Source organism: Cupressus sempervirens, chromosome 3 (genome assembly GCF_028749045.1).
Source record: "Cupressus sempervirens isolate cs-2001-9-10 chromosome 3, ASM2874904v1, whole genome shotgun sequence".
Taxonomy (NCBI): Eukaryota; Viridiplantae; Streptophyta; class Pinopsida; order Cupressales; family Cupressaceae; genus Cupressus; species Cupressus sempervirens.
In genome coordinates, this window is record NC_143120.1 from 429,679,073 (window position 1) to 429,823,251 (window position 144,179).

A 144,179-nucleotide genomic window follows, 5' to 3' on the forward strand; every position below is an offset into this window, starting at 1 on the left:
ATCTCCAACTAACCTTAGTCAATAGGGCCTTATTCAGATGCCATATCTTTCTGATATTCTATCCCCCAAGGGCCTTGGGTCATCAGACTTTTCCCTAGCTCACCAAACTCATTCTGGTCTTCTCTTCTGATCCAAACCACAACATATTTCTTTGGATTTTTTCAAGAATATCCCTATATCTTCTTGGGAGTTTAAAAATAGAGAGGAAATACACCAGAATGCCCTACAAAGAGGTAAGAGAAGTTGGAGTTTCCATACACTACGCAAGATTTTTACTTTCTAGCCTATAAGGTTTCTTTGAAAGAGTTCAAGCAGACCATTCTAGTATCATATGGATACTTCCCTAATAGTGAGGAGGAGGCAAAGATAGGTATCCATAAGACTTGCCTCTTAGCATTCTAGGATTTTTGTCACTTTTTTTTTTCAGGCTACTATTCATGTTGAAAAAAATAGCTTATTTATTATGTTTGCATATACTATAATGTATATATCAATTACTTCTATTTGCACTTAGGAATCCAAATTCAAATGTCCAACAAAAGAGTATCTTCGACCAAAAATTTTCAATTAAATAAAACACTATAGCTGCATAATCTTGCCTCTTTTTTGTTTCCACCACTAAGGTCATCGTGTCATTATATTTCTAATAGAATATATGAGGTAGAAAGCTGTCACTTCCACCATGGAATTTATTCAATGGAAAATCAACTATTTGTATTTAAGCCAAAAGAATCTAGTAGAGAGTAAAAACTTCTAGCTCATCTTATATGTTAGATGAATCATAGAAGATCTATTGAACATGGGTCCAATGAATTTTAGCATGTTTCTCAAGTTGAGTAGTTCCAGAAGATAATATGGGAGGTGTGAGATTTGTTCCAATTGTCAATTTAGGGATTATGTATTGTTGACTATCCTTTAACTTTGGGGACTATGCATTTCACTTTAGGGACTATGCATCGTTGACTATTTTTTTTATAATTTGTAAATGTGAAAATAGTTATTTCTATTTGAATTAATTTCATTGTAATTTTTTAAAATAATTTTTTAGATTATTTTTTGTAGAATGGGACATGTTTGTTCATAAAAGAAGGTTGTAGAAGAAGTCACTTTAAAGTTTAGCAATGGATTGAATTTAAAATAAAAATAATAAGTGGTTATTATTTGGTAAGGGCTAATATGTAAGGAGGAAATGGTGGTGTTTTTCATTTATGAATGAGGTCTATAATATTTTTGAGAGGTTACCAACCATCATTGGCATCATTATCTTTTTTATTATCTTCATTATGGGGCTAAATATTCTGATCATGTATAATATATCAACCATAATGTGGGAAATTTTCTTAATCTTTGGAGAACTGCCAAAACCATGGTTAAGATCCTATAAAATAGAAGATAAGGGAAAAATAGGCAAGGATAATCCTCTCCAAGATTATTATTTGAATCTTTGCACAAAAGACTAAGAAGCATGAGTGAAGGCATCTTGTTCATGAGGTTAAGGATGGCCTCGAATAGAGGTAATCAATAGAGGAACTTTGGTAATAATTCATCGATAATTACACCAATGGTTCAGGAAGTACCTAAAATATATATTAGTACCTCAAGTGCAATCTTATTTATTTTCATGTAAATTTTCTTAAAAATATTAGAACAAATCATTGTCTTTGTATAAAGTGACAAATTATATCAACTAGATATCTATAAATTAAAATAGAAATCATATTTGTCCATATAGGAGCTAACATGAATTTGTACCTTATAAATATGATAAAGACCATGTAGAGGGAGTTCTAGGTTATTTTATAGTAAAAAAATCATAATGCATGAGAATGTATTATCTCTTAATAAAATCATAGAACTAATCCCATGTAGTCTAAGATCTAAAGAAAAAATAAAAGAAAATGCTCTTAAGAGTTTTCGAATGACCACAAAATAAGCATTAAGAACAATTGTTCTTAATAGAGTTTATCTAGGAACATTTAGAAGGCCATGGTACAAATTCATCAAGAAAGTAAAAATTTCCTTTAGAAAATTTCACCAAATAGTTTGAAATGAGTGCTACCAATTTTTTAACAAATATTGTGACAATCATATCAAGTTCAAAATAGCAACCATATAAAAATGTAAAGATATCTAATTATAACTCTTGGAAAGCTTATAATGAGGAGATGGTAAGTCAACACTATTTCCAAATTTTTGCAAATTTTATACTAAGCCATATAGTAAATAAAAAGATGAAAGTTAAGGTATTGAATATCGGACAACCAAATCTTTTATTCTTGGTGTCATGTTAACTAAGAAAAACCCTAAAATCCTTGTAGAAAATATATAATGTAGGTACACATTTAAGTACAAAATAAGCTAGTATTTTTCGGGTAATTTATCAATATGCATGTGAATATCTACTCACATGATGCCAATATGATGTCTTGTGTTGTGTGTATTACAAGCACACTATCCAAAAGGTCACGAACAGTGTCAAAAATCCCAATTTCCTCATTTATGATGAAGGTTATTCCATTTTGGCTACACATATATGGCATACAAAAAATATATATATTAAGGAAAGTTACTTTGAGTGTTTTTTATTGTATGTATTATCATGTGAGGGTATAGTGGTTAATTATATGTGACATGACCTATGCATAATATATTAATTCTAAAAGAATCTTTTTATTGCATGATTCCTCCTAATCAAAATTATTTATATTACTTAAAAAGTGTTTTTTTAATGGAAAGAGCTAATTAAGTCCTTCTCAATTTCTATTCATATAAAATCCACAAGCCTATGAAAATCTCATCCTTTGAATAATGATTGTGTCAAGGATTAATAATAACAATATGGGTGCAAATTCAAATTTTCTAATATACACACTTATCAAAATAATAAGATATACCATTAAATTAATTATGATACAATCTTATTTCACATATCCAACTTTCTTGTGGGATTTGTGACCTCTCTTTGAAGAGTACAAATTCTCTAATGCTACACCAAATTAGGCTATATAGATCAAATCATAGTATTAATGAGAATATATTTTGGTTCATGCCTTTTGGAAGTTCAAGTAAATTTTTTGAGGTATGATATCTCACTATAAATTTCTTATTACCCATAGTTCCACATGAGTGTAGGATTTTTTGATCTTTCAATGACAGATTTCATTGAATTTGTGAGATTAGTTTGTAAAATGTGTCATCATCTCTCTTCTTTCTCCATTTAAATTTGGAAGTTTTATGAACAAATTACTTTAATTTGGCTATTGTTAGATCTCCTCCTCACCTTGAGAGAGTTTATCCACCATTATTTCTAACTCCCACTTTCTTTGACCATATGTCATATTCTAATATTTAAGAATAGTTAATTTAGAATTCTAGTTTACATATATTTTTCATTCTTTTAAGAAGTAAATAGAGATAAGTCATGCAACATACAAAGGTAAGTCTAACCTAAATTCATTTTTTAATAAACATGTTGTATGTATCTTCAGTTATTTGTCATACTTATATTGTAGGAATATAACATAAAATATAGAGTTATTTGATAAGGGGATCTAGTCATGTTTAAAAGTTATAGAAGGTTTGAGAGGGTTAGTAATAGATAAATCATTAATTTTTTCAATGATTAATGTCATTTTATCGAAACTAATACATTTCTTAACCATTATATTGTCATGCTTAATATCACTTCTATTAAGGAAACAATTTCCTCTAGTTACCTCTAAAGGAAAATTTTGAATGAAAAATTATATTGGAAACAACCATTATTATAATTCTCAAGATTCTCTATTAAAAATTTGAGCTTCTTGTAAAAGGAATACATAGTTGTCTTGTGATAAGAACTCCCTTTAACTCATCAATCCTCTGTGAGGTTAATGAATCTAAATCTATACCACATAAAGTGGACCATGACAAACTATTTGTTTTAGAGTAATAAAATTAAATAGGATAGTTTTCCTGGTTAGTGGTTAGATATCTTTCGACCTACAATTCTAAAAATTAAGTCTATCTATTATTAATCATAGAATACAAATGTACTTAATATATTGTACAATGAGTAAGCTCTACATAATATACTGGTCTATTAAAGGTACCATATATTGAAGCCACATCCATTATATTAAGAAATAATCTATTCATTATGAATAAAATTAAAGGTTGTAGATAATTGATGCCTCCTTTTTTTCTCACATATACTAACTATTCCATTAAAATACCCTCCTAATATATATGTTAGAGAAGACATTAGAGATTGCATAAATCTAAGATGGGCCCAAAGTGAAACCTTACCTATTACATTTTAAGGTGTATACATAGTTTTGACTAGGAGGGTAAAAGCACAAACCCGTGCCACCCTTTTATAAAGGAAAAGGCTAACAAAAGTCTAGCTATTCATCTTTAATGACATAAAACTAGTAGTATTATTTAGAATTTGATTACGAAGTAAACTAATGAAAGGTGTAGAAATGGGTGAACTTTAGAATTATAATTTTTAATAATTATTTGGAATAATAATTGGTATATTTTCCTAATTTTTAAAGACAAATTTTTACTTGCTGAAAAATGTTTAAAATTAGGGGTCTATTTCCCACCACAAAACTATATGAAAATGAACTTATTTCCCTTTGATCTTAGATTATGTTATAGATAACATATATAGGTAGAACAATCAAAAGTAAAAATTGTCTTTAGACCTATGTTTTATCTTTTATAATGATTCAAATTTTGACTCACCCAAAATTGATAGTTTTCATCTCCCACCATAGATTTCAAAACAAATATATTCTAACCAAAAGAAAAATTATACATTCTTGAAGAGGACTCTCTCCTCTAGAACATTAATGTAATTTTAAAAAAAAATTCTATATGATTTACTATTTTTTCCTTTCTCAAATTTGACATCTTCTCAAGTGTTAAAATGCACACTTGAAATTTTTTAAAATTATTATATATTATATATTATTAAAACACTATAAACTCTATATGCAAATATTCTTGACATTAAGCTCTATAAAATGGTGTTTATATATCATTAGAAAAATATCATTAAAAATAGTAAGAATTATTCAAAAGTTAGTTTTGAGAAATAATTTTATTTGTTTAGTAAGTGGATACAAACTAGTATAAAACATGAATTTAATAGACATTTCCAATTTGAAAAGTGTGAAATCATATATAACTTAGCTAAATTGAATTTTCCTAAATCACATGTTTGAATAAAATTGATTTTTAGATAGAAATACTCAATTTCAGTCATTCTGACAAGTTAGCCTAAAAGGTGACACAACTTTGTACTTTTACCCAGGACAACTTCACTTGAATAAAAGTAGGATACTAGATCAATGAAATTGAGAATATGTTTAGCAATAAGAACTGGGACATGTAGAAATTTTTTCAAGATTCTAAAATAAAGTCACTCTAGCATCATCATCGAGAGTCCAAAACATATACAATGACCACATTTCCAAATTATAAAGGATATAATAATAATATCTTCAATAAGAAAACTTGTCTCTTGAGTGTAACCTACATCTAATCTACATTCTTATAGAGAATCCTGGGTAACCCTTTGTCAAAACAAGCTACTAAAACCCCTACATTTCAAGATAAAATTTGCAATTCATAGGATATTATACATTAGTGTTAGTCATTCAATGATACCTAATTCCTCCAATGAATTACTAATAAAGACTACTTTTTATTCATCATTTTTTTTTCAATTTCTGAACCATTGTCAAGAGTCCCCTTCTAACAAGAGAAAAATTTCCTTTTCATATAACCATTATTCCATATAACAAGTAGTGTCTCCAATATAAAATTGAATTAATTTACATCCTTTGCATCAAATACAAAGAAATATAGGTATTTTTGGCTACATGTTGTTAGTGTAGTTTTTTATTTTTCCTATTTTGCTAGGTTTTTCCTACATTTTTAATAATCTCGCTTAGGTTAATAAAGCATGTCTTATTAGGTGAATGGTTGTGAGGTGTCACCTTCCTACATGTGAGCATCCATTAGCTATCTTGGGAAGATACTTTGCTATCTTTAGTCCAATAGATGGTTGCTCCTCATTGGTTGGTGTTGCCACCTCCTCCCTCTTCCTAGCCTATATAAGCATGCTACCTGGCTTGTATTTGCATCTCTTGTTTTTGCATCCTCTTAATGCTATTTTTCTTCCAGCATTTGCATTACTCTCTTGGAGACTAACTCTATGATGCTATTTTGATTTTGTATCATTTGCATTCATAGTTTAGATATTTAGTCTTTGCACTAGTTTTCTGAGTTATTAATCTTTTCAGATTCTAACATGGTATCAGAGCTTTTCTATGTGCAAGAGTAGATTTTAGTTTTCTTATTTGAGAGATTCGGGGGGGGCAAATAAACTTTATTGTAGTTTTTTGAAAAATGAAGTATGCTCTTCTCTTGCATCTTTGGATGATCCTAAGAATCAAAAAAGTTTTGACAAAAAACACTTTCTGGGTTTTGTTCGCAGCCCCGAAAAACCATCAGGGTATCTTTTAGATTTTGCATGCAAGCTGTATATTTTTCAGAATTGAGCATGCAAAGCTATAGCCATATCCCTCTCCGTTGGCAGTCATAGATTTGAATGCAGTTTTCAAATGTCTCGTTCTTACTCATACAGACTCCAATTTTGATGATTCTTATTATGAACTTGGCTATTTTTTTGTGCTCTATCCACTAGTCGAGTTGTTTTTTGATTTTCATGCATGAATTCTTCAGAAATTGCAGATTCTCAGCCGTGACTGTGCACAGTTCTCATTTTGGAAACTTCGGAGGATCATAACTTTCTCATACGACCTCGTATCGAGGCGATTCTTTTTTTCAAAGTGCATGATTTTTCGAGTAGATCGCAGTGGTGCTATTTGTTTCCTTGATTATTGTGCCCAAGTTTCACTTTTAGAATATGCTCTTCATGAGGGTTTGTAATGCATTGAAATCAAGACCACTAAGTATCTCTTTCTAGTGGTAGTTGTAAATGCACTAAAATAAAGTGCCAAATCATATTTCTTTGGGGGGGTTCTTTGATTGAGTAAAAAGGGGGGGGGGGGGGCGCATTGTCGTGGCTGGGTTCTCTTCTTTTTAGAATTTCTTTGCATTTCTTCATCATGGATCAAACAAATATGCCCATCCTAACTCCATACAATTACTTTGAGTGGAAATCACACATGACAATTCACTTAAGGAAAGCTGGATTAAATAGGATAACTATGGGACTTGAAACTGAACCTGCTAAAGATGAAGATAAGCCTAAGTGGTTTAACAAATGTGATGAGGCATTTGGAACATTGTGTTTGTCTGTTTCTCCTAACTTGCTATTTCACATTGAGTCTTTGGATACACCAAATGAAGTATGGACAAAGCTAGAAACACTATTTGGCACACAAGATTCAATGAGGGGTCATATGTTGGAAAATGAATTAATAAGTTTGAGTCCAGGCAATTTCAACACAATCCAAGATTTCTTCATCAAATTGAAATCACTAAGGCTGCAGTTAAAACAATGTGGAATTGAAAAGAAATATGAACAACTGATTATTAGTATTCTCTCTAAGCTAAGTTCAGAATATTCTGTGTTTGTCTCTACCTTCTATGCTACTAAGGGTGCACTTGGTACTCAATTCACCATGCCATCTTTAGATGATTTTGCTATCAATCTCACTCGAGAACAGGACAAGCTAATCCAGATGGGCATTCTTAAGTCCTCTAAGTCACATGCCTTGGCTGCCAACCAAGGCACAAAAGAACAACAAGGACAAAGTAGTAACAACAATAGTAAAGACAAGAAACAAAAGAATAGCGAGGAGAAGAAGGATCAGATGCCAGTTTCTTCAAAAGCAACTATTGATACACCATCTTCCAAGGGTGATAAACCTAAGAAAGAAAAGGTCAAATGTGCTTATTGTAAAAGACCTGGTCATGATGAACATAAATGTTTGCAGAAACAACTTGATCACTTGAAATACATTCTTAAGAAGAATAATATAAGTGTTCTTGAGTCTATCAAACAAAGTTCTAATGAAGGGTCTAACAAAGAAAAAGAAAACAGCAAGGGGAAAGGAAAGGGCAAGGCCCTTTTTGCAGTTGCTTCCTCACCATCCACTTGGGTTCTTGATTCGGGTGCTTCACACCACATGGCTTCATCTAAGGAAGAAATTGCATCCTTGGAGCAATGTACTATGCCTTCTATTTTGATGGGTGATAACACTCCTATTGAGGTGTGTGGGAGAGGGTCAATTGATGTGGGGGTTGGCACATTCCATGATGTTCCTTGTGTACCCTCATTGTCAACTAATCTCCTATCGGTATACCAGATCACTCACACAGGTTCAAGCAAGCGGGTTGAGTTCACTCCTAATTCAGTGGAGATATGTGAGTTGCACAATGATTCTACAGTTGCAGTTGGGAGAGCAGATCATCAGTCACGACTCTATATGTTTTCTCACTTTGTTCCTGATCCTCCTTTGACTGTTTCACTCATTCACTCTAATGATGTGAGTAGATTATGGCATGAGCAGTTTGGCCATCTTAACTTCCACTACTTGCATCAGCTTAACCAGCAGAGCATGGTCACAGGGTTGCCTTCTACTTTGACATTGGAGTTACTTGGAATACATGATGGGTCAGATTCACTTGAGCAGTCTTCTACCTCCACTTTTGATGCAGAGAGTGATTCAGAGGACTCACCTCCTTCCTCTCCTAGTCATCATTCATAGGTTGATGATTCTCCTCTAGATTCTCCATCTTCTGGTCCACTTTGGGCTAGACAGACCTTGCAGTTTGCAGGTGATTAGGTTGGGGATCCATCAGACACCAAGCAGACTTGTTCACAATTCCAGGATGCTTTACATATCTTCATTGCTACTGCCTCAAATCGACAGTCCTTTCATGAGGCTTTTGGTATTTTTGAGTGGGATACAGCTATGCAGGAAGAGTATAGTTCCTTGATGAGGAACCACACTTGGGATCTTGTCCTTTTTCCTAAGGGAAGAAAACTTGTTCGATGCAAGTGGATCTACTGGACAAAATTTGCAAGCTTTGCTAGAGGTGCGGGATGCTACATCTTTTGGGGGGGCCTCTTCCTCTAACTTGGAGTCTTAATTTTCTTTGGGGAGTCTCTTTTCTCTCTCTTTTGGGGGAATTTTATGTACATGGGTACCTCATCAGGCTTGACTTGTCGGGACCCATTTCTACATCCACCTAAGCTTCACTTATGGGGGGGTGTTAGTGTAGTTTTTTATTTTTCCTATTTTGCTAGGTTTTTCCTACATTTTTAATAATCTCGCTTAGGTTAATAAAGCATGTCTTATTAGGTGAATGGTTGTGAGGTGTCACCTTCCTACATGTGAGCATCCATTAGCTATCTTGGGAAGATACTTTGCTATCTTTAGTCCAATAGATGGTTGCTCCTCATTGGTTGGTGTTGCCACCTCCTCCCTCTTCCTAGCCTATATAAGCATGCTACCTGGCTTGTATTTGCATCTCTTGTTTTTGCATCCTCTTAATGCTATTTTGCTTCCAGCATTTGCATTACTCTCTTGGAGACTAACTCTATGATGCTATTTTGATTTTGTATCATTTGCATTCATAGTTTAGATATTTACTCTTTGCACTAGTTTTCTGGGTTATTAATCTTTTCAAATTCTAACACATGTGTTTCTAAATCTTCTTAATGGTCAAAATCATTTTCAATGTCACCAAAATATTTTTTCCCTTTCAACAATGGGCTTCAATTTAAAGAGTCGGAATGCAATCATATTTATTTAAAGTTTGGTTGATCATGGTTCATGCATATTCTAGTTAGATTTATTGATCATAGTATTTATATCCTTAGATTTATTTTTTGGAATATCAAATTTGTGTCGAGCAATTCATTTTTATTAGTATTTCAAATTTTATTTTGATTGAAATTTCATTGGCATGAATTTCTATTTCCATCTAGCTCATCAACTTGGAAATGAGTCTTCCCTTTCACCTTCGATTTTCCAACTCTATCTTAGGACATGGCTGAGTAATTTTGGGTTCACAATTTGAACAATCTCCTCACAAGTGCCTATCAAGGTATTTTTTAGTGGCTTATCAGAAATTGGCTAATTTTAGAATTTTTTGGCTAGTAATTTGGCTAATAATTTAAGATTTGATACAACCTAAATCACCATAGTTTTATAAAATTTAGTTCTAGAATATTTAAAATTGCTCAATAATTTATTTTATTGAAAAACTTAAACTCAAATATTCACCACAATATTCATTACATGATTAGATTTGAATCACCTAAATATAATATATTATTAGAGAAAATATATTTAACTAACCAATAATTATCATAATTATTAGTTACTTTAGGGATATATCACCATACTTTATTTTCACTATTGATTTAAAGTATATGTCATGACCATCATAATATTCTAGGAGGTAAAAAAATGTCCAATTTTGATTTGTAATATTCCATGGTGATTAATGAACTCCCTATTATTATTGAGATTCGTCAATATTTTATACAAAAGAATTATGATTTGAAAACAATGGCCAATATTAATCATATTTAGAATAAAAAATAAAGAGATTCGCCAATAGAAATAATTTTATTTTTTCAAAATAATGGAAGATTCACCAATATTTTATATCTTTTTTTGGAGGCAACTTTGTTAAAGTTTACCCTAGTGCCTATACTCATAGTGCACCCCAAAAAATCGTAACTTCATTAGAAGTTTTTAAAATTTTGATTTATCCCACTCGCCTTAATTTTCAAAAAAAAAAAGAAGGGAATTGTTCAAGTTAATTTCCCTACATAAGTAGCAAAAGTTACTTTTTTTGGTAGTCAAAATATGACAAAAAGAATCAATATATAACCTACTATAGATAGATATAGAGAAATGGAGGGAGGTACCCATATGCATCAATAGACATATTTCTTAAAGTGTTGTTTTGTTTATTTAAAAGTTTATATATATATTCTTAAAATTATTTTCAAGTGAGAGATTTGGTTTATTTTGCTTAATTGAGAGTTGTTTTATTATATATTTAAATAGAATATGTTCTAGCATTATTTACATATTTTAATTTTTGTAATTTATAGATAGAATAGAAAGAAATAAGGATAAACTTTTTATTATTTTTAAGCAAAGATTTAATAATAGTTGGTTAAGATTTAATACATAAAAGATCATATATATAAGTTGTATCAATATTAATACTGAGTAGAATATATTTTCATTTACTATTCAGTTTATGTAATGAGAAAGTGATGGGAGAACATGTATCCCTCATATCTATTGGCTATACTTGCACTCTGCCTAGGTGCAAGCGCTACTATGTTTGTATAGAATATGTTTTAACATTATTTACATATTTTAATCATAGTAATGTATAGACATATGAAAAAATAAATAAGAATAAACTTTACTATTATTTTCAAATCATCAAATTTTTTAATTACTTAAGATTTAGTACATAAAAGATTATATGTATATGTATATATAGGTATATGTATATATATATATATATATATATATATATATATATATATATATATATATATGTATGTATGTATACATACATATACATATATGTATACATACATATACATATATGTATTAGTCTTTCATAGATATAGGACAAATATAAAAGAGTAACATACATATATTTATTGACTAATTAGAATTAATTTTCCCTCTTAACCAATGTTCAATATTAAATTCTTAAGTAGGTGTAACGTTTTTACCACCATAAGTTTGATTTTACCTGTTAACTAATGTTAAGCTTAACCTCTTAACCAGCAGGAACATGGTAGTAAGCTTAATTTCTCAACAGCTAGCAACATTGCTATCACTATAGTTGTTTGTATGGCTTTGGTTTGCTGACCTATCCATATGTGCTAAGCTTAGAATCTGCGGTGTTTGAGGCTCCATCTTCCCTTCCAGAATCTGCAACACTTGCCTCATACTTGGCCTCACTTCCTCGTCCTCCTGAATACATAACAATGCCACAATGCATGCTCTTCTTGCTACCTCCATGTTTACTTCCTCTAGTACAACACCCTCCTCCACGATATTCATCATATTCCCCTGCTGTACTTGAGTTGCAACCCATGTAGGAAAATAGAGCTTACTTGAACCTGGCACGGATAAGTCCAGATTTCTCCCACGAGAAATGATTTACAAAAGAGTTATACCAAAACTATAGACGTCTACCTTGGGAGTGATAGGAGTACCGGCTATCCACTCTGGGGCCAAGTATCCTCTCATTCCTTTTGTAGTCATCAGCACGCGGCTCAAATCTCTACCCATCAGCTTCGCTAACCCGAAATCGGCTAATTTGGGTGACATATTACCGTCCAGCAGGATGTTCTTGGGCTTCACATCACTGTGAATGATGTAGCCTCTGCATTCTTCGTGTAGGTAGAGTAACCCTCTTGCAGTGCCTAGCACGATCTCAAATCGGGTCATCCAGTCGAGCACCTTCCCCTCACTGATCTTGGAATTACTAGTGAACAACAGGGAATTCAGAGAGCCATTGGGCACGTAATCATCTACTTGATCAGTAACCGTTTCGATCCTTGTACACAATACTCTCTAAGCCTCATCCAATTGACATGCATGTTTCTGAGGGAACTGATTTCTGCTCGGAATCGCTTCTCATCTTGTCTTGAACACTCCATCTTTTTCAGGGTCACAAGCGTACCGTCTGGTAGAGATCCTTTGAACACAGATCCAGATCCTCCGCTCCCCAGCTCAGACCTGAAATTCCTTGTCGCAATTTTCAGCTCCTTGTAAGTAAATATTCTTAGAAAAGAGTCCGAGGAATCCGCACGCCTATCCATTGATTGTAGCTGGTGCCTCCGCCAAATGAAAATTGAAAAGATACCCAGGACAACGACGAGTGCACCGACGATCCAAAGCACTAGGCCCATAATACTTCTGCTTTTGCTTTTCCTGGAAAGTTGAGAGGGACCTACTCTAATGAAGACATTTGTATTCCTTCTCGATGACGTAGAGTTGTGCAGGTTGAGAAAATCTTCGAACTAGATTTGGCAGGGGCCTGAAGGCGGATCGAAAGAAAACGCGGTGCACGAGCAGTTACGGAGACATGCTTTCTGGCAATCTGTCTTTGTGTAGGCAGCATACAAAAGAGTGTAATCATCAGGAAATGTTATGCCAAGATAATTGAATCGGTCAGCGCTGCAGTTTAACCTGCTCTTCCGAACACATCCACTGGATGCACAATCTTGTGAAACCCAGGCATGGTTGTCTCTGGGTTTGAAGCCTTCCGCGCAGCTGCAGGACTAGAGATTTTTAGAGTCGCAGGTTGCGTAGGCACCGCAGGCACCATAAACGTCGCATCCATCTCTGGGGACAGACCAGAACATGCTCCAACCGTCCCTTACAAATGCTTACTGTCGCCCTTGTCTGAACTTTCTCACGACAAAACGTTCTCGGACTTTGAAACTAGGAACCAATATGTAAGTGAAATACAAACCAAAGACGTCGCTTTCAATGCTGATATTGAACATACGCTTGTCTGTAATTTCTGGCATTCCGCTGAAAATTGTGTCGTCCGAAAGCCCGGTCGTCCAATACTGTTCGGAATTGTTCCACTTGAGCACAAATTGTTTGGCCCCTGAAGGATCCCTCTGTAGGGAAAATAGTCCGGGAGCAGGATCCGTTGAGATCTTCCAGGAGATTAGCTTTTGATGTGATGCAGGAGCATCCAGAGGTATAAGGGCAAATCTATGTCACCAAAAAAAAAAGTATTTAGATTTAGTTTCTATTTCATGTGTTTTCATTTTTGGACACCCATTTGGGTCAAATAAAGGTTCCAACTCTCACAGTTCAACTATCAATGTGCTAGAAAATCTTGAAAAAATAGGAGCATGCAATTTGGCCATCATTTTGGTGACTTAGAAGGTGTGAATTGGCCAGATGAATGTAATTGTGATTTAGAGCATTCCAGAAAAAGAATTAGGTCAAAAGGCTCCACGGTTTGAAAGTTATTGCAGTTTTTCGAGTTTTGGAGACCTCCTAAGAATGCTTCAAAGTCAGGTTAGGGGCATTAAATGATCTCGAAAATGGCCAAAAATTGGGAGACGAACAAAGATGGTCCATAAGGCTATAGAGTGCTTCGAGAGCTTTTCGAAAATGTAAACGGTTCGTCAATCGGAGCTACGGTTCAAAACTTATGCCTCCCGAAAGTTCGGTTATCGTTTCTGGATTTTTCTAGATTTGCACCAACTTCTAACGCAGCTTCTGGAACCTTCTATTTTGTTGGTGGATGCCTACTAGCACTTTCTAGAATGTACTCCTAGTCCTTAACCCTCTGGGGTCTATTTAAGGAGATTTATGGCATTGTAAAAGACAGTTCGGAGTGGAGTTTGAGAGGAGGTACTGAAAGGAGAAATTATCTCCAGATTTATGCTATTGTAAGCCCTTAAGGCATGTTTTGAAGTTTATTTTCTCTGTACTGTTTGTACTAGCTTATTTTCTCAGTTAATATATTTTCCCCTTTCTGTTGTGTCCATTTTGTTCTTGGGGTTGTATTATTTTGTTCTTGAGTTGTGTCCCCATCAAGTGGTATCAGAGTCGATTTTCCTAAGTGTGTAGATAGAGCGTCGACTATGAGGCAGTTTGCACCAGGACTGTGTGGTTGTGGGTTCGAGTTAGAAGATGCCTCCACGAAGAGAGTGTGGTTGAAGGGCCAGAGCTATTAATCCTGAGGAGGTTAGAGTCCTCCAAAGGCAGGTACAAGCATTGCAAGAGGAGCTCCGTAGCGGAGCAAATGTTGCCGCTAGTGACGACAGTGAGGATAAAAATGAAGAAGAAGTTATGGGACTAGAGGGGCAATTTGACAGAGAAGTTCTGAATCATGTAGAGGAAAGGCTTTTTAGGGCCATTACTAAGTTTGGGAAAAGACCCACAATTGAAGTGGGTGTATTTTCAGGAAATCTGAAACCAGATGAGTTGATCGATTGGATCAATGAACTGGAAGAATACTTTGAGTATGAGGATATCAGGGACCCAGATAGGGTTAAGTTTGCAAAGGCCAAAATGAAAGGCCATGCCAAAATCTAGTGGCAAGAGGTTCAATTGGAAAGAAATAGAAGAGGAAAGGAGAAGATCACAAGATGGGATCGCATGGTGGACAAATTGAAGAAGCAATTCATTCCTGTGGACTACGAGCTTGATTTGTTTAAGAAGATGCATGGGTTAAAGCAAGCAAGAAGATCAATCCAAGAATATACAGAGGAGTTTTACTGACTCTTGATTAGAGCAGGGCATGCAGAAGCAAATAAGGAGAAGGTTGTTCGTTATATCAGTGGGTTGCGACCTAGCATCTAGGAGGAATTAAGTATGGTAAGAATGACCAGCGTTGAAGAGGCATACTAGTTTTCCCTATGAGTTGAAGAGAAGCTGAATAAAAGGTTTGAAGGAAGACAAAGAAGGCGTGGTCAAGGAGGAAGGGGAAGCGGTAGATCATCTGGAGGCCGCAATGAAAATCAAAAGAAAAATGAAGATGTGGGTACTAGTAGGAACCAGAGGAATGAGTGTTTCAACCGCTCCCATGATCAAGACTTTGGAAATTAGAGAGGAAGAGGTAGAGGACATGGACAAGGAAGAGGAGGCTTTCGTGGTACCTGTTTCCATTGCAATGAAGAAGGTCATCGTGCCTTTGAATGCCCTCAATGATAAGGAAGGACAAATAGGAGAGCTGAGGGCCAAGCTAGGGTTGCTCATGTGGATGAGGATGCACAATCATCACATTCAGAGGATGCAGAAAGAGGAGAGACCTTGGTAAATGAAAGAGTCCTACTAAGTGGTGAGATTGAACCAGGACAATAGAGGAGTTTGTTCCGTACCAGATGCAAGTGTGAGGATAAATTTTGTGACATGATCATTGATGGTGGTAGCACTGATAGCTTGGTATCAGAAGAGATGGTTTCTAAGCTAAAGCTCAAGATGTAGAAACATCCCCAGCCCTATCAGATTGCTTGGGTAAAAGATGATCATAAGGTCCTGGTAAGTGAACAATGTTTAGTAAAATTCAAAATTGGGAGTTACCATGATGAAGTTCTCTGTGATGTTATTTTGATGGACGTTTACCATCTATTGTTGGGTAGACCATGGCAGTTTGATAGACATGTAGTGCATGATGGACATGCAGTGCATGATGGACATGCAAACACACTCTCTGATAAAGGATGGAGTTCAGCAGAAATTGAAGCCCATGAAAAAGGAAGGAGAAAAGGTATGTAGCAGTGCTAGGATTTTTCTTGTTGATGGAAGGAAGTTTTTAGATGGCTTGAAACATCAGCATATGTGCTATGCTTTGATTCCTAAGAAAGATAAAGAAGGTAGTAGTGAAATAACACTTGAAGTTTCAGATTTACTAGGGGAGTTTGGAGATATTATCTCTGATAATGTTCCAGATGGATTGCCACCAATAAGGCAAATCAGTCATCAGATAGATCTGATTCCAAGAGCTAGTTTTCCTAACAAGGCTGCTCATAGGATGACTCCTACTGAAACAGAGGAGCTAAATAAACAGGTTCAGGAGCTATTGAGGAAGGGCCTGATTCGAGAGAGCCTGTGTCCATGTGCAGTACCTGTAGTACTCGCACCAAAGAAGGATGGAGAGTGGAGGACGTGTACAGATTCTTGAGCTATAAATAGGATCACCATCAAGTACCAGTTTCTTTTGCCAAGGATGGATGATCTTATGGACTGCTTGAGTGGAGCTCAGTACTTCACAAAGATAGATCTAAAGAGTGGTTATCACCAGATATGGACTCGAGAAGGAGATGACTGGAAAACAACCTTCAAGACCAAAGAGGGTCTTTATGATTGGTTAGTCATGCCCTTTGGATTGACGAACGCCCCAAGCACCTTCATGCGGCTCATGAATGAGGTACTTAAGAAGTTCTTGGGAAAATTTGTTATTGTTTATTTGGATGATATTTTAATTTTCAGCAAGACTTTGGAAGAACATTTATTGCATATTCGTAGTGTCCTTGAAAGGCTAAGGGAAGAGAAACTGTTAATTAATCTAAAGAAGTGTATCTTTGCAAAAAGGGAGTTAGTCTATTTGAGGTTTGTTATATCACATGAAGGTCTCAAAATGGATCTAGAGAAGGTAAAAGCCATCTTCGAATGGCCTACTCCAAGGTCTGCTACTGAGGTAAGATCATTTCATGGTCTGGTTAGTTTTTACAGGAAGTTTATGAAGAATTTCAGTGGCATATGTGCACCCCTAACTGATACAATAAGAGGGGATAGAAAAGAGTTCAAATGGACTGTAGCAGCTGTGAGAAGTTTTGAATTGCTGAAGAAGAAGGTGATAGAACAGCCTGTGTTGGCACTTCCAGATTTTAGAAAAGTGTTCCAGGTGGATTGTGATGCTAGTGGCAGCGCTATTGGGGTTGTATTAAGCCAAGAAGGTAAGCCTATTGCATATTTTAGTGAAAAATTAAATGATGCAAAGAAGAAGTATTCTGTTTATGATCAAGAGTTCTATGCAATAGTTCAGACCTTAAAGAAATGGAGGCATTATTTATTGCCAAAGGAATTTGTTTTGTATACTTATCATTAGGCATTACAGTACCTAAATAGCCAAGGTAAATTGAATCAGAGGCATATGAAGTGGGTAGAGATCTTGCAGAGTTATACATTTGTGTTGAAGCATAGAAGTGGAAAATCTAACAAGGTTGCAGATGCACTGAGTAGGAGACAGTTGTTCCTTACAGTAATGCAAGTTGAAGTAGTTGGGTTTGATGAACTCAAGAATTTGTACCCCGAGGATCCTGATTTTGTTGAAGCATGGAAAGCTTGTAAAGAACCTGTTGCTGTAGATAGAACCAAGTGGTTAGACTATTTGATTCAGGATGGCATGTTGTTCAAGGGTAGTCAATTGTGCATTCCAATGAGTTCCATGAGGGAAAATCTTATTAAGGAGAAACACAGTGGAGGGACGGCAGGACATTTTGGTTGAGATAAGACCAATTCCATTCTTAAAGAACATTATTTTTGGCCTCAAATTTCACAGGATGTGAAGAAGTTTGTACAAAGTTGCCAGGTTTGTCAAGTTGCTAAGGTGTTTAGTCACAATACTGGCCTATATCAGCCATTGCCTATTCCATCAAGGCCATGGGAGGACATAAGTATGGATTTTGTTCTTGGATTGCCAAAGACACAAAGGGGTAATGACTCAGTATTCGTGGTGGTTGATAGGTTCTCCAAAATGGCACATTTCATTCCATGCCACAAAACTCATGATGTTGTCCATATTGCAGACTTGTTTTTCAAAGAGGTGGTAAGACTACATGGTCTTCTAAGAAGCATAGTTTTTGACAGAGATACTAAATTTGTTGGGTATTTCTGGAGGACATTGTGGAAAAAGTTAAGAACCGACTTGAAATTTAGTTCCACGCATCACCCACAAATTGATGGCCAAATAGAAGTGGTAAACAAAAGTCTGGGCAATTTGCTGAGATGTTTAGTTGGAGATAAGCCCAAGGGATGGGATTTGATTCTACCACAGGAAGAGTTTGCTTATAATAACTCTATAAATAGGAGTACTGAAAAATCACCATTCCAAATTGTATATGGGAGTAGCCCAAGGACTGCACCAGAGCTGAGGAAGATAGAACAAGGGGAGAGGACAAGTGCTGAAGCTGAGAAATTTGCTGAACATATCAGGCGTTTACATGAGGAGGTTCAAGCACACATTACCAAGATGAATCAAGAGTATAAAGCTAGGGCTGATCAAAGGAGAAGACATAAGGAATTCCAAGTAGGATATTTAGTCATGGTGCACTTACGAAAAGAAAGATTTCCAGCTGGTACTTACAACAAGCTGAAAATGAAGAAATTTGGCCCCTGCAAAATTCTGAAGAAACGTGACTCAGGAAATGCATATGAGGTGGAGTTGCCAGATGGTATTCACATTTCTCCCATTTTCAACATTGCAGATTTAACAGAGTATCATGATGATGGTGCAGATGAGGAGCTCGTGTTAGAGCCATGTCCAATTTCCGCTTCTAAGGAGGAGGAGATAGAAGACATCCTAGATCATCGTGTGGGTAGGAGTACCAGAAACAGGCAGTATGAAGAGTATTTGGTCAAATGGAAAGGACGATCGATCGAGGACTCAACTTGGATTTTAGCAGCTGAGGTTTCCCATTTGAGATTTCCTCTACCATTCATAAAGTGACAAGGTCACTTTTCAATCTACCTTGGGTGTTTGATGCAGGAGCATCCAGAGGTATAAGGGCAATCCTGTGTCACCCAAAAAAAAAATGTACTTAGACTTAGTTTCTGTTTCATGTGTTTTCATTTTTGGACACCCATTTGGGTCAAATAAAGGTTCCAACTCTCACAGTTCAACTATCAGTGTGCTAGAAAATTCTGAAAAAATAGGAGCATGCAATTTGGCCATCATTTTGGTGACCTAGAAGGTGTGAATTGGCTAGATGAATGTAATTGTGATTTAGAGCATTCTAGAAAAAGAATTAGGTCAAAAGGCCCCACGGTTTGAAAGTTATTGTAGTTTTTTGAGTTTTGGAGACCTCCTAAGAATGCTTCAAAGTCAGGTTAGGGGCATTAAATGACCTCAAAAAAGGCTGAAAAATGGGGGACGAGAAAAGCTGGTCCATAGGGCTATAGAGCACTTTGAGAGCTTTTAAAAAATGTAAACGGTTCGTCAATCGGGGCTACGGTTCAAAAGTTATGCCGCCCGAAAGTTCGGTTACCATTTTTGGATTCTTCTAGATTTGCACCGACTTCTAACGCAGCTTCTGGAACCTTCTATTTGGTTGGTGGATACCTACTAGCACTTTCTAGAATGTACTCCTAGTCCTTAACCCTCTGGGGTCTATTTAAGGAGATTTCTGGCATTGTAAAAGGCAGTTCAGAGTGGAGTTTGAGTGGAGGTACTGAAAGGAGAAATTATCTTCAGATTTATGCTATTGTAAGCCCTTAGGGCATGTTTTGATGTTTATTTTCTCTGTACTGTTTATACTAGCTTATTTTCTCAGTTAATATATTTTTCCCTTTCTGTTGTGTCCATTCTGTTCTTGGGTTGTGTCCCCATCATGATGTCCACTGAACCTCATTCGTATCTGCAGGATTCTCGAAACTCTACCAAACATTACTAGATACATTTCCTACGCTGGTCAACATTAAGAAATTTCCATAATCTAACAGCATAGCCCAGGATGCCTTGTTTGTTGTGTGGACTAACAAAATAGATGCGCCACCTTGTGCATCGAACAGTACCAATCTGCCATCTTTTGACAACTTCAAAATGTCTGGCTATTTTCTGGTGGGAGTCTCCCTATTGGCCACCCAAACATATGCCCTCTCTGGAATTTGGTCATACCAGATGCTAATATTCTAGTTGGTTCCATTAGGACCAAAGAATGCCAACTCAAATGTACCATTCTTTGAAATTATTGTCTGGTTTCCAGTGAGAGAGGCACCCAAAAAAGTAGTATCTCCCACACCACTAGTACTCTTGAGCTGAATAAATAGGACAACTGCAAAACACCAAGCATAAGCATATATTTCCCATTGATGAAGCCCCTCCACCATTAGGATTTTTCAAGGAAATTTTCTATGATGGACATTCACTAGAAAGAGAAGAGGCCATTAAATCTAATGGCTCCCTAACAATATTTAAGCCCCAAAAATACTTGTGTGCCGAAGGGTTCATGGAGATGGTAAGGGCTTGTTTGTTTGTCAGCATAGGAATAGAAAATTAGAATGGAGAATTAGAGTAGGAATAGAAATGTTGAATGGAAATGGAAAAGAACAATCCCATTCTTGTTTGGTTAACTTAGTATTTTATTGGGAATATGTTACTCCTTTGTTTGGTTGTACAAAAATGGAATAGGAATAAGGTGAAGTTTTGTATTTAAAAAAAAATAGATATAATAAAAAAAATGTTTAAAAAATAATAATAATAAATCAATTTTTTTAAATAAAAAAATCAAACAAAAAATTAATCAAAAAATTAATATTTTTAATTTTTAAATTTAAAAAAATAAATTAACCAAATTTATTTTAAAAAAGAAAATCAGATTGGGAATATGAATGGCCCATTGCAATAAAAACTATTTTTTGGAATGGACATATGCTCATTTTAGGGGCAAAATTGGAATATGTTTACCTATTCCCTATTCTAATTTAGGGTACCAAATGGAGAAAACATTTCCAATTCCTATTTTCCTATTCCTATTCTAGTAAACAAACGAGCCCTAAATTATGTTGTCAGTGATATTTTCTTCTTGTGTTTCATGTCAAGGGGTTCACAGACTCGGTGTACAATGGACCCTTCTGGTTAAAGTACTTGCAATGTAGGAAAAAAGGTTAATATCGACTTCCTTGTATCGATATTTCTATTCTATTCTAACATTATTACAATAGTTAATATCGACTTGATATTTTTATCTTAGGCATTTGTACAATGTGTATCTTATTTGGTGAAATGATTAGAGAGAAGATACTATGAATTAGGCAATACTATGTATATTTTTGTTAGCATCTTAATGCCAGCTAATTTCTCTATAGGAGATGCACAATGGATAGTAGTTAAATCCTCAACTAAAACACTAAAACATAATATATAAGGGAAATTCAAAAAAAAAAAAAAGTTGTGTTCCTCTTGATAAGAAATATGTTTCTTATCATTTTAATTTGCTTCACTAAGCAATGTGAATTTTTTTGCATTTTTTTTTTTGCATTTTTTAAAGTCATTTTGTCTAAGTGACATATATTAGTGAAAGGTGCAAAATTTAGTAAGATTATCATAAGCATTCATTATTGTTCCTGATAGCCCCCAACCCTAATTCATTATTATTTTCTACTAAGAAAAACTATTGTTGCATTTGTAGATTTCTAAGGTTCGATTTTTAATATTATTTATTATATAATAAATTTAGTTTTTTGATTGGCTAGAGACAATTTTCTTGGGGATGTATCAAATTAAAATAGAAAAAAAATAGGCTTGTTAGAATGTATTTAATATTTTTGGAACTCTAGAGAGGCTTGTTAGAATATAATTAATCTTTTAAGAGATTGTGAGAATGTAGTAGTGATAATCAATTTTATGTGGGAAGCTTTATGTTGGAGGTAGAAGCAAATTTGACATTGCCTAGTGGAGATAGTGATGACAATAACTGTCACGTGGCATTGATTCACATATTTGCATTAAAAAGTTAAAATTATCTCTACTGTTATATTTTCTAAATTTGTATAAGTAATAGGTGCTAACTTTGGAATAGTATTTTTATTAATTTTGTTTTGTTGGTTTACATTTCAATATTTATTTTATAGAAGAAAATAATTTATAGATAAATATATTTTTATAATTATTATTTGAACCTTATAATGATCATTTTAGAATTTTAAAAGAAACTATTTTATTTCATTGTCATTAAATTAAAAATAAATTACTAAAACACAATATACCTTCAAATATTACAATAACCATTCTATAGCTCATAGGAAAAAAAATCATCATCATCCAAATTTAAAACTTTTATCTAAATTTTTCATATACTAATGTATTCAATATTTTATACAAATACTAGAAATTGTAAATTCTAAAGTAAAATTTTGCATCTTTAATATATTTATTATTTAAATAAAAGTATGAAGAGAAGTGTTTTGTTGGAGATCCAATTCAATTTGACAGTTATTTAAGTTTGAATGTATTTATTTACATAGAATTGAATTGACATTTTTTTAAATTGATGAGATTAATGATAGCTTACTTAACTATTATGTTTGATATTGATTTTCCTAAATTTTGAATAGATCAAAATATTCATATATTTGATGTGTTTTGATTTTAATACTAGTTGAGGGCTTTAATGTGTTCTACACACTTGAAGGATGGCCAAAATATTTTGCTTGAATATAAATTCTTGCGCCAACTATTTTATCTTTCTTCTTTAAAGTTTGCACTAGGCAAGGAATCAAGCTCTATCAGAGCTCTTGTTCCTTAAAGTTGGTAGTTATAGAATTCTTTAATTTAATTCTTTTACATGTTGTGTTTTAATAATATATTAAAAATTATATGTTTATCAAGTATGAATACATTAGGTTGGAATTTTGGGAGATTTAAATAAATTGAATTTTTTTAAATTTATAATATAAAAAATAGATTTAATAATCTTTATATAATTTATTTTTGTTACTAATACTTTTATTATTAATTATAATAAAAATATTAAGGATCAATTTGGTTACAAGATCTCACATCTTTTACTCTTGCATCTATCCCAAGAAACAATACATATAATAGAGTTTGATGTACAATTACATCTTAGACAAACAAAAACATAGTATAGAAAATCATTAAGCAAAAAAGGAAATCCCCTAAGCACTATGACATCTTGAACCAAGAAGCCCATGGCATGGGGCCAAATGCCAATATGAGTCTCAATCCATCATGAATGATATGGTTTTATGGGTTGGACATCCAAATCTCTTATGGTAGAGTTGATGGGGGATGGAGCAATGCTTATATAACAATATTGGAGGTGATACCAAAAGAAAAATTTGCAATAGGAGCTACTTGAGTTGAGACCATGTTGGGAGAAGAAACATCAAGAGTTTTCTTAAATTTCTTGATTTCTTCAATATACCTATTCAAGGTATAGTCAAAACCAAACTCGGTCTTATCTTTCATTAAAAACATATGATATTTCTTTCTTGAAAGTGGACGCACATTCATTGAGACTTTTAGGAGCTTGTACTCCATGACCAATAAAATCACATGGTAACTTGAACCAAGATATTATGGTGAATGAGTCTCTACAAAGACTCAATAAGAATCGTAGTTCTACCTATAAATATATCCTCATCTACTTTTCCAAATAAGCCAAACAATGAGATAAGGAGAGTAGAACCAGGTTTTATTAATATATATATATATATCTAAGTGGTATACCACTTTTTCGCCGAAAAAAATAAAATAAAAAATTTCTAGATTTATTGATTTCTTCTAAATATATAGAAATAGTGTGTAGAACATATTATTACCTTCCAAAGTGATACCCAATAAATTCCATATTTCTTTAGCAAAGGAGCATTCAAAATATATATGCTGCACTGATTCAGGGATATGACAATAGGAACAAATATTAGGATTCACATTGGGTTTAGAAAAAGGGACTGTATGAAACAAGAGTTTCTTAATAAAAAAATGTTTATAATGATTTTTCATTATATATATATATATATATATATATATATATCATTATAAACATTTGAAATAAAATTATAGTTTAAATAAAATATTAATAAAATATGTTATTTATTAAAGACAAATAAATTGAAGGTCTTAACCCTATGTTACATTGTTGGAGCAAAATATTTTATAGAATATGACACAACTTGGTTGAGCCAAAAATCTTATGTTTTTATCTAGATACTCTTTTTTCATAGACCCCCTTACCCAATTATATATATATATAGTAAGTGAACATTTTCTTAAATTTTAAGTTATACTAAAGAAAAGGATGACTTTCACTCTTTTATTTAATCATTATTATATTAAAAACTACATGGAAAATTTGAATCAAGTGGTAAGAAAAAAATGGTGTGATAGTAGACAAGGGAATGGTTCTACAATTTCATAGGACCCCATGAGGATTATGGATGGTCAACAAAAGGATGGATTCATAATAGTGGATTAGGAATTGCAGAAGGTCAATTAGATGAAAACAACTGATCCCAATCACATTGATCCCAATCACACTAAAAACAACTAGGACAAAAGATAAACGAGACCAATCAATAATTCTATGAGAATCAAGCAGCTCTGCTCCTGAAATATTCAATTGCTCCTTAACTAGAGCTCTCTTCACACATGCCCCAACTCCATCATGTTCCCCTTTCCCATGGCCAGACTCAAGAAAACTCCAAATATGAGGCACCCCCTCTCTAGGTGCATCCTACACAACCAATAAAACATGTGAGCATTGTTAAATTGACCTATGCAATTATCTGATCAAATGATATGTCTATCCATAGCAATGTCATGCTCCTACAAGAAATCAAAATAATTCTCAAAACAATGTTGCACAAACTCGTGAGTGTGAGATCTGTCATCACTCATGTAAAAATGCTACTCTCTAATACTACAATAATACTACCCAAGACACTGGCAGTATTATAGTACCAAGGATGTATCACATAGTCCTCCATGTGATTTTCAAGAGAATAATCTTATTCTTGAGACATGTCAGGAATCTAAGAAACAATCTTTTCTTTCTGTGGTCAAACCTAGTGGTGTGTTCTCTTTTCTACTCATAGCTTGCAAAGCATATTTTAAAAAGGGGGATTTCCAAAGCACTATTATAGATGATTTAGTTGATCACTCCATCTCTACAATTTAGCTTATGTTGGTTGGAAAGTTGTTAGGTCCAAAACCAAATATTGAACTAGTGAGCACCATGGTGAAAAGAAAATGGTAAGTAAAAAGACAAGTAGAAATTGTGGCCCTTCCCCATGGCTTCCTCTATTTCATATTCACAAGAAAAGAAGATTTAGAGTATTCTCTATGTGGAGGTCCTTGGATGTTAAGAAACAAATCCTTAGCCTTAAAAAATGGGAGCCTAATATAGATATTTATGATACTTTTTTCATTTTTACTTCATTTTCCTAGCCTACCTTTTCATTTTTGGCATGAAGATTCCCTTGAAGGATTGGATTCCTTATTTAGGGAAATTTATCCATAGATCCAATCATGACATGTAAATATGGACTTATTTATATAGGGTTTGTGTCAATGTCTACTAGCTCTCAAACTTATGAGAGAAAATTGAGATGGTCTCTAAGCTTAGTAAATGGGAGTAGGAAGTGGTCTATGAGGATTTCCCTTTCTCTTGTTTTATCTGTAAGAAGGTGGGACACTAGGAGAAGAAAAGCTTGAAGAAACCCAAGAAAGAAGCTGATAAATTCCTCTATCCAAGAACCCAAAATTTAAAAAATTATAGAAAAGAAAAGATCTAGGAGAGGGCAAGAAAGGAATATATGGAAATTTCAATGAGGATCAAGAGGTTGATTCTTAGCAAGAAGGGAAGCAAGAAGGTGAAATGGTTATATCATCCCCAAATGACTAGAATAATATTGAAAATAAGCATAACAAGGAATATATGATTGTTTTTTATCAAACAAAGGGGAATGAAATAAATAAAAATGAGGTTGTAAATGGAGTCTTGGGTCAGCATGCTCTGCCCCAAAGACCTCTTATGCCAAGAGATGAATAAGGTTTCATTTGATAGTGAGGAAGTAGGGAAAGACCAGGTTGAGTTTCAGAAGGAGGGAGAGATTATTTTGTCCCACATCCATCAAGAGTTGATAAATCACATGAAATTATCAACAAATCTCCATCATTTAATGAAGCTCAGTCATTCCCTATTCTAGGGGAAATATACATTGACTTTTTGGTCGACATTGAAGATGTAGAAATGGTTAAATCATCCTACCTGAAATATACTATGTCTTTGAGTAGTAAGAAAGATTCAATAAAAGAAAACACAAGAAGAGTCATGAGGTTATGGGGCAAAGAAGTAGAAAAAAGGTAGACAAGGATCTCAAACAAACAACCTCTTCTAGAAAATCTACTTGGGGATCCTATGAAGCTAATGTAGGATCACCAAAAAATGTAGTTGGATGGAGACCTGCATGACAAGCTAGAGAAATAGAGAGTCTATAGAGCATAGAAGATGCAAAATAAACCAACATCGAGTAATTCACTCTAATGAAATAAAAAAAAATTCTTGGAATATAAGGGGTTTAAATAACCCTCACAAGCAAGATGTCCTTAGGAACATAGTTAGGGATCACAAACTAGATATGATAATTTTGCAAGAAACCAAAATTTGGAAGGATAGAGTTTAAAAGATTAAATTGTACAAGAATGGTGGGGTGATTGCAAACAATGTCAATGGTGCCTCAGGAAGAACTTTCATTTTCTAGAATAATAGTATCATTTCAATTAAGCCACTATTCTTTGAGAGAAATGTTATTAAGCTTTTGTATCATAATATTAGGGTGACTTTCAATGGGTGATATCAAATATTTATGCTCCTAATAAAAAAGTTGCTGAAAGAAATTTTTTGGGGGGTCATCTTGGGTCAATGATCTTCTTTCATAAAGGAAAACTTGATGGTTCTTGGATATTTAATATAGTTCTAAATGATGGAGGAAAAAATGGGGGTGTCTCTAACTCATAAGATGGCAGGCTAGATCTATCAAATTTTATCTCTAGAGAAGCTCTTATTGATTTAAACTTAAGAGGTACTAAATATAATTGGTCTAATAGAAAGGTGGGGGAAGATCTTATTCAAGTTAGGCTAGATAGGGCCTTCATTTTTCATGAATGGCTCCAACATTATAGTAAGCTAGGAATGCTAGGATCTAATGGATGCATTCACTTTACCCAAAATTGGGTGTGTTGACTTTTCCATTCCTTCCATAGTGGATCTAATGGATGTTAGGAATAACTTTCCTTTTAGATTTTGAGAAGATGTGGATGACCCATCCAAGTTTTGAATCTCTTTTTAAATAATGGTGGGATATCAAACTGGAAGGCATGACAATGTTTAGAGTGCAAAAAAAGATTAACAATATCAAGAGCAAAGTGAGAGCCTAGAACAAAAATTATTTTGGTGGTATTTTGAAACAAGAAAGAAATTGAAATGAAACTCAAAGATTACCAAGAAAGTATACATAATGACCCTCTCTCTAAGAAACTTCATGATCAAGAAATCGGACTCTTACTGATGTATCATGATATCATAGAAAAAGGAGGACATTTTGTGGAGGCATAGATCTAGATAGATTTGGCTAGTGAAAGGAAATATGAATACTAAATATTTCCACACTACAAGTCTCAAACACAAGGTTGTTAATTACATTTCCTGACTTAATAAAACTTGAGGTAGAATATTTTATGAAGGGATATCTTTGGATATGCAAAGACATTTTCCCACTCTTCTCACAATGAATAAAATCCTTAGTGCTAGTAATCAAGAGAAGCTTCTTTCCAATATCGGTAAACTGGTCGATGACAAAAAAAATAAATATTTGACTACTAATCCCCCATCAAAAGAGATTGACGAGGTGGTAATGGGTTTTGAAAGAGACAAATCTCCAAGACTAGATAATTTCCTATTGTTTTTTTTTCAAGAAAATGTGGCATACTATGGATGAATATGTCTCTAATGCACAATGAAGGATTATTTTAGAACTCACACACTATTGAAAGAAATTAGATTACCTTTCATTTTTCTAACCCCCAAGAGGATCAATACAAAAAGATTGACTCAATTTAGAACTATTACCTATTTAATTCTTTTTATAAGATTATTTCTAAAGTTCTTATTATTTTGGGATTATGAAAATTCTCCCAAGTATTATATCTATCCAACATAATTGGTTTTTCCCTAGTTAGAATATTCTAGATTCTATAATGGTTTTCCATGAAAACATCCACTCTCTATTAAAGTCTAAGAAACAGGTTGGGATTTTCTCATTAAATTTCTCAAGGATTTGAGTTTTGATGGAAGAAACACTCAGCTTATTCACCAACTTATCTCCATTCTTTCCATGCCTATTTTGGTTAATGGGGCTTCAAATAACTTTTTCTAGATAGCCAAGGGTCTTTGAATGGGCGACCCTATCTCCTCGATTTTTTTTTCTATTTTAGCTCATTATTTGAAAGGTTTTTCACAAAATTGGGGCTTGATGGTGCTATACATGGTCTTACCCATCTTCTAATCCCTAAACCTACACCCATGGATAATTTTACTCCTCATTTATTGGTCAATTCATCAATTGAAATAATAGCTATTCGTCCTCTCTAAATAATTCTCAAGAAAGGATAGACAAAAAATCTAGGACCTTTGATTGTTTAATCTGCCCCTTTCTAGGTATCAATTTATGCCTCCCCCATTGTTCCAAGCCTTTGGATACCTATTGGAAAAGTTTGCTAGATAAATTTTCCCATAAGCTTTCTTGTTGGAAAGGAAATTTACTCAATTCGGCTGGGAAAGTAATTCTTTTAAAGAGTAGTCTCTAGAACATTCCTAATTATTCTCTTAGTCTCTTAAAGGTCCCTAGTAACTATATAGACAAAATTGAAAGAACTCAAAATAATTTCTTTTTTTTGGGGGTGGAAGAGAAAAAAGGATGCCTCTTATTTCTTGGGAGAATATCTACAAACCTAAAAGGAAGGGGGTATGGGCTTAAGGTTGATAAAAAGTCTAAATACATTCCTTCTTGCTAAATAGATATGGAAAATCTTTTCCGAGTAGGAGTAGAAAATTATCTTTAAAAGGAAGTATCTCTTTTCCTTCTCTATGATGGAAGATTTCTTAAATTCTCCTAACACTGATCGTCACTCTTATATATAGATTTTTGTTCAAGATTGCAAGATTATTTCCATTAGAGGTGCTAGATGGAAACTAAGAAATGAAAGGAAAATTAGATTTTGTGAAGACTACTAGTTAATGAAGTTTTTGATTGCTAGAAAAATGGAGGATATGAGAATAATTATTCAATGAAAAAGAGCCTATGGGGAGAAGGTTGTTGATTACTAGGGTAATGGAAATTGGGTCAATAAAAAAATATCCATGGACACCTTCATTTTATTTAGAATTCTCTGAACTCTTGGAGAATTGATGAGAAAGAGGACAAGGTAATATGGGGAAACAACCCAAATAGTGTCTATCTTTTTGCGTTAGGTTTTTTCTCAATCACCCTCAATGAGGAAACTCCTTTCTAGGCTTCTTGTTGGATAAAAGGTATAACTACTAAAGCTGGCATAATCTGGTGGATAATGGCCTAGAAGAAAATTCTTACTTTGGATAACCTCTATAAAATATATATTTTCTCTGTAGAAATCATCAATAAATATGTTTTCATTAATTTTTTTATGTAACTATGCTTGGGAAGTTTGGAATTATTGTCTTGCAGGATGGAACTTAAATTGGCTTTCTCCTAGGAAGTGTGGAAGATTTTCTAATGCAATGGATGTGCCCAACAAAGAATGAAAATGTGAGGATCATGTGGAAAATCATCCCCTTTGTACATATTATAGAATATTTAGAATAAGATAGATGGTCAGGTGTTCAGAGAGAAGGAAGATCCTGCTCGGGTAACTAAAAATAAAGCTATAATAGTAATAAGGGAGGATGTTATACAAATAAAGAAAACCACAATGATAAGCCTAGAAGGATTTGATCCTAAAACTTATCTTCTTTCATTTTCAATACTAAAAGTAAAATGTTCATTGAAAGAGATAATATTTTTTTGCTTAGTCTCCATAAATTAACTTGATTTATGAAGCATTAACTATGATAAATGATTCATTGATTAGCATTTATATGTGTAAATAGTTAATAATAAATTGTGATGATTTATTATGATAAATGGTTATTATTTAATAATAATTTTCTTGAGATGATTAACAATTTTTTGTGAGATATTTGAGTTCATTCATGAAGCTAGGAAGAAGGAGAATCAAGTTGACACTTGTAACCATTCAATAATTGCAAGAAATGTAGAAAAGGTTAAAAAGACTATTAAAGTAAAATGGGAATATCTCACTCAATGCCTAATGAAATTAAAAATAGCTTATAGGTTTGGAAATATGAAAAAAAAAGGCACACAAAACATTTTTAGAGTTAGAGTTAGTTCAAAATAGTTAATGAGCAGGATAGATCAAAAGTTGACTTAGTAAAAGGTGGGACATTTGAAGGTAGTAAAGAAACCACTACCATTAAAATGGTCATATCTTCAACATTTCTTAATGTAATTCAAAATTTCAAAATGACCCAAAAAAATTGAAAAGGAGGATCATAACTTGGTAAAATGATTTGATCTAACTCAAAATAATTAAAGAGAACCATGTGTTTGAAATTGACTACAAAAAAGGTGGAACAAAAAATCAACAAACTTAGTCAAACTGATTCTATTTATTGCAATTCAAGTTACAACTTAAAAAGAGTTTAGATAAGATTGTTCTTATATTTGTGAAAGACCTAAAATCTCCAAGAAATCATCTTTTTCATAAAAAGAGTCCAAAAAAACTATTTTTACAATCAACCAAGAAGACAATTTGTAATACGACTCTTCTCCTTAGTCATTTTTTAAGAATAAGTCTCTTCTTTATTTAAAGGAATGATGAGACAATTAATAGATGGTTTTTAGAAAGTGAATAAGATGATACATTCAAAATTCTAAACAAGAATTTTATCTATATAGATATGTACGATGTTATAGTTTTGAGTATATAGTTCTTGCAGCCATTACTATGTAGTTTCTTACAGTTTCCTATAGCCATTATTGTGTATTTCGATTATTTCTAGCATTATTATAGTTTATATTTTCCAAAAATTTAATAACTTGGATATTTTTGTAGTGAATATACTTTGTAGACCTATTTCAAATATAAATCCATGCTTGATAATTAAATGAGTTTAATGAAATATTTGGGGTGCTATTTTGGATGCCCAATCCATGAGCATGGAGCTCTAGTTTCCAAACAAATCATTTGACCAAACAAGAATTATGAAAGATACCTGAAACACAAAGATATCAATAATCTAAATGGTATTTATGAATACTTCAAGGGAGTACAATAGTCAATATACCATCATTAAATAATCTTATATCTTGCAAGCTTGATACACTTTCTAGGTCATTGTGGTTGTGATTACTCTCTACGTTCATTCATTTCATTTCAAAGAGGATACAAGCTCTGATAAAAATAGAAAGTAGAGAAGAAAAATGGGTAGAGATCCAAAAAGGGAAGAACCCAAAAATTTCTTGAAATGGAATGATATCCTGTAGGTGCTTAGAAACTAGATAATGGGTGATTAACCTAGAACATTGAGTGCCTCCATGGTTTTGAGCATAAGGCTACCCTCAAGTTTTTTTTATGGTTGGAAAATATATATTTCTAGTACTATGATTTATCTCTAATACTTTTGGTCTTTTGATTCAGGGAACCCAATTTTTCAAGGAGACAAAAATCACCAAGGAGACTCTCAAACAATTTCCTATTGAGGAAGAGGAGAAGAAAGTGCTAATCAAGGTAGGAAATTTATTTTCAAATAAGAAAATAAAGGCTATTTGGTGCTTAATTCTTAATTGTGTTAGAGCCTAAATAACCCTAGATGGTAGGAAAAAAAGGGTTCACTACTTTAATTTTGTTTTCTTAATTCATTTTGGGTATGGAGACAAGATTAGTTCCCATACTATGTTTTGAATTCTCTGTACCATAGCTTAACCAATCACAAGAAGAATGCTTCCCTCCTTGTGTTACATGAAGGCCTCATCCTTATTTTGATAGATTATTGTAAGGTTCATATCCCATCCCCAAGTCTGAAGGTTAAAATAAAAGTAAAATATAAACCCGCTCCTATTAAGGCCAAAACCCCTATGTCAAATAAGGAAAAGGTTATCATTGTTAGTGAGGAAGATTCTGGAACTAGTGAGGAGGAGGATGATTTGGTGTTTGAAAAACTCAAAGATGATAGGGTTCCGATCAATTTTCACAAAGGCACTAAAGAGGAAATCAAGACCAGGGATGAAATTGAAATTTCTCCATTAGTGAAAACAACCTAAATCCTAGGAGGAGAACCCTAGTGTGAGTTTTGAGAACTGACTCAAGATATTGAGGGTTTATGTGCTAATAGTTCAAGTAAGGATGTTGGAAATGCAATTACAAGAATTGTGGGCTACTCTACCTCTAACTCTAAAGACCCCCTCCCTGTAAAAGATAAGAGAGAAAAGGAGGAGAATTTTCCTTACACCTTGGTAGGTGTTGAGAAAATGAATGAAAAAATAGAGTCCATTAATGGCTTTGATTCTTGGGTTAACAATGAATTTGTTTCTCTAAAGATGGTGGTCAATGATGATGAGATCCATTTACGACCCATTTAATACCATATTTTAATCCATTTTATGCACTTACCTACTCATTTCCATATTCCATTTCCATTCCATTACCACCAATTTTACCATTTTACGTTACATATGGTTTAATATATATAAGTAGTATTTAATGAGGTTTCGGGATTAAAATATGGAAAATTCATCATTGATTATGTTTTACTAATCTTTTATATTGTAGCATTTTGATATGCATAACAAAACTTCCTGTCGCCTGCAAGTTGGGACTGTAACTTCCTGTCGCATTTTGGATGTAAACTATTAATCTTCCAACAAAACGTGGTCATTGCATTTCACCATCGATCAAATAACTGTCACTACAATCTTAATCTAGAGGATCAGTTTAACAAAAATTGTGCTTTGATTCCATTTGGGCATATGAAATAATGTTTCATATTATTTGGAGTCAATTTGTTGAAACTGTCAAGCATTATATCTATGGTATACACAGATAGATCCACATGGAGGACCTAAATCGACCAGCATTCTTCCTATTTTTAGTTGCAAATAACAAACAAGTTGCATGACTAGTATAAGGAAGAAAGATCTACAAGTCTCATGTGGGAAGTTTATTCCTATATTTACTATTTGTTATAATCCAAGATTGTACAAACTATTATTTTATAGTTTTTTAGCCATGGGCCGAAAATGAAACAAACCCGTTTGGCATAAATAAGCTGTATTTGCAACTACTTACAGCCTATAACTAACGTTGCACGATATCTGTTATGTTGTCTATTATAAGCTATTCCTATTATGTATTGTAGGTTGTGTATATAAACATCGTAATTCATAATCAAAGGGATATGTATTAATTTTGTACTATTCTTCTGAGAAATAAAAAGACTATATATTGTGCTGATCAACCTCGTGCTTACTGCCTTCTATCTCACCACCTGACGGACTAAGGAGGGGGCCCACTTCTTAGAACGTCTGGTGTTTTTTCTAGTTTTATTTCAGTGTGGTATGTTTGTATTTCAGTAATATCAAGTTTCATTTAATTATTATTTTGAACTAGTTGGTAATATCATTTGTATTGATATTTTATGCCTATTTTTCCTGTAACAGTTTGTAATTTCATTTGCATTAATATAATATGATTACTATTTACTTATAATTACTAATGGTTTATCCTAGTTTTGATTCAGTGAGTAGAAATAATTATGTTGTTATTGCTAGTTGAAAGATGTGTTTGTTTATGATGTTTTAATTCTCAAAATCATTTTAGTAGGTTTCAGTCAAGTTCCTGTCACAGTAAGTGACAGTTCCTGTCGTAGTCTTGTTTCAGTTCTTTATAGTTTCATTTTTGTGTGCTTTAGCTGCATTCATAATTGCTCATATCACAAGCTGCACCCTTTGATAGCATACTGCTCGGACACCTTTCGCAAGCTTACGCTCTTGGATTGACACGAATAGACCAGTCGAACTTTATTATAAATCATTAATTCTTTATTATTATTTGCTCCAGTGTTGGCCTATCATTTTGGCACCGTTGCCAGGGAAAGTTGTCAAAGGAATGTTAGTTTGCTGATTTGAGTTAGGAACAATGCATTAGGATGAACACTTTTGCAACTGCTAGCCTTGCTTAAGTAATTAATCTTAATTTGCATTGCATAAATCATATAGATGCATTGCTTTAGAAGTTTGTTTTAGAGTTTTCAAGAAGGCATTAGACATTTGATTCACTAGTTGTCTTAGAAATTAGATTCCATTTTACATTATCATTAGTTGTTGTGAGTTATTATAAGCTATTTTGAAGAAAAATGTTTAAAATGATGCATTTTAAAGGTTGTTCAAGACCATCAATTTTGGTTGAAAAATGTTTCAAAAATGAAAAATTTGAAGGAAACACAAGAAGGAAAATGTTCTTGGCATCGGGGGCGTTGCCCCTCGACCTCGCCTTGTACTGCGACAGGGAGCACACCTTGGACGCTGCCCCAGGACCCCACAAGGGGCATTGCCCCTTGACCCCACTGGTGGTTTCCACCCCCAGACCCCCCCCTTCAAATTTAAAAACAAAAGGAGAACTTGGTGGGGAAAACGTGCCAATCAAAGGTGATATTTTAATACCCTCACTACCTAATGAATGCATCTTTTCTGATCTTGATCTTCCCTTATTAGAGAGAGGTATGCAAGAATTCTATCCCTATGTTTGAACATGAACAAATCATTTATGAATTCTTAGAGCAATGTGATTTTGATGATGAAAATTTAACCACCTATTGTTCTCTTTGCTATAGGAAAGAAGACTAGTGCATATGCCTTAACAATCAAAAGCAAATGGTGAATGAGGTACAAGCTTTTTATGATCCTTACCATGATAAGGATGAAAGTGAAAAATTCTTCCTTATACCTAGCACTCCATGTCAAATACCAACCCAAAAAGATCAAGGTATGCATTATGTTGGTGACATATATTATTACTCGAATTCATTACAAAGCCAAGATATTTCTTCAAAACATACTTCTCCACCTAGCATTCACAATGAATGTAATCATGCATACTCACAACAACCACCATATCCATCCTTACCATCTTTATTCCACCATTCATACTTATTACCATCTACTTTATCTCCTTCACATTTCCTACCACATTTGTTATGTCATTCACATCATATTCTACCCACTCCACCATATCCACCAAAGACAACTATATTGCCTCATATACCATTTCATAATAAGGTGGGTAATAGTTCCTATAAACTTTCAAGGATCCCTCCAAAATCTAATCGTGTGCTTGAAATCGATAAATCAAGATTGGAATATATTGACGTATATAAGGGATGTGATTTTGGTTTACTTAAATTAGAAGAACAATATTATTTATTGAAATATAATCAACTTTTTTCTTCTTTTCTACTTAGTGAATTCAACATACCGACAAATGAGCCCATGCATCAAATTGCATCAATTTTAATTAATGGACTCATGAGTATGCATGTTTATGTTAATCATTCACCAAGTAGTATTAAGCCATATACATTCCATATTTCACAAACATGGTACAAGATCCTCCAAGTGCTATATTTTATTTTGTACTTATACATATTGATATTTGGAGGCCTATGGTTAAAATATGCATTCCTCACACACTTGTTGATTTAGGACCAATAATTGATTAAGCACGACCATATGGGATTCCATGCATTAATGACCAAACAATAACTATTATAATTGGATGAGTATTATTTGTCATTGTTAAATCTTTCCATTGTCCCAAGATGACCAAATACACTATGGATGATTCATTTATTTAGCAAAGACCAAGATATTACTATCCATATATTTTTCATTCTTGGTTCTTATCTTCAGATGATGATTCATTGACTACACGTGTTGATTTCTTGATTCCTTGGATGATTCAAATTCCCTATGTTTTTATAACCTACATTTGATTTGGGCATTCATCCATCAAATTATTGAAATATTTGGTTCCATAAGACTCACAAAATTCTAAAGATGTGTTACTCTCTTTGGGTTACCTAATTTCTTTGGTTATCTTAATGATTTCATGACCTTGTAGCATGAAGTTAAGTTGGGGGGAATCTCTCCAATGTTGTGGTTCTTGGATGATTTCAAATCTAGCTTAATTGATTATCTCATTGGTCCTTTTTAGCAAATCTTCACAGGTGACGTCTCCACAATTCAAGTTATGTGTTGTAGTGTTAATTCACATTGCTATTATATGAACGCAAGATTTTATTTGTATTTATCCATTCTATCAAGTATCTATTCATAATAATAACTCTATCTATCATTTGTAATACTAAATAACCAACTTAATGATAGAGTTATTGAATGGATGATATTCATTTACTATGCTTGATATGCTTGGTTTTGAGAATATGGTTACAGGTCCCTTGTTGTGGTGTGATAATCTTAGAATCAATACCAGTTGATGATGCTTCTCTACAAAAGCATTGAATAAAACACTATGTTGCTTTGTTCACATTATGTGGGTTTGCTAGCTATATGGTGCATATCCATTTCACTGGTGCTTCACTATTCAAGATCACATGCAGATTTTGGCATAAGGGTGTTCACCACTTTGAGACAGGATTTCCTTTCTTTGGTGATTAATCACATGGAGGAAAATATGCAGCATGGTCTATGAGATTCATGATTATTCAACAACAACACATCTTAAGATACTTTGAATATAGTGCCAGCTACTACGCTCCTTCCTTGAGTTGTGTCTCTCTGAAGTTTTATGGACACATTGGTGACTATTATTGGTTTTCACTCCATACTCTTTGGTAATGAAGTGGTTTGTGGCTCCAGTTCTGATGAGGTTATTCTTGGTAATCATTCCAAGTTCATTACACAATCAAGCTTCAGCAGTGCCTTTTGTGAGTTCATGGAGAAAAATTAAGCTTTGGATGGTATCATTTTTCATCATCCATGTCACGATTTCATTTCTTTGGTCATTCTATGCAGTTATTGAAAAATTGAAAAAAGAAGAAGAAAAAAATAGAAAAAAGAAAAATAAAGGATCCAACAATGAAAACCTTCGGGCATTGTTGTCCAGTTAATATCTGAAAACCAGTTTCTAGCGAATGTTAACTGCAAAATAAATTCTTAGTGGTGAAAACTATTCTTACAGTTCCATTAAGCGGTGAGTGATTGAAAACTGGCTTGCCAATGGTCACTTGTCGTTATCAAAATTTATTCAAAAAAAAGAAAAAAAGAAAAAAAAAAAAAAAGACAAAATGCAATAATTGGTGTTCCTAGTTTTTTTTGCTAATCATTCCTTTTAGGAACACTTATTGGTTTCAGTGGTTCTTTCCTTTTTGGCACCTCCTGTCATTCATTCCTACAGCTCTACTCCTCTTTAGTGTGGTCCTCAAATCTTTGATCACCCATAATCTAAGTTTCCTATTCAGTTGAGGTGTTTTTAGTGGAATGTGCTACTTCCTATATGAATCTATACTGGTTCAGTTGCTGGTGGTGCCCCCTCCAATTGCAGTCATTCTCCTAGTTTTTTGGTTCCTTCCAGTGGTATGCTCTTCGGTGATTTCAGTCAGATGGTAGTCTTCTGTGGTGTTGTAGTTTTGGATATGTCTCTTCATTCCTTCTTGATGATTCATCCATTTTGGTGGTCTTGGTTGCTGAGTTGTTAAATGTTCCCACTTTGGTCTCTCTCCACATGCATCTTGGTAAATTAATCAATTTTGTTTTTCCTTATTTTATCTCTTAACTTTATTTGTATTACTTATTATATTGATCATTGTGCAACACCCCTTCCTAGCTTCTCCTCGTTTCCCATGGATGGTAAACCTTTCAGTTGGGGGGAGGAATGTCACCTTATTATCTTCCATCTATCACCCTTACTAAACCCATCATACTATCCATTATATCCATCATATAATAGCCTTCGTTTTGTCTCTTATCTCTCTTGTTTCACCCATTTAAACTCCTCTTCTGCAAATTGAGATAAATTTCTCCTATATGTACCCTTTTGGACCATGATGCTATAAAAGTTGAAATGAAAAGAAAAGAAAAAAATAAAGAGAAAATAAAATAAAATAATAATAAGCTAATTCAGAAGCTTAAAAGAGATATCCCTATTGAAGAAGAAAAATAACAAAGCTTGTCATGTAAAGCAAAGAAAGGGATTTGTATTCATCTATGAGTTATCATGGTTCAAGGTGGAGACAAAGTCAAAATCCATTAAACCTAAAGTGCTTTCAGTTAAAACTAAAGACCTATGATCATAATGATTGCACGAGGACGTGCAATAAGCTAAGTTGGGGGGAATTATGAGATCCATTTACAACCCATTTAATACCATATTTTAATCCATTTTATGCACTTACCTACTCATTTCCATATTCCATTTCCATTCCATTACCACCAATTTTACATTGCATATGGTTTAATATATATAAGTAGTATTTAATGAGGTTTTGGGATTAAAATATGGAAAATTCATCATTGATTATGTTTTACTAATCTTTTATATTGTAGCATGTTGATATGCATAACAAAACTTCTTGTCACCTGCCAGTTGGGACTGTAACTTCCTGTCGCATTTTGGATGTAAAGTATTAATCTTCCAATGGAACGTGGTCATTGCATTTCACCATCAATCAAATAACTGTCACTACAATCTTAATCTAGAAGATCAGTTTAACAAAAATTGTGCTTTGATTCCATTTGGGTGTATGGAATAATGTTTCATATTATTTGGAGTCAATTTGTTGAAACTATCAAGCATTATATCTGTGGTATACACAGATAGATCCACATGGAGGACCTAAATCGACCAACATTCTTCCTATTTTTAGTTGCAAATAACAAACGAGGTGCGTGACTGGTATAAGGAAGAAAGATCTGCAAGTCTGACGTGGGAAGTTTATTCCAATATTTAGTGTTTGTTATAATCCAAGATTGTACAAACTATTATATTATAGTTTTTTAGCCATGGGCCAAAAATGAAACAAACCCGTTTGGCATAAATAAGCTATATTTGCAACTACTCACAGCCTGTAACTAAGGTTGTATGATATCTGTTATGTTGTCTATTATAAGCTATTCTTATTATGTATTGTAGGTTGTGTATATAAACAACGTAATTCATAATCAAAGGGATATGTATTAATTCTGTACTATTCTTCTGAGAAATAAAAAGACTATATATTGTGTTGATCAACCTCGTGCTCACTGCCTTCTATCTCACAACCTAACGGACTGAGGAGGGGGCCCACTTCTTAGAACGTCTGGTGTGTTTTCTGGTTTTATTTCAGTGTGGTATGTTTGTATTTCAGTAATATCAAGTTTCATTTAGTTATTATTTTTGAACTAGTTGGTAATATGATTTGTATTGATATTGTATGCCTGTTGTTCCTGTAACAGTTTGTAATTTGATTTGCATTAATATAATATGATTACTATTTTCTTATAATTACTAATGGTTTATCCTAGTTTTGATTCAGTCAATAGAAATAATTATGTTGTTATTTCTAGTAGAAATATGTTTTTGTTTATGATGTTTTTATTCTCCAAATCATTTTAGTAGGTTTCAGTCAAGTTCCTGTTGCAGGAAGTGATAGTTCCTGTCGCTGTTTTGTTTCAGTTCTTTATAGGTTCATTTCTGTGTGTTTTAGCTACATTCATAATTGCTCATATCATAAGCTACACCCCTTGATAACATACTGCTCGGACACCTTTCGCAAGCTTACGCTCTCGGATTAACACGAATAGACCAGCTGAACTTTATTATAAATCATTAATTCTTTATTATTATTTGCCCCAATGTTGGCCTATCAAATGAGATGTAAAGGGACCTCAAAAGGGAAGTGTATAACAATAAAGAGGAGGATGTCCCTTCTTAGTTGAGAGAAGGCAAAAGGGTTATAAGTTATGGTGATAGGAAGATTCAATACTTGGTTCAAAAGCTATTCACCCCAAAGTAGGAAGGCATCAAGCTGAAAATTGATTTCACTAGTGAAGAGAAGGGTGAAGACATCCAAGGGCAAGGAGAAAGGATCCATGGAAGACTCAACAAAAAGAAGATCGTGGGTGGTTCCAAGAACATGGAGGGAGCCCTCAAGGTAACTAAGATTCAGGGTTCCAAAGTTCTCAAAGAGCTATCGTAGACCTGTGTTTCTGATTTTTATTTTTTTTGCTGGTTTGTTTCCTTAGTTTTTCTTTAGTGTTAGTTATAGGTGATGTATTTGTTAACGTGCTTTCCATTTCCAACATATACTTTTGTTAGGACTCTTAAACTTTTATCCTAATTGTATTGACTTTTGGATTTCAAGTCCTTGCAAAACCTATTTTTACCTTTATCCAAATAAATTTTTTATATTTATTATTAAATTTTTAGATTTAGTTTAATTATTATTTTAATTTAATCAATTGTAATTTTTAACTTAGATTTAAGTTTGAAATGTGTTTTAATTTTTTTTAATAATATTTTTGAGTTATTGTAGACCCAAATAAAATATGAATTGACTTTGTAAATATATAATTTACTATTAAAATTGAGTGAACTAAACTTTCTTACATGATTATGTTATATTAAAAAAAATTAAAAATTAAATATAATAAAAAATATGTGAGCTGTAAATATTTGTAAATTTAGTACCATAGATTTAATGTTTATATAAATTATATGTTCTTAAATTAAATAATATAATACATGGTTAGTAAACAATATAATTTTTACATTTACTCATCGAGAAATATAATTTCTTCATATTATAGCAATTAAGAAATTCAATGTATTAGAAATAATGGATTAAATATACTTGAATAGAATATACAATTTTCTACATCTGATATTAATTAAAATTATCAAATGTGTTAATGGGCCCTTGGTCTACTAGTGAAGTTGAATGGCTCACAAAGAGCCCACCAGGGATCAAGTCTTGTTGAGTGCAAGGCTTGGATACATCATAAGGGATGAGGCCAGGATCGTGCCCTGGGTGAATTTGGCAGCGTGGATGCTCCTTAGTCCTTGGCTATTAGCCCAAGAGGTTTTAGGCATGTGTGGGCCCATACTAGATACCTAAAACTTTTTTTGGATGACCTCCATCAAAAAATCAAATGTATTATAGGTTAAGCATAAATATCTTATAACTATATTATTAAATTTATTGAAAGAAACACAATTATATGAAATTTAAAGTATACTCCATCTTAATGATACTTTGGATTATTTAAATGATTTTATATCTAATTGTTATATTTACTTGGGTTCTTTTAAGAATTTCATAGTTTGTTTATATTTCAAATTCTTGACAGTGAGTTTAAGGTAATACTAGAGAAAGACTTTTATATATATATATCCACACACATTAATATTTTCTTCTATTTATATCTTCTTAACCCCACTCCCCTCACCAACTTTTTTTCACAATCGAGCTTTCATACCTTTTTGACATACCTATTGCACACTTAAGTTCAATTGCTAATAAATGTATCTTTCTTAAATATGTCAAGAGTTCATTCTCAAGAACACTCAAAGATCAATATCTTTGTTTCCAAACCAAACTATTCTATACATCTATTTAGTTTTTTGAGTTTTAAAATAAATTTACTCTTTTCACTCACTCTCATCATCTCAATTATGAATAATGGAGTTCTATCAAAATTATTGACTACAATAGTTATTAAATAGTATAATCCCTAAAAATTGACACTCATTGTATAGACTATTCATGCCTTTTGTTACTTCACATTGATAAACGTATGGATGATGTTCACAATTTATATGAATGAAATATGAGGTCTACTAAATATTTAAAAAATAATAATTACTCATCCATTTTATTTTGGTTTTATTTCATTTACATTTGATTCACAAAGGAAAAGTGGAATCAAAGTAAAGTTGCACAAGAATATAGATGGATGATTTAGATAAATTAGCTTTAGATGATGTGTAAGTTTACAATGTAAAGAATTTAACACATTATCAATTATATGAGCACTTGGTCTTTATCGATATGATATTTCTAATTTTATTATGGATAGAATAATAAAATTATCCATATGAGATATAAATTATTATTTAATTAAGATTTGTTGAAAGTTATTCCTTAGTATTGTTTTTATGGCTTTAAGAGTGTTCTAAGACTCATTTGTCTCTTTTACATTCGGACTTCTACCTAAACATCAAGCCCATTTTCCAATAATATTTGGGTAATTTCATATAACTCTAATTGTTTCAATCCATAATCACATTAGTTTACAAATTACACAATGTGTAGATTCATATTACTTTACAAATTGCATAATGTCTAGCATACTCACAACCTGTAAACTCAAATAGTGGGTAAGGCTTTCCTTCATTGATCTATTTTAGATTGAATTGATTGCGAATAAGCTATTTTGAATTAGATAATATTGTATTATGTTTAATTTTTTTTTAAAAATGGTTTAGGGTCATTAAATTAACTATAGGGATTTATCAATTTCTTTGGCTAAAATAATAATGATAGAAAAAAAGAAATGGATAAATGAGCATACATTGGAGATGCTTTCTATGGAGGGGGAGGGGGACGGGAGGGGAATGAGCACTTGTTTCATTGTCTATTTTTTGTTGTTGTTGAAAATAGAGATGAAAATAAATATTATAGGAATTTTTATTATTTATTTTTAAATATTTGTAACAAATGGGTACCTATTCTGAAATAAAATAGTTACTTGTTTTGCATGGGTACTTGTTTATAATGGATATTTAATTTTTCTAAATTGACCTACACATAAATAAATTGAGTATGTGCACTTAAGCTAAACATGTACTTGTTAGAAAATAAGTGGTTCCTATTTATAGTAATAATTACAAGGATGGAAAGACTTCCCTCAAATTGGGACAACTGATCTTGCTTAAGTCGAGATAACAATTTTGACCTTTCACGTCCAATTATTTTGGCGTAAATAAAAATGTTTCAATGGCCATTAAACTAATGCCATCTAGCAAGTTTCCATTGAATTAATATTGTTATCTATTCCATCCTTATCACATCTTATGTGTGCAAATAATTGTATAAAACTTGACATCTTGATCATATCCTATTTTAACTTCATCTTCCCAATTACATAATCTACAAGTTTGTAATATTGATTGCCTTCACAAAGTATAGTTTTCTTTTGAAACTATTTATCATTGGCTACATTTTCTATTCTTCTTATAGTGCATGCCCCTAGTTTGCATTTTATTATCATTGTTGAACTCTTTTAGGCTAGTTTATGCTTGATGATTAGTAGCACTATCTTTCAGATTATCAGATATTGTTTCATATTCAATTAATCGTATGATGAGATTACTTGGAACTCTATACTTCATGAATGGATGATGATTATTATAGTGATTTCAGTTATTGATGATGATTACTTTGATGGATTATCATATGTGTTTTCTTATGGATACTTACCCCATACTACATGTGTATAGTGTGTGTGTGTGTGTGTGTGTGTGTGTGTATGTTTTCTTTATGTATGACGTTTCTGATGTGGTTAAGGAAGGAAGTTGTAGTCAACTACTAGTTGGAATCTACATGATGCACCACTTCCTACCATTGTCTGTTTAGCTTAGTATATATGCGTTTGTACGTGTGTAGATTTTTATGAGGATCGTAGGTACTAGGTATCGACTTCCTTGAATTGCCAAGATGAGCGTACCCTATCATATTATCTCAATGGTAAGAGAGGGAAGATAAATTCTTAAATCCAAATCCTAACCTTTGAACTCATTTTTCCTAGAAAATTAGGACAAGTATCTATGTTGATTACCTTTTGAATGCATCGCAACATAAATTTGTGATTATAATAAAGAGTTAAAGAGCGGTAAGCAAGGAGTTCTTTTGGGTGATCGCACAATTAGTGCTCAGATTTTAGGAGAGAACTCAATATCATAATTGAGGGTTCATTTTCAAGGGATCGCAAATTTTTGAAGAAGAATTTTTGGAAGAGAGAAGGTTTTGAGAGGAGAAATTTCTCTTACAAATATTTTTGGGCATTACATTATTAGCATCAAAATCTAGCTCAATTCTTGTGATTAATGCTTACAATTAATTAAGCTATTTCTTTTCTTGTCTTCTTCATGTTTGTGAAATGATTATTTGAATAATTCCTTGTGATGAGTAATTCAATATTGTGAAAATTTGGTATGCATGTTAATTCTTCTGTATACATACATATTGAAATATCTTAGAATCCTTGTGCAGTAATTTTGCAAATTAGATATTAGATCGGGAAGGGTTTTGAAATTTAAAAAGAAATTTAAAGAGAAAATTTGTCTAGTTAGTTGTATTTCCTCTATTAGATTAATGTTCGAGCTATTATTAAAAGAATATAATTTAATTGGAGAAGGGTAATTATTTTCTTTAAAATTAATTTTTTATTTTAAAAAAATAGAATTCATTGAAAACAAATTTCTTTAAAAATACATAAAAAAAATTTAAAAAATTAAATTGTATTAATGGGGAGGGGTGGGGAAACTCCACATCCCCATTTTTGTTGTCGAACCTTAAGGGGCTGTGGTAGTAGGTATCCTAATGCTCACAACAACAATCATACTACGGACTATGACAGCAGGGGTATCGGCTACCACAAGCTAAGGCCAACAACCCTTTTATGGCACTGATTTTGTATAAGTGATTTCTTTTAATTTTTTATAATTAAAAAAAAAATCTATAAATTTTTTTAATATTAAGATTTTAAATTATAATTTATTTAATAAATTTATTAATAAATTTTATTAATATTTATTTTTAATAAATAACTAATAAAATATTAGGATTATTATTTTATATAATTATTAATTTATTTAATTAAACAAAATTTAATTAATTTTATTTAGTACATGGAGGTATCTAATGGAATTTAGATTTATTTTAATAATAATGATATTGACTTTAATAAAATGAAAATTAGTTTTATTGAAAGATCAATAGTTATTATTTTAATAATTTAAATAAATGACTATCCTTAGAGTAATTTAGGAAATTGACTTAAAATATAATGGGGTAATTGCATGGTTAATTCAAATAAATGAATGGGTTAATTTGTAGGGTGAACTGAGAATCTCATTTAATTGAAAAATATATTGAAATGAAAACTAAAACCTTATATTTAACTCACCAATATATTTTCAAAATCAAACCAAACTATGAAACCTACACTATGTTATCTGTATGTTGTCTATATTTTTAGCTTGGGTTGACTAGAGTGTTGACCAATTTTAGGACGTCTGCCAAAGAGTCGAGAGTTATATGATTGTGGTATTATGTTAATTTGATCTTGATCTTTTAAACTCAACCATGGTAATGTGTTGGTATGCTCTATAATGAGTGTGATTATATTGTTGGTTATTATTTTCATTGTAATTGTGGCATAGTGAGATGAATGCTATGATATATTTGACTTAACCATTTTGAGTCTTCAATCAATCTTTTTGGGATACTCTCTAGTTGCTCGTAGAGAACTGATGGGTAATGCGACTTATCTTTTGATGCTTTTCAGTCACTTGTATAAGACTGAGGTGATAAAATATGATTCTTTGATTTGTGATTTCATGAGGTTAGGGTAGGTTATCTATATGTAATGTTGGGAAGTGACTTGCAATGGAGGCTAGGGCCCTAAGTGGCTGCCAGGGTAACCCATTGTAAGTTGTTTAATAGGTAAAAATATTACACTAAATGAGAGTAAAATGAACCTAATAAGTTTCTTTGTATGTTCTTGCCCATGCCTTGAGTGCTAGTACAGACTACGATAAGAGTAGAGAGAATGCTTGGTTGTGATTATGCATCATTAGTATGCCTTGTTAGTATGAGAGGATACTAGTGCCACGTAGGGTTGCTAGGAGGATGGGGTCTTGAGAGACTACCAAGCTAACTCTAACGTTGATGTGTGTAATTTTACTTGCTCACTTACGTAGTAGATTCCTTACGGGTCTTTGTTTGCCTCTAGGTATAGATGTCAATTTATCTTGGAAACTTTGAGTTAGATTACTTTTAGGGTTTCTTGGACTTAGAGATTACTTTTGATATTTAGTTTGAAATCATGTTTGGGTCTTGAGAATATCTACTTAGCTCAGTGGGAGTGGGCCTTCTTGGGTTACCATGTGGTCAGGTGGTGATGCTTTTTTACTCTTACCATTGGGATCCTTCTGTTGGTACTGTGGCTAGAGTTTCCTTGTCTACATTTCCTTTCTTTCTATTTATGTGTATTATGATGGATGGCGTATCTGTATGATGGATTATTATATCTTTATGATGGATGGTTTCATTTATTGTATTGTATTATGCATCATGGATCCAAAAGGGATGATGTAATCTATTTTTATAAATATATATTCTTTTAGCCTTTCATACTCTATAACATGTACAATGGATGATTGAGCAATCCAAATTTTATTACCAAGTGGCATTTAGAAAAAATGTATATTATTTAATGGACTTGGACTTTTAATTATTCTTTCATGTGGTGTGGTATTTGTTAGACTTAGTATTAATTAAATTTAAATGTAATTCAACATCTTGGGATCCTTAAGGAATGTAATCTATTATGTTTGCTTCTATATAATTGTATGTTATTGGTTCAACTACTTTATGATTGATGTGTATGTTATTCTTTCTTAAAAAAATAAAAATAAAAAAATATTTGGCAAACTTAGTAAAACTTTAGGTTAATTCTTTTGGATCCCTTGGTGGGGCATTACAGTTCTTCTTATTCTTGTCGCAATGCTTAATGCAAATGGACAAATTAAAAATTTCAACATCTCCCTATAATGTAGCATGAAAAAATCACTATTAGTAAATATGTGTATTGACTTATCAAATTCTTCTTTTTCTTTTGATGCCATTCATTTGAGCATTTAATTTAGAGCTCCCAATCTTCCAACCTTAGTTCAACTTCTCAAACATTCTTTAATGTTCTCTAATTGGAATTATTTTTCTTTTGGTTTATGTTGTATTATGGTATTTGAAGTATCTTTTAGTTTCCTCTTTGAATCGACACAAAAATGAACACCAATGGGCATCATGTGCTCTTTCTTCTATAGAGTCATGTCTGTGAGATTTAATTGTTCCATTTGAGTTGTACACATAATTGTTTAATGTCAGGAGTTGTTACTTACCATAAACACTTCATTACATACAGGCAACCCTTATACATCACAACTAATGGGAAAATTAAGCTTGAAAAAAAAGTCAACTTTGACTATTTACTACTTTTAGTCTAGGAATCAAGCCTTAGTGTGTGATGTTTAAGCTGCCCGTTACATAATAGTCTTATTCAGGAATGACATTTTCTATTTCTTTTATATTTGTTCCCTCTAACATGTGTCTTAGATAAAAATTTTTTGCTATTTTTACACTTAGTCGACACTATGAAAATCCCTATCAAAAAATGTTTTACAAGTGAAACATCATGTTTTGTCATGCATAATACAATACATAATAGCCTTATGGGACAACTAGTTAAAAATATAAGAACTATAATTTATGAGTGCATAAAATGCATTGTAATTTGAATTATAATTATTTAAACAAATTCTACAAATTTTCATAATTTTTACATAAGTTAGAACTAGATGTTTTAAATGAAACTTTTTCTTTTATTGTTATTTATAGCTATTTGTTTGTTATTTCTTAGAGATTCCATCAATTTGTTCAACAATTCTCTCTAAAAGACATTGAATGTATGTCATAAAGTTATTGCAAGACATTGAGTGAATCTCATATTTGATTTACATTTTATAATAAAAAATAAATATGTTATCATTCGAATAAATAAGATTTATTTTCTTTTGAGAAAATTGTATTTGTTTTAATCTTTTTCTCCACCATGGATTTTATGACTTTTTGACGTACAACAGAAGAGACGAAGAGTTTGACCCTTCACTTTTCTATTCTTTGGCTATAAATACAAATAACTCAGTTCACATTGAATGAATACCACCTTGGCAGTGACATCTCAGTTTCTAACGACTTAGAATTTCTCCTAGAAATATATTTATGGTGGAGGGACTTTAAAGATTGCTATGATGTTTATTCAACTCAAGAGTCTTTGCAAGACTCTCTTTCGTTGGTGGGCCACATAAGAGAAATTAGATAGCGATTTCAAAGAGTGGGATTCTTGAGCGCAACTGGCATCTACTTATTCTATGAGTATGTCATACAATTAGACTTCTGACAATCTTGTATGAACCACATTGACTCTAGAAAGTAACTTGTCTGCAATGATGACTAACTTTACAATTGGGTTTAGAGTAACTTGTCTATTGTCGACCGTGTCTCTGACTCCTCAATTTCCTTCTCAGTAATTCCCATCTAGGTTAACTATACCCATTAGCGGTAGAGGCACTTCACCAATGGGGAAATTTTTCCTAACCCTTGCTTTTGTAGTTACTATCTTCAGTTGATTGATACTAGCAACTACCATGGTATTCGTTGGGGTCTAAGAGACCCCGAGATTATATCATTGAAAAATAATCTTAATCATGATTTATCATTTGGTCACTTCAATTTATTTAAAATATTCATGCATTTAACAATAAATCTTTATTATATAGCAAGAAGTCTCCAAATGAGCACCAAGAAGCATTTATAACAGAATTATAGATGGCATTATCCTAACATTTTTAATCAAAAACAATGGCAAAAAATGTATGTATATGGAAAATCAAGCTTTTATATGTTTTTTCTTTTTATAACTTTGCTTCATTGGAATCATAGGCCATAAGGATTTCGAATTTGAAGGAACATATGTTTTTTATATTACAAATAGTTACTCCTCATGGATGTTTCCACAATATAAAGGTTTCAATTCAATTTTTAGTTTTGTGCCTTATTTTCAAAATGAAGTGGGATTACTTATCAAACCTTGACGTGTAGGACTTATTCTTCTCAATCAACTACCATCTAAAAACATAGTTTGACTGATCACTTTATTGGAATTTTGGAGACAAGATATTTGTAATCCATAGAAATTGAAAAGTATCTTGGTCCTTTTGACAAAGTTTGGCTAGAAAAATGGTAAATTTTCCAAGTAGTTACTCCTCATGGATTTTTTTTATTGCAAGTAGTTACTCATAGATTTTTCCACAACAACAAATTCTAATTAAATTTTTACTTTTGGGCCCTATCTTTAAAATGAAGTCGGACTATTTATCATACCCTAACATGTACAACTTGTTCTTCTCAATGAACTACCATTTAAGAACCTAGTTTGAGTGATGACTTTAATAAATTTTTTGAGATAAGATATTTTGTAATCCATACAAACTATCATTGGAAAGTATCTTGGTCCTTTTGATAAAGTTTGGCCAGAAAAATGGTGAATTTTCTTACTCATGTTTATAGATTAACATGAACAACCCCCTTCTTATTGTTTTGTAAATTACGGTAAAAAATACAAATTCAATTGAGCAAGCTAATTATAAAGCCAAAGTTTTTTTTGTGGGATGAATCACAAGTATTAGCACTCACAAAGAAATCATTCAAAGTGTAGACCAAAAGACACTTGATTCCTAATCTATAGAGGTAGCCAATTTGAAGGTGAAAGGGAAGTCCCCTATCCAATTTGATGAGCTAGATGAAAGGAGAGTTCATTCCAATCAAATGTCACTTAAAAAATATATTCTTTGAAACACTTATAATGATGTTTCTATAAGAATTTCTAGAAATAAATAGTGTCTCACATGGCTATATTCTATCAGATATGATCATTTTGATCAACGATACCTTGATCATTTTTTTATGATTGTCTACATCATAATATGCATTCAATGTCAATATATAACTTATTTTATCAATATCTCAGTGGTGATAGATGGTTAAAATATGTTTCTAGTTAAAGTTTTGATTGTATATGAATGATGATGGAATTGGTGTAACTTAGTGCCTTACGATGATATATGGTGTAATCTATATTTAAGACTATTTATTATGTTTGAAGATGATTTTATTGGATTCCTTGTTATGTGGTTTCATATATACTACTAGATATTTTATTTTTTTTGTTTTCACTTATTTATGATCATATTTAATTATAAAAGATTAATTTAAATGATATGTAAACTAAGGAGTAGAAAATAGACCAATGTGTGTCATAACATTCTTTGTGTACTATTGTGTCAATAGAGACTTAGTAATCAATTAGATATTTCATAATGGGGAAGAAATTGCAAAAATCCCCTTTGTAAATCATATACCACCATATTATAACATTTAACCAATATACCTCATTCAGATAACATGCAACTTCTATATACCTTCAGTATAACTTTGGTTTCAATTTGATTATTCATTAAAATCATGAATTTCTTCATGTTAATAGAAACATAGTTTTTCTTAGGTAGTGTGATTTCATGACACTATGTAAAACATCTACAAAACCAAAAATTGAACTGTTGTATGTTTGAAAAATATAACTGTTATACATATCAAAAATTGATTGTTGTACATTTGAAAAATTAATTGCTATACCCATTAAGAATAGATAGTCATAGATTACCTAAAAGGTGGAGAAGTTTGCACGTTCTCATTCCTCTGGGTTGCCTCTCCTTCTCCTTCTTTTTTGTCATTTTTTCTACTTCCCTCTCTTCATATTCTTTTTTTTTCTATCTCCATGGACAATACTAAATAAGATTTCACAAGAAGCTTCCACTATTCACAGGAAGCTTCTAGAGAGCCTAGTGATTAGCTTCACCTTGATCGATCCTCTTTGAGAATTTCCCAAGATAGTCCCCATCTCTATTGCTGCAATAATCCTACAATATCCATTCATTCATCTCACCAATGGTTTATGCACAAGCTCTTCCATGAGTTGGAAAACCCTAACTCTTGTAGAAGCAAAAGAAGAACATTTGTCCAGCATGCACAATGCTATTAGAATTAGAATTTAGCACTAGACATGTTGTTGCAATAATTATACAAGATCCATTCAAGAATCTCACCATCTTTGTATGCACAAGCTCTTCCATGAGTTGGAAAACCATAACAATTGCAGAAGCAAAAGGAGAACACTAGTCCAACATGCACAATGCTATAAGAATTAGAATTTAGCAACAAACATGTTACAGAGGAATGCCACTTCAGACAACTATTTTTCATGTTAATTTTCTCAACAAGAAAATATAAAATACTACTAGGAAAAATAGTGGGCACCAATCAGAAAAAAGAAACTAAATTTCAAAAATTCACTTTTATAAAAATAAATCTAGCAACCTTAGGATAGAATGATTGTTTTTTCCATTTTCACATCTTCCAAAGCACAATCAAAAACTATAGTCTCTACCTATAAATAGGTGGGACTAATAAGAAACTTACCAAATAAACTGCTCTAAATAATACAAACAAATTTGAAATTTTCCTATAAAGTTGCTCAGAGCATAAAATGTAGGATGCGTCAAAATTCATTTTTGATCTATAACACTACACTGAATTTTCCTTGTTGCTAGATCGACTTTTCAATTCATCACAAATTTCCCCTCCAAAACTTTAATAAATTTCCGTGGCTTCATTATTGCCTTGTTTGATTGTGTGAATTCCTTCGAGCTTGATTTTAAACTTTTATATTTGACGTTAAAAATTCATATATATATATATATATACACACCTTTTTCTTTATCACTTCCACTCATTTTTCTCCTTAAAGATATTTTTTGGGTATCATCATTTTGGCATTGAACATATATATTCTTTGCGGACTACATGTAAGTCAGGTAAGACAACTATTACTGTTCCGGCATAGAAGACAAGCAAGAGCTTTTACTTTGAACGTTGATATTGAAGATGTCATTGTTTTCAATTTATAGAATTACACTGTTGCTAGAAGTTTGAATCGTACAAGAATATAGAAAATCTATCAACAACTATAGAGGTATGGTTCACTGTGTTGACTCACCAAATAGTCATCTTACTTTTAATTTTTATGCACAAGAACTCTGACTCAAATGTTCAACGAAAGAGTATCTCTAACCAATTTGTTTCTATTGAATAAATCCCCGCATCTGCTTATACTTGCTCATTTTTTATCCATCACTATCATCCAAGATAGAGAACTATCTCTTCCAAGATGGCATTTATTCAATGGAAATTGAACTATTTGTTTTTAAGCCAAAAGAATCAAGTGGACTGTAAAACAATCGGGCTCTACTGTATGTCAAAGAGTTCACGAGAAGGTCTACGGAACACAAGTCCCATCAATTTTAGAATATGTACCAAGTTGAGAGAATGTGGAAGATAACATGGTAGGTGTAAAATTCATTTCAGTCGTCAATTTGTGGATTATGTATTGTTGACTATATGTTTCTTATTAAGTTATAAATTAAAATATAATTGTTAAGTCGAGAGACTTATTATAATGACATAAATTTTCATTGTAAATATTTTGAGCCTTTTAAGTTTTTTTATGAATTAGCAAATAAAAAATAAAAAATCATAAAAATTAAACAATTTAATTTTTAATTCATCTGTTTCATGTAGCATAAAAATAAATAAGTTAGAATTGGTTGGTACCTCGTCATTTGTTTCATGTAGCTCATTGGTCCTCCTCATACTTTGTTATTGTTAATGGGTCTTCAAACTTTTTCAAAGCTTTTAGAGGATTGAGACAAGGAGATCCCCTCTACAAATTATTGTGGGGACATTGGACATATTAGTTAGTGATTGTATGTAGAATGGGTTGATTGCTGGTCTCAAACCTTCTTCAAATGGCTTGACTTGCTCTTATGAGCAATTTATTGATGATACTATTATGATTGAGGGAATTTTTTATAAGAGAAGCTAAAAATTTCAAAGATTGTCTCCAAGTGTATGCTAAGGCATCTTGATAGTTGATTAATTGGGAAAAGCGCTCTCTCTTCTTTATCAACACCCCTATTCCTAAATAGGAGAAGATAGCTAGGATTTTGGATTGTAAAATTGATAATCTTTTGGCCTCCTACCATGGCCTTTCTTTAGGGTTAAAACCCTCGAGCTCTTTCTAGTCAGTCTTGGTTAATAGATTCAATGTGAAATTGGTTAGATGGAAATGGCCATTACTTAGTCAGGAAGGGAAACTTCAACTTCTCAAATAAACTTTTCAAAACTTTTCACTCATTGCTCTAAGTTTGTTCAAAATGTCAAGAATTGTTTTGGATTCTATTGAAAAAGATCCGAAGGAATTTCCTTTGGTTAGGGGTCAAGGATAAAACAAGGTTGTCTAAGGTTGCATGGGATAAATTTTATAACTCTAAATCTAATGGAGGCCTAGGTATTAATTTTTTCTCTTAGACTATTAAATTTAGCAATTATGACCAAGAAAATCTAGTGAATTTTTGAAGATAAGAAAGATTGGAATAAGACCCTAAAGAGTAAACACTTTATCAATAATATGAGCCTTATGGATTTTCTAGATTCCCATAATTTGGTTCAAGGTTCTTATTTTTGGAATAGTATCCAATAGGGTAATGATTTAATTAATTCTAAAAGTAAATGGAAAGTGAGTAATGGTCAGAGTGTTAATTTTTGGGACAACAATAGGCTCTTTTAAGATCTGATTTCCTCCTTGTTAATGCTAGCTCCCTTCAAGGAAAAATGCATTCTTATTTTTTGGTCGCATGTTAGGGATTATTGGGAGAAGGATAGATGGCTAGACCTGACAACTCTTGATCCAATATTTTCTAATCTCATGATCGAGCTCAGTTCCATAGTGCTAATTGAGACTAAGATTGATCAAATCATTTGGGATGGTAGTCCTAGTGGTATTTTCTTTGTTCCATCAGGGATAATTTCTCTAAAAAATAAAATCAAACCTCCTACGACGTAGGTCCTAGTGTGTAACAATCATCTTATTCTAAAAATCAATATTCTTCATTGGCTAGTGCTATAGAAAAAAACCTTACTCTTGAAAATCTAATGAAAAGAGGTACATTTCTTTACCAATAGATGTCTTCTTTGTAAAGGGTCCCTTGAGACTAGAGACCATATCTTTCTCTAGTGCCCATATGCTTGGGAGACTTGGATGATTTTATTCTAGAGTTGAAACTTGAATTGGACTTTGGTTGGGATGGTTTCTAAACTGTGGAGTATTTGGACAAGCTATAAACTACTAGTCAATAAACACGTGTGGGTGCTCCTTTTTCTCCATGTAATGTGAAACCTTTGGAAAGAATGAAATGATAGAGTCTTTAAGGAGGTCTTTCGAGCTCTAGTAGTGCTGGCTGACAGAATCATGTTAAGTATGGTAGAACATATTAATAGCAGCTTCAAGGGAAAGGTGGAATTCGATAAAGGGGTTTCAGAAGATTTTCCTAAGATAAAAAAATATCATAAAAGGGAAAAAAAAGAATGCTAGATGGGATTTTCCACCAAAGGGATGGTGTAAAATGAATTTCAATGTAGTAGAAAAGATGAACCCGGGAGTTGCTAACTATAGCGTCATTACTTGAAATGAGAATGGGGATCTTATTAAGGTGAATTTTGTCTCCCTATGCTTTAAATCTAATCACTTAGCTGAAGCAATGTGCCTTCTTCATGATTTGAAGCTAGTAGAGAAATTTAATTACAAATGGTTATGGAGAGAAGGGGGATTCCAAGAATATTATAAATTTCATGAAAGACTCTAAAGTTATTTTATGAATGAGGTCAATGTGAAGATGCTAGAAGAGTACTGAAAGGGGTGGACATTCAACCTCCTATGGGTGTTTTACAAACAACAAAGAAAATTTATGTAGATCACTAGAATGGAACAATGAACCTTTTATTCCATTAAAACACTCAAAATAAATTATAGAGCCCTAAATGCCAAAATGGAAGGAGTTGTGAATAAGATAAATGAGGAACTTGAGAATAAAGCTACAAGTTATGGCATGGAGAATAATGAATTGATGTAGGGTCTGGTGAACATAATTTAAAATATGGAAAACATAACTGAAAACATGGTTAGAAATTACCAAAAACTCTTGGAGGTGGTGGCGAAAAACATGAACAAAATTATTGGCAACAGAGTTTTGAATACTGACAAGATTATGGTGATGGGCTTGGATGACTCTAAGGTTCGAGAAGAGTCTCCTAGTAGTAAAAAAATAACTAGGGATATTACAAGAAGGATGGAGGCCAAGAATGATGAGCTTAATAGAAAGGATGTTAAAGAGGTCATGAAAAAGATAAAGGACATGCAAAAGGAGATGGCTCTTGACCTAGCTTAATGTTTGGTTAGTTACCTGTCTTGCTTACTATCCTCTTTTAAATTTTTGAGTCTAGGGGATGGGTCTATAGCTATGCTTTGTTGGTGTTTCTCTTTTTAGGTGCAGTGCTATGTTTGTGGTGGATTGCTAGATGTTAGGGGGTACTAGTTTTCATTTTTAGTATTGTTTCAACTAGAAATTTTTTGTGTAAAATCATAGATCTGTGTCATCATTTAGGATACCAAAACCTATTTTGGTCAAATCTCATTTCTCTATTAAAACTCATTGGTTTTCAAAAACTAAAAATACCCATTTATAGATCTCATATTCAATACCATAATTATATAATATTTTGAGTGTTGAAATGATTAGTTATAATATGTTATAATTTCAACATATTATAACTCGATATTTCAACATTTTCAAAAATGCTCCTTCAAAAAAGGAAAAGAAAAATAATAAATCAGCTCAAAATAAATTAACAGTGATATTTATCTCTAGAGGAGATATTCCTCTTCATGAAAATGTAATTTTTTTTCAAGAAGGTGTAGATTTGATAGGGAAGTTTTGATGGGAGGAAAAAACTATTGAATTTTGATAAGATTGAGCTTGAGTACTTATAAAATATATATATATATATATATATTCCTAGCTATACATGTCATCTATAAGATATTTTCAAGATAGAACAAAAACAATGTTCTTCATATAGTTGTTTGATGGGAACTACATCCTATATTTTTTATAGTTAAAAAATGGACTTCAAAGTTTTTCAAAAATGAATTAATTCTTACTCACATTTATAAAACAATTATAGGCAAAAAATCATCCAATTTTACACATTTCATCAGTTTACATCATCTTCAAATTCTAAATACAAATACCATTTTTTTTGTTATTAATGTTGAACTATCGCATTCTGATATCTCGTTTCTGTATATAAGGTGACACAAGTTTGTGCATTTACCCTTTTATTTTATTTTGTAATTACTATCAAAGGGTTTTAGGTCCCTGTAAAAAACCTATTTTAACCTTTGATTGAAATAACAAATAAGATACATAAAGTTACAACTTATAAAGATACAACCATTCAATACCAATAGAATGCAAGTAATTCACACTCATGGTAGACATTTTCTAGTTACAATATTCTTTAAAACTTATGGAAGATTCTATTAAGTGCTACAATATTTCTACTCTCGGATTCTATTCTTTAACTAATTTTATTTGGATTATATTTCTCAAAAATACATTGTGAACAAGTGTTTCCTAAGACATTTTTTTCCTTTACAAAAAGAAAAATAAATATGGTGTTTGAAGATGCTTTTAGTAGCAGAGAATATGGGAAAATATTATATATGTATTAATGGCATTCATATTAATTTCATCCTCTTTAGATTCTAATGTAGAAAAATAATGTTTTTTTAACTATTATTTAAACTTTTAAAAATGCTATTTTAGGGTCACCACATGCAAAATGAATGCCACATTAACAATCTTCATAAAATGCAGAAAATCTATGAGGGTCAAGATCATTTTAATATTGACTACTCAATAATAACTTTTAATTACCATTAAATTTAAAAGAAATGCATATATATGCACAAGAATGAATAAAGAAGATAGAAAGGAGAGTTCTAAAGGATACCATAATCAAGTTACTAGAATACAAAGTTGTTTATGAATATGATGAACAAGATGTCAAGAGCTTCAAAATCTTATCAAGAATATGAATAGTGATAATATTGTAGGAGTGTTTTACCACCCTACCATGAAGTTGTTAAGCTTAACCAAAATCTTTCTTGACATGAAAGATACCTAGTCTAGTACTAAATTGTGACTACTAAAATACATGTTTTGGAAAAAAATGATGGCATAATAATAGTTAACAGTCATAAAAATAATATAAAATGAATCATTATTCAATGAAAAGAATAAATTCTAAATTTGAACTCAATTAGACTTGTTAGAAACAAAGAATACTTTATAATCTTATCATTGTTCACATCCACTTATGAATACATTCTACAAAATTCTAGTATCTAGTCTAATCAAACATGTAACATATACTTTCACTATTGTGTCATTTGTTTTACTAAGGATACACAAGGAGACTTTGGTGTCACAATAATCTCAAGATCTAATTATTTGAATATTTAACTCTTGACCATATAGAAATAGGAGAATTATAGTTGAGTAGTTTTACATTTCTAAACTAATTTTCAGTTCTACAATTTGGAATGTGAGTTCTAAGAAGAGAAGTTCAATTTTATGCTGAACAATATATTAATAACACAACACAAAACATCAATCGTACTCCATGTCACCAAACCCAGTGCAAAAATGATGAGATCTTATATATTTATAAGCTACAAAAAAATGAAAAATTATGATTTCCACAACAAGATAGAAATAAGATTCAATATATTTCTAGAATTAAAATTTGAATAATAATATATGCTAGCCTTTTCTATCTCTAAAGAGAATGAGGGCATGAAATTTCATAATCAAAGATTGTGCAATAATAAATTGGTGGAAATAAATTGAGGCATGAGCATTTAGCCAGATCATCACCTACACTAGGATGGGTGTTTGGAAGATGATATTAGCACCTGATTCAAACATGTTTCCATATTCTCAATAGTGGATAAGATAAATTAATATGTCACTTATAGTTTATTTTGTTTTAATTCACATTTTAGTTATTCAAAATTCAAAGGACTTACCAAAATTTATTTAGTACATCAAGCTATAGAAATCAAGGTGAGAGAGAGTGATACATGGCATTAAGATAGATATGGTAAATAAGTGGATGCAATGGATAGAGGGTGAAAGAGATGAAAGAAAGGTAGAAAGGGGATCTTGGAGAAATGAGGTAAATGAATAAAGAGGATAATTAGCCCCTAAAGTAGATGGAGATAGTGATAGGTTGAGGAAGGTGTGTGTGTGTGTGTGTGTGTGTGTGTGTGAGAGAGAGAGAGAGAGAGAGAGAGAGAGAGAGAGAGAGAGAGAGAGAGAGAGAGAGAGAAGTAATTGTAGAAGGTAACATGTGAGAGAGTGATACAAGCAAACAATGGTGGGATATAGTGAGAGGATGAAAACAAAATATACATTAGATAGAGACAGAGAGAGTTCTTGAGGCTCAACTTTAAAAATTGACAAATAAACTATATAATATAATAATTAATTTGCCCTTAACAAACCTTTTCTTCCCTATATATTTTATATATAACCACCAACTTTCACTTTAACCTTTTTGGTATTCTAATTATTAAAAAATTATGCTAATTATACTAATGCAAACTAAACCTCCAATTTCAACCCTAAACTTAACTCTAATTGCTTGAGTAAAAATGAATTGTTTTGATCAGATTAATTATCATCTATGTGGTGATAATTTTCTATAAAAGTTAATTTTTTCACATAAAACATATTTTTGAGTTAGACATTTGAAATCCATAATATAGTATAATTTTTTCAATAATTTAGATTAAATATACTAAAATAATGATAATATCTTTTTGTCTTTCTTGCTTCTACTATATATAGATATATAGACACACACACACATGCGTGCACACGCGCGCACGCACGCGCGCGCACACACACACACACACATGCATGCACGCAAGCATGCATGCGCACACACATACACACAAATTTACATATACATATAGATTTACATATAGATATACATATACATATACATATACATATAAATATGTATATGTATATGTTTTAATATTTGCATTGATATTACTATATTTTTTATGAATGTGTTAGGATTAGTATTTATAGAATAGCTCATGTGTTTTCACAAAAGGAGGTGGTAGAAGAAGTTTTTTCTAAATCTATTAACAAAATAGTTAGATTTTAGTAAGGACTAATGTGTTGGGCAGAAGTGGTGTTGTTTATTCTACATGAATGTGATCTATAGTATTTGTGAGGAGGTGGAATAAAGACAAGAGGTAGATGGACTTCAATAAAATTCATGGAGCATTTCACCAATGGTTCAAGTAGTACCTAAAATATATACCAATTCCTCATTTTCAACCTTGATTGTTTTCCTATAGGTTTGCATAAGAATATCAGAATAAATCATCATCTTCTAGTACAAGGTGAGAAATTATATCAACTAGGTATCTATAAATTAAAATAGAATTCCTATTCATCCATATGAGAGATTAAATGAACTTTTACCTTATACACATGTCAAATACCATGCATAGGGGATTTTATATTGATTCATTAACCAAATCATAAGGCATGAGAATGACTTATCTCAAAAGTGATCAACAACATCATAGAACTAATCACATGTAGTCTAAGCTCTAAGAAAAATGCATAAAATAAACTTAAGATCTTTCTAATGAGCACAACATAATAATTAAGGACCATTGTTATCAATAAAGTTAGTCTAGCAACAACTAGAAGGCCATGAAAATAAAACATCAAGGAAATATGTTTCTTCTTTAGAAAATTTTATGAAATAGTTCAAAATGTGTGCTACAAAATACTTCAAGAGGATTGCAACAACAATATCTAGTATAAAATAGGAACCATAGAAAAGTGGAGAGAGATCTAATAATATCTCCTACAAAGCTTATAAATTGAAATATAGTGTAAATATCCCATTTCCAAATTTTCCATTAGACTTGAAATAATTAAGCTAAATTTTGCAAATTTTATACTAATCCATATAGTAAATAAAAACATGAAAGATAAGGTCCATGTTTGACAAAAAAAATCCTTTATTCATGGCATCATGCTAACTAAGATAACTCTTAAAGGCCTTGTAGAAAATATATCATGTCCACATATTTAACATGTAGATATAGCCAATATTTTTTTTGGGAATTAATCATATAAAAATGAAAATCTAATCACATGATGACAATATGATATCCTGTGTTGAATGTATTATAAGAACACCACCCAAAAGGCAATGGAAAATGTGGAAAATCCTAGTTTCCTCATTTACAATGAAGTTCATTCCATTTGGGTTAGAAATGCTGGAAGCATGAATGTTGATGATACTTCTATGGGGGAGTATTGTAGAAACATGATTAGATCATTGTCATGATGATATGTTACATTCCTGATTTTTTTTTTCATTGATGTCAACATAACAATTTTCTATGGTATCTAAGAGAAGAACAATGGTAAAGATCAAGTTGGTACAGATAGATTGTTGAGCATTTTCACTAAGTGAGGTTAAATGGAGATACTAATAAGTGTATAGTATATGTAGCTAACCTTAGAAGAATAAGGTATCAAGTCTGGAAGAAGTTATGCAAGTTTTGGTGAAGACTATTTTGAGATAGAGTTTACAAAAGCATGTTTTGGTAAACTTGTTATATCTCTTAGCATAGTTGATAATATGAGAAGCTGAAGTTAAAGATGTGTAGAAGAAATTCTAGGGATGACATCGCCAAGCTCACTCACCATGATTTTAGATGTATGAAAAGTTATTTAAGTTACAAGGAAAAAGATTAATGTTATCACTAAGTGTAACATGTTCTTAACAAGGTCCTCTAATAATTAATTGAGAAGGTTTAATAAATGACTTAGGGAATTATTTTATGGATTCAATATAACAGAAGGAAATTTTCCTTTATCGGGTATGAAAAGGAATGAACGATTGTAAGAAGCACGAAGAGTGGAATGCAAAGATAATCAGAGCAGTGAGAAGTTGGAGAAAACTTCATTACTAAGGTTTTATTGTGAGATCCAAGGTTTGATATTTGGATCTGAGGTTCATGACCTAGTCTACAAAGCTTTAAAGTGATTGGTCTAGTTGACACGATGGAGGAAAGAGGTTAAAGCACATTATAGATAGTTATTCTACAAGGAATAGTTGAGAGATTAGTTGGACAATGAGTTCAATGGTCTTTCCCTAGAAGCATTTTGGACAATGGGTCCTTCTTCCTTCTACAAATCATAATAGGGTTGGCACAACTCCTAACAGGGATTCAAAGTCTCCTAACAAGGACTCATATGTACTAAATGTCATAACAGACTCCTAATAGGGTCCATCCTCTAATAAGGAATATTTATATTGGTACATCATCTTGTGGGGATCATTCCCATGGTGTTTTCCCTCTGATGAAGGGTTTCCCTAGTTAAAAAATATGGTGTAATTGTGTATGTGCATTTGTTATGGTTTATATTTACATTGATTGAATGGTTAAGTTTAGTTAAGGTTGATAATTGTTTTAATTAGATAACTGATTCAACCCCCCCCCCCCCCCCCCCCACCCCCCCCCAACCAATTTATCTTGGTGGACTATTATTTCTAACAATTGGTATTAGAGCATCAGATCCTTGAAGATAAAGTTTAATGACATTGTGAGATCTATGGTGATCATATTCAAAAAGGATAGTCTAAAGTTTGATGGAACAAATTATGAAAGGTAGAAGGAAAAGATGAAGATAGATCTACTATGTGTGGGTCCAAGATATTAGATCTTTGCCAAAATTGAAACATACAATTGTTGCTGAACGTGCTTTGGAAACTTGTACCGAGGAAGAGAGAGAACTTTTTATGTGTGACATGAGAACTAGAGAAGCACTATTGTTTGCACTTCCTAAAATTGGGTACAACTAGGTAAAATCACTTAATACTTCTCATAAGATTTGGATAGCTTTGGAAAATACTTTTGAAAGTGATGAACATTCTAAGAAATTGAGGCTACAAAGTTGGATTTGTGCATTTCAAGATGGTAAAATGATGAAAGATGAATCTATAAGAACATATGCAGGCAAGACGTCAAAAATTATTGCAAGTATAAGATTTGAAGGAGGAATCAAGGAAGGTGATGAGGTGATCTGAAAGATATTGAAGAGATTGACACCACCATTTAAGAAAACAGTTCAAATGATACAATTTTTGATCTCTTGTACCAAAGATTTCACAAAGGAAACATTACTTCAGAAACTTGAAGTAGTTGAGAATGAGCTTAGATGATCTGAAGAATTGACTAGAATAGAAACAACTTTCAATGCCCTAAACATTCAACCTAATTTATCAAGGAGCACAAGTGCTAGAGGAAATTTTTCTAGCAATAGCAGATATGATGAGGACATAAAGATAGATAGAGTAGCCCTATTAGTAAGAAGAGAAAAAGATGGTAATGCAATATTCAAATGTTAGACTTGTAATGAGTTTGATCATTATGCATCTAAGTGTCCTAAAAGAGAGAAAAATTATAACTTGGAAATTTCAAACCTAGAAGTGATAGAGATTGTTTTTATGCAAATGAAGAACATGATTCTAATGAACAAGCAGTAAGTGATAGTGATGATGAAATATGATTTGTAGCTATTAAAGAAGAAAGTCCAGAGAAAATGGCTTTGGTATTACAGGTTGAAAAGAAATCTGAATTGATAATTGATAGTGGTTGTTCACATCATATGAGTAGTGATATGAATAAGTTTGTTGACTTTAAAAGTCATAATGGAGGCATTTTCAGAGTTGGTAACAATGCAACAACGATGTTAAAGGTATCAAATATATAACTCTTGATGATAAGACTAACACTAAGGATGCATATTTTGTTGGTGGTTTGAAACACAATCTTTTGAGTGTTGGACAACTAGTGGATAAAGGTTATCAGTTACAGTTCATAGAGAAAACAAGCATGATCAGAGACAAAGATGGAAAGGTAATTCAAATAGGAACCAAATCTAAAGGCAATGTATTTGAGCTAAATCCCACTAAAATGACATGTTTGGTTGCAAAGGTAGATGATAGCTAGTTATGGCATAAAATATTTTTCATATAAAATTTGATAGCATTGTGAAAACTAGTAGTATATTTGCAGTTAGAAATATGCCTAAGATTATAAAGCCCACTAACACAATTTGCAAGGAATGTGTATTGGCAAAGCATATCATAACTTCTTTTCCCAGCATGAAGTTTACAACTATAGAAAAGTTGGAAATTGTACACATAGATCTTAGTGGTCCTACAAAGACTAAGGGATTCTATGGTGAAAGGTATTTCATGATTACTATTGATGACTTTTCTAGAATGATGTAGGTTGCATTTCTTAAAGAAAAACATGAGGGATTTGATAAGTTCAAGATATTCAAGAATAGAGTTGAGAATGAATCAGGTGTGAAGATTAATTATTTAAGATTATATAGAGGATGAGATTTTACTTCAAATGAGTTTAAAATATTTTGTGAAGCTAATGGATTCAAAATATAGTTTTCAGCTCTGCGAACCCCTGAACAAAATGACATTGCAGAGAGAAGAAACATGTTAGTAATAGAAGTAGCAAGAGCTATATTAGCTAAGAATGATGTATCCAAGATATTTTTGAGAGAAGCTATGAATATAATAGTCTACACTATAAACAAAGTGCAAGTTAGGAAAGACAAAAAATAACACCCCTTATGAACTATGGTTTAGTCACTCACCTATAGTTAAGTATTTCAAATTTTTTTGTAACAAATGTTAGATCAAAAGAGATAATGATGTTGGTAAATTTGATCCTAGAACTGATGAAGATATGTTTCTTGGTTATTCACTGAAAAGATGTTATAATTTGAGAACTAAGACTATTGTTGAAAGTGCAAATGTAAGAGTTGATGAGAAATTTAGGATATAAGAAAGAGTGGTTGATTACAATTCTAATGATGAGAATGTTCTTACTAAACCAAGGAATGATGAAGTATTATTTGAGACTAATAATGATTTGTAGAATGAAGTTGAGCAAAGGCAGCAAAAAAGTTTGGAACCTTCAATAGAACTAAGCATTGAGATAACAACTTCTACTTCTAATAAGAATATGACAAAGAATCATCCACCAGAGAAGATCATCAAAAGTAGAGATAAAGGTGTGATGGTAAGAAGAAGAATCAATGAAGAACTATGTTTGATAGGTCAAGTTGAACAAAAGAATGTATATGAGACATGTAAAGATGAATACTAGAAGTAAGCTATGAAGGAAGAATTGGATCAAACAATGAAGAATGAGACATGGGAATTGGTCTCCAGACTAGAAGACAAGAATGCAATAGGACAAAATGGGTATTCAGGAACAATATGAATGAACAAGATGAAGTTCTAAGGAACAAAGAAAGATTGGCATGTAAATTTTACTCACCATAAGAAGGAATAGGCTATGATGAAACATATGCTCCTGTGGCAAGAATAGATTTAGTAAGGTTATTCTTAGCGTATGCAAAAAATAAGAAATTCAAAGTGTATCAGATGGATGTCAAGTCAACATTTCTAAATGGAGACCTTGAAGAAGAGGTATAAATAGAATAGCCTAAAGGTTTTCCTTTATAGATGAAAATGGCATGGTATGAAAACTAAAGAAAGAATTGTATGGACTAAAGAAAGCACCTAGAACTTGGTATGCAAGGTTGGACAAGCATTTAATAAAGCTTGGATTTAGAAAAGGTATGGTAGATAGTAATCTATACTGGAAAGAAATAGATGATGGATTGATGATTTTGGTAATATTTGTTGATGATATCATATTTGGAGGAAATGACAATGAAAGTGAAAAATTTGTGAAAGAAATAAAAAAGAAATTTGAAATGAGCATTATAGGAGAGATGAAATACTTCCTAGGATTACAGATTGTGTAACATAAAGAAGGGATCTTTATTTCTTAGACTAAGTATTTGAAAGACCTACTAAAAAGATTTGGTTTGGAAACATGTAAACTAGTTAGAACACCTAAGGTAATTAGACACAAGTTATCTACTATTGTTGAGAAAAAGAAGTATAGATCTATGATTGTAGGGTTGCAATATTTGACTCACATAAGGCCAGCTATAGAAAATGCATTTGGAATTTTTGTGAGATTTCAACCTGATCCTAGAGAAGCACATTATGTAGTAGTCAAAAGGATATTTTGATACCTGAAAGGAACACCAGAGTTCGGATTGTGGTATGATAGATCTAATGATTTCACTTTATATGCTTATACATGTTGATTGGGCAGGAAGTATAGATGATAGAAAGAGCACCAGTGGTGGAGGCTTATTTCTTGAGGAATATTGGTTTCTTGGTTAAGCAAGAAGTAGGACTAACTCACAAAGTATAGTAGAGGCAAAATATATTGCAACAGTAAAAAAATGTAATCAAGTTGTTTGGATGAAGTAGATGCTGAAGGATATAAGGGTAGAATTCAGTGACCTTATTGTCATATATTATGATAACACAAGCATGGTGAATATGTCCAAGAATCCAGTGTTGCATTCTAAGACTAAGCACATTTCTATCAAATAGCACATGTTGAGAAAGAAAGTTAAAGAAAAGGAAATTAGATTGGAGTATATAAGTACCAAAGAGAAAATTGTATATATTTTCACCAAGACTCTTCCCAAAGAGACTTTTGAGTATTTATGAGGTATGCTAGGGGTTATGCCCCTTCCTACATCAAAATAGATGGTGAAATAGTGCATCTATCTAGTGTTATTGAGCACTATTTTTTGTCTAGAATTAATGTTGATGCTTCCTATATGGGGTGTATCTGTGATGGACAGAGTCATTTTGGAATCTTGTTGGATGTTATTTTGAACAATGTCTTTGGACAATTGAGCAAGTTGGAAATAGTTGTTACAAAGATTGATGGTTGTTGAAACCCTTGACATTTATGTCAATAGGGGAGAGATTACAACATGAAAAATACTTTGATATAGAGTACATTAAGGCATATCAATGGGGAGAATGATTGATGAATATGATTTGAAAAGAAAGAATAACAATCTTTTATAGTTGGTATTTTTGGAACTAGATGTTTTTCATCTATGTTGCCATCAATGCCAAAGGGGCAGATTTTTGGAAGCATGAATGCTGATGATACTTCTATGGGGGAGTATTGGAGTAACATGATTATATTATTATCATGATGACTTATTACATTCATGACTTTTTTTGTCATGTTGATGTGAACATAGCAGTTTTTGTTGTATTTAGTAGAAGAACAGTGGTAAAGATCAAGTTGGTATGGACAAATTGTTGAACATTTTCACTAAGTGAGGTTAAAGGGAGATGCTACTAAGTTTATAGTACACACAACTAACCTCAGAAGCATAAGATATTAAGTTTGGGAGAAGTTATGCATGTTTTGGCGAAGACTATTCTGATATAGAATTTACAGAAGCATGTTTTGGTAAACTCATTATATCTCTTAGTAGAATTTTTATTCTAAGAATCCAAAGTTAAAGATGTGTAGAAGACATTCTAGAGATTATGTGGCCAAGATTACTCAACATGATGTCACCCATACAAAAAGTTATTCAAGTTGCAAGGCAAAAGATTAATGTTGTCACTAAGTGTAACATGTTCTTAATGAGGTCCTATAATAATTAATTGAGAAGGTGTAATAGATGACTCAAGGAATTGTTTTATGGATTTAGTATAAAGGAAGGAAATTTATGAACAACTACAAAAGCACAAAGAGTGGAATGTGAAGATAAGAAGAGAAGATAAAAGTTGGAGAAAAATTCATTGCCCAGGTTTTAATGTGAGATCCAAGGTTTTATATTTGGATCCAATGTTTATGACCTAGCCTACAAGGTTTTATAGTGATTTATTTGGTTGATAGGATAGAGAAAAGACATTAAAGAACAATACAAATAATTACTCTAAAAGGAATAATTGAGAGTTTAGTTGGATAGTGAGTTCAGTGATCTTTCCCTAGAAGTTGTTTGGACAGTGGGTCCTTCTACCTTCTACAACTCCTAACAGGGTTGGAACAACTCGTAATAGGGTTGGAACAAGTCCCAATAGGGTTGGAATCTCCTAACAGGGATTCAAAGTCTCCTAATAGATACTCATATGTACTAAATGTTGTAATAGATTACTAACAGGGTCCATCCTCTAACAAGTAATATTTATATTAGTAGATCATCTTGAGGGCATCATTCTAACAAGGATTTTCCCTTTGATTGAGGGTTTCTCTAGTTAACAAATCTGGTGTAATTGTGTATGCACATCTTGTTATGGTTGTTGTTTACTTTGATTGAATGGTTAAGTTTAATTAAGGTTGATAACTATTTTAATTGTATAATTGATTCACCCCCCCCGGGCTCAATTATCTTGGTGGACTATTGTTTCTATGAAGACATATGGCACAAGCACAATAAAATATCAAGGGAAATGCCTTTGAGTATTATTTCTCATGTGTCTTACTATGTGAAGTGATGGTGGTTATGTTCATGTGATACATGAACTATGAACAATATACATAAGTTGTCCAATTAATTAGTTTTATGAGAAACCATTTAATGTATGATTCTTCCTAACCAAAAATAATTTTTGATACAAAGAGTTAATTAAGTCCTTCTAAATTCCTATTCATATAAAATTCAATAGCCTAAGTGAATTTCATCAATCAATAGCCTATGGAAAAAGTCACCATTACATTAAGGATACAATTTGAGATTCTCTAGTAGGCTACCTCAAACTCCTTATGAGAGGCATATAATTGTGCTACAATCAAAGGTTATATAGTTGGATTTATAATATCTCTTTCAAGAGTAAAAATTATTCAACATTGTGCGAAATTAGGCTATATATCAATTCATAGTATTAATGAAAATATATTTTGGTTCATGCCTCTTGTAGACTCTAATAAAAAGTTGGAGCTTTGATATATCATTATAAATTTCTTATTAGCTCATTTTTAGTTCCAAATGTTTGGAGATTTTGATCTTTAAAGCTTTGCATTTCATTGATTTTGTGAGATTAGTTTGTAAAAGGCCTTTTCCGCTTTCTTCTTTCTCCATTTGAATATAGTAGTTGAAATCATTGAGGATATGTTGATTTAAATGATAATGATATTATATTCATCCTATTCATGTCTCTATTTAAAGATGATGCAATGCACTTTTATGTGAAATCTTGATTTAATCTAGTTATTTGTATGTCTTCTTCTCACTTTCAGAGATTCTTTCTACTACCATTTCTAATTCTCACTTTCTTCAAGAATCTATTAAATTCTTTATTGATAATATAACATATGGTGAATATGGTGAATTTTAATGAATTTTTTTGAGATATAATTTATTTTTAATCAAGATTTTCCTCATATCAAGTGATTTATTTTGTTTAGCATTTAGTAAATTTCATCCTATTATTCCAGATTTGAAATATTGTTGAAAATTTATAGAATGATATTTCTACTAAGGTTTTTTTTTTAATTATTTGAGTATTGTTATTTTTTGCATTGAGCTTGTATGTAGCTTCTTATTACATCTTCTTTCATTTAAACTCATTTTCTTCCTTATCTTTAAGTAGAACTTATTTTTCAATCTCTAGAACTACATTTATTTGTATTTTTTTTAATAAAAAAATAGAAATAGGTCATGCAACATGTAAATGAAATCTTCTATTAAAAATGTTATTCACATCTTCAATAATTTAACATAGTTAGTTGTAGGTATACAACCTAAAATAGAGAGTTATATGATAAGGGATATAGTCATCTTTAAAATTTATATCTATGTTTGAGATAGTTACTAATAGATAAACCATTACCTTCATCATAATTAATGCCACTATATTTAAACTAATACATCTCTCAATCATTACATCGATCATGATTAATATCACTTCTATTTAGAAAGATATTCTCTCTATCTACCTATAAAGTTAAAATTCTAAATGAAAATTTATATTCAAAGCATCACTTGTTACATATATAACAAATTGAAGCCTTCTATAAAAAAATACACAATTTTATTACATTAAGAACTCCCTTGAACTCATCAATTCTCCATGAGATTAAATAAATCTCAATTTAGAAGCCACACAAATTGCACCATGAAAAATGAATTTTTTTTATAATATGAAGATTAAATAAGATAATTTGATTCATTAAAGGTTAGATATCTTCCAACCTATATAATTCTAAAAAGGAAATATCCTTGTCATTCATTCCATTATCAAAGAGTAGGAATGTACTTAATACATTGGAAACTAACTTAGCCCTACATATTATATTGTTTGAGTTAAAGGTGTCATATCTTGAAACCATGTATCCACTAAATTGATAAATAATATATTTAGTCTTAGTAAAGTTAAAGGCCTAAGATGATTTATGCCTCTTTTTTTCTCATTTAGACTATCTATAACTTTAAAATCCACTCCTAAAATACAAGTGAGAGAATATATTAGAGACTGAATAAATATAGCATGTGCCCATAGTGAAACCTTTCCTAATACATTTAAAGGTGCATAGATATTTGTGATTAGGATAGCTTCACATGAATAAATGTAGAATATATATCAATGAAATTGAATATATGTGGAGCAATATGAACCAAGGTGTGGTAATTTATTAGGATTGCAAAATAAAGCCACTCTACCATCATTTCCAAGTGCCCAATACATTTACAATGACCACATTTCAAACTTATAAAGGATATTCGATAATCACATCTTCTATAGACAAATTTATTTCCTGATTGAAACCTACATATAGTATACATTCTTGTAGAGGATCTTGAGAAACACTTTGCCAAAGCGAGCTACTCAAACCCCTACATTCAAAGATAATTTTTTCAATTTAAAGAATCAGATAAATTCATGTTAGTCATTTAAATGATACCTAATTCCTTTAGTGAATCACTAATGAACATAAAAATTTCTTCATCCTTTTTCATTTCAATTTTTGAACCATTATCAAGACACCCTTTCTAATAAGAGAAAAAATTCCTTTTCCTAGTATCAAGTAGTGCCTCCAATAGAACATTGAATTACTTAGCATCCTTTGCATTAAATACAAAGAATTAGAGTTGTTCCTGGCTACATGTATTTCTAAATCTTCCTAATACCCAAAACCCTTTTCAATGTCATTAAAATAGAATGCTTCCCTTTCAACAATGGGCTTTCATTTAAAGAGATGGAATGAAATTTGTTGGAAATATAGATGGAATAACTAAGAGGGCGAGGTGGGGCAGGGCGGGGGGGTTGTGTGTGTGAATCAGTTACCACAAAAATATTTATACAAATCCTTAGATGTCTAACAAAACTAATTACCATTGTCACTCGGTAAACATACCGAACAATGTTGTAACTCGATAAATGTAGAGTATGTTTTATTTTAGCTATTCTAACATCAATTAGTAATGATTTGCAAACATAAGAGAAAAGAAATGAACACAAGAGACACCAAATTTAAAGTGGAAACCCAATATGGGAAATACCACCAATGTAACTACTTACTATTTTTAACTCTTCTAAAGTGAGCCCTGTTATGAGCCAACCTAGTTGAAGGTTACAAAAAACACTATTAAGTGTGACCTTGTTAGAGGATTTGATCACCCTATAAGGAGTGGCCTTGTAAGAGGTCTTTAAAACAATTCAATGCAACTGTCACCCTGTTAGAGGATTTACAATTGGCTATTAAACCAACTCTGTTAAGAGATTTTGGATCACTTCTACAATGGTTTGAAAGTAACAATGAAATGCCTTGATTGTGATTCAACTAAATTGCTGATTACAAATCTCTATTCTACTTCATACTAGATCCTTCCTGATCAAATATTACTTTGTTGCTCCATAATCATATCTAACCATCCTTCAAGTTCACTCACACACTTTCCTTCTCAATCAATCAATACACTTCCATACTACTAAAAACCACAACTTAATCTTATATTTATATCATTTAGATTGTCACATCGGCTCAATAAAAATTACAATGACCAATAATTATCACCATAGTTGACTGGAATCAATACTTGAAATAATTAAACTTCATATCCCAAATCAACAAAATCCTTCAATAGCTGACCCAACTCGGTAAACACTAGTCCTGAAATGATTCCCTGTGTTAACCAACAAATGCTCGGTTAACACTGTGAACTTGCAAAATCCTTTGGCAACTTCATGAACTTGGTTAACACTAACTCTAACCAACTTTCCTTTGTTAACCAGGAGAACTTTTTTAACACTATTTCCTACTAGAATCTCCTTCAATGCCCAAGTCAGCTCGGTAGACACGGTCTTCGTAGACTAATCTCCAAGAATGCTTAATAGACAAGAAAAATTTTCTTGCTGACCAAAGATAAGCATTGACTGACAACTAATATGACATTTGTGTAACATCAAAGATAACACACAATTAGACAATTGTATCCAACAATCTCTCTCTTTGGCATTGATGGCACCGCAACATGTCATAGTACAATGAAATTTGAGAACAATACTTTCTCTATTAGAAAGTTTCTCCCTCTTTGCTTTTATACCACGAGCTTCTCTTTTATGCAGTAATCTCCCTTTGTGAAGGAATTACATAGCTTCTTTCTTCAAACAAATTTTAGAAAGATATGACAATAAATTCTCCCTCTTTGACAACACATACCAAATAAGTATCAATGTACCTTGAGTACTAATTCATATGCAATATTCTCTTGATTATGCTACATCATCTAATAGATCTTCAACTAGGTTTCTATTGATGCATTGCTAAAACTTTATTTAGTGAGCTTCAGATAGGGGAATGACCCTTAACTTACCTCTTAGATACAAGAATGCATCCTTAGGTAATGGTATGGTAAATATGTCTACAATTTGTTCTTTTGTATGGACATATTCCAATCTAATTTCTTTGTCTTACACTAGTTCTTTGACAAAATGATATTTATAGCAACATGCTTGGTTTTGGAATGCATCACTAGATTCTTTGATATGTTGATTGTGCTTTTATTATCAAAAAACATGACAACTAGTTCCCTGATTTCAACCTTCATACCTTGCAACAATTCATTGCTACTGCAACATATTCTACTTCTACCATGGATTAGGATGTATAGTTTTTCTTTTTACTTGTCCAAGATACCAACCTTTTACCAAGAAAGAATGCTCCACCACTTGTGCTCTTTCTATAATCAAGATTTCTTGCCCAATCAGCATTAGTAAACACTTTTAGGTCTAGATTTCCTTGAAGTTTATACCATAAACCATAGTCTTCAGTGCCTTTCAAATATCTCAAGATTCTTTTGATTGCCATCATATGATTTTCTTTGGGTGTTGCCGAGAATCTTGCCACTATACCAACTGCTAAAGCAATATCAAGCCTTATATGAACTACATACTATAATTTTTCAATCATTGATATATATAAGGTCTGATCTACCTCTTTAGAATCATAATCTTTGGTAAGCTTTAGTCTAGTACACATGGGGGTTCCAACTGGTGAGGAATCTTCCATTCAAAATTTCTTGAGTATCTCTTTTATATACTTAGATTGAGTGATGTAGATACCATTCTTGCTTTGTTGTATTTGCAATCCAACAAAGAACTTAATCTTATCAAACATAGACATTTCAAACTCTTTATTCATTTGCTCTAAAAATTATTTGCATAGATCATCATTCCCTATAAATAGAGTGCCATCCACAAATATCTCTGTCAATACAATCTTGTTATCTGGTCCTTCCTTGATGTACAAACTACTGTTATCATTAGTTCTCTGGAAACCAATCTATATAAGGCTGTTGTACAACCTCTCATACCATTCTCTAGGATCTTGTTTTAGACCATATAAAGCTTTGTGCAGCTTACAGACTATGTCCCTTTTATTTGGATCAACAAAACCTTCTAGTTGTTCAATGTAGACTTCTTCATCAAGAATACCATTGAGAAATGTAGATTTAACATCCATCTGATATACCTTAAATCCTTTATGTGTTGCATATGTGAGTAAGGTCCTGACACCTTCTAATCTTGCAACAAGATAAAAAATTTCACCATAATCAATTCCTTCTTCTTGAGTTCATATCCTCTACACACTAGTCTTGTTTTGTTTCTTGATACTTGTCTATATTCATTTAACTTATTAATGAATGCCCATTTTGTTCGAATCACATTTTTATCTTTGGGCCTAGGTACACGAGTCCAAGTTTTGGTCCTCTCTATTTGTTCAATTTCTTCATTCATAGCCTCAATCCAACTTTCATTTTCAAATACATCTTTAATACTTTTAGGTTCAAAATCAGCAAGTAAACATGTTCCTTTTGGCTTAGTTCTTATCATAGTACCTTTTGATTTATGTCCAATAATTTGATTAGGTGCATGATGCCTTCTAACATACTTAGTCAATATAGGCTATTTTCCTTTTGACTAAATTCCACTATATTCATTTTGGGCCTAGGTAGAAGAGTCCAAGTTTTGTTCCTCTCTATTTGATCAATTTCTTCATTCATAGCCTCAATCCAATTTTCTTTTTCAAATACATCTTTAATACTTCTAGGTTCAAAATCAGCAAGAAAACATGTTCATTTTAGCTTACTTCTTGTTGTAGTACCTTTTGATTTATCTCCAATAATCCGATCAGGTGCATGATGCCTTTTGACATACTTAGCCAATATAGGCTATTTTCCTTTTGACTAAATTCCACTATATTCATTTTGAATTTCAATTTTTGGCTCTAGTTGCTTAGAATTGGTAGGCATTGGCTTGATAGCTTCAGAATGTGACTCAGATCTTTGTGACTCGGTTTGAACTTCTTGCAACTTGGTGACTGAGGAAGACTAGGGAGTAGAATTCTCATTATTAACAGATGTGTCTAGCAATGTATCAAGTTTGATGTAAACAAATCTCCTCTAATCTTCTAGTTCCTTTTTGGTTTCTTCTTTAGTCTTTTTTGCAAACTCATCAATTCTCACATGTGCACTTTTTATGATTTTATGAGTAGACAAATTTAAACATCTATATGCCTTACTTCAGCTAGAATATCCTACGAATATACCTTCATTACCTTTTACATCCAACTTTCCTTTTCTAGATTCTTTCAAGATATAAAATTTACTTCCAAATACTTTCAAGTGGCTTACATTGGTTTTATAGCCATACCATAATTCACAGGGAATTTTATATGAGTCCTTCTTCAACTATACTCAGTTCAAAGTATGAACTACAGTGATGATAGGTTCCTTCTAGTATTTGGTAGCAACATTCTTTTCAATTATTATAGTCCTTGCACAATCCATGATGGATCTATTTCTCCTTTTAGATATTCCATTCTACTTAGGAGTTCCAAGGGCTAATACGTATATTTTGATTCCTCTTTCAATGCAACAGTTGTTAGATTCATTGGAGATGAATTCACAACCTTTGTGTGATCTTAAGCATTTTAGTCTTTTCCCTATTTCTTTCTCTACTCTTTCCAAATACCATTTGAATTTCTCAAATGCTTCTAACTTCTCTCTTAAATACATAATAGTCATCATTCTAGAGTAGTCATCAACAAAAAGAATAAAGAAATTTTCTCCATTATAGCTTTCTATTCCAATAGGTCTGCACAAATTAGTATGCACAATTTCCAAGATATATTCATATTAATAGTTTTTTCTTTTAAAACTAGTCTTTCCCATTTTGCCAATTTGATAGTTCTTGCATAGTCCAACATCTAGTTTCTTGAAACTAGGAATACCTCTTACTTTCCTAAATTTTGTTATTTTCTTCATGTTATCAAAATTTATATGACATAACCTTCTGTGCCATAACCAACTTTATTCAACTTGAGCAATAAAACATGAGCAATCACCAAGATCAAGATAAAATAGGTTACCTTTTGTTTGTTTGCCTAATTCAATTAGTTTTCCTTTGTCATCCACTAGTATTGCCTTACCATGCATAAATTCTACCTTGAATCCAATGTCGATTAGCTATGCCAAACTCAATAGATTATGTTTTAGTCCTTCAACCCAATAGGCATTGTAACATACAATTTCTTTGGTTAATGAGATTTGACCTCTCCCTTTTATGCAACAAGGTTCATCATTTCCAAATCTTACACTACCACCATCATAGTCTTCAGAGTGTTCAAATTTTGTCTTATCTCTAGTCATATGATGTGAAGATCCACTATCTATGATCCATGTATCATTTTTTCTCACATAAGAGATAAGTTCCATCTTATCTCCTTCATTATCATATTCATCTTTTATAGCAATGTAAACTATGTCATTTTCACTAATATCAAAATCCTTAGCCATAAAAAAAGTTTTCTTACCTTTGTCCTTGAATCATGTGTGATTTTTGAAATCCTTCTTTCAATTGCACTTGTGACTTTTCTTCTCATCCTTGCTTTCTTTGTTTGGGCACCTGGTAGCAATATGACCAATTTCTTCACATGAAAAATAGATTAGGGGAACTTTACCCTTGTATTTTCCAGTACCTCTAGAATATTTCCTTGCAAGCAAGGCTTCAAAAACTTCAAGATCACTATCAAAATTTTCCTCTAATTCTTCTTCACTTTTTGATTAAATATCCTTTATTTTCTTTCCTTTCTCCTTAAGTGAAATTTTGGCCTCAAATGCATATTCAATGTTCTTGGAAGCTTGAACATAATTGTCATAGTTGTCTAGATCAAACACTGTCAATCTTCTCACTAAGGCATCCAAAGTTATCTTATGATTTGTCTCACACCTCCTTTTTTGAATAGTAGATACTATAATTTCATAGATAGGAAGGAATGTTCTAAAAAAATTACTTACAATAGTTTCATCCTTGATTTCTCCTCCAGAAGCTTTGATTGCACTAACACTGGCTTTGACTGTTTCCACATATTTGGCAATATTTTCATCTTCTCTCATCCTCATCTAATCAAATTGTCCTCTAAGAATTTCTACTTTGGCTCTCCTCACATTGTTATCAACACCATAGATGTCCTTTAGCTTGATCCACATTTCAAAAGCATTTTTGTAGTCCTTGATCTCATCAAATTCTTCATAGCTAAGAGTAGATGCAATATCTATCATCATAGTGTTATGGTTCTTTTTCTCAACAATATATCCAAAAAATAATGTAGCAGCAGGACTTTTGTATTCTTCATCATGATTTTTTCAACTTGAATCAGCAATGGAAGCCAAATGAAGTCCCATAAATCACTACCATGCTAAAAAGTTGTCTATGTTAAGCTTTGGAATTTCTCTCTTGTAAGACATCTTGATCTTTAGCTTAAGTCCTTGAAACCTTTCCTGCAAGAACCAAAAGCTCTAATACCAATTGTTGGAAATATAGATGGAGTAACTAAGAGGGTTCAGGGGGTGAATTAGTTACCACAAAAATATTTACATAGATCCTTAGATGTCAGACAAAACTAATTACTGCTGTCACTCGGTAAACGTATTGAAAAATGTTGTAACTTGGTAAATGCAGAGTATGTCTTACTTTAGCTATTCTAACATTAATTAGTAATGATTTTCAAACATAAGAGAAAAGATGTGAACATAAGAGACACCAAATTTAATTTGGAAACCCAATATGGGAAAATCTGCCAATGTAGTTAGTTATTGTTTTTCACTCTTCTAAAGTGAGCCCTATTAGGAGCTAACCTGGTTAAAGGTTACAAAACACACTATTAGGTGTGACCTTGTTTGAGGATTTAATCAACTTGTAAAGAGTGGCCTTATAAGAGGTCTTTAAAATAATTCAATGGAACTATCACCCTATTAGAGGATTTACAACTAGCTATTAAACCAACTCTGTTAAGACATTTTGGATCACTGCTACAATGGTTAGAGAGTAATAATGAAATGACCTAATTGTGATGCAAATAAATTGCTAATTACAAATCTCTATTCTATTTCATAGTAGATCCTTTCTGATTGAATATTACTTTTCTACTCAATAAGGATATCTAACCATCCTTCAAGTTTGCTCACTCACTTTCCTTCTCAATCAATCAATACATTTGCATACTACTAAAAATCACAACTTGACCTTATATTTATATCATTCAGATTGTCAAGTCCCCTCAATAAAAATTACAATGACCAATATTCATCACCATAGTTGGCTAGAATCAATACTTGAAATAATTAAACTTCATATCCCAAATCAACAAAATCCTTTGATAGTCAACCCAACTTGGTAAACACTAGTCTTGAAATGATTCCCTGTGTTAACCAATAGACACTTGGTTAACACTGTGAACTTGTAAAATCCTTTGGCAACTAAGAAAACTTGGTTAATACAGACTCTAACCAACTTTCCTCTATTAACCATGAGAACTCTGTTAACACTATTTACTGCCAAAATCTCCTTTGATGCCTAAGTGAGCTTGGTATACATAGTCTTCACAGAGTAATCTCGAGGAATGCTTGGTAGACAAGAAGAACTATCTTGCTAAAAAAATGAGCTCAGTAAGCACTAATTGACAGCTGATATGACATTTATGTAACATCAAAGACAACACACAATTAGAAAATTGTATCCAAGAGAACTCATAATCCTTTGATGTGTTATTTGATATTGGTTCATGCATATCTTAGTTAGCTCTATTGATCATATTATTTAAATCCTATTTTTTTTTGGAATATCATATTTTTTGCTAGAAATTCCTTTAAAAAATATCCTTGTATTAGTCATAATTTTTTTTTTTTATTGATGTTTCATTGGGCTGAATTCCCATTTCTATCTAGTTGATGAACTTTGAAATGGATCTTTCCTTTCACCTTAAAATTGGCTAAGTCTATCTTAGGAAATGGTCGAATAGTTTTAGGTCCAAATTTTGAAAAATGCCTATACTCACAATGCATGAAAAAAGGCTTCCTTTATAGATTTTTGAATCTAATTAATCCTGCTCACTTTAATTTCCCAAAAAAGAGAATAGAATTGTTCAAGTTAATTTCCACACTAAAATAATAATAATAGCAACCATGACAAAAAATAAAATGCTCAAGAAATTTTCCAACAATAGTTTCGATGAATTTCTAAATATCTTGTCTCCTCTCTCTAAAGACATACTCAAACTACTTAAACTAGGATATGTAGCCCATCAATGATATCCAATAATAATAGTATATTAATTACTTTCTTAGCATGTATATATTTATTAGCTGCTTAGAATTGATTTTACATATTAACTAATGTTTAAGCCTAACCTCATTATCAACTAGCAACATTTCTATCACTATAACTATAGCTATTTGTATGGTTTTGATTTTCTGACCTATCCATATGTGTTGAGGTTAGAATCTGTGGTGATTGAGGCTCTATCTTCCCTTCTAGAATCTACATCACTTGCCTAATACTCAGTATCACTTCATTGCCCTCTTGAATACATAACAATGGCATGATGCATGCTCTCCTTACATGTTCCATTTCCCCCTTCTCTACTACAACACCATCCTCCATGATATTCATCATGTTCCCCTGTTGAAATTGGCTTGTAGCCGATGTAGAAAAATAAAGCTTACTTGAATCTTGCATAGTAAAGTCCAAGTTTCTTCGCCTAGATATGATTTCCAAAAGAGCCATACCAAAAATGTAGACATCAATGTTCGCCATAATTGGAGTATTGGTGATCCACTTGGGAGTCAAGTATCCTCTTGTTCCTCTTGTAGTCATTGGTATGTGACTTAGATCTCTACCCATTAGCTTTGCCAATCCAAAATTTGGTAATTTGGCTGACATATTACTATCGAGAAGGACATGCTCAAGCTTCACATCACTATGAATGATGCAGCCCTCTTATAGTGACCACTGCGCTCTCAAATTTGGTCTTCTAATCAAGCACCTTACCCTCAACAATCTTGGAATTACTTGTGAACAACAAGGAATTTAGAGAGTCATTGGGCATGTAATCATACATTAGTAACCATTTCTATCCTTGTGCACAAAATCCTTGAAGCCTTCCCAAATTGACATTTTCCATATTTCCAAGAGAACTGATTTCTACTCAGAATTTCTTCTCATCTCTTCTCGAAGCCTTCATATTTTTCATGGCCACAAGCATACCATCTCGACTAAAAATTCCTTGTTACAATTTTTAGCTCCTTGTAAGTAAATAGTCTAATAAAAGAGTTGAAAGAGTTTGCACACTTGTCCATTGAATGTAGCTAGTGTCTCCTATTAGCAAGTATTAATTTCAGCCAACAACCTACTATTGATAGCCCATTAAGCATCATTCAACATCTAAAAACATCAAATAACTTAGCTATCCATCAACTATTAGTTGTCCATTAGTCATCCACCAAAAGCCATCCAAGTGTGGCATTCAATAATAATATTTAATATTTACTACCTAATATTAGATATTTAGTAAGTGTATTTTATTTTCTAGAGTGTTCTAAGACCTCTATAAATAGAGACTTATTATAATGTATTTAGCAAGGTAGTAAGGTAATATAGTAAGTTTTCTTTCTTGTTTATTTGTCTTTCAATGTTGCCTTAAAATTTGTATTAGAGCATGAAGAGTTGGGCCTAGCAAGAAAATAAATATTTTTTGCTATGTATAACTGTTGTAGTAGTGAATGGAGCTTCTAATGTTTTCTTTATTGCAGATCATAAGATTGTAAAGTTGGAGATTAATGGATGTGAAGCTCTAGAGATGAAAATATATTAGTTTAATGTTTGAGAGAAGGTATGAGCTGATTTCATGGAGTGAAGTCTAATGAGCAAGAAAATTGTTAAATGGGAAAAATAAGTATTGTAATGTTGTTTGTTTAAGCTATATGTCATTGACTTAGACTTGTTTGGTGGATTTTAATTTTAAAGAAAAGTTTAAACATTATAAATTGTAGTTGTAACTGTGAGTTGTGAGTATCAATATGGCTTCAGGGAGTAGTATAGCTCAACCAAAAAGTCCAATATTTTTTGGTAAAAATTATGAATTTTAGGCTATAAAAATGAAAACATTATTTTGTTCTCAAGGCATATGGGATCTTATTGAAAAGGGTTGTAATGAACCACAAGATGAGTCTACATTATCACAAGATGAAAAAGATAAATTACAAGATAACAAAAAAAAGGATGCTAAAGCATTGTTTCTAATTCAACAACCTTTAGATGAATCAATCTTCCCTAAGGTTTCTATAGATAAAAACTCTAAACTTGCATGGGATATTTTAGAAATAGCATATCAAGGGAAATTGAAATTTAAGATTGCTAAATTGCAAACTTTAAGGCATGATTTTGAAAATTTGTGTATGAAGGATTCAGACTTAGTTGGTCAATTTCTAAATCATGTAATGAAGGTGGTTAATTAGATTAGATCATAAGGTGATGATTTGAAAGATCAAAAAGTTGTTGAAAAGTTATTTCATAGTTTGCATGGAAAATTTGATGCTATTGTTGTTGTCATTGAAGAATCTAAGGATTTGACAATACTCTCTATTGATGAATTAATGGGTTCACTTTTATCTCATGAATCAAGAATGAATAGAAATAACAATTATTCTTTGGAGAATACTTTTAGATCATAGGTATCTTTTGGTTGAGGAAGAGGAAGATCAAACTACAAAGAAATAGGAAGAGGTAGAAGAATAGATGGACATGGAAGTCCAAATCAAGAAGAGAGAAAACATCAATCCATTCAGAGTTCAAATAGAAGATGTGGGAGAAGTCCATTCCAACATCCATCATCAAGGTTTGATAAATCTCGAATTCAGTGTCATTATTGTAAAAGATTTGGTCATTTTGCAAGTGAATGCCAAAAGAAACAAGAAAAAACTAAAAAGCATGGTGTTGATTACTCAGATGTATTTGATAACAATTCAAGAAGTTTATTCATAACTTATAATGTTGCTCAAGGAAGTTCTAGTGATAAATAGTTCCTAGATACTGGAAGTAGTAACCGTATGACTAGAAATAAATATTTGTTTGCGAGCTTGAATAATTTTGTAAAATATGAAGTAAAGCTAGGAAATAATAGTAAAGTCTCTATAATGGGAAAAGATGTTATAAATGTATTGCCAAAATGGAGGAAAAAAATATATTCCTAATGTGTATTTTGTGCGTGGATTGAAACACAATCTCATGAGTGTTGGTAAACTAGTACAAAAAGGTTACAAAGTTTCTTTTGATAATGATGTTTGCACAATCTTGGATAGAAATATTGGTGGTAGGTTAATTACAAGGGTCAAAATGACACAAAATCAAATGTTCCCCCTCTAGATTCATTGCATTCAAGGTGGAAAAGAAGTTAGTTTCAAGATAGTATTCTCAGATTAGTTGTGGCTATGGCATTTGAGGTATAGTCATCTTCATTTTGATGCTTTGAGGTTGTTACAAAAGAAAAAATATGGTGAAAGGGTTGCCTCAAATAGTGCAACCTCCATGTTCATGTGAAAGTTGTATATTGAACAACATAGATAAAGCTTCCCAATAGGAGGTTCAAATAGAGTAAGATTACCATTGGAATTAGTTCATACTAATATATATGCCAACCTATGAAAACTCCATCACTAGGAGGAACTATATATTTCCTAACATTTATTGATGATTTTAGCAGGAAGACTTGGATATAATTTCTTAAATAATAGAGTGAATCTTTTGAAAAATTCAAGGAGTTTAAAAATTTGGTTGAAAAACAAAGTTGTCTCTACATCAAGGTATTATGATCTGATAGAGGTGGTCAATTTAGTTCTAATGAATTTCTAGAATTTTGTAGATTTTATGGAATTAAGAAGCATTTTACCATAAGTTACACACCACAACAAAATGGCTTAGTAGAGAGGAAGAATAGAACCATAATGGAAATGGAAAGGAGTATGTTAAAGCCCAAAAACCTATCCAATGAGTTTTGAGGAGAAGCAGTAGCACATGGTGTATACATCTTAAACAAGAGTTCCATAAAGATTGTTAAGAACATAATTCCACAAGAAGCATCAAATGGTAAGAAACATAATGTATCCCATTTTAGAGTTTTTGGATGTGTTTCTTATTCATTGGTGCCATTTGAATTAAGAAGGAGATTGGGTGATAAAAGTGAAAAATGTATTTTTATTGGTTATAGCAAAGAATCAAAGGCTTATATAGATTGTATAACCCTATTTCAAAGAAATTGATCATTAGAAGGGATGTTAAATTTGAAGAAGAAGATACATAGCATCCAAATGATAATAACCAAGTCACAAGAAGAGCACCAGTATTACAAATGTTGAATTAAAGGAACATGGGACTCAATCACCACCTAATTGTTGGGACCTGATTGAAAAGATCATTGCTGAAATAGATTATTGAAAGAGGGAGATTGTTAAGTAGAAAATGTGTTTCAACCATTGTTTTGTCACTGATGTCAAACCTATTAATTTTCTATTAAGACAATTACTTATAAGATTCAAGTACTATCACTTAGTTGATTGATGAAGATGATTTGATCAATAAGATGTAACAATAGCACCTAGAGGAAAGGTTGAGTTATGGTTATGTAATGAAGTACAAGGATTAGTTAAGACAATGATGAAATGATGTATTAATAATGTACTTAAGGTTACAAAGGCTAGCTACACATAGAGACTTTAGAAGATCAAGTTACATAAAGATTATTTGCGAAGCTTGACCAAGTTGATAATAGGTGCCAAGAAAAGTTAGCACAAGCCAAGTAGAAAATCAGCTAAAGCTAAGTAAAAGAAAATTCTAGTGTATGTCGACTAAAATAGTTGATGCCAAGAAACACAACAAGTGCCGAGGATCAATAAATTTTAGTTGATGCCAAGTGAACTCACAGTTGATGCTGAGCAACACAGTATGTGCCGAGCATCAAAAGATTGATAATGTTGAGCTGTTGCATTATTAGAAAAATCAAAGATTTGTCTAATCTGAGTCAACAAGTTTGTATTCTTAAAGTTTGTGAACCAGGTGGACAATAAGGTTGATGAGTTTGCAGCACAGAATTTGAGGTAAACCGTTTCTTAGGAAAATTCAAATGGATTCTAGGAGAAGTTTCTAGAATAAATATGGAATATGAGGTAGATACATTATATCCTACCTAATCCATCCAAACCCTAAAATGGATGACATAAAATGGGAAAGTATCTTAATTTCATATTTATATGAGTGCCTAGTCATGAAGCAAAGAGGAGAAGGTTAGAAGATAAAGGAAAGAATAGAGAAAATAAGGAAGACATGAAGCCAAGGACTCTACTTCATCAAGTGGCCTAAAAGGTGACTAGATTGGTATACTAAGTAAGAAGGCTTAAGGATATATATGGTTGAAGGGTGAACAAGATGTCAAAATTGTAAAGTATGAAAGCTAGGAAAGATTGAAGACTAAACAATGATCTGTAATCTATAAGAGAAGTTCAAAGTTGTATCAAATCAAAGCTCTACTATTACTGTCTAGCAATTTTATTAGTTTAGGGTAAAATCCTTTGGATTAAGGTTGAATTAACAGTCATTTAAAAATCCTTTAATCGGGTGGCATTCCAAGTGAATGGCCTAAAGTCCTCCAACAAGGCTCACTTCTAATAGGGTGATTGAAATCTATTAACCGGGTCACATTTGTGTGTTGTAACCTTTAATAGGGTTGGCCTTTCATAGGGCATCACTTTAGAAGAGTGAAAAGGAGCAGCATGTTACTGGTGGTTTTTCCCAAATTGGGTTTCCATGTTAAATCATTGTGTCAAGTGTGTCGACGAATCTTTATGTTTCATGTTTATATTGCTACAAGTTGATTTAACAGTAACCTGCAAGTTTTAGTTAGAAGCTTGGATGCATGCACATATATGAATGTTTAATGTGTTCACTAAGCTAAGTGAAAAGTTTTATTTGTACATCTAGACCTTGAATAACTAATTCACCCCCTACCCCCTCTCAGTTATTTTAAAGGATTCTAACACTAATACTCCACCAAGAAACTTTGTGAAAGGAGCCTCACTTCCAGGTTCAAATTTAAGTGAAAATCAGATTCTACATTTTAAAGATGAAGTTGCAAAGGTAAGAAGACAAGAATCTTAAAAGAGATCTATATGATCAAGAAGAAGAGAATGTCGACATTTACTCAAAGTTTGCTTTATTTTCTTGTGATCCCTTGTATTTTGATGAAGCAATTAAAGAAGATAAATGGATCAAGGAAATGAATAATGAAATTGACTATATTTAAAGAAATAAAACATGGAAATTAATGGATTTACCTAAAGGAAAAGAATGTATAGGAGTCAAATGGGTCTACAAAACTAAATTTGATGCAAAAGGTGAAATTGTTAAGCATAAGGAAAGATTAGTTGCTAAAGGTTTTTCATAGCAACATGGAGTTGATTATAATGAAACATTTGCTCCAGTTGCTACACTTGACTCAGTTCAAAATATTTTAACAATTGTAGCTACAAAAAAAATTGGAAAGTGTATCAAATGGATGTAAAGTCAAAAATTTTAATTTTTTTTCTTGATGGAGAGGTATATGATAAACAACCACTTGGTTATGAGGTTTCTAGGCATGAAAACAAGGTATATAAATTAAACAAGGCACTTTGTGGTTTGAAAAATGCTGCCAGGGCTTGGTCTGAGAGGATTGATTCATACATTATAGGTAATCAATTCAATAAAAGTAATAGTAAGCCCACGTTGTATGTCAAGCTAACATGGAAGGTTAGATTTTGATTGTATTTTTGTATGTTGATGACTTGATATTCACTGGAAATCTATCAATAGACATGTTCAAATAAGAAATGATGAGAGAATTTGAAATGAGACATTGGGTTTGAAGAGATATTTCTTAGGTATTGAAGTTATTCAATGTGATAGAGGTATCTTCATTTGTCAATACAAGTATATAAAAGGTGTTTTGAAGAGATTTAAAATGATGAATTGCAATCCATCATCAACTCCAATTGCAATAGGAACAAAACTTAGCAAGGAAGAGAAGAACTCAAATGTTGATCCAACAATGTTTAAAAGACTTGTTGGAATTTTAATGTATGGTGTCAGTTTTATCTCAGGGTTCATGGAGTCTCCACAAAATTATCACTAGCAAGTTCAAAAAAAGGATATTGAGATACATTGTAGGAAGAACGAGATATGGAATCATATATTCCAAACCTAACAATTTTGGTTTGATTGGTTATATTGACACTAATTGTGTAGGTAGCATTAATTATAGGAAGAGATCTTCTAGATATGTCTTTCACCTTGGATCAAGAATTGTCTCATGTGAATCAAGGAAGCAACTTATAGTGATGATCTCATTAGCTAAAGCATAATATGTTGTTGCCACTTCCACAACATGTCAAGTAGTATAGATGCATCAAGTTTTGCTCGATCTTCACCATCATCTAGAGGAACTGACAAAAATCCTTTATGATAACAAATCAGCAATAACACTATTTAAGAATCATGTATTTCATAAGAGGAGAAAACATATTGATACAAGGTACCACTTCATTAGGGAATTGGTCAATAATGGAGAAATATACATTGAGTTCTACAAATCTAAAGCTCAATTGGTAGATATTTTCACAAAGGCATTACCAAAGAGTAACTATGAATATTTGCAAGAGAAAATGGAAATTATTTATGTAAAATTTGTTAATGGTAGAAATTAAGGGGTAGTGTTGGCAAGTATTAATTTCTGTCAACAACCCACTGTTGGTAGGCCACTAAATGTCATTCAACACCTATAAACAATAGATTACTTAGTCATTGATCAACCGCTAGCCATCCATCAGCTGTCCTCCGAAAGCTATCCAATTGTGGCATTCAATAATAATATTTAATATTTACTACCTAATGTTAGATATGTAATAAGTGTATTTTCTTTTCTAGAGTGTTCTAAGAGCTATTTAATTAGAGGCTTATTGTAATGTATTCAAGAAGGAAGTAAGGCAATATAATAAGTTTTATTTCTTGTGTATTTTTCTTTTGCTATTGTCTTCACCTCCACCAAATGAAAAGTGAAGAGATACCTAGGACAACAGTGAGTGCACCAATGATCCCAATCACTAGGCAATTAATACTTCTACTTTTGGGTTTCTTAGAAAGTTGAGAGCGACCAATTATAATGAAGGCATTTGTATTCCTTCTCAATGAAGTAGATTTATAAATGTTTAGAAAATATTTGAACCATAATTGGTAGGGCCCTAAAGGCAGATTGAAAGAAAAAGCAATTTTGAGTAGTTGTGGAGGTAGAAATTCTAGCAATCTCTCTTTTGTAGATATTATAGGGTGCAAGAAAGAAAATTCATAAGGAAATGTTATGACAAGATGGATGAATCAGTTGGTGTTGTAATTTAAAGGGATCTTTTGAACATAGCCTGTAAATGCCTACTCTAGGGAAGCCCAAGTGTGATTATCCCTAGGTTTGAAGCCTTTTGCATAACATCCAGAATGAAGATTTCTAGAGTTGTAGGCTGCATAGGCACCAGAGGCACCATATACATTGCAACCGTCTCTAGGGATAGAATAGAACATGCTCCAATAGTCCCTTACAAATGCATACTATTGCCCTTGTCCAAACCTAGTTAGGATGTAACATGGCAAGACATTGAAATTAGGAACCAACATGTAAGTGAAATACAAACAAGAGTCATTTCTCTCAATGCTGATATTGAACATATATTTTCCTACGATTTCTAGAATTCCATTAAAAATTTCTCTTTTGCAAGTTCTAGTCATCCAATATTGTTCAAAATTTTTTCACTTGAGAACAAATTATTTGGCCCTAGTCATATCCCTCTATAGGGAAAAAGGCCCGAGAGTGGGATCGATTGAGCTCATCCATGAGATTAGCTTTTGATGTCCATCAAACACCATCCTAGACAACAAGGTATTTGTAGGATGTCAAAACTTTGCCAAACACTTTTAGATTTTTTGTCATAACTCGACATTAAGAAATTAATAGAATCTAATAACACAGCTTGGGATGCCTTGTTTGTTGTGTTGGCTGACCAAATAGTTGCACCGTATGCATTGAATAGTACCAATTGATGATATTTTGATAGCTTCAAAATGCCTAGCTATTTCCTAGCAAGTCTCTTCCTATTGGCCATCCAAATATAAGTCTTCTCTAGAATTTGGGCATACCAGATTCCAATATACTAGTTTCTTCCATTGGGGCAAAAGAATCCAAACTCAAATGTACTATTCTTTAAAATAATTGTGTAGCTTCTAGTGAGAGAAGTACCCACCAAAATAGGATCTCTCACACCAATATTAATCTAGAGCTAAATAAGCAAGAAAACTATGAAAAGAAAGCATAAGCATATGTCACCTATTGATGAAGACTCTCCATCATTAGGATTTTTCCAAGAGAGTTTCTAGGATAGAATTTCACTAGAAAGAGAAGAGACCAGTAAATCTAATGGCTCCCTAATAGTATTTAAGTCCCAAAATAATTACATCATAGATGGAATTTTCTTTTTGTTGCATGTCAAAGGGTTGATAGAGATGGTAAATTAAGTAGTTGGTGATAATTTCTTTTGTGTTGCATGTCAAGGTGTTCACAAACTTAGTAAGTAGTGGACCTCGTGCAGGGCCACACCTAGGAAACCTCCTTTTTTGGTCTTTCAGTTGACTCTATCCAAGTAAAGTGCTAAATTTAGGTTTTTTTGAGACCTTAGAAGGTATCTTGTAGTGTTGGCTAGGTGAGTTAGTCATTAGGACTAAGGTTACATTAATAGCCTTTGTTAGTTTTTTTTACATTCCTTAATGTTAGGAGTTAGGGAGTTTGAGTTTTAAGGTGTCTTAGATTTATAGTTGTAAATGGCTGAGAAAATGCTACTATGGCCTTAAAGGCTTTGTATTCTCAGGACATAGAGGTTAGAGGTCCTAGAAACAAGGATAGAGGCATAAATGTAAAGATGCCAAATGTTGCTGAAAAGTTATCATGCCAACATGGTAACTTTGGATTCCCTAAGTTATGGGAGGTTATGCTCAGCTCAAAAACCATATAATGGTGGAGATAAAACTTATCTAAGCAAAAACTCAAACCTAAGGTGGGAGAGAATACATTTTGTAAGTTTTGGGTTGTGGAATAGAAGACAGGATTGTGATACAACATTTTGGAGTTTTGTGTAAATAGTACTATTTTAAGGTACTAGGAGTATAGATATAGTGGTTGGATTTTTTTCTCTAGTGCATTTGGAGACTTTTTCATTTTATGTGTTAAGGATATAGAGTAGAATAGTTGTTTTTAATAAATTGGTTTAGTTAGGACAATTTGTTGGTTTGAGTCAGACATATTTAGGAAAAATGGTTCCCACATGAGATTCAACAATGGGAACTCAAAATAGGTGATTGAATCTTCAATTGAGGCTTCTATACATGTTGTATATAGATATATTAGTCCAGAGGAGTTGTCTTTCTATTTCTAGTGTCAAGTCCTAGGTGAGCTAGGAAGGTCTAGCTAAGGGATTGACAGTGTTGAAACCATGACATCATGCAGGGGATAGAAGTACTGTATAGGAAAAGTATAGTTCCAAAAGAGGGATAGTCATACCTTGACATATCTTAGAGATTGAGGCCTTATCAATCGATCTAGGAAATTTCTTAAATAAGTCTCTAGTCTAGTCCTAGGAATTAGGTCCTTTAGTCCTATTTGCCTTACATAATAGGAAACACTTGTACAAATGGATTAGGGTTTTGAGACAAACAAAATCTCTTAGAGAATCTAAAAGGGTATCCTAGTCTAGAGTTTATTTGACAAGTTGTGTGGGAAAATTTTTCAAGAAAGAGAAATTAGTGGATTTCAAGGGCTAATTGAATTAGGCTTAATTAGGCATCTTGAAAGAAAAATCTTGAAATCAGTAAGGAAGAGATCTAAAGATGTATCCAAATGGAAACAAATAGGAATTAAGGGAGTTATCTTAGCATGATGGATAGCCCTACATTGACGAAAAAAATTTTGAGAGCATTTTACACTTAGATCATTCTAGGTGAGTGTGGGAAGGAGTACTTAAACAAGGTGTTAGTGTTCTGAGTGTAAACACAAAGGATCAAACTTTTGAAGAGGAGTTTGGATTGGTTTAATAAATCATCTAAAATTAATCAAGAACCTAGGTTGATAGGTTCCTAGAAGAGACAAGCTAACCCTCTTGAGGAGAAGTGCAAGCAACCAGTGGAGCACATACATTAGAAACCTTCTAGTTTTTAATTCTTGAAGTACTTGCAATATAGGAAAGAAGGTTAATCTTGACTTCATTATATTAATATTTCTATTCTATCCTGTCTACTATACCATTCAATGAGTGCTAATTTTTTTCACTTCACCAATCACATTACAGATTTTTTTCAAAAGTATGTACATATGTAATGTTTACAATTATCTTTTTTAAAGTTAAATGTTTAAACAAATATTTATTTTTCTTCCTATTGGCTAGTACAAATGAACAATTTGTTGGATTATGGTGACTAGTTAGGTAAGTAGTGTACATACTTCATAAATTCTTTGGGGTTCAGGGCATGTCCCTAGAATAAATAATTTTGGGCCCTATTTTATCAAGATTTTGGGCAGACATATAATTATTAATTATAACCCTGAAGAAATTAAATACTTGTATAAAAGGGCTTAGGGTTAGGGATTTTTTCATAAGGTGTGACACAAAATTGGTTCTTGTGGTTGTATTTAGCTATAAGGGATTATAGATTGTAATTAGGTTGTAATCACTAGATCATAAAATCTAGGGATTGGGTGAACCACATTAAATCTTGGTGCCTTGTGTTCTTTTCTATGTGATCTATTATTTTCTATTATTGGTTATATTTGCATGTAATTGTTATTTCTGTATGTGGATTAATCCTAACAAATGGTATCAGATCCTAGTTGTTTTCCAGTTATCCTCTATAGGAAAGTTTCATCGTTGAGTGGGAGCAATGGAAAATGAGGGTAAGTTGAGGGTTGATAGGTTTAATGGGAAAAAAATTCGGTTATGGAAGATGCAAATGGAAGACTATCTGTATTAGAAGGATTTATGGAAGCAGTTGCAAAGCCAAGAATCAGGGATCTATGTCAAATGATGAATGGGATCTCTTGGATAGAAAGGCACTTGGAGGCATTTGATAATGCCTGGCACCATCAGTGGCATTTAATATTACAAAAGAAAAAATGATAGAAGAATTGATGAAAACCCTAGTGATACTATATGAAAAGCTCTCCACTTCAAACAAGGTATTTCTCATGTAGCTTTTATTAAATATGAAAATGGGAGAAGGTGGATCTATTACAAATTATTTAAATAAGTTTAATACTATTACTAGTCAGTTATCTTTTGTGGGTATAAATTTTGAAGAAGAAATTAGGGCTCTTTTGATTTTGTGTTCTTTGGTTGAAAGTTGCAATGGCTTGGTAATGGCTATGAGCAATTCTGTTCTTGGATCTAGTACCCTAAAATATGATGATGTGATCAGTGTTATTTTGAGTGAGGAAACTCATAGGAAAACCTCAGGTGGATCTACATCAAGAAGTGCTTTGAATGCATAAAGCAGGGGTACAAACGACTGAGAGAGGAAGTAATTCTACAAATCATGGGAAATCAAGAGGAAAGTCAAAGGGGAGGAGGTCTCAATTGAGAGGATTGAATGACTGCTGGTACTATGGGAAACCAGAGCACAAAAAGAAAGATTGTTGGAATCAAAAGAAAAATGAAGGAGATAAATCAGATGGAGACAAGGAGGCAAATGTGGTAAGTAAAAAATCCAAAGAGGATGCTTTTCTTCTATCTTTAGAAAGTGTTGATGATTCATGGGTTTTAGATTCTGGTGCTTCATTTCATGCTACACCTCATAGAGGTTATTTCATTGATTATGTCCAAGGGGATTTTGGGCTTGTTTATTTGGGGGATAATGAACCCTGTCAGATTATTGGAAAGGGAAAAATTAAGATTAAGTTGCAGAATGGGAATCATTGGCTACTACATGAGGTAAGACATGTTCCAAGGCTGAGTAGGAATTTAATTTCAGTAGGGCAACTCGGTGATTAGGGTTGTGTAGTTATCATTTGGTTTCAAAAGGTTCCCTTGTAGTAGCAAAAGGTGTGAAAGTAGGCACCTTATATCTTTGTACAGGTCATATTGTTCCTTCTACTTTAATTGTTTTAGAGAAAAATGAATGTTCAGGAACAATTATTGCAGTTGAGAAGGGAAAACAAATAGCTACTATAGATTCTGATATAGCGTTGTGGCACAATAGACTTGGACACATGAGTGATAAAGTTATGAAAGTACTTCATTCAAAGAAAGTTTTACTAGGTCTAAAATGTGTTAATATGGATTTCTATTAAAGTTGTGTGTATGGAAAACAAAAGAGAGTGAGTTTTGCAAAGACTGGGAAGGAAAATAAAAGGGAGAAATTAGAGCTTGCGCATACCAATGTACGGGGACTGGCTCAAGTATCTTCCCTTGGTGGCTCTCATTACTATGTTACATTTATTAATGACACAACTAAAAAAGTATGGATTTATTTCCTTAGACAGAAATTCGATGTATTTCAAACTTTTAAGAAATGGAAATGCTTGGTTGAAAATGAGACTAGTAAAAACTTAAAATGTCTCAGATTTGATAATGGTGGTGAGTATTGCAGTCGTGAATTTGAAGATTATTGCTCCGCTAATGGTATTTGTACATAAATTTTCTTTTTCAAGGACTCCACAGGAAAATGGAGTGGTTGAGTGGATGAACATGACTATAATGGAACATGCAAAGAGCATGATGTTGCATGTTGGGTTGCCCTTACACATGTGGGTGGAGGCTATCAATACTACTATATATTTGATTAATACTGGTCCCTCTACTCCTTTGAACTATGGTATTCTAGAGGAGGCATGGACTGGTAAGAAGGCAAGTTATTCTTTTCTCAAAACCTTCAGTTGTGAAGCATTTTCTCACATAGATTCTAAAAATAGAACGAAGCTAGAAGCTAAGTCAAAGAAATGTGTATTTGTTGGATATGGCATTAATGAGTTTGGTTATAGGCTTTGGGATTTCAAAAATCATAAATTGTAAGAAGCAAGGATGTCATACTCAATGAGAAAGTGTTGTACAAAGATCTGTTGCAGCAACATGAGAAGAAAAAAGATGATTATGTAGTGCTGGATGATACTCCAAAAGCTAATGTTTCAGCCATTCCTCATGATGTGCAACAACTGCAACAAAAAATACCACATATACCAATGAATGTTAGATGGTCAACAAGGAAAATTAAACCTGTAGAAAGTTTCTCTCCCTCTTTGTATTCTATTTTACTTACTGATGCTGGTGAACTTGAAAGTTATGATGAAGCTATGTAGGTGGATACTAAGATAAAGTGGAAGTTTGCAACGAAAGATGAAATGGACTCTTTGCTAAAGAATAAGACATGGGATTTGTGCAAGTTTCCTGCAGGTAAAAAGGCTTTATAGAATAAGTGGGTTTACAAGTTAAAAGAAGAGGATGGAGGAAAGAAAATATTTAAATCTAGGTTAGTTGTAAAAGGATTTGCACAAAAAAAGAGAATTTATTTTGATGAGATATTTTCTCCTATTGTTAAAATGACTTCTATCTATACTATTTTAAGTCTAGTGGCTACTGAAGATTTGCATTTAGAGTAGTTGGATGTTAAAACAACCTTCCTTTATGGTGATTTGGATGAAGAGATATATATGGCTTAGCCATAGGGATTTGCAGTCAAAGGTAACAAGAACTTAGAGTGCAAATTGAAGAAAAGCTTATATGGCTTGAAGCAAGCACCTCAACAATGGTATCTAAAATTTAACAGTTTTATGCATGAGCATGGTTACAATAGGTATTATTCAGATCATTGTGTCTACTTTAAGAGGTTGGAGGATGATAGCTATATTATTTTATGTTTATACGTTGATGATATGCTTGTAGTGAGGTCTAACATGGATCACATTTAGGGGCTAAAAAGCCAATTAGCACATGCATTTTCTATGAAGAATTTAGGGACAGAAAAACAAATCCTTGGTATGAAGATTTGTAGAGATAGGAAAAATAAAACATTGATGCTATCTTAGGCTGATTATGTTGAGAAGGTGTCGCAACATTTCTCTATGGAGAATGCTAAAGCTGACAGCACACCTTTACCTGGTCATTTGAAGTTGACTAAGGAGATGTGTCCCAAGACACAAGAAGAGGAGAATAAGATGTCCAAGTTACCCTATGCTTCAGCTATAGGAAGCTTGATGTATGCTATGGTATGTACTATGCTAGATATTGCACATGTAATGAGATTTGTTAGCAGGTATATGAGTCATCCAAGAATTGAGCATTGGAATGCAATCAAATGGATTCTCAGATATTTGAGAGGAACATCCAATAAGTGTTTACATTTTGGGGGCTCTACTACTGATTTATAAGGCTATGTTGAATCAAATTTGGTAGGGGATATTTATACCAAGTGGAGTACTATAGATTACGTCTTTACTATTAGGGGGGCAGCCATGAGCTGGGTTTCAAGGTTACAAAAGGTTAATGCTTTATCCACTATAGAGGCAAAGTATGTAGCTACTACAAAGGTAACCAAGGAGATCATATGGCTTCAATTCTTCTTGCAAGAATTGGGACATCCCCAGAAGGATAATTATTTGTTCACAGATAGTCAGAGTGCCATTCATCTTGCAAAGAATTCAGCTCTGCATCCAAAGACCAAACAAATACAATTGCGGTACCATTTCATTCGGTTAGTTTTGGAGGATGGACAGTTAAAGCTAGAGAAGATACTTACCAATGACAATCTAGTAGATATGTTGACAAAGGTAGTAACAAGGGAGAAGTTGAACTCTTCATCTTCAGGTTGGTCTTCTAGACTGAATATGAATAAAAGAATAGTAGAGTCCAAGGTGGTTTGATCTAGTTGGAGTCCCATGTTGTAGCGGTATAGCTACAAGATCAGTCTCCAAGTGGGAGATTATTGTTTAGTGTGGAGCCTAATCAGTCCCTAAGTGGGAGATTGTTAGATTGTGATGACTAATCAGGCAAGTACTATACATACTTCATAAATTCTTTGGGGTTAAGGGCATGGCCCCGAAAAGAAATTTTTTGGACCCTATTTTAGTAGGATTTTGGGCTAACATGTAATTATTAATTATAACCCTAAAGTGGTTTAAATACTTGTATAAAATGACTTAGGGTTAGGGATTGTTTCATAAGGTGTGATGTGAAATTGGTTCTTGCAACAATATTGAGCTATAAGGGATTACAGATTGTAATTAGGTTGTAATCACTAGATCATAAAGATATTGGACTTGCTATTTGGTGGACGTAGCCTAGGGATTGGGTGAACCATGATAAATCTTGGTGCCTTGTGTTCATTCTTGTGTGATCTATTATTTTATGTTATTGGTTATATTTGCATGTAAATGTTATTTATGTCCATGGTTTAATCCTAACACAATCGCCATGGAGCGATTTCCAATATTGACTTTCCTTTAAAATTAGAATATTTTTCTCCAAACCTTTGGCTTTTGTACAATCTTCCTAAAAGCTCCTTAAAAAAATTGCTAGAGAGGTTGGTGTTTGCATTTAATGTAAATTTTAGATATTTCTAATCTTATAAAAAATTTGTCCTTTTTTTGTTCGAAACATCTAACTATTTTATAACAAATTTTTTCCTCATATTTTTTCTCTATCACATTCTTTTACATTCATAATCCATTTTTTTCAAGATTATCATATTTCTCTAAGTAAAATCTATAGCTTCCCATTTAGCTTAAATACTCCCCTTTTAATCTTATGCATTTGTATCCCTACAAACCTCTAGTTTTGATCTAATGAGTTAGTTTATACAGAGAGAAAATTAATTTATGTGGAAGTGAACAATATCAATGAGGAAAAAATTAGAGGAGACAAACAAGATCAACTTTGTCCATCTCATTTGGTAATCTTATTTCAGTAATCACATTAAAAATTTCTAGAGTAGGACTTGTGTGAAATGATGTTTTGCATCAATTTAAGAATTTTAACAATTCCAACCTCTATTTTTTTTTTAAAAATGTATGAACCTTGAGTTGATTTGAGGTTTTTTTAGTATTTTTGATTATGAAGATTAGTAGGCCTAGTAAATGAAGTAATTTTTTGAATGATTATAATTTTTTCAAGTATGTTTTTTGAGAGATTCCAAGCTCATGCTTTGTTCTCACCATTTCCTTTGAGCTTGTTAGAGGAGATGATGTGCCTAATTCATATTAGAGACATGCCATGCCAATTCAAGTACTAGTGTTGAACTTTTCACTGACTCATCTTTACAACCCACCTTTTTCATATCCTTGGTGACTATTCTTCTCTATGAATTTTAGTTAGTTTCTCAAATCTAAAATCTCATGATTTCACACACTATCTTATGTACAACCCTTTGGAGTGTGGAAGTTGCTAGGAGGATTACCCCAAGATAATGATTGGCCAAAACTTTGTGGACTTCATACATTTGATCATTCATCTAATGATGGGCCTTCCAGTAAGGAAAGAACATTTCTTGTCATGTACTTCTACTTTTCTATTATTATTTTCTATCCTTCCTTTCATATTTTTGCTATTCCTACTCCTTTCAAATTTCTCCTATTGTTACTCCTCCAATGCTACCTGATTTGAGTAAAAAAAGTACTATTTTTTTAAATTGTATATCTAATTTTCACAAACCTAATAAAATATCGCCTTAAAAATCTTTGTAGATTTTTCTATCTTGTCCTTGTGATAGTTTGAAATTAAAATATCAATGATAATACAAAACCTAATAAAAGTGAAAAAATAATCATGTGCATTCAATACATCTACACACATCTTCGGCATCAATTCCTTCCATAAATTTATATAAACTATATTTTTAGAGGAAAAGTGGCACCCAACTACTTGGATTCTAGCATACAATAATGATTTAACATAAATAATAATAAGCTCAATTGCAAAGTGGATAGTAAATTAGGGTACATGGTAGATAGATGAAGAAACATTTTCTATAATACTAGAGCATAAGAATTGAATTGGGGCTCTCCTACAAAAAAATTCTTGCATGCAGTAATCTGTCTTTTATCATTTGTAAAAAACTATTATTTCCCCAAATTAAAAAAAGTAGGGCGGGTTCCACAAAATGACTTTTATGTGCACTCAAGGTTGCACATATGGTCCAACATCACCATGGACTTTGAATATGCCTAATCTTCTTGTCTCATCTCCAATAGTTGCTACATCACAAACATTTTGACAAGTATTATAGGTACCCTATGTACAATATTCATTATAAAAATCATCAAACTTATTAATTTTAATTTTACAGCCTTTGTCTATGTCTAGTCATCAATTGCAATTTTACCTTCATCATTATCTAGTTCTCTCTAGGAAATAGCATAGAAAAACAAACTAGATTCCATGAAATTTCCTAATTCATTCTTTGATTCCAACCAATTCAGTACTTTCCATCACTCATTGACTAAATCCACACTTTTTATGCTTACTTCAAGGAAATAATGTGAAATAAGGCTTTCTCCTAGTAGAAATGGTAGCTAATATTTTATTGATTGATTGGAGAAGCACAAATGCTATCTGCAAATTCCATCTCATGACATAAATGCAATTTAACCTTTTGTGAGTTAATAGGTAGTGCATTTTCATGTTGTTCTCCTCAATGCCTTTAGGTCCATACCTTTATACTTTTTCTAGTCAATAGGTTGTGGTTTGGCTTGCAGGTCTTAATATGTTTGGTCTCTTCTAAATCATTACCTAGATTTGTTGATTAGTTTAAGGTACACAACTCTGAAATTCTTCTTCATCCATTTGCAAAAACTAGTATCTCCACCACTGAATGGTTTATCAATATACAATATATTGTAAAATCTCTAGTCTCATTTAGTAATTCTAGTAAAACAAAATTGACATGTTAAAAATGTTGAAAATAATTGATTAATTTTATTGTATTTCATGGTACACAAAATGTCATATAATTTCCATTGAGTGTATGTCAATCTCACTTGGGCAATGAAGATAGTTTCCTGTGTCTATCAAGCATTCCATACTTTTCCAAGTTTAGAAGACAATATCTACCAAGTTCACTCAGTTGTCAAAGGAAATTTTACAAAAGTTGAGTGTTAACTGAGCTCACTTGATTAATGAAAAAAATGTTGGATAGAACCAGTGTTAACCGAGCTCACTCGGTTACCAAAGAAACTTTGTGAATACATAGTTTTCATGCTATTTATTTTATGTGTATGCAACTAAGTTAAACTTAAGGTTAATCACATTAAGATTAGTATATTTAGTTATTGCTAAGTTATAGTTGATTCTTACTATTTTCCAAGTTACAATATTTGTTAGTGTAAACTGCGTGCATGTGTATTTTCCAAGTAAGAGCAGCATATAGTTTAATCAGAGTTTATATTTTGATTGACATCTAAGGGATCTAGGATTTTATTTTGTAGTAATTGATTCATCTCCCCCCTCTCAGTTACTCTTATATTTCCAAAAATTTGCATTAGTGTTTTTGGTGGTTGTAGAAAAACTTTTCAAGGAGCTAAGCTAAAAGATCAGGATTTCTTATAGAAGAGAGATTATCAAGTTGAATAGAGACAAATTTGCAGCATGGCAAGACCTTATGAAGTTACATCTAGCAACCATTAATGATTTAGGTTTGAAATATTTAAAACACTTTTTACAAATCTCCTATTGGTACAATGACTATAGAAAAAATTGTTGAAAAGAAAAATCATAATATCATGAGGATTGACATAGCATCAACTCTTAACTATGATGAATTTGATGAGGTCAAAGGATGTGCACTTTTGCTCCTGAAATGTGGACAAAAATGAACGACATCTACGGACATGATGATAACATAAAAAGAGTCAAGGTAGAAAGCTTTATAGGCTAGTTTGATTAGATAGAAAGATTGCAAAATATGTTGAGAGAATCAAAGCCAGTGTCAGTCCTATCAAAGCCTCTAGAGGAACAATTGAAGATGTAACAGTTGTTAGAAAGGTACTCAAAACACTTTTTTCTATCTATGCAATTAGAGTATCTATTTTACAAGACATGAGATGCGATCCAAATAACAATATAACTTTGGATGCTCTAGTGGGTAGATTGACAGCATTTGAACTAGATAACTATGATAATTATACTCTAATTTCTAGCAATCTTGAGTTTGCATTTAAAGCCAAGGTATCACTCAAGAAGAAAGCTAAATGATCTAATAAAAAACAATCTAAAAGTGAAGATGAAGACAAATTTGATAGTGATCTTGAAGCCATTGAAGTATTTCTTGCGAGAAAGTATCCCAAAGGCAAACAAAAGTATAATCATAAAATTCCTTTAATCTATATCTCTTGTGAAGAAGTTGGACACTTTGTTGCAAGGTTCCCAAATAGAGACGATAGAGATAAAAAGAAGCACAAAAAGTACAAAGGCAAGAAGGATTTAAAGAATTTCAAGGACTACAAAGACAAATGTAAGAAATCTTTTTTTATAGCTAAAGATTTAGATAGTAGTGAAGATGATAAAATGGTATATATATTGTTGTAAAAGATGAATCTGATGATGAATGAGATAAAATTGCACTTATCTCTCATGTTTTTAAGAATGATACATGGATTATTGATAGTGGATGCTGACATCACATGATTGGTGACAAAAAGAAGCTTGAACATATGGAAATGATGGTGTAAGTGTGAGATTTCAAAACAAAGAACCTTGTTGCATGAAGGGAAAAGGTTGTATCTCACTAAACATTGAACTTAGATGTGATAATGCTTATAGGGTTGGACGACTAAAGAATAATGTACTAAATGTTGCATAGTTGAATAACATTGGATTCAAGGTAGAATTCATGAATGGGAAGCCCATACTGCTAGATGGAAAAGGAAATCTAGTTGGGTTTAGCAAACAAACAAAAGGTAACCTATTCTACTTTGATCTCGGTGAAAGTTCAAATTTTATTGCTCAAGTGGAAGAAAATTGGTTGTGGCATAAAATTTTATGTCATGTTAATTTTGATAATCTAATATAGATAAACAAGAAGAAAAGAATAAGAGCTATTCCTAGTTTGAGGAAAGTTGATATGGAACTATGCGAAAATTGTCAAATTGGAAAATGGGAAAGATTGGTTTCAAATGCAAGAACTATCATTTAGAAGAAGTCTTGGAGTTGGTTCATATAGACCTTTGTGGACCTATTCATATAGAGATCTATATTGGAGACAAGTTTTTTATCTTATTTGTTGATGACTATTCTAGAAGAATGAATGTAATGTATCTAAAAGAAAAATCTAAAGCTTTTCAAAAATTTAAGTGCCATCTAACAAGAGTAGAGAAAGAAACTAGAAAGAAGCTGGAATGTTTGAGAATAGATAGAGGTGGTGAATTTGTTTCCAATGAATTAAATGAATTATACAATAAAAAAGGAATTAAATCATAAGTATCATCCCTTGGTACACCACAACAGAATGGTATAGCTGAAAGAAGGAACAAATCCATCATGGATTGTGTAAGAACCTTGATGATAGAAAACAATGTTGCAATCAAATATTGGAAGGAAGAAATCAGTACTATAGTACATACCTTGAATAAAGTAAAATTGAAGAAAGACTCTAATCAAAATACTTATGAACTATGGTATGGGTACAAACCTAATGTAAGTTACTTGAAAGTATTTGGTAGAAAATCTTATATCTTGAAGGAATCTAGGAAAGGGAAATTTGATGTCAAAGGTGATGCAACAATATTCCTAGGATACTCCTACAGAAGTAAAGCTTATAAATATTTTAATTTATCCACTCATAAAATCATAAAAAGTGCACATGTGAGAATATATGAGTTTGCAGAAAAGAGTGAAGAAGGGAGCATCAAAGAAGTCGAGGATTACAGAAGCTTTGTTTACTATGAACCTGATACATTGCCAAATTTATTTGGAAGTTAAAAAACCTCACCTTAGAAGACCCCAAAATCTCTGAAAGATACCTAGTTGAAACTAGTGCAACCTAAGTCACATTTTGAATGATTTGAGCCATAGTTAGAAGCTACCAAGGTAGTACCAGAGAAAAATGAGTCAGATGGACCCGAGGCAAAGATAGTGGCACCCGAGCTTGACACAAAAGATCATGAAGAGGTTTTTGGCACATGTTCTAAATCCAAAGTCCTTGTATTAGCAAGATATGTCAGAAGGAACCACACAAGTAATTAGATCATTTGAGAAAAAATAGATGGAACAATGACAAGAAACAAATTGAAAGGTACCTATTTTCTTGCTGAATTTGAACATAAAAATGTTAAAGATGCTTTGGACAATGAAAGTAAGATTGAGGCTATGAATGAAGAAATAGAACAAATAGAGAGGAATAAGACTTGGAATCTTGTTCCTTAACCCAAGGATAAAAATGTAATTGGCACAAAGTGGGTTTTCAAAAACAAGCTAAATGAAGATGGAAAAGTTTCAAGAAACAAAGCAAGGTTAGTTTGTAAAGGTTATTCTCAAGAAGAAGGTATTGATTATGGTGAAACTTTTTCTCCTATTGTAAGATTAGAAGGTGTTATAAATTTACTAGAATATGATAACCTTAAGGCTTACAAAGAAGATTTATTCCAACATATAGTCATACCAATCAAAGAAAATGTTAAAACTTTTATACAAAAGAAAAGACCAGTAAATCTTGCCTTAGCTCCTAAAATGTAAGAAGATTTAATGAAGCTAAGGGATGGAGGGATAATAAAATGTTTTAGGAATTCCACTTGATATCAAACTTGGTGCCTATCAGAAAGAAGAGTGGAGACATAAGGTTATGTGTAGATTTCAAGAACCTGAATATTGCCTCCCCAAAAGACAAGTATGGATTACCAAACATGGAAGCTATACTGCAACAAGTGACTGGTTCTAAATTGATGTCCATGATGGATTGATTCTCCAGATATTAAAGTCCTTATAAATGAAAATGAATAATTTAAGAGAACTTTTACAACTACATGGGGTACCTATCTATATGTGAGAATTCCATTTGGGTTAATTAATGTAGGGACAACTTTTTAGAGGGATATAGATGTGGCTTTCAATGATTATATAAACGAGCTTATGGTAGTGTACCAAGATGACCTCATAACATACTCCAACAAGTTTCAGGACCATTGTAGACATCTAGAGAAGATTTTCAACAAGGCCTTAGAATATGGAGTATCTTTGAACCCAAAGAAATGTACATTTGGAGTAACAAAAGGGATATTGTTGAGACATATAGTGTCAAAGGATGGCATGAAAATAGATCCTGAAAGAGTGTTTGCCATTGATAAGGTTCCTAAGCCAAAGAATGTTAAAGGAATACAATCATTCTCTGGGAAAGTAAACATTTTGGGAAGATTTGTTACAAATTTTGCTAAAATTAGTAAAGCTATATATTAGATGTTCAAAAACGAAGCTGTTATCAATTGGGATGGAACCTTCACAAGATTTTCAAGACATTAAAATAGCTATAAAAAATGCTCCAATCCTTATGACTTCTAACTATACATAACCAATGCACATATTATCTATTGCATCTTTCCATACAATGGTAGTAGTTCTACTGTAGAAGAATGGAGAAGGGTATGAATTACCTATTGCATTCTTTAGTAAGTCCCTTTAGGCTACTAAGTTGAAGTATGAGATAAATGAGAAATAGACCTATGCCTTGGTAAAAGTTGTTAAAGCCTTCAGATGTTATCTTGTAGTTGCTATTGTTGTGGCATTTGTACCTAATGCAACTGTAAAGGATAGATTTTACCAACAGGAAGTCTCTGGAAGAAGATGTAGATGTATCAATAGGATTCAAGAATTTAACATTGATATCTAGATCAAAAATTTAGTAAGAGGTCATGGACTAGAAAATCTTATGGCCCAATCAAACCTGGATGCAAATCAGATAAATCTAGTAGTAGATGACTTAAGATCAGGGTTATATGATATGGATCATTGTGAATGGTACACAAATATCTTATATTAATTGCAACACATGGAAGCTCCATCCCATTTGATAGATAATGAGAAAAGAAGCACAAAATTACATGCCATCATGTACATTATTGCTAGAAATACCTTATGGTGGAGAAATTTTCAAGGAGTGTTGCTTAAATGCATTGATCTAGAGAAATCCAAGGACATATTGAATGAGATGCATGCAGGAGTCTGTGGGGCACACTATATATCCAAAACTACTATCCAAAAAGTGATGAGAGCTAGATTCTAGTGGACTTCTATTTTCAAAGATGTTTAGTTAATGGTTAGAAAATGTGATGCTTGTCAAAGATTTGCAGGTAAGCTAATTTTTTTTGGGAATACCCTTGTAAAATTAGTTGAAGTCTAAGCACATTTCCAATAATGGGGCATGGATTTTATAGATGAAATTTCTCCCAAGTCTAGTACTAGTTATTCATGGATCTTGGTGGCTACTGACTATTTTTAGAAATGGGTAGAGGTTATTCCAATAAGGAGTGCTACCAATAAAGTTGTGAATAATTTTCTTCTAAACAATATCAATTCAATATTTGGATGCCCAGAAAAGATTGTAATTGAAAAATGCAATGTGTTTTAGGTTAGAAGAGTTCATAAAGTTATGTGATAAATATGGCATAACAAGATTAACATCTTTCCCATATCATCCATAAGGAAATGGACAAGTTGAATCCATAAACAAGATCTTATTAAAAGTCATTAGAAGGACTCTAGATGATAATCAAAAGGCATGGGATTTTAAATTATTGTTGGAAATATGGGATGATAGGGTGAAAATAAAAAAAGCAATAGGTGTAGCATCCTTTGATATTATGTATGGAATCTAGGCAAGAATGCCTTAGAACAATCTAGTAGGCCTATATAATTACATCTAGATGTACAATGAGGATATTATTGATGATATGGAGGAGAGAATAGATGAATCAGTAGGGTTTACTTAGACTAGAATGGAATCTTCTTTAAAAAATGCAAAATTGTAGTTACAAGTCAAAACACTATTTGATAGAAAAACAGTAAATACAAATTTTGAAATTGAAGACCTAGTTCTCATGTGGAATTCTAGGATGGAGGATAAAGGAAAGCATGGACAATTTAATCCAATATGGTTAGGTCCTTATCTATTTGAAGTCACATGGTGGAAAGACTCTTATATTCTGAAGGATTTATCAGGTAATATTCTTGAATTTCTAGATCATGGACAATTCATGAAGAGGTATTTTTTTTGAAAATGCATTTTATTCCATGAAGAGCAGTTTAGATTTTCTATAAATTTTGTAAATTCTTTGTGTCTTTTGTATAGTCCTTGTATATTAATTTTCATGTGCTATTTATCTCTTAGAGTTGTCAATTAAAAATTGGTCAAGTTTGTGGTCTACATCTTCCAAGGATTTTGAGCCCTCGTATGAATTTTTCTCATTCATCATCCCCAAATAGAGCCACTGTTTTTTTGGCTTTTTACCCTTTATAATTTTGTTACATCCTATAGTAAAAAACCTCTAGTCCCATGGTTAAGATTGTGAAATTTTCAAAACCCTAGGTGAGGTTGTTAAATTTTCATCAAATCATTTCTATTGAGCCCAAGATTTTCAAATTTTTGGAAAATAATTTCTATATTTTTTTAGGGAAAGGTTGTAACCCTAAGATTTTATTTTCCTATGTTCCCATATTTATTTTTAGTCACCTTTTTCTAGAATTTAGAAACCTTTCATTATAAACCTAGCCTTAACCGTGGTTTCACCTTTGATAATTCCTTACTACTTAACAAAATGTTTTAATCAATGCAATTAACATTTATCAACCATTGATCTTTGAAAGATCAATGATGAGCGCATGCCTGCATTCAAAATTTTCTTGACTTTTAGTCAATGTGGGCAAGCACATTTGTGCCACGTATCATTTCATGATGCCGCACATTTTATGCAGCACAAAGAACTAGAGGGTGTTAGAATTTTATAGAGCTATCAATGATTGTTAGAGCACATTCAAATTGCAAGCTATCCCATTGGTCGATCTAGTAGTGGGGTCACTTTTTGGTGTTATATTTTCCAACTGTTGATCTTTCAAAGATTGATGGTGGGAATATTACCATTTCATGACTTCAAATGTGTGGAGTTTTCCTAATATGGTAAAATTCCCTAGAAAAATGTGTCTTTAGTGATATCATGCAAGACATTGAAGTATTTCAAAAGGCACAAGATATATACATCATTGATCATGAGAAGATCAATAGGTAGTTCTTTCCTGCAATATGAACATGCTAGAAGTTTAGTCGAAGTGGGGAAGAACCTATGTACCACATGTACTGGGATGAGGTCATAAACCCCCAGTTGAACAAAGCTTATAGTACTACCAATTGTTTGCAAATGCTAGAACACCTTCAGAAAATGTGATGCATTTCATTGGGTGACTTTTCTAACAGGGTTGTAAGAAAGATAAAATGCATAACACCATTAATCTTTGGAGGATCAACAAAGGGTGCTTCATCACAATATGAAATTGACTAAAATTTAACCAAAGCAGTAAAGTGCATGCTTTCCATGTGGACAAGTGGGGCTGCCTAGTCACACTAGGGTGGAAGAGCATGGTGATATGGAATAAAATGATCAGTGGGATGGTCCATGTGTTTTCCAAGCTAGAAAATGAGTGTACTAGTGGGCCCATAAATTTAAAGATAGAATTATAAAGTTGTAAGGATTTTTGTGATCATCAATCTCTGCTTTATGACTTTGTGAAAGTACTCAAACTTTACGAAATGTAGGAATGCACCTTGTTGACATGTGACAAATCTTCAAAATTGCTAATGTAGTCCTTTTGATTTCAAATTAGGTCATCTGATGTTTCATGATCGATGATGGAAATTTAAAATTCATAGCATGACATGAAATTTTAATGTTGAAGCATTAAACCTTATGAATGTTGTCTCATGTGAAACTTAATGCTATAATAAGATCTTGAATTCTCCATTATTGTGTAAAAAACTAAAGAATTCCTGTTGTGTGAAGATTTTTAGAGCTAGGGAAAGAATTTTTCAAGGTTTTCAACAATCTATAGAGTGATTTACAAAGGTTAAAAAGAAAGAAAAGGCCGATAATAACAAGTAAAAAATCATGATTGTATTATGGTAAATTGCAAACAATGCCTCCACATAAGGATTTTTATAAAAAACTAGATTACTTGAAGAGGGTAGTTCATGATGATGTTTTGGAACAAATGCCACTATCAATGGATGAATTGGCTAGGGGTAGAGAATTGATTCCAAAAAGCCCTAGGTCACTAGTTAGTCAGGGTTTCTATGACAAAGAAAACTGATTGAGGGATGCGAAAGTGTATGGGAGGTTTAGAACTTTTTAAGAAGTGGTTTGCAGAAAGGAAACTAGATACTCAAATAAGAAATGTATGGGAATTTGACATAGGTAAATAGATTGTCCTTGGAGTCTTCTTCAATGATGATCTATTGGTAGACATGGCTAAGAAATACGATCCAATCACTAGGGTTGTAAAGAACCATGTAGGGGATAACATTTTTAGGGTTTCACATGTACTAATTAGAGAGGTTTTCAAGTTAAACCCTAACCATGTTGTTTAGGAAAAAAATGACATAGAAGACCTTCAGGCCAGATATGATGTAGAAAGGGTATATCTAAGGGGAGGGTCATCACAAAATTTTGTTAAAATTAGGTCATTACCCTTGGTCACACAAAATACCCTTGAGCCCTTGTTGAAAAAATATTTTAATCCTGGGGTACATGCCTTATATTTCTCTCTTTACCAAATCTTTGGTATGGATGAACAAGATAACATCCCAGACTCTATTGTCCTTATTATTTCTTAAACTCTTTAGTATGGAATTATTTTAATTCTTGATTTTGCTTCTTTCTTGGGTGAAGAAATCCATAATGGCTTGATTGGGATACAAAAGCTAAATTTGACAAGTCCTTTTGTTGGTATTCTATGTTAATTTATATACGCTTATATAAAGGAGTTACCTTTTTCTCCAAAGAGATAAAACTAGAATTGGAAAGAGATGGAGAAAGACTCATGTTTTAGCTATGTAGTGCAGAACATGACATGGGAGGTAACTAATGATGACTTTGTCAGATTTGACATGTATTTTGCTTCAAAGCTCAAACTGTTGCTGAGAGGGGATAGCCCTAGAATACCACAATCCTTGCTAGAATTAATGACACCTAAAGATCATGCTAAAGGGTTGTTGGTGAGCCATAATTGGGGGGCTATCATTCCATATGCTATCTCTATTATTTTTAGAGTTTATGGATTTTTGGGAAAGCCACATGTGCTACCATACCAAGTAGCTTTGATGGTATGGATTTTTGAATTATTATGGAAAATTAGATCAATTGAAGAGAAGGATTTGCTAGGAAAATCTAAGGGTGCATTCTTTCCAATGATTATCATCATTCATAATTTTGTGTTTGTTAAAAAGGGATTGAGAAACATGGGGAATTTTTTAGATAAATATCAGATGGCTCAATCTGATACCCATTTTGTTGATTTAGAGGGAGTCTATGACCTCCTTAGAGTAAGGAGTAAGGCTAAGGTTTAGATACAAACTATATGTTTTCCTGAGGAAATAATCAAAAATAAGTTCTCATTGTAAGAAAAAGAGGTTAGAAAAGAAAAATAGATATTTTATTATAAAGTATTAGACATTATAAATGCTTGTGAGCCAAAATATGACCCCTTAGCAAATAAAAAATATTGGGGAATAAAAATAGGTATGTTAATGAATAACTTTTCTAGGATCATGCAAACACTAAATGACAAAAAGGAAATCATAACAAAAACACACTCAAACAAGGCTATTGAGGTGGAAAGGAGGTTAACTAGTAGAATAATTGTGACCCTGGGGAAATATACACTACAAATAAAGGTTAGGTATGTAGTGGCCCAAAATATACAATATGTTCCTCCATGAAAGAGGTTAAGGTTTGAAAGCCCTCTTGACACACATGCCCCTAAGAAGCAAAGAATATAGTAGGGTTCATCTTCTAATGTAGAAGAATACTCACCATCCTAGACATCACTCAAAATAGTTGATGAAGAATCTCTAAAAGCATAGTTGAGGCAAATTGGTGGGGAAAGGCACATTGTGATTTTAATTGTTGTATTGAAGGAGTAGTGCCTGAAGAGCCTCCTATGCCATCTTTTGATCTTACTATTACTAATTATAGATGCAAGGAAATAGATCCTGTAATTGCACAAGCTTCCCAAACATTTGTTGATGATGAAAGTTTTGTAAAAACTAGAGCTTTTGCCCAATTTTTGTGGAGAAGAAAAATTAAAAATTTTAAAGTGTAAATTAATAAAAGCAAAGAAACCTAATAAGTTGAACTCTAAAATTGAAGAGGATGCCAAAGATAACTTCTTGGAGGAATTCACACAATTGACCCCTAAAGGGGGAAGGCAATTATTGAAAGACTCAGGAGTTTTGATTTTACCTAAGTAAGACATAGCCAATGCTATGATTTTTTATTCTATTAGAAAGGAAAAGGAAACTCAATTTAAAACTGAGGAAATCATACAAGCACATAGAGTTTTGAAATACAATAATAACCACCAAGCATTGGTGATATGGTCTATTGAAAAGAGAGAGAAAACCATGCTACAAGAAGTTTCAAGTGCTAAGCATACAGATAGTATCATTAGTTCAAAGTAGATTAGGTAGAAAGTGAGAAAGTATCTAAAATGACTAGGGAGATGATGGACTTTGGGCTAGTAGTTGCTGAAAAAGGATAAAGGTAAATTCTTGGAACTCATTACCAATTTTGAAGAAATATTGAAAGCATATAAGGAGAGAGGGAAAAGGGTACATCAGCTGGAGACTTAGGTAGTCTAGATGGACAAGCAACTAGGAAAGGGGAAAGTGGGAGAGTCAAGTCAGCCCTAAATTACCTATCCTCACCCCCTAGTTAATCATTCAAGTCAATTCCCTTGATAGAGTTATCTAACACTCCACAAAGGCCAGAATTCTATACTACTAAGGAGTTTGTGGAAGAAAAGAATAAAATCTAGGCCTTAAATGTTGAGCTTAATGATTTGTATGAAGATAAAATTAGGAAAACAATCTTATATCTAGTAGATAAGATTTATTGGCCAACATTTTATGAACAATTGGTGGAAATCATAGATATGCAAAATGAAAAAAAGAATGGAAAAGATGCTCTAAATCTTATCATGAATAACTATGGTGGTAGGTATAAAGATGTCACCCTTTTGTGGGGTCAGTACAAGAAGTCGGTTCTCACTTTTGGCAAAAAAAGTGGAAGTGTTTTTCCTATTTTTGAAATTTCTTGTCAATTGATGTCAAAATTTGATGCATTTAAAGATTGAATATAAAAAAAATTTAGAAATAAAATTTTTAGTGTTTCAAATCTACTTTTTGAATATGTAATTTATTTGTGTACCCATATGATAGATTATGTTTTTGGTATGGATCTTTAAAAACCACTTTTTCAAAATGTTTGTTTCAGGACCATACCACACTCGTGTATGGACACCATAATTTGACACAAATAAATAATTTTTTGTAAATCCTTTTAAAGGGAGTTACTTAATACACCTAAGATTGATGACAATATTTTTCCTTAATTTTTATTAATTATTAATTGGCTATAAAGGTAAATTTTAAAACCTCTCATGTACGGACACCATAATTTGATCAAAATTTCACTTTTCTCAAAAATTATTTTTTATAACCTCAAAAGAATTGTATGTAGATTGATGACATATAAATTAATTTAAGAAAAATTATAAAATAAAAAATTTATTAAAGTTTTAGTGAACTTCACTGTTTTATATTTAGGTACCACCTTTCATTAAAAAAAATGCAAAAATAGTAAATAAAATCATAGCACTATAAATTTTATATTTCTAAAATTAGGATAGTGAGAGATCTAATGGGTTTTTGTTTGATAAAAAAATTTGATCAGGAAGACCCTCTAAAAATTAGGGCAAAGTGTGAATTTGTTAGTTTAATGCCTTAGCCAAATCTTGAGAGGTCAAGGCATAGGCTTGGTCTCACCAAGCCTATCCTAAACCAAAATCTGAGGTAGTAGGAAAAGGTCCTGCCCAATGTTCTAAGAAATGGGCACCTATTATTTAAATTGAAAAAGTGGGTACCCGTTTTGAAAATATCAAATCAACACAATTTTAGAAATGGGTACCTTTTTTTTTTATAGTGAAAAGAATTACCCATTTTTGAAAAATACGATTTTTTTATGTTTTCAAAAACGGGTACCCATTTTTTGAAAATAAAAAATAGGTACCCAATTTTTTAAAAATCGGGTGCCTATTTCTTAAATTTCGTATCAGGCACCCAAACTAAAAATGGGTACCCATTTCTAGAAGAGTACAATCGCAATTGGCAGACTTCTGCAGAATTGTGACCCATCTTTATGCTCTTACCCTATGTGTCTTAGTTATTAGCCTATCTTGTGAACATCTAGAAAATAGTTTTGATATTACTAATGATTTGTTTAATTTTGATAAACAGAGAGCTCTAGTGCAAAAAAGGATAATGATTTGTCTTTCTAAGTATCTAAGTGAGAAATTTGAACTTTTCCCCATGCACTTAAAAAGATAGATAAAATAAAAGAAAAGGAAGAATGGGGCAAAGAGTTAGAAAATTAATTATGCCACAAAATAAATGGAGTCATAAGTGAAAAAGGACATTTGCTATGGGAAATGACAAATGAGGAAATTGTTAAAGTGAAATTATTCTATAATTCTATCAAAGATAAATTTTTTGGCATCAATAAAATAGGAAATTTTGTGATTAAGAAGCAGCATGAGATCTTGAGTTTTGATTGGCTTGATGACATAGTTTTGGAGGATTTTATATATGCAAAGAAAATGGATACATAAGAAGATGATGTGGACCAGGATGATAATCAAATAATCGAAACATCAATACAAATAGAAGAAGAAAAAAATGAACAAACAACTTCAGTTGTAAGCACAGTGGTCCCAATTGATGAGATGAAAACCGAGGAATCAAAAATAACTATTGTTTTAATAGTACGCAATGATGTGAATGGAGAGCCTCAAGTTGAAGTAAGTCGGCAAAAATCAAAGCCAGCTCCATCACAAATAAATTCATTGGATACATCTTTCGAGGAACAACAACAACAATAAAGTCAATCATTACCTTCTCATCAACAAAGAAATGCAACAAAAGGTGAAACAAAAGTGGTCCCTACAAGAGAATATTCATAATGTAAACCATTCTATTGCACCAATTTTTTTTCTTTTATGATAGTAATAATGTAAATATCTTTCTGTCTTAAGGAAAATTGTCATTTTCTCTATGCCTAGAGCTTGTTTCATCTCAAACTATAGAAGTGAGATTCGAGTACTAGAGAAAGGGTTCGAGTCATTATACAATTTTAGTTATACTAAGCTTTGTTCCATCTAATCCTTGATGTAAATTTTATAATCTAGTTTTTGTGCAAAAATATGAGAATACATTAATGTTAGAGGATTATAGTGTCTTATCTTGGAGTTCTACTTTAGTTGTTATACAATTTTCAAAGAGAATTAATACAAAGATGAACCGTGCCCATATATTTTCTTTCTGAATCTTGTCTCTATTTTTATTACCTATTTATCTTGAGATTGCATGAGCTAATTGAATGCAATTAGGATAAGTTGTATATCATCTCACTATTGCTTTTAATTCAATGAATTAGGTAAATACTTTAGTTAATATGATAGGCTCTCTAGACTATTGGTAGGATATGTGTAAGAATGAGTTTCAGTGAGAATTGTAGATAATATCATTTGTAATGCAATAAATTAGGTCAAAAAATTGGATAGACTTTGAATCCTAATGGACAAGGCACTGATCAACTAGTTTAGTCTATAGATGGAGAAACCATGAATAAGAATCCAACTTAAAATCAAATCAATTTTACTTTAATGTTTGAAGAATGTCAAAGTTGGTCAACACTTGTTTACATTTAACTTCTAAGTCTTAAATAGCTACTATTGCCCAGAATTATCTGTAGATTTAAGAAGAATTGTGACCAATCTATTGTAAGGGATGAATATTGTTATAAAATGTTATGAAATGAAGGAAATATGAATGTAATATCAGGTTGTGAATCTTTAATCACTCAGGTGCACCAACCTTGGTTTTGTAGAGCCAAAAGAGTAGAAAATCTTCCATGATTTTGTTGAAGTTGGGTCTAAATTTGAAGAACATATAGTTGTTTATAGGAAGTAGCGAATCCTTAGGCTATTGTGATCATCTGATGGGAACACAACCCAAGAACAAAATGGACACAACAGAAAGGGAAAATTATATTAGTTGAGAAAAATAAGCTAGTACAACAGTACAGAGAAAATAAACTTCAAAATATGCCCTAAGGGCTTACAATAGCATAAATCTGGAGATAATTTCTCCTTACAGTACCTCCTCTCAAACTCTACTTCGAACTGCCTTTTACAATGCCATAAATCTCCTTAAATAGACCCCGGAGGCTTAAGGACTAGGATTACATTCTAGAAAGTGCTAGTAGGCATCCACCAACCAAATAGAAGGTTCCAAAAGCTGCGTTAGAAGTCAGTGCAAATCTAGAAGAATCCAGAAATGGTAACCGAACTTCTGGGAGGCATAACTTTTGAACCGTAGCTCCGATTGACGAACCGTTTACATTTTTGGAAAGCTCTCGAAGCGCTCTATAGCCCTATGTATGAGATTCACTCATCCCTCATTTTTTGGCCCTTTTTTAGGTCATTTAATGCCCCTAACCTGACTTTGAAGCATTCTTAGGAGGTCTCCAAAACTCGAAAAACTGCAATAACTTTCAAACCCTGGGGCCTTTTGACCTAATTCTTTTTCTAGAATGCTCTAAATCACAATTACATTCATCTGGCCAATTCATACCTTCTGGGTCACCAAAATGATGGCCAAATTGCATGCTCCTATTTTTTTGAGATTTTCTAGCACATTGATAGTTCAACTGTGAGAGTTGGAACCTTTATTTGACCCAAATGGGTATCCAAAAATGTAAAGACATGAAACAGAAACTAAGTCTCAGTACATTTTTTTTTGGGTGACACAGGATTGCCCTTATACCTTTGGATTCTCCTGCATCATCGTCACCATCTTGTTATTCATTATTTTTTTGTTTAGTAGTGTAAAAACACCAACAGATCAGACCACATACATATTAACAATTGGCAACTTATAGTATTATAGTATGTTGTACATACTAAGCCTAATATTGCATTAGCAATGGTATGGCGGCAAGATTCTCAACAAATCCCAAAGAAAATCATATGATGGCAATCAAGAGAATCATGAGGTATCTGAAAGGTACTAAAGAATATGGATTATGGTATAAAAAGAAGGCAATGTGGATTTGAAAGAATTTACAAATGATGATTGGGAAGGAAGTGTTGATGACAGAAAGACCACCAGTGGTGGGCCATTCTTTCTTAGTAAAAGACTAGTGCCTTGGACAAGGGTATGTGCAAAATCATGGTGTGCCAAAAAGTGGCGATCCAAAAATTTATAGTTCTGAAATATCTCAAACCATTTCAAAATCTATTCCAACTTTTTTCCCACCCACCCTCATACTAAATGAAAACAATTAATATCTTTATAAAGTCTACTATGTCTATTGATACCAAACCTATATGGTCAACTCTAAAAACATCCCAAAAATGTGCTTTTGGCCTATTTTTATGTGAGTTTTACTTCAAATAAGTAGCTGACGACTTTTTTTCCACCAAATTTTGATGAAATGAAAAGGGTTTCTTAAGAATGTTCTTATCTTTCCATAAATGTAAGGTTTTTTCAATTATGAGTTTAGTAATTAATTATTACTTATTTTCTAATGGAGTTACGTATAAAGTGCTAACTGACACACTACTTGAAAAACAACTATAACTTTGAAATGGTAAAACTTTTTTTAAATCCAAAAGATGCATCACATTCTATGTTTCTTCTACTATAAGGGAAAAAAATGAAAATTTGAATTTTGCATAGTTTTGAGTTAGTTAAGGTGGTCAAACATGAGAGTTTTTTATTCCAAAAATACTAAAGTCAAAAATTAATTAATTATTATTTATTTAGAATAAAAATACCCAGAACTATGTGTCACATCCAAGCACGAGTCTTTAATTATATCTAGAATATTATTAAAAAATATTATCATTTGATTTTGATTAAGGTGGTTAAACATACATCTACTTCTTATTTCTATTTTGAAATTTTTAGAATATTCCATTAAAATTCAAACTTTTGACAATTTTTTTTTTTTTTTTGAGATAATTCCCAGTAGTTTAGAAACTAGATTCAATTTGCTAGAGATTATTTTCTCTCAACTTTTTGATATAAAGTTAATAACAAGTAGAAAATTTCATGTCAAGTTGACATAACCTTAATTTTCTAATATTTTATTGCCAGTTAAGAGCATAGTTTGGTTGATCATGATCCTGCACATACCCACAAGAAAGAAGTAGAATTTTATTTCTTAGACCACAACAAAAGCATGATATGTGGCAATAGTAGATAATTGTTCCAGTGATGTTTGGTTCAAGCAATAGTTGTTAGATAGAAAGGCAGAGATCAAGGATCCAATGGTTATCTTCTATGATAATACCAATGCAATTAATATATCAAAGAATCTTATGATGCATACCAAAACCAAAGCACATTGATATAAAATATCTTATTTTGAGAGAATTGGTACAAGATAAAGAGGTAAGATTGGAATATGTGAACACTAAAGAACAAATTGTAGACATATTCACCAAGTCATCAACTAAGGATGACTTTTTGTATCTAAGAGGTAAGTTAGGGGTCATTCCCCTATCAAAATCTCACTAAATGTAGTTTTGTGATGCATCAAGAAGAGCATATTGAAGATCAAATAGTTGATGTAGTATTGACAAGGCATATTACAAATGAATCCATACATGGGGTACATTGATATTCATTGAATATTGTCTTTGGCATGAGATATCAAAGAGGGATATGTTTGTTGTCATTTGATATAAATTTTATAAAGAGGGAGAGTATATATTTCACAGAAATTTTATTACTTCCAGAGATGTCAAAAAGGGAGAACTTGGTTTGATATTAAAGAAGGAATTTTTTTCTATCAAAATAAGATGTTGAAGATAGAGTTTTTTTGACATAGGGAGAAACTAAAGATAGAGGGAGTTCACACTAATAGAAGGATTCCTCATGGATGAGAATTAGAATGAAACTAATGATATGCTCCCTATTTTATTCTTTCTCTAAAAATTTCATTGTATTATGACATGTTGTGTTGCCATCAATGCCAAAGAGGAGGATTATTGAAAATTATTGATTAATTGTGTATTGTATTTGATGTTACAAAAAATTTCATATCATTGCTAGTCAGTGTATGTTGAGCTTACTTGGGCAATGAAGATAGCTTCCTATGTCTGTTGAGCATTCGTGAGTTTTCCAAAGTTTAGAAGACAGTGTCTACCAGGTTTACTCAATTGTCAAAGGAAAATTTATGGAAGTTTACTATTAATTGAGGTCACTGGATTAATGAAGAAAATGTTGGATGGAAACAATGTTAATTGAGCTCACTTGATTACCAAAGGAACTTTTTGAATATGCAGTGTTAATTGAGTTCACTTGGTTAACATAGGAAAATCATTTGTGCGAGTGACTATTGAAGAAGGTTGACTAACAAAGTATTACGTATTTTCTTGTTTTAACATATTTAGCTTAATTGATTTAAGTGTTGGTTCTAGTTGACTAAGGAGATGAATATTACATATTCTAAGTTGTATTCAAGATGACTTGACAATGTGTAAGATATACATATAAGGTCAAGTTTAGAGTTGAATGTGTGGAACATAATAGAATATTTGATGATTCTTAGAGGAAGCAAATTAGAAGGATAAGATCAATCTCCTTGTTGAGCTGCAAAGATACATTTGATCAAGAAGGATCAAGTATACAAGCCAAAATTATGATTTGTAATCAGTAATTCAATTACATCAAATTAGGTCATTCTATTGTTACTCTCTAACCATTTTAGTAGTGATCTAAATATCTTAATAGAGTTGGCTTAGTAGATATTTTCAAATCCTCTAACAATGTGTCATTTCTATTTGAACTGTCTTAAAGACCTCTAACACTACCACTTCTAATAGGTTGATGAAATCCTTGAATAAGGTCAAACATAAGAGTGTTTTTTGTAACCTTTAATAGGGTTGGCTGCTATTAGGGCTCATTTCACAAGAGTGAAAATTAGTAGCTAGTTAAAATTGGCAATTTTTCCTAAATAGGGTTTCTATGTTAAATCTTGGTGTCACTTGTGTTCATGCTATTTCTTTTATGTGCATGCAAGTAAGTTAAACCTAAGGTTAATCAAATTAAGATCAATATATTTAGTTATTTCCAAGTTATAGTTGATTCTCACTATTTGATAAGTTACAACATTTTTTAGTGTCAACTGGGTGCATGTGTGTTTTCCTAGCAACCATAGAATATAGTTTAATCAGAGATTATGTTTTGATTGACATCTAAGGGATCTAGAATTCATTATTGTAGTGATTGATTCACCCCTCCCCTCTCAGTTAATCCTCTTATATTTTGAGACAAATATTTGATGCCACATTCATAACATATTCCAAGTTATGAAAGCATAGTCAGAACATGTGCAGAGATGAAAAAATGGCATGCATCTATCTACAAATTAATCACTAGGCACATGGTCTAACATGAGTATTACACCATAGTGACTCAAATCAAAATGCCAAACATATGTCATTTTTGGAGTATAGTGATTACAATTGGTATTTCTATTATTTTATGAAGCCTTTAAAGAAATTTGATTATAAGATATAAAAAAAATGGTTTAATAATTGTTAGAAATAAAGTTAAATTCCACGCCCCAAAACCTCATGACAACTCATGAAAATTTGAACTTAAAATTTGATTGTGTATATAGTAGGGAGAATCTTAATGAACACAAGTTCTAAGGCCCTTTCAATTTTTGATAAATGGAGATTTAATGGCTTTGCAAGAATAAAACAAGATCATTTTTGTGAGACCAAGTTTTGAAAAATGAGGATTTTATGTTCCTAAATGTTATTTTCCATAGCAGAAACTTTATTTATTATAAATTTATTTTTTCCCATAGTACTAATGCAAGGGATGTCTAAAAATATTTGGATTTTGGTATTCTAGAAAGTGTAAACTACTTTTCATGGAAGGTATGGGATTTTGTAAACCATAAATTTAGTTGGGATGTTGCCAAATCTAGGCATAACTATGTTTAGCCAGTTCTCTATTAAATGGAACAAGGAATTCAATAACTAGTTGAAACATAAAAAATATGTGATTGAAACCAACCTATAGAATTTGCATTTTGATTTATTTAGTAAATTCAATCCAGTCTTAGAAAACATAGGGATGGGTGATTGATTGATTTTTACAGAGTGACATGGAAAATAATAAATGCAACAAAGCAAGAAAACTCAAAAAGAAAAAAACTAAGATCTTGGTAACTATGAAGAAAAACTTTGTAAAATCTAATTTATTTAAATACAATAGATCATTGAGCTAGGAAAGATATATGATTAAAAACCCATTTCATTAGGATATTTAAGAGGGGTAGCAAATTTTCAAGATATATAGAAGACATTCTTATGTGAAAATATTTTAAATTAATTTAATCACAATTATTTATGATAATTTAATATAAATATATATTTTACATTACAATTTAATATAGTAATGTTTTAGCTTAAGTTATTAAATTAACTATTTAGAAAGTAAAAATTGAAAGGAGAAAACTAAAATTTTAGTTAAAAATGGTAAGTTCAAAGGTTGTCCTCAAATACTTAGAAGTATATTTTTTGTAGCTATTTGAATCTTCATTTAATCCTAAACTGTTACCCAGCTTCTACTTTTACTTAATTAATTAAGGTTTTCCAAATTATTAGTTAAATGTTTCAAGGCTATATTTTCTTGAACGGATATTCAACATTATGGTTAACAGTCTCCATGTCTTCTACTATAGCATGGAAACAATATTATATTGGATTTAAATTTAATTTAAGAAATGTATCTAAGTTTCATTTGAAGCACTTTATAGTGGGATTGCAAAAGTTACATTAATAATATGAACTATTTTGAAATACTTGCTTTCATTTTTGTGTTGAATATTCAGGCTTCAAAGAATTATCGACCAATAAAAATATGGTCCTTTATATTTTTTTACCATTTCAATATTACATAAATTAATAGGTATCCCTATACATTAAACTATTACATTTAACATCTTAGAGTTCATAGTAATGCTAAAAAAAATTTAAACACACATAACTTGATAAAGTTGACAAAATCTTTTAACAACTATATGGTATGATTGTTTCCAACTTATTTTGATACTTACTGTGTAGTTTTTTTATTCAAACTCATTGACTCAGTTTCCAACATGGTAACAATTGCATGATATTGCTTCCAACATGTCAAAAATTGCAAAGTATGTACAACTTATTTAGTGTTATCACATATGAAATATGTAACAAAATGATACACCTCATCAAAAACCAATACCTAACACTTATTATAACCACAACTCCAATTTTGCATCAACAGGAACTAGATAGAATGCATCCTTGTTACAATAGTTAATGTCGAATTGATATTATTATCTTAGGCATTAGTACAACATGTAGCCTTATTTGGAAAATCAATTGTGGAGAAGATATTTTGAATTAGATAATATATTTTCACTTAGCATATATATCTTAATGCCAATTGATTTCTTTATAATAAATGTAAAAGTTGAAGATAAATTCTAAACTAATACATAAAACATATAATGGAAGTAAAAACAAAAAGAACAAAAAATGTGTCCCTCTTGATAAGAAACCTATTTCTTATAATTTAAATTTGCTTTGCTAAGCAATGTGGAATTTAAGTTTTTGCACTTTTAAAATGTCAATTTGTGTAAGTGACATTATTTAGTAAAATGTGCAAATTTTAGTGAGATTAACATAAGGGTTAATTATTACTTATAGTTGGTAAATATATAACATTTTTATTTAATTCTTTTACATATTGTGTTTTAACAATTAAAAATTATATGTTTATTAAGTATGAATACATTTGGTTAGAATTTCGGGCAATTTAAATAAATTGAATTTGTTTTAATTTTAAAAATTAACAAACTTTAGTCTTAATAGCTTTTATACAATTTATATTTTTTGCTAATGTTTTTTTAATTAATTATAATAAAAATATTGAGGGTGAATTTATTTACAAGATCTCACAACTTATTTCATACTCTAGCATCTATACCAAGATATAATACATATCATAGAGTTTGATGTACAGTTACATCTTAGACAAAAAAATTCATATCATGGAAAATCATTAAGCAAAAAGGGAATACCCTAAGCACTATGATGTCTTGAACCTGATAGTCCATAGCGTGGGGCCAAATTTTCATACGAATCTCAATCGATCATGAATGATCAAAAGAAAACTCAATCTTGTCTTTGATTGTAAACTCATATGATACTCCTTTCTTGAAAGTGGAGGCACATTTGTTGAGAATTTTAGGAGCTTGTACTCCATGACCAATAAAATCACATGGTAACTTACACAAAGATATTATGGTAAATGAATCTCTGTAAAGACTCAATAAGAATCCTAGTTCTACCTATAAATATATCCTCATTCCAACATTTCCAAATGAGTTAGACAATGAGATGAGAGAGAGTAGAACAAAAATAATCTCTAGATTTATCAATTTCTTTCAAATATATAGAAATAATGTGTAGAACATAAGCATTACCTTCCAAAGAGATATAAAATAAATTCAAAATTTCTTTAACAAAGGAGTATTAAAAAAATACACAATGCAATGATTTAGGGATATGAAAATATGAGCAAATATTGGGATTCCCACTAGACTGAGAGAAAGGGAGTCTATGAAACATGAGTTTCAAGATAAAACATAAGGTTTTGGGCTCAACTAGGTTATGTTAGACTATAGAAAATGTTTTTCTCCTTTAATGTAGATAAAGGTTAAGGTGTTGGGTGAATCAGTTAGACAAAGTCTAGATGTATAAACAAAACATTTCATAGCTTCGTGTACTCCTTTTTCACTATTCTAACTCGATGCCTTGTGAAAGTCCAATCCTGTTAAAGGTTACAATACACACTTTTAAATGTGACCCTATTAAAAGATTTCAATCATCCTATTAGGAGTGAGCCTTGTTAGAGGAATTTAGACCATTCACTTGGAATGTCACTTGGTTGAAGGATATACAAATAATTTTTAGGTCAACCTTAATCCAAATGATTTACCTTAGACTAGTACAATTTTTAGAGAGTAACAGTAAGGCTTGATTTGATAACAACTTACAATTTCATTTGCAAATTACAGGTCACTATTTTAGTCCTCAATTCTACTTGGCTTTCATACTTTGCAGCTCTGATAGCTTGTTTACCCTTCAAGCATTCATATCCTTAAGCCTTCTTGCTTAACATGCTCATATAGTTTCTTTTTAGTTCACTTGATGAAGAATAACCCTTGACTCCTTGTTGTTGGAAATGATTGAAATAATCATAAGAAAAGTTGAGGGAGTTTGTTGGAATAATATATGGAACTGGTAAAGAATGTCTTCAATCATTGTTTTGTCATTGATGTCAAACTTGCTACTTGCAGGAATGACAATTGCTTTAGTGATCCAAATACTATCAATTAGTTGATTGTCAAGGTGGAGGCAATTAATAAGATGTAACTAAAATACCTAGAGAAAGGTTGAAGTTATGAAGTTGTAATGAAGTACAAGGATCAACTAAGCCATTGATGAAAGAATGTATTTGATGACATACTACAAAGAATGGGCACCTGAAACATATCAAAGATTTAAGGTTTTAGCTAAGTCTTTTGTAAAGCTCAAACTAAGTTCATTAGAGAGAAGGAGCCGAGCAAGCTAGTAAGAGCCAAGCAAATTCCTAGTTAATATCGAGTAAACTTCAGATGCTGAGTGGTGCCAAGAAGAACCAAGTACAGAGTAGAATCAAGTGTCGAGCAGAACCAAGTGCTGAGTAGAACCAAGTGCCAAGTAGAATCAAGTGCTGAGCAGAACCAAGTGCTGAGCAGAATCAGGTGCCGAGTAACACTAAGGTGTCGAGCATCAGTAACTCAATAATGCCGAGTTGCTGCATTATTTTGGAAATCAAAAATTTGCCAGATCTAAGCCAACAAGGTTGTTATCTAGAAATCTGTGAATTAAAAGGAAGATAAGAATGATGAGTTGGTGGCACAGAACACCATGTAGAACATTTTTAAAAGATACAACTGGTGAAGTTTCTAGAAGAGAACAAGATATGAGGTAGATACATTGTATCCTACCTAATCCATTTTGAAACCCTAAATTGTAGAGGGAGAATTGAGCTGAAAAGGCAAATCAGACTTCTATATAAGAAGACATAAGTTAATGAAGAAAGAGAGAGCGAGAGGGGATAAAAGGAAAAAGAGATGGTTGTCAAGCATAAAGCATGAAGTGTTGAAGAATGTGCTAAGGAGGAGATAGCACAGGAACTCTGTTTGGATAGACGACCAAAAGGATGATTGCATTGGCAAGATGAGTAAGAAGACTCAAGGAGACAAAATTTGAGAAGGAGACAAGCAGTCAGAGCTGAAGTGATTGAAGCCAAGCATAAGGATTGAATTGAAAGTGTGATTTGAAATCTACAAAGTATGTTGTAAGTTATATCAGATCAAAAGACCATTATCATTACTTTCTAGCAATTTTAACTATAAGTCTGAATCCTATGGACTTAGGTTGGTTTAACAGCCATTAGATAAATCCTTTAATAGGGTGACATTCCAAGTGAATGTTCTTAAGACCTTTAACCAAGCCCATTCCTAACAGTTTGGTGAAATCCTTTAATAGGGTCACATTTAACAGTGTGTTTTAAGCCTTTAATAGGGCAGGCTTTTAATAGGGCATCACTTCAGAAGAGTGAGAACCGAGTAGCATGTTACTAGTGGTTTTTCCCTAATTGGGTTTCCACGTAAATCATTGTGTCATGTGTTGATCTTGAATGTTTTATCTTTGCATGTTGATTTACAATAACTTGCTTATATGATTGATTTAAGTTTGAATAGATAAAAAGGGTATGGATTCATTAAAAGTAGTAAAAAGGTATTAATAGGGCATTTGGACCTTGAATAACTGATTCACCCCCCCCCCTCTCAATTATTCTAAAGAATTCTAACAATTGGTATCAAAGCTTGACTGTCGATTCAGTTTAAAGGCACTACTAGCAGAAAAGATCAAAATGCCAAAAAGAGAAGTTCCCAAGCTCAACAAAGACAACTTTGTTGCATGAAAAAGTTTGATGAAGCTACATCTTGGATCCATAGGAGATTATGCCCAAAATTCAACTGTCACTGAACATGTAGATCCAACAGGTGCTCCTACTACAGAAGACATGAAAAAAAAAACAAGAACACAATCAGACAATGTTGGAAATTGCCTCTGCACTCAGCTATGCTGAATTTGATGATATCAAAGGATGTGACATTGCATTCAAAATGTGGAAAGCTCTATCAAAAATCTATGCAAGAGATTAGAATGTACAAAGAGCAAAAAGAGAAAGTCTCAAAGGAAAGTTTGATGACATGAAAATGGAGGAAAATGAGAATCTTGCTCAGTATGGTGCAAGAATAAAGGAAGTGGTAAGTGCAATAAGATGCTTGAATGGTCAACTGGATGAGGATACTGTTAATAGTAAGTTCTTAAGAACCTTGCTCCCTATCTATGCTATTAGAGTATCAGCAATACAAGAGCTAAGATGTATACCAGGAAATAATCTAAGCTTTGAAGGTATAATAGATAGACTCACTACATTTGAGTTATCTAACTTTGACAACTACAAACCTGAAAATGTTGAATCTGCTTTTAAGGCCAAGTTATCACTTAAAGATGTCGAACAGGTGAAATCAAAGAAAGGAAAAAAAATGAAGTATGTATCTAGTGACAGTAGCACTGATGAGGAAGATGTGGAACAATTGGAAGCATTGCTTGCTAGAAGATTTCATAGGGGTAAAGGAAAGTTCAAAGGTAAGATGCCTATCATTTGTTTCAATTGCAATGAAGTAGGTCATATTGCTGCAAGATGTCCATAGAAAAAGGATTCCAAGGAAGGCAACAAATACAAGAATAGAAGAGATGATGACAAGAGAGATTACAAAGAAAAAGGTAAGAAGTGTTATATTGTTGAAGAAAATTCTGATAACAATGATGATGAAGTTGTTTATGTAGCCATGAAGGACCAATCTGATGAAGAAGAAGCCACATCACTAGTGACATGTATAAACAAGAATGACAGATGGATCATAGACAGTGGATGCTCACATCACATGACAGGAGACAAAAGTAAGTTTGTTAACTTTACTCAGTATGATGGAAATAGTGTTAGCTTTGGTAATGATGCTCCATGTCAAATCAAAGGAAAAGGTTCCATTAAGCTCATAGAACAAATTTCATGTGACAATGTGTACTATGTTGAAGGACTAAACTAAAATTTATTGAGTGTCTCATAGTTAGGCAATATAGGCTGCAAAGTGGAATTTGGAAACAAAACTACAAAAATCTATGATACTGATGGTAAACTAATAGGAAAAGGAGATCAAACAAAGAGTAATTTGTTTTACCTTGATATGGATGATGTTTCTTGTCTACTTGCAAAATTTGATGATGAATGGTTATGGCATAAAAGATTATGTCATGTCAATTTTGATAATCTAGTCAACATCAGTAAAATGAAGAAAGTTAGAGGTCTACCAAAACTGAAAAAACTTGATAATATCATGTGCAAACAATGTTAGCTAGGAAAGATGACAAAGTCAAGTTTCAAAAGAAAGAACTATACATCTAAAGAGATACTTGAGTTAGTTCACACTGACTTATGTGGACCAATGGAAATACAAAGCTATAGAGGAGATAAATACATAATGCTATTTGTTGATGACTATTCCAGGATGATGACTATTATGTTCTTAAAACAAAAATCTGATGCTTTTCAAATGTTTAAGTGGTATGTGGCTAGAGTTGAAAAGAAAACAGGAAAAATCTTGAAATGCCTAAGATCAGATAGAGGTGGTGAATTTACATCAAATGAATTAAAGATATTCTGTAATGACAATGGAATCAAAAGACAAACGTCAGCTCCTAAAACTCCTCCATAGAATGGAATTGCTGAGAGAAGAAATAGATCTATGATTGACTATGCCAAAACATTAATGATGGAAAAGAATGTTGCTCTAAAATATTGGAGAGAATTTCTAAGTGTAGCTGTTCATACACTGAATTGAGTACAAGTCAAGAAAGGTACAAATACAACACCTTTTGAATTATCCAGTATGGTTACTCACCCAATGTAAAACATTTCAAAGTGTTTGGTTGCAAATGTTTTATCCTAAAAGATACTAGAAATGGAAAATTTGATGCAAAAAGTGATGAAGGTATATTTCTTGGTTACTCCACTAGAAGTAAGGCATACAAGTGTTTGAACATTAACACTAAAAAAATTGTGGAAAGTGCAAATGCAAATTTTGATGAGCTCACAGAAGTCCAAGCTGAAGTACAAAAGAAAATGGAAGAATACAAAACCTTTGTATATTCTTATGAAGGAATGACTACTGATGAGGATGATGTCAATCAAATTGAAAATCAACAACAAGTGTTAGTTTCAGCTGATTCACAACCAGTGAATGCCGAGTTGCATTCAGAAGCCGAGTTACAAAATGAAGAAAATGCACAATCTGATTCTGAAGATAGTGCACATAATGAAGAACAACTTGAAAATGAAGTGCATAGTGATCCTAAATCCGAAAGATCAAACATGGAAACAAGGACAGAGCCAAGGTTATCCAGATATGTAAAAAGACATCACCCTGCTGAACAAATAATTTGTGACAAAGATGCAAAACCAATGACAAGGAATAGACTAAGACATGAATCATGTCTGATCAGCAAATTTAAACCCAAGATAGTATATGGTGCATTACAGGATGATGACTGGTATAAAGCTATGGAAGAAGAAATTGATCAAATAAGGAAAAACAAAACCTGGAGTTTGGTTCCCAGACCAATTGATAAGAATGTGATTGGTACCAAATGGGTATTCAGAAACAAACTAGATGACAATGGTGAGATTACCAGAAACAAAACCAGATTAGTATGCAAGGGTTATGCTCAATAAGAAGGAGTAGACTATGGAGAAACATTCACTCCTGTTGCTAGAATGGGAGTAAGAACTCTACTTGTATATACTGCCTACAAAGATTTTAAAGTCTATCAGATGGATGTAAAATCTGCCTTCTTAAATGGTATACTAGAAGAAGAAGTCTACATTGAACAACCAGAAGGATTTGTTGATGAAAACAACAAGGATATGGTGTGTAAGCTACATAAAGCACTCTATGGTTTGAAACAAGCACCTAGAGCATGGTATGAGAGACTTCATAAGTATCTAGTGCAAATTGGATTTGAAAGAACTGATGATAACAACAACATGTACATCAAAGCAGAAGAAGGTAAAGACATTATTGTATCTAAAATTTTTGTTGATGACATAGTATTTGGTGGTAAGGAAGTCCTTTGCAAAGGCTTTGCTGACAAAATGAAACATGAATTTGAGATGTCTATGTTTGGAGAAATCAAATTTTTTGTTGGATTGCAAGTACATCAACTCAAACATGGAATATTTGTTACACAATCAAATTACATCAAAGAAATTCTTAAAACATTTGGATTGGAGGAATCCAAACCAGTCAGCACACCAATGGCCACAGGAAATAAGTTGTCCAAAAATGATGAGTCAATTGAAGTTAATCAAACAATGTATAGATCCATGATTGCAAAACTACAATATGTTGTACATAGTAGACTAGATATAGCATTAGCAGTTGGAATAGTGGTTAGGTTCTCTGCTAATCCTAAAGAAAATCATCTCATAGCAGTAAAAAGAATAATGAGATATCTTAAAGGAACTAATGACTTTGGTCTATACTACAAAAAGAATGGAAAATTTGAACTCAATGTATATACAGATGTAGATTGGGGAGGAAACATTGATGATAGAAAAAGTACAAGTGGAGGTGCATTATTTATATGCAATAGGTTGGTTAACTAGACTAGCAAGAAACAAACATGTATATCCTAGTCCACTGCAGAGTCAGAATATGTGGCAACTCTAGTCAATTGTACAAACATTGTATGGCTCACACATCTATTGAATGGAATGAAAGAAGAAGTAACACAACTGGTGATATTGTATTGTGATAATACAAGTGCTATAAATATATCCAAAAATCTAGTGATGCATGTAAAAACCAAGCATATTGCAATCAAGTATCATTATGTCAGAGAATTGGTGGAAGACAAACAAGTAAAGTTGGAATACATTCACACAAAGGAACAAACTGCAGATATCTTCACCAAACCATTTCCTAAGGATGCTTATGAATATCTTAGAGGCAAGCTGGGGGTCATACCCCTAACTCAAGCAGTTTAAGGCAACAAAGAAGTTGCCTTGCATCAACAGGAATAAATCATTGAAATATTAATAGGTTGATGCAAAGGATGATAGCAGGTACAGAAACTCCAAATTAGTCACAAGCATGGTGACAGAGGGAGAAAAACAACAAGAAGCCAAAGCTTATATTTTGCACGATAAAGATGCTACCTCTTTCGCATTTATGTCAAAGAGGGAGAAATAGCAGAAAACTGATCAATACAAAGAAAGAGGGAGATATATATGAATGAGAGATATATATGAGATCAGTAGTGAAAATGCAACAAGACATAGTATACAATCTTGGTAGTAACTGAATTGATTACTTGATCAGTTTGGTTTGCCATCAATGCCAAAGAGGGAGATTGTTGGAAATGATTGAAATAATCATAAGAAAAGTTGAGGGAGTTTGTTGGAATAATATATAGCATTGGTAAAGAATGTCTTCAATCATTGTTTTGTCATTGATGTCAAACTTGCTACTTGTAGGAATGACAATTGCTTTAGTGATCCAAATACTATCAATTAGTTGATTGTCAAGGTGGAGGCAATTAATAAGATGTAACTAAAATACCTAGAGAAAGGTTGAAGTTATGATGTTGTAATGAAGTACAAGGATCAGCTAAGCCATTGATGAAAGAATGTATTTGATGACATACTACAAAGAATGGGCACACTGAAACATATCAAAGATTTAAGGTTTTAGCTAAGTCTTTTGTAAAGCTCAAACTAAGTTCATTAGAGAGAAGGAGTCAAGCAAACTAGTAAGAGCTAAGAAAATTCCTAGTTAGTACCGAGTAAACTTCATATGTCGAGTGGTGCCGAGTAGAACCAAGTGCCGAGCAGAACCAAATGCTGAGTAGAATGAAGTGCCAAGCAGAACCAAATGCTGAGCAGAATTAGGTGCTGAGTAACATTGAGGTGCTGAGCATCAGTAACTGAATAATACCGAGTTGCTGCATTATTTTGGAAATCAAAGATTCGCCAGATCTAAGCCGACAAGGTTGTTATCTAGAAATGTATGAATTAAAAGGAAGATAAGAATGATGAGTTGGTGGCATAGAACACCATGTAGAAAATTTTTAAAAGATACAACTAGCAAAGTTTCTAGAAGAGAACAAGATATGGGGTAGATACATTGTATCCTACCTAATCCATTTTGAAACCCTAAATTGTAGAGGGAGAATTGAGTGGCAAAGGCAAATTAGACTTCTATATAAGAAGACATAAGTTAATGAAGAAAGATAGAGTGAGAGGGGACAAAAGGAAAAAGAGATGGTTGTCAAGCATAAAGCATGAAGTGTTGAAGAATGTGCTAAGGAGAAGATAGCACAGGAACTCTGTTTGGATAGACGACCACAAGGATGATTGCATTGGAAAGATGAGTAAGAAGACTCAAGGAGACAAAGTTTGAGAAGGAGACAAGTAGTCAGAGCTGAAGTGATTGAAGCCAAGCATAATGATTGAACTGAAAGTGTGATCTGAAATCTGCAAAGTATGTTGTAAGTTATATCAGATCAAAAGACCATTATCATTACTTTCTAGCAATTGTAACTGTAATTCTAAATCCTATGGACTTAGGTTGGTTTAACAGCCATTAGATAAATTCTTTAATAGGATGACATTCCAAGTGAATGTTCTTAAGACCTTTAACTAGGCCCATTCCTAACAGTTTGGTGAAATTTTTTAACAGGGTCACATTTAACAGTGTGTTGTAAGCCTTTAACAGGGCAGGCTTTTAACAGGGCATCACTTCAGAAGAGTGAGAATCAAGTAGCATGTTACTGGTGGTTTTTCCCTAATTGGGTTTCCATGTAAATCATTGTGTGATGTGTTGATCTTGAATATTTTACCTTTGCATGTTGATTTACAGTAACTTGCTTATATGATTGATTTAAGTTTGAACGGATAAAAAGGGTATGGATTCATTAAAAGTAGTAAAAAGGTATTAATAGGGCATTTGGACCTTGATTAATTGATTCACCCCCCCCCCCCCCCCTCTCAGTTATTCTAAAGAATTCTGACACTTGTCTTCCTTGAGTTTTCATGCTTCTCTTTGCTTTTGACCATCCATTCCTATAAGTAAGAAATTAGGATCTTTTCCCACTCATTCTCCATCATTCAATTTAGGGTTAGGATGAATTAGGTAGGATACAATGAATCTATCCCACATGTCATCTCTCTTCTAGAAAATTCTTCTTGAATCCTCTTTGAATTCACCTAAAAATGGTTTACCTTAAAATTTGTAACACCAACTCATCATCCTTATCTTCCACCTTGTTCACAAATTCCAAGAAAACAAACTTATTAGATTAGATCCATCGAATTCATGATCTTTTAAATAATGTAGCAACTCATCATTATCTTGCTTCTGATGCTTGACACACACTGTGTTGCTCAACATCCATTGTGAATATGCTCAGCATTAACTAAATTTTATTGCTGCTCCACATCAACTAAACTTTACTCAACATCCACTATTCTGCTTGGCATACACTACAGTGAACTTTTAATCTACTCTAATTAATTTTCTTCTTAGCTTGCACTAACTTTTCTTGGCATCTATTATTCACTTGATCAATATTGGAAAAAAAAACTTTGTGTTACTTTTTCTTCTTAAATTTATTAGTGTAACTAGCCTAAGTAACCTTAAGTAGATTATTAATACATCATGTCCTCACTGTCTTATCTGATTCCTATAATTCATTACATAATCATAACTCAACCTTTCCTCTAGTTTCTATTGTTACATATTCTGATCAAATCCTCTTCATCAATCAACTAAGTAATAGTACTTAGATCATAGAAGAAGTTGTCTTACTAGAAAATAGTAGGTTTGACATCAATGAAAAAATAATGATTCAAGAATATTGGTCATACTTGTATGTTCTCAACAATCTCCCTTTACAATCTCCCTCTTTGATTATCTTCTTCAATCCATGCTCAACAATCTCCATCTTTGGCATTGATGGCAAACCAAACTAATCAACCAAACCGACTAGGTTAAAATAGTAAGACAATACTGATACCAAAAAGAAAATAATTCCTTGTATTGAAATATCTCCCTCTATTAACAACTTTCATCTTCTAAATATGTTACAAAATTATTTTATAACTCCCTCTGAGTTTTTTTTTTATATCTCCCTCTTACTAGGTAGATTAGGATTTCTCCCTCATCATACTTGTGTTCTCCTCTAATCCTCTTTGACAATAATGCCAAAGATTTATCATCTTTAATCATGCAAATACAAGCTTTTTAGTTTTTTCTTTCTTTTAGTTTTTCCCTTTTTCATCTTGTTTGTGACTGATTTGAAGTTTTGGCTCTTTGATTACTTTAGGAAGCTCCTAATGTAAGATAATCTACATCAATTTGTAACATATAAACATAAGCTTGTTTGATGCAAGACACTCTTCTTTGTTACTTGGATAGCTTTTGATAGGGGCATCACCCCTAGTTTACCTCTTAGATACTCATGAACATCCTTAGGTAATGCTTTTGTGAAGATGTTAGCAATTTGTTTTTTTTTATTTGACATATTCCATCTTTACCTCTTTATCTTGACTTAACTCTCTCAAGTAATGATACTTGATCGCAATGTGCTTAGTATTTTTTTGCATCACTAGATTCTTTGATATATTGGTAGCACTTGTATTATCACAATAAAATATTACTGGTTATGTGATCTCTTCCTTCATACCTTTGAGTAGCTATTTGATCCATACAATGTTTGTGTAATTTATAGCAGAAACAACATATTTAGCTTTAGTAGTAGATTTTGAGGCACAATTTTTTTTCTTGCTAGTCCATGTAACTAGTCTCTTGCCTAACAAAAATGCTCCTTCACTAGTGCTTTTTTTCTCATCAATGTTTCTAGCCCAATCAACATCAGTGTAGGCTCTTAATTCAATTTTTTCATTTTTCTTATAGTATAGACCATACTCCTTTGTTCCTTTTAGATATCTCATTATTCTCTTCATAACCATTAAATGATTCTCCTTGGGATTTGTAGATAATCTTGCAACTATCCCTACAGATAATGCAATTTTAGGTCTTCTATGTAGCACATATTGTAATTTTCCAATCATAGACCTATACAGTGTTGGATTTACTTCAACTGAATCATTGTTCTTTGACAACTTGAGTCCTCTCACCATATGTCTACTCACTAGTTTTGAATCCTCTAATCCAAAAAAATTTAGTATTTCTTTCACATATTTTGACTAAGTGATGCATATACCATATTTCATCTGATATACTTGAAAACCTACAAATAATTTGGTCTCTCGAAACATAGACATTTCAAATTCTTACTTCATTTCATTTGCAAGAGCTTTACATAAGGCATCTTAACCTCCAAATATGACATCATCAACAAATATTTCAAATAGAAAAATACCTTTTGCTTTCTCTATCTTTATGTACAAGTTATTGTTATTATCATTCCTTTCAAATACAATCTTCACAAGATACTTATGAAGACTCTCATACCATGTTCTTCATGCTTGTTTCAGACCATATAGAGCTTTGTGTAATTTTCATATGATGTTCTTATTGTTAACATTAACAAAATCTTCTATCTATTCCATGTAAACTTCTTCCTTTAATATGGCATTTAGAAATGCAAATTTAACATCTATTTGATAAACTTTGAAACCTTTGTATGTAGAATAAGAAAGTAAATTACTTCTTGTGCATATCCTTTGTAGACTAATATTGTCTTTTTCCTTATTACTTCACCACTTTCATATAGTTTATTTTTTAATACCCATTTTGTACCAATCACATTCTTGTCTTCTGGTTTGGGAACTAGAGTCCATGTCTTATTTTTCTCAATTTGTTTTATCTCTTCTTCCATGGCCTTACTCTAGTCTTAATCTTCTGATGCATCTTTTGCTAATTTGGGTTTCTTCATGCTTAACACATATGTATCATTTCTCAATTTGTTTCTTGTCATTGGTCTAGCATCTTTATCTCCAATGGTTTGTGCAACAGGATGATGTCTCTTTACATATTTGGACAATCATGGTTCAACTCTTGTTTCTTCACTTGACCTTTGAATCTTAGCATCATTGGGTGCATCTTTGTTAGGTAACTTAGAATCTCTACTAATCTTAGAATCAAAAAGGGCTTCTTCTTCATTTTTGTAACTTAACATCTAAATATAGCTTAGTTCCTGAATGTAACTCAACATTCATAGTCTGTGACTTGGCAATTATTGACACTTGTTGTTGATTTGCAACACCTTCATAAGAGTATACAAATGATTTGTATTCTTTTGGTTCTTTCATAGATTCTGCCTCATATACTTCTATATATTCATCAAAGTTTATATTTGTACTTTCTACAACTTTTTTAGTGTTAGTATTCAAACACTTATAAGAAGTACTTCTTGTGGAATAGCCTAGCAATATACCTTCTTCACTTTTAATATCAATTTCACCATTCCTAAAATCTTTAAGAATGTAACATTTCTTCCAAATTCTTTAAAGTATTTCATATTAGGGTATGTGCAGGATCATGGTGTACCAAAAAGTGGCAACCTAAAAAATATGTAGTTTTGAAATATCTCAAACTATTTCAAAATCTATTCCAAATTTTTTCCTACTCACCCTGATACTAAATGAAAAATAATAATATCTTTATAAGGTATACTAAATCTTTTGATACCAACCCTATATGGTCAACTTTAAAAACATCCTAAAAATGTATTTTTGGCTTGTTTTTATGTGATTTTTACTTCAAACATGTAGCTGATGACTTTTTTTTCACCAAAATTTGATGAAATGAATTGGGTTTCTTAAGAATGTTCTTATCTTTCCATAAATTTAAGGTTTTTGAAATTATGAATTTAGTAAGTAATTATTACTTATTTTCTAATGGAGTTACATATAAAGTGTTGAATGACAGACTACTTGAAAAACAACTATAACTTTCAAATGGTACAACATTTTTTAAATAAAAAAGATGCATCACATTCTATGTTTCTTCTACTATAAGGAAAAACAAAGAAAAATTAAATTTTACAGAGTTTTGAATTAGTTAAGGTGGTCAGACACAAGATTTTTTTATTTCCAAAAATACTAAAGTCAAAATTAATTATTAATTTTTTATTTAGAATAAAAATACCCAAAAATATGTATCACATATAGACATTAGTCTACTACTTATATCTAAAATATTATTAAAAAATATTATCTTTTGATTTTGATGAAGGTGGTTAGACATACGTCTACTTCTTATTTTTGTTTTGAAATTTTTGTACTGTTGCATTAAAATTCAAAATTTTGACTAATCAATTTTTATTTTTTTGAGATAAGTCCTAGTGGTTTAGAAACTAGATTCAATTTTCTAGAGATTATTTTCTCTCAACTTTTTGATATAAAGTCAATAACATGTAGAAAATTGCACATCAAGTTGACATAACCCTGATTTTCTAATTTTTTATTGCCACTTAAGAGCATAGTTTGGTTGACCATGATCCTGGACATACCCATTAGGTGATTATCCATATCATAATTCAAAAAGTGTTGAATGAGTACCTTTCTTGATTTTTTCATAGTTCAAGGTATAGATAGTTGTGCAACTTCTCTCTGGTATCTCAAAGCAACATTCTTCTCCATCATGAGTGTTCTAGCACAGTATATTATAGATGTATTCCTTCTTTCAACAATTCCATTATGTGGAGGGGTTCTAGGGGCATATTTCTATCTTTTGATTCCTCTATCATTATAGAACATTTCAAATTCATTCGATGTGAATTATCCTCTTCTATAAGATCTTAAACACTTCATATTTGTACTTCCTTCCTTCTCAACTCTTGTCAAGTACCACTTAAACATCTGTAAGACATTAAATTTCTTTTCAAAAACATAGTTGTCATCATTCCTAGAATAATCATCCACAAAAAAATATGATATAATTATCGTCTTTTTATCTTTCCACTTCAATTGGTCCACACAAGTTAGTATGAACAATCTCTAGTATTTCTTTAAAGGTATAAGTTTTACTCTTAAAACTTGACTTTGTCATCTTGCCTAATTGACATTGTTCGCACATTACATTATTAGGCTTATTTAACTAAGGAAATCATCTAACCTTTCTCATGTTATTAATATTGACCAAGTTATCAAAATTGACATGACATAACCTTTTGTGCCACAACCATACATCATCAAATTTTACAACTAGACAAGTAGCATCATCTATATCAAGATAGAATAGATTACTCCTAGTTTGATCACTTTTTCCAATCAATCTTCTATTTTTTTCATATATGTTAGCAACCTTGTTTTCAAATTCAACCTGACATCCCAAATTATTTAATTGTGACACACTCAAGAGGCTATAGTTTAGTCCTTCAAAATAGTAAGCATTTTCACATAAAATCTTATATCTATAAGCTTGATAGAACCTTTTCCTTTTCTAAAACATGGTGCATATTACCAAATCTTACACTATTTCCATCATAAAAATTCAAGGTAATGAACTTACTTTTATCTCCAGTCATGTGATGTGAACACACACTATCAATGATCCACCTTTCATTCTTGTTTATACAAGTCACAAGTGCAGTGACCTCATCTTCATCAAATTTTTCCTTTATTAAAACATATACCACTTCATCATCATGTTCATCAAATGTTTCCTCTTCAACAATGTAGCATGGCATTTTTCCTTTGTCCTTTTATTGCTCATTGTCTTCATCTCTTCTACTCTTGTACTTTTCACCACATTTATAACTTGTATTTTTTGGCCATCTAGCAGCAATATGACCAACTTCATTACAATTGAAACAAATAAAAGGTAATTTACTTTTAAACTTTCCTTTACCCTTGTGGAATCTTCTTGCTAGTAGTGCTTCAAGTTGTTCAACATCCTCCACATCTATATCATTTCCACTAGATACTTTTTTATTTTTCTTCTTCTTCTTCTTCTCATCAAGTTCCTTCAATGACACTTTAGCTTTGAAAGTAGATTCAATACTCTCAGGTTTGTAATTATCAAAGTTAGATAGCTGAAAAGTAGTAAGTCTACCTACCAATCCTTCAAGTGAAAGATCATTTCCTAGTATGCATCTTAGTTCTTGAATTGCAGAGACTCTAATAACATAAATAGGTAGTAGTGTTCTTAAAACTTTTCTTAACACAATATCCTCATCTAGTTTGCCATTAGCTCCTCTTATTGCATTAACTACTTCTTTTATCCTTGTAACATATTGAGCAATATTTTCACCTTCTTCCATTTTCATTTCATCAAAATTACCTCTGAGACTTCCACCTTTGGCTTTGAGAACATTGGTGTCTCTCCACAGATGGAAGCTAGGGGATCTCACATTTTATTTGCACCACCAAGTCCTTTAATATCATCAAATTCAGCATAACTTAGGGCACATGCAATCTCCAACATTGTCTAGTTATGTTCTTTCTTCTTTCTCATATCCTCAAATATTGGGGCATCGATAGGGTCAACATGCTCAATGGTAATAGTAGATTGTGCATGATCTCCAAGTCCTCCAAGGTATAGCTTCATCAAAATTTTCCATGCAAGAAAGTTATCTGTGTTGATCTTTGGTACTTCTCTTTTTGACATCTTGATCTTTTTGCTTCTAGTACCTTCAAACTAGTCCTCTTTAAGTATATGGATCCGATACCAATTGTTGGAATAATTTTAGAATAAAAAAAAAATATTTCATAACTTAGTGAACCCATAAACCATTATTCCTTATGCATGTATCCATGAGATTATGCAATCACTAAAAATTGTAAGTTACTATCAAATTAACTTGTAGAAATGTAAACATGAAATATTACAGATTCATCAACATACTTAACACAATGATTTATGTGGAAACCCAATTTGGGAAAAATAACCAATAACATGCTACTCCTTCTTCACTCCTCTAAAGTGATGCCCTATAAAAGGCCAACACTATTAAAGGTTACAATACACACTATTAAATATGACCCTGTTAAAGGATTTCAATCATAGTATTAGGAGTGACCCTTGTTAGAGGAATTTAGACCATTCACTTGTAATGCCACTCAGTTGAAGGATTTACAAATGACTATTAGACCGATACAATTTTTATAGAGTAATAGTAAGGCTTGATCTGATAATAACTTACAAATTCATTTGCAAATTACAAATCACTACTTCCATCCTTAATTATGTTTGGATGTCATACTTTGTAGCTCTAATAGCTTATTCACCTTCAAGGATTCATATCCTTAAGCCTTCTTTCTCAGCATGCCAATGTAGTTTCTTCTTAGGTCACTTGTTGAAGCAGAACCCTTGACTCCTTGTCTTCTTAAGTTTTCACACTTCTTCTCTTTGCTTTTGACCAACCATTCATATAAATATGAAATTAATATATTTTCCCACTCATTCTTCACTGTCCAATTTAGGATTAGGACAGATTTAGTATGATACAATGAATCTATCCCATATTCCATCTCTCTTCTAGAAAATTTTGCTTGAATTCTCTTTGATTTTTCCTATAAATAGTTTACCTTGAAGTCTATGCCACTAGCCCAACATCCTTATCTTCCACCTAATTCACAAATTCCAATAAAAAACTTTTCAACTTAGATCCATCAAGTTCATGATCTTTTAAATAATGTAGTAGCTTGGTATTATCTTGCTTCTAATGCTTGGCACATACTACATTTCTTGAAATCCACTATGAATATGCTCGGCATGAACTAAAATTTACTTGGCATCCATTGTTCTACTCAGCACACTCGAATGAACTTTTACATGGCTCCAACTAATTTTTTGCTTGGCTTGCACTAACTTTTCTCGACACATACTCTTCACTCAATCAATCTTGGTAGAAAAACTTTGTGTTACTTTTTATTCTAAATTTTATTAGTGTAACTAGCCTTTGTAACCTTAATTAGATTATCAATACATCATTTCATCACTATCTTAACTGATTCTTATAATTCATTACATAATCATAGCTCAACCTTTCCTCTAGGTGTTATTGTTACATCTTTTCGTGAAATAATTTTCATCAATCAACTAAGTGATAGTACTTAGATCATATAGGCAGTTGTCTTACAAGCAAATAGTAGGTTTGACATCAATGACAAAAAAATGATTCAAGCATATTGGTCATGCTTGTATGTTCTCAAAAATCTCCCTTTACAATCTCCCTCTTTGATTAGCTTCTTGGGTTTGAATCTACTCAAGCTTAACTAATAATCAAAATAACTAATCATAACAAATAATAATTAACCTTGCCTTTGGCCTCTTATGGATAAAAAAATGATAAGGTTCCATTTTATTGTGTTTTTAATACCATATTTAATTATATTTTATTGAAACTATAATTTTATTTTCTAAATTGTTCTTATAATTTTTCATTTAATATTAAATAAATTCTTTTGAAATATACTAATTATTTTTTTAAGTACTATTTTTTATGAATTTAAAGTTATACTAAAGATAAGGATGACTTTCACTTTTTTATTTAATCATCATTATATTAAAAAATGAGATGGAAAATTTGAATTAGGTGATGAGTTGGAAACGGTGCGATGGCAAATAGTGGAATGGTTCTACAATTTTGCAGGTCCCTCTAGGGGTTGTGGATGGACAGAACAAGGATGGAACTCATGAAAATGGATTGATAACTATGGAAGGTCAATCTAACAAAGCACCTAGTGGAGACAAGGATGAAAATGGGGCCCAAGATAGTGGTGGTATTGAGGCTACCAAGGATGTGTCACATAGTCCTCCACATGATTCCTAGGAGAATAATCTTATTCTAGAGATCTATCAAGAATCCAAGCAATGGTCAAACCTAGTGGTAAGGCCTCCTTCCTATCCATTTCTTGCAAAGCATATTTTCAAAAGGGAGAGTTCCATATCACTTTTCTAGATGCTTTAGTTGATCACTCTATCTCTACAACAAAGCTTATTCTAGTTGGAAATTTTTTAGGAATAAGGCCAAATATTGAAGTAGAGAGAACCATGGTGAAAGGAAAATAAAAATTCGAAGGGAAAGTGAATATTTTGCCCCTTCCCTATGGCTTCCACTATTTCATCTTCACAAGAAAAGAAGATCTAGAGTATGGTCTATGTGGAGGCCCTTTGATGTTTTGAAAAAACTCGTTAGTGTTGAAAAAATGGGAGCCCAATATAGATATTTATGATACATTTTCCATCCGGCTCCCTTTTGGGTCCATTTTCCTATCTTACCTTTGCATATTTGGCATGAGAATCTCCTTAAAGTAATAGCTTCCTTGTTTGGGGAAATTTTATCCATAGATCCTATGACGACATCTAAATCAAGACTTGTTTTTGCTAGCAGATATGTCAATGTCCACTAGCTCTCCAACGTACTAGAGAAAATTGAGATTATCTCTAAGCTTGGTAAATGGGAGTAGGAAGTGGTCTATGAAGATCCCACCTTTGCATGTTTCATCTCTAAGAAGCAAGGGCATAGGTGAAGAAATGCTCAAAGAAACCCATGAAAGAAGGTAAAAAGGTTCCTACATCAAATAACCCATAATTTAAAAAAATCTAGAAAAGAAAAGATCTAGGTGAGGGAAATAAAGGAACAAGAGGAAATTCCAACAAGGATTAAGAGGTAAATTCCTATCAAGAAGGGAAGCAAGAAGGTGAAAAGTTTGTATCATCCCTAAATGACCAAGATAATACTAAAAAGGAGCATAATATAGATGATGTTCTTATTTATAATCAAACAATAGGGAATGAAATGAATAAATATAAGGTTCAAAATGGGATCTTGGGTCAATAGGCTCTGTCACCAAATACTCTTAATGAAGAGAAAGAAAAGTGCCAAGAGATGGAGAATGTTCCATCTGATAGTGAGGAACTGGGGCAAAATTAGGCTGAGTTTCAAGAGGAGGGAGAGATTATTTCATTCCCTCTTTCATCAAGATTTGAAAACTCTTATGAAAGTATGAAAAAAGCTCCATGATTTAATGAAGTTCAATTATGCCCTATTCAAGGGAAAAAGAACATCAATCTTTTTGTTGACCTTCAAGATGTAGAAAAGGTTAAATAATCCTACCTTAAATATATTGTCTTTCAATAGTATAAGAAAGCTTCAATAAAAGAAAAAATAAAAAAGAGTCATGAGGTTATGGAGCAGAGAAGAAGAAGAAAGATAGACAAGGATCTCAAACACATGACATCATCTAGGAAATCTCCTCAGAGATCTTATAAAGTTGATGTAGGATCACAAAAACATATAGTTGGATAAAGACTTACAAGGAAATATAGAGAAATGGAAAGTCTCCAGAGCATCATAGAATGGAAATAAACCACCATCAAGGACTTCACTCCAAGGAAATGAAGATGTTATCCTAGAATATAAGGGTTTTAAATAACCCTTGCAAATAGGATGCCCTTAGGAACATAGTCACACATCACAAACCAAAATATGGTAGTTTTGCAAGAAACAAAAATTTTAAAGGAGAGAGTTGAAAATATTAAATTGTACAAGAACGGTGGGGTGATTGGCTACCATGCTGATGGTGCCTTAGGTGGAACTGCCACTTTTGGGATAAAAATATCATTTCAAGAAAGCCTTTATCCTTTGAAGGAAATGGTATTAATCTTTTGTGTCATAATATTAGGGATAAAATTCCATGGGCAATATCAAATATTTATGCTCCTAATAAAAAAAATTCTAGAAGAAAATTTTGGGAGGCCATCTAAGGTCAACAATTTATTTTCATGAAGCAAAAATGGATGGTTATTCAAGATTTTAATATGGTTCTAAATGATGGAGATAAATTTAAGGGTGTATTTAACTATCAATATGGTAGTCTAGATCTATTGGATTTAATATCTAGAGAAGCTCTTATGATTTAGAATTAAGAGGTACAAAAATTACTCGGTTTAAAATTAGCACTTCTCTCTATTTAAGTCAAGCTTGACAAGGCCCTTATTTCTCATTAATGGCCATAAAATTATTACTTCTCTCTTTCCTCTTTCCCAAAAATTGGATTTGATCACTTTGTTAGAAAAATTTTCAACACTCCCCTCAGGATTCGTGACAAGGGTTTAACCACCTCATGTATACTATAAGTTGAGTTTTTTTATTAGGCATTGACATATCAGTCTTTTGGTATAGTGGAAATCACACTCTAACAAGTGGTATCAAAGCTTGGTCACAGGTTCAAATCCTTAGACCCTTGAATAACATTGAGGGGGACATTGTTAGAAATTTTTCTAGCACTCCCCTTGGGATTCATGACAAGGGATTAACCACCTCCTATGTACTTAAATTTGAGTAGTTGTATTAGGCATTAATAGATCATTCTTTTGGTGCAATGACAACCCCACTCTAACACACTTTCCCTTTCTTTTCATAGTGGATCTCATGAGTGGTAGGAAGTACTTTCATTTTAGATTTGAGAAGATGGGGATGACCCATCCAAGTTTTGAATCTCTTTCTAAAGAATGGTGGGATATCAAAGTGGGAGGCACAATTTTTTTTAGAATAGCCAAAAAGATTAACAATATCAAGAAGAAAGTGAGAGCCTAGAATGTATATTTATTTTTTTCGGTTGTATTTTTGAAACTAAAAGAAATTGTAATAAAACTCCAATATTTCCAACAAAGAATACATGATGACCCTCTCTAAGAATATATATAATCAGAGAAGTGAACTCTTGGTGAAATATCATGATATTATAGAAAAGAAGGAATCTTTCTAGATTCAAATAACTAGATCAATTTAGTTGGCTAAAGGAAATAAGAATACTACACATTTCCATATTACAAATCTAAAAAAGAGGTTTTTTAATCACATTTATCAGCTTAATACAACTAGAAGTACTATATCTAATGAAGAAGCGATATCTTTGGAAATGCAAAGACATTTTTCCAATCTTCTCATAGTGGATAAACTACATAGTGCTAGTAATTAGGAGAAGCTTATTTCCAATATCCCTAAGCTGGTTGATGATGAACAAAAAAAAGATCTAACTACCTCTCCCTCATCAAAATAAATTGAGGAGGTGGTAATGGATTTTGAAGGAGACAAAGCTCGAGGACCATATGGTTTCCCAATTGTTTTTTCCATAAAATGTGCCAATTTATGGGTGAACATGTCTTTAATGCAGTGAGGGAATTTTTTGGAACTTGCTCACTACTAAAAGAAATGAACTCAACTTTCATTTCTCTAATCTCCAAGAGGATCTACGCTGATCGATTAGATCAATTTAGACCTATTAGCCCATGTAATTCTTTCGATAGTAATATTTGTAAATTGTTTTCTTGTAGGATTCTAAAAATTCTCTTAGGTATTATATCCATCTAACAAAATGGGGTTGTACATGGTTGAAATATTATAGATTCTATTACATGGCTTTTCATGAAAGAATACTCTCTCTATTAAATTCTAAGAAACAGGGTTTCCTTATGAATCTCAATTTGTCTATGGCTTATAGCAGGGTTGATTGAGATTTTCTCATTAAAATTCCCAAGGATTTTGGTTTCTATGATCTCCCCATCGATAAGATGCATATAATAAAATAAAGAATAATAATATAATATTAATAATGGTATAGTACATTAATATGGCAATTAAATATCATATTAAGCAATAATATATAATATTTAGATTAATAATGTAAAGTCGATACATCATGTATTATACGAATTAGTATTAATATTAATCTAAGAAATATAATGTATCTTATATAATATAGGAAATATAATTGATGTTACTATTAATATAATATATATTATGTTATTAATATAATATGTATATTTAATTAATATATTAATATTTACAAAAATACATGACTCTTACATAAAAAAAACTATATACAAAGAGAGAGATTTAAACATTGAAGGAGATATGGAAAAATATAAAAAAATAAAGATCTTTTGATTGTAAGGAAAATCTATACTAAATTACTTAATGTCCTAGCACGAGACATTACAGTGGTATCAGAGCATGATCTTGCCATCCTACTAAGTGTAGATAATAGAATTTAGGATAGATAATTGATTTTCAACAGATGGTAATGATTTTAGTTAAACATCCAAAATAAAGAAGATACAACCATTACAACCATTATAGTTAAAGAGTTCAAAAAAAAATTGTTATGAAGGAAATGAATAATGCAATAAAAAAACTTTAGCATCAAAGTTGGACAAAGAACATAGATAAATTAGACCAACAAGTTTATGCAAAGAGAATATGATAGAAGAAATGTTAAAACCCTAACCACTGATATTATAAGGAAATGGATAAACAATAATTCTTATGACACAATTGTGGTAATCATTATTATTCAAGTGCAATAGTGATTGAGTATATTATTGAAGGCGCAAGTATACTTATAGTAGCATAGAAGAATAATCAAGAAAGAAGTGAATATGATCCTTATACAAACAACCAGATGGTAGAGCTAGAGACTCAATATCATATGCAGGTAGTCTTATTAGATGTAGATACCAAGTCATAGTGATAACATCACTAATAAATATATATATATTTTTTAAATAATGCATCCAATATACGAAAACACAACGCAATAGGGATAATAGAAAGATACATTAAAGGACACAGAGGACCAATTTATGAGTAAAACCTACTCCCAAGGTGGACTACTATGTGGAAACTATGTATAGGAAATTAAAACAAAAGGAAGGTTTCATACTATATATTCCTCAACATATATAAGGGGAGAACAAAACAAATAAAAACATATACAATGCTAATAAGGAGTCATTTAGAATGTTCATAAAGCATGAAAACATTAGAAAAGAAGAAGAGAACCGAAATTACAGGGGATTGGGTCATGTGAGCATTAAGATGTCTCTAAAATCAAAATGAAGAGCTTTTCAAGGTAATGTGCCAAGTTAATAAAGATAATGTAATAACTTCTTCATATACGAAAAGAAGGTAGCCAATAGTGACCTAATAAGGTAGGGTTAAGGTGTGCAACTATTTTATAATTTTATTAAATTATTTTATTTATATTTATATAAATATATTTTTAAATAAGGAATGTATGTGTGTGTGTGTGTGTCTATATATATATATATATATATATATATATATATATATATATATATATATATATATATATATATATATATATATATATAGGAATTAATAATTAATGTAATAAAAAAATATTTCTAGATCATTATCAAAATGTATAATGGAATAAAGATTAAATAGAAAGGTATAACATTAATGATCCAATTATAATTTGGTGGGAAATTATTCAAGTATAACTTGGTGGAGGGAATTCACTATGAATGTTATGGAATGATCCAAGGTTATCATTCCACATATTTTGTATTAGAGATGGGTTCATTCCAATTCAAAAATTATGATGAAGTAAATGGGATACTCTTAGTGCTAGTATCAAAGATAGGTATCACACTTATTTTTCCAACTTTTGATTTTGGGATAGGGGAAAGGCGCGTGGCATTCATGATCAAAGTGGTAAAACATTTCCTTACTTTTACTTATTTCAAATTGTAAGTAGGATTCTAACATGTATACTATATGTCTACATTGTGTCTTCCTACATTAATATGTTTTCTTTGTGTCTTCCTACATTTGTGTGCCTACCTCATGTTTGCATTGTATCTTCTTGCATTAATGTGTCAGCTTTGTGTCTTCATTCATAGATCATATGAATATATACTAACATTTTTACTTTGCAAGTATTTTAACACATATGCAGAGAGAAGAATGAATTTGAGTTATAAATTGCTTGAGGACAAGCAAATTTGAGATGGGAGGACTGTGATATCCCAATTGATAAGATCCATGTAATTAAATTAATAATAATAACATAATATTAATAACGGTATAGTACATTAATATGATAATTAAATATCATATTAAGAAATAAAAATATATTAAAATGTAAAGTAGATACATCATGTATTATATGAATTAGTATTAATATTAATCTAAGAAATATAATTTATCTTATATTAATATAAGAAATATAATGTATCGTATTATTAATATAATATATATTATGTTATTAATATAATATGTGTATTTAATAATTATATTAATATTTACAAAAATACATGACTCTTAGATTAAAAAACTATATATAGAGAGAAAGTTTTAACATTGAAGGGGATATGCAAAAATAGAAAGAAATAAAGCTCTTTGGACTATAAGGAAAATCTACAATAAATTATTTAATGTCTAAGCATGAGAAATTAGAATTTCAATGGAATAAGAACTCAACTTATCGCCAATCTTTCTATGGCTATTTTAGTTAATAGGTCTTCAACTAATTTTTTCTAAAAAACCAAGGGTCTTAGATAGGGTGACCCTATCTCTCTCGTCTAGTTTTCTATTTTATCTGATAGTTCTAGAATTTTTCTCACAAAATTGGGGCTTGATGGTGTTATACATGGTCTTAACCCATCTTCTAATCCTCATACCAACACCCAAATAAAATTGTGGATGACAACATTATTATGGGTGAGACTTCTATTAAGGAGGAAAAAAGTTTGAAAATAGCTTTAAATTTCTACTCCTCAGCAACTAGTTAATTAATCAATTAAAACAAGAGGTCTTTGTTTTTTCTAAATAATCTTTAGGAAAGGAGAGATAAAATATCCAAGATCCTTGGTTGTTTAATCTCCCCCTTTTAGGTACCTCTTTGGGCCTTCCTAGTTGTTCCAAGCCTCCAAGTACGTTTTGGAAAATTTTGTTAGATAAATTTTACAGCAAGCTTGTTGGTTGGAAAGGAAATTTAGCTAGTCTATCTAGGAAGGTAACTCTTCTAAAGAGTATTCTTCAAAACTTTCCTACCTATGCTCTTAGTCTCTTAAAGATCCCTAGTAACTATGTAGACCAAATTGAAAAAATTCAAAAGAATTTCTTCTGGTCAGTGTGGAAGATTACAAAAGGATGTTGTTTATTTCTTGGGGGAATGTATACAAAAATCATAGGATGGGTGTTTGGTCTTAATGTCAATACAAAGTCAAAACACAGTTTTTCCTGCTAAACATACATGTAGAATCTTTTCTGAGGAGGAGTAGAACCTTGTCCTTAAAAGGAGGCATCTCTATGCTCATCCTTTGATGGAAGGTTTCTTAAATGTTTCTAACATTGATGGTGATTCATGTATGTGGAGGTCTATTTAGGATTGTAGGACTATTGCCATTAGAGGTGCCAAATGGAAACTGAGAAATGAAAGGAAAATTGGATGTTGGAAAAACTATTGGTTATTGAATGTTCTAATTTCTAGCAAGATAGAGCACATAGGATCATTAATAAATACAAAAGAACCTATAGGGAGAAGGTTGTTGATTACTAGATTAATAGAAACTAGGTCAATGTCAAAAATACCATAGAGGGCCTCATTTCATTTAGACTTCTCTAAACTCTTAGAGAATTGATGAAAAAAGGACAATGCAATATGGAGATGTCAGAAA

The 144,179-nt window shown here is 32.1% G+C and overlaps 1 protein-coding gene and 1 pseudogene across 1 annotated transcript; both read right to left on the bottom strand.

Annotated features, from left to right (window-relative positions):
• Positions 1–11,825: 11,825 nt before the first annotated feature.
• LOC149566862 (G-type lectin S-receptor-like serine/threonine-protein kinase At2g19130 pseudogene) lies at positions 11,826–12,931 on the bottom strand (annotated as a pseudogene).
• Positions 12,932–13,042: 111 nt separating this feature from the next.
• LOC149566863 (S-locus glycoprotein family protein) lies at positions 13,043–78,877 on the bottom strand. The gene is made up of 3 exons (XM_089816546.1): positions 78,683–78,877; positions 13,416–13,705; positions 13,043–13,295 (listed from the first exon to the last, which is right to left on the bottom strand). The coding sequence occupies exons 1-3, from the start codon at positions 78,875–78,877 to the stop codon at positions 13,043–13,045; spliced, it is 738 nt and encodes a 245-aa protein (XP_089672672.1).
• Between the last annotated feature and the right edge of the window lie 65,302 nt (positions 78,878–144,179).

Excerpts from the sequence above, each read along its gene's own strand:
- LOC149566863 (XM_089816546.1), bottom strand. The coding sequence starts at position 78,877 with ATGGCGAACATTGATGTCTACATTTTTGGTATGGCTCTTTTGGAAATC. Across the intron at positions 13,706-78,682 it reads AGAAGGGGGAAATGGAACAT|CTAATCTCCTGGAAGATCTC; the intron begins GTAAGGAGAGCA and ends TCACATCAAAAG. Across the intron at positions 13,296-13,415 it reads AAGTTCAGACAAGGGCGACA|CTGCGCGGAAGGCTTCAAAC; the intron begins GTAAGCATTTGT and ends CTAGTCCTGCAG.